The sequence below is a fragment of the Nerophis ophidion genome, linkage group LG02 (genome assembly GCF_033978795.1).
Source record: "Nerophis ophidion isolate RoL-2023_Sa linkage group LG02, RoL_Noph_v1.0, whole genome shotgun sequence".
Taxonomy (NCBI): domain Eukaryota; kingdom Metazoa; phylum Chordata; class Actinopteri; order Syngnathiformes; family Syngnathidae; genus Nerophis; species Nerophis ophidion.
In genome coordinates, this window is record NC_084612.1 from 48498941 (window position 1) to 48643119 (window position 144179).

At 40.4% G+C, this 144179-nt stretch overlaps 3 protein-coding genes across 7 annotated transcripts in view; 1 reads left to right on the forward strand and 2 right to left on the reverse strand.

Moving 5' to 3' along the window:
* Positions 1-1726: 1726 nt before the first annotated feature.
* rps10 (ribosomal protein S10) lies at positions 1727-9811 on the reverse strand. Its single transcript, XM_061885491.1, has 6 exons — positions 9661-9811; positions 9124-9273; positions 5057-5231; positions 2119-2196; positions 1867-1922; positions 1727-1804 (listed from the first exon to the last, which is right to left on the reverse strand). The coding sequence occupies exons 2-6, from the start codon at positions 9271-9273 to the stop codon at positions 1760-1762; spliced, it is 504 nt and encodes a 167-aa protein (XP_061741475.1). The 5' UTR covers positions 9661-9811; the 3' UTR covers positions 1727-1759.
* Positions 9812-19309: 9498 nt separating this feature from the next.
* pacsin1b (protein kinase C and casein kinase substrate in neurons 1b) lies at positions 19310-119501 on the forward strand. 5 transcript variants are annotated; one of them, XM_061885517.1, is made up of 11 exons: positions 19310-19407; positions 52282-52395; positions 65296-65399; positions 74172-74328; positions 74392-74627; positions 79465-79620; positions 79796-79971; positions 89017-89137; positions 89209-89333; positions 101068-101264; positions 115396-115960. In XM_061885517.1, the coding sequence occupies exons 3-11, from the start codon at positions 65340-65342 to the stop codon at positions 115503-115505; spliced, it is 1338 nt and encodes a 445-aa protein (XP_061741501.1). In that variant the 5' UTR covers positions 19310-19407; positions 52282-52395; positions 65296-65339; the 3' UTR covers positions 115506-115960. The 5 variants fall into 5 exon arrangements, with proteins under 5 accessions (XP_061741501.1, XP_061741530.1, XP_061741491.1 ...); XM_061885546.1 differs by lacking the exons at positions 52282-52395; positions 115396-115960 and adding an exon at positions 119350-119501; XM_061885507.1 differs by lacking the exon at positions 52282-52395.
* A 6610-nt stretch (positions 119502-126111) lies between these two features.
* The window catches only part of LOC133541857 (SAM pointed domain-containing Ets transcription factor), a 56127-nt gene continuing 38059 nt past the window's right edge, over positions 126112-144179 (reverse strand). Inside the window, exons 3-6 of the mRNA XM_061885559.1 lie at positions 137344-137541; positions 137221-137268; positions 132806-132940; positions 126112-130592 (exon numbers count right to left, since the gene is read on the reverse strand). Of these exons, the coding sequence (XP_061741543.1) occupies positions 130414-130592; positions 132806-132940; positions 137221-137268; positions 137344-137541 (560 nt within the window). The 3' untranslated portion in view covers positions 126112-130413. The remainder of the gene's footprint in view (positions 130593-132805; positions 132941-137220; positions 137269-137343; positions 137542-144179) is intronic.

Below are 144179 nucleotides of genomic sequence, written 5' to 3' on the forward strand. Positions count from 1 at the left end.
AAACAAAATAAAACATAAAAAAAGAAATTTAAAAGAAAAAAATTTAGGGTCAGATTTGTGTCATAAGTGACATGTATTATCAATAGAATAGAATAGAAAGTACTTTATTGATCCCTGGGGGAAATTCAGCACCACAGTTCGCGCACAAAAAACAATAATAACAATAAATATTATATATGACATATATTATGTATATATAATATATGAATAATATAAATATATTCTACATATATTCTACATTTAAGTGCAGTCAAGGAACATATGCATTATACAGTCTGATGGCTGTCGGTATGAAGGACCTCCTGTGTCGTTCAGTGTTACATTTTGGGAGTCTGAGCCTTCCATTGAACGTGCTCATTCTCTCCGCAAGGTCCGATTGTAGTGGGTGGGAGGTGTTGTCCATCATAATGGCTAGGAGTTTTGCTAGACTTCTCTCTGACACCACCGCCAGAGAGTCCAGCTCCACTCCCACCACATTACTGGCCTTCTTTACCAACTTGTCCAGTATGTAGGTGTCCCTCGCTCTCAGCCCGCTGTCCCAGCAGGCCACGGAAGGCGCCCGCCACCACCAACCCGTAAAACATCTTCAACATCTTTGTACAGACGTTGAAGGATCCTAGCCTCCTGAGGAAGTAAAATGTCAATATCTCTCATTAAAAATGATTTTTGATGTTTTTTACCCAAATTAAGAATTCCCCATGTTTATCTACGTTTTCAGATACTTTATTTTGAAGCATTTCTAGACTGCTTACTTCCTGTAGGTGTCACTTCCGCTTTCCTTTTGACGTGTTAACTTATCTCTGCTACATTTAATCGCTGCTCTAGTCTTTGAGATGTGAGTATATTGATTATATAATATACTATATATATATACATATATATATTAGTTTAATAGACATCACTGGGTTTGTGTCACATCGTGCCAACTTGATTAACGAGCTGGTTAGTTTCCTGTCCTGCACGAGTGAAGAAAGCTGTCACGCCAAATTTCTCCCCCCTACAACCCCCCCCCCCCCCTCATTTACTTCCGGGGTCATGATTAATACAGACGTTTTGTTAACGCTATATTATAAAAATACAGACGTTTTGTTAACGCTATATTAAAAAAATAAAACATTTTTACAGACACAAGCTATGGGATGACGCATTTACTTCCGGGGTAACGTTTCCTCTTATATCATCCCATAGCTTGTGTTTGTAAATTGTTTTTAACATCATTTTATAATATAGCGTTAACAAACGTCTGTATTACTCATGGCCCCTGAAGTAAAGGGGGGGGGGGGGGGGGGGGTTTGTAGGGGGAAGAAATTTGGCGTGACAAAGCCTAACTCGGAAGAGGATGACCACGCCCCCACAGCTCATTTGATTGGTCGCTGTAAAGTCCTTTCTTCTTCTTCTGCTCTTGCTGATTTGTCATGCAGTGTTATTTCGCCACTTTTGCCCCCACCGGTGGCTGAGGGATTGTCTTGACAGCATGCTGGAGGTAAAGATGTGATGAAAAAGTGACATCACACTGCCAGCAGCCAGGAAGATCCACTTAAAGTGGCAGGTTAGAAGTGATAACAGTGGGAGGTTAGAAGTGATAAGTGTCCTGCACCTCAGTGGTGTTCAGGCGTGAGTACCTGTGAGTGAGGCAAGTGTTCAACATACTTTCTTCACATTGCATTTGCTAGATGTCATTAAGTTGTATTGTGACACCACAATGAAAGAAAAGAAGAAGACTAAATGGTTTGTATTTTCTTTAATTGTAGAGAAAAGATTACTGAGGCTGCTGTCCTCCTCTGCCACGACCAAATCCTCCTCTCTGCAAGAAGAAACAACATTTAAAAAAGTAGAAGTCAAGTCATCTTCTGACATTTTACTTACAAAACTGAACTCTGCAGCTGCTCCTGCACCTGCTTCTGCCTTCTTGTCCACGCCAGCTGCACAGGCACAATAGTCATTGACACACACGTGTACAATATCATCAGTAGTACCACTAGACTACATGTATAGAATATAGTAGGAGACTAATGGGTATGTGTGTGTGTATACATATATATATATATATATATATATATTAATAATAATAAATGTTGTATGTATATAATAATAATAATAATAAATGATGTGACATACGTGGAGCAGCAGATCTCCTGTAGGCGTCTCTGTCAGACTCTCCACGGTTGAGGCGTGCTGGTCTGTCTCCTTCCATCCCTGTCACACAAACGTATTACACTTTCACACACTCATCTTGTCATGCAACTTTAGTTTGACAGTTTAAGAATGTTTCAAAACAAAGGCAGGACTTTTTCAACCATTGAACTTGTCACTAAATCAGTGTTACAAGTCAATTGTCACATTTACTTCAGGAATAAACTATTTACACCTTACATGTACACTTTTTATTGATCATAGTACTTCACATGACTTGGGATACATGGTGTATGGATCAATATGTGCAGTATTGATCATAATACTTGATAATTGATTCATATTCTACCGCTGGAGCCTATCCCAGCTGCACAACCAATTATGACTCCAGCAGTGTAAGAATATCAATTATTTGAAGTAATTCTACTATTGGCTGTGATTTCAATGGTTTTTGCCCTTAAACGTACTACTGTGTCCTGGAACTTAAAGACTTTGTATACATACAAATATATATATTGATTGAACACTGGATACATATAATCACAGCAGTATGGTGATTCTATGTGTCTACATTAAAACATTCTTGTTCATAATGCACTAATATATGCTACTTTTAAGCTTTCATGCAGAGAAGGAAATCACAACTAAGTCAATTTACCAAAACTTTATTTAATACAGTTATTAGCAGGTGACTTTTCAAATGATGCTACATATTAGCAGTAATGCTACTTTTGGTTGCAACGCTTGTGCCCCACACATGACAAATTAAAGTTGTCTATTCGACATAGTCCCGCTCGAAGCCAAACCACCGCCAGACGATGGCCCCCGTGCTATTTTTCTTGTGAATTAATTCTTCCTTCATTTGTTACGAGATTCGCACCTTCTTTCTCTCGCATCACAGCTAACGTTAGCCACGCCGTTACCTCTCTGCTGGGCGAGGGCGTGTACGTATGTGACGTATGACGTGACAGTATGTGACGTATGTAAGAATTTGCGCCTGCTTGTCTGTGAGAAGTAGACACAGGAAAGAGCGAGGAGAGCCTGTAGTGTAATGCCCGCAGCCAAAAACAACTGCGTGAGAACGTCTACTCGAATATTACAATATAGTCATTTTCTATATCGCACAGAGACAAACCCGCGATTATCCATCCATTTTCTACCGCTTATTCCCTTTTGGGGTCGCTGGCGCCTATCTCAGCTACAATCGGGCGGAAGGCGGGGTACACCCTGGACAAGTCGCCACCTCATCGCAGGGCCAACACAGATAGACAGACAACATTCACACACAACCTATCCCCAGGTGCATGTCTTTGGAAGTGGGAGCCGCGATTAATATCGTATATTTATATATCGCCCAGCACTAGTGTAGCGTGTTGAACTATTCCTCATCCTCCAATGCCACAGTTTGTCACCATGGAGATGCGACTGCTGACTTAGATCTTAATCTGGTGAGGACACTCCAGTGCATTGAGGACAAAGTCGGTAGCCATCTTTAAAAGTCTGCAATTGTGTGTGCAGCATTTTGTCGTTTGCACTCGGGCTGCAACTAACCATTATTTCAATAAAGGATCATCTTTGACAAATCAATTAACAACTAGTAAGATAATAAAACAAACATTTAATGGCTCTGAGTTTTCCATTGACTTCTAAATGCAGCTTAAGTTATTTTAGACATGTGCTTACTAACAACAAAGAAGACTAATTCCTTCCTAAATATGTATTTACACTAAATGTGCAGCTCATTCAGATGCTACATATATTTAAATGATTATTCAAAATGTTTCCATGAAAATGAAAGGAAAAGCAAAGTGCTAAAAAACAGCAGCAAAGAAAACAAAACATCGTACTTCTCTAAAAGAAAATCCTTTTGTGAAGTTTAAAATCTGCACACTTATATATTGATTATTGATTGACTATTGGCAGTGTTGACACTAATAGTGGTTCTCAACCTTTTTTCAGTGATGTACCCCCTCTGAACATTTTTTAAATTCAACTACCCCCTAATTAGAGCAAAATATTTCTGGTTGAAAAAAAGTGGTAAGTAAAATACAGCCCTATGTCATCAGTTTCTGATTTATTAAATTGTATAATAGTGCAAAATATTGCTCATTTGTAGTGGTCTTTCTTGAACTATTTGGGGAAAAAAAAGATATAAAAATAACTAAAAACTTCCATCCATCCATTTTCTACCGCTTATTCCCTTTTGGGGTCGCGGGCGGCGCTGGCGCCTATCTCAGCTAAAAACTTTAATTATAAAAAAAGATTTCTACACATAGAAGTAATCATCAACTTAAAGTGCCCTCTTTGGGGATTGTAATAGAGATCCATCTGGATTCATGAACTTAATTCTAAACATTTCTTCACAAAAAAAAAAAATCTTTAACATCAATATTTATAGAACATGTCCACAAAAAAATCTAGCTGTCAACACTGAATATTGCACTGTTGCATTTTTTTTCACAGTTTATGAACTTGCATTCATATTTTGTTGAAGTATTATTCAATAAATATATTTATAAAGGATTTTCTAATTGTTGCTATTTTTAAAATATTTTTTCAAAATCTCACGTGCCCCTTGGCATACCTTCAAGTACCCCCAGGGGTACGCGTACCCCCATTTGAGAACCACTGCTCTAATAGACTGAAGGTGTAAAATTATATATTTAAGTAATTATTCAAATGTTGGCTAATAGATTGTATGTTTAATCTCATGATATCGCCACATTAGTGTGTATGCAGTATACATTTTTACTGTCGACAAATAGTCGTTGCAGTCTGACTTTGGGAGCTACAATAAAGCTAAATTGATATTGGTGTGAAAAGAGTCACTCTGACAATGCACGAATCAATTTAAAATCAGTCCATGTTCACTACCCAGCATGGATATCTTCTCTGGCAATAAATCAACCAACAAAGCTCTCACCCTTGGGCCGGGGCCTGGCGGTCTCAGGGCGGGTCTGGCGACGCAGAGTAGCGGGCACGATCTCAGAGGGAAGGTGGAGGAAGTCTCTCAGGTACTGGATTCCCTCGTTGGTGAGGGACCAGTAGAAGTGACGCCAGGCAAACTGCTCCTTGACGTAGCCGCAAGACTTAAGGGACTGCAGGCAAAAAACACATTGAAGTTCTTTCCTTGGAGTTAAGTATCAAAAGAGGAAAATTGGGGGAAAAAGGAACATTTCTATCGTCACAAAGTTATGTCATGCAAAAAACATGTAGAAAATCAAGACTATATTTCCTGCTATTAGGTGAAATTCTACACTATTTAATTTGAGATCTATTCTCATGCACCAATCTTTTTGACGCGTAATGTAGCACACAATGTTTACTACATCATTTACTCATATTATCACTGAAAATATCAAATACTATAACATGTATGAAAGTAGTCTGAAAACATGTCCCATTTGGCAACTTTAACCTGAGGCCACACCCCCTCAGGTAATATACTTCCCGTTTACATCAAAATAGACCCTCTGACTGGATACTAATAAATACTCCACAGTAGGAGTCGAGAACCTTTTTGGCTGAGAGAGCCATGAAAGCCAAATATTTTAAAATGTGTTTCCGTGAGAGCCTTATAATATTTTTTAACACTGAATACAACTAAATGCATGCATTTTTAAGTAAGACACACATTTTTTTGATTATAATAAGTCTCTTATTCTGGAGCTAACCCATCCATTTTTTACCGCTTATTCCCTTTAGGGGTCGCTGGTGCCTATCTCAGCTACAATCGGGTGGAAGGCGGGATACACCCTGGACAAGTCACTACTTCATCACAGGGATTGATTGATACTTTTATTAGTAGATTGCACAGTTCAGTACATATTCCGTACAATTGACCACTAAATGGTAACACCTGAATACGTTTTTCAACTTGTTTAAGTCGGGCCTCTGAAGCTAACCAATAAATGAAATACTTTTTCCCATTAATGCGACTTCTTGAACAACTGCCATAGAAAACGGATGAATGGATTAAAATGCATGAGAATTTTATTTTTAACACTGTGATTACCAGCGGAATTATTCATTACTTATCGTGTTAAGCAGTGTCAGCTAAGATTTATCTGAGAGCCAGATGCAGTCATCATAAGAGCCACATCTGGCTCGAAAGCCATAGGTTTCCTTACCCCTGCAGTAAACTAACAGTGTTGGATTGTAATCATCCAAATATGATAAATAACGTTGTGACTCAGGCGACAACAAGTAAGCTAGCCAGCTGGTTTAACTAGGTCGCTCCGTCTTGCAACTCCGTGCGGGGTTTAGGCAAGAGGACCAGCGAGTACCTGCAGCTGAGGCCAGCATTCAACATATTTTGTTTGGATTGTATTTTTTTTATATTTAGGAAAAAGACAACACAGAAGTGATATTTTGATACAAAAATTAAAGTTTAGAAACACTGATTTCCATGTTAAAACCAAAATACATTCCTTGTCTATTGGCACTAATTTTTGGATGAAAATCTATTAGGAGCCCAGGCCTACATGTGACATTTAAACATTAGTAACTATATATTCACAGCAAATGTGAGGATGTATCTATTATTTTTGTACAACAGGACAACAATTAATCCATTTATATTCCTTAGAGTCAACTACATCCACATGTGCTAGGCAAATTAGCCTTCCGAAAGATAAGCATCCACCCAACATCGTTTTAAAAGAGAATTGATGGATTTTATTGACATTAGAAAAAAGGAAACATTGAATTTAATAACAGATGAATTTGTAATAAGTTTAACTTTGCTGCATCATCGCCATCAGCCAAGTAAACAAGAATGGCGGATAGCTGCAGTAGCTAAGAAAAGTTGCAACAAGACAGTATCATGAATTACAACTTTCACCTACAGCACGATTGCAAAAGCCACAACATATACAAACGCTGCAACATAATACTATAAAACTGCAACACAATTTTAAGCCACAATGGAGCAAGTTATGGTGACGAAGTGACTTCCTGGACATAATATATTAGTATTATTGAAAAAGTAAGTTATTCATGACTGAAAAATGGTCACCTCACTTACTTTTCCAACTTTGTCTCAGGAAGTTTGTGAGTCGCCCAAACTTGTCCGCTGTCACTTCCGTTTTGTCTTTATATTATATATTGCATGCGTTGATTTTTTTTGTTACCATAATGTTTATTAAAATGAGTAGTGGCAGGTCAAACCACTGCTCATTCAACTCAAACAGATGTCGGTTACACTTTGTTTTTTACATTACTTAATTTTGTACTCGTGTTATTTATATATCTAAAAAAAATAAAAGTGGCAAGTGAGTCGGTTTTAATTCAACCTGAAGAGATGTCGGTTGCATTTTATTTGTGATATTAATACTATATTATTTTGTCAAAAAGTCTAAAGTAGCAGGTAAGTCTACTGTTAAAAGGTGGATTGCTGTACTGTTACTGAAAAGTTTTTGAATACAATGTGAGCAGAAAATGATTCCTCTTGGTAATTTATGCTAAACTGTTGGTTGAATGTTATTCAAATAAGAAATGGATGCATTGTTCATTGCTTGTTTGTATCCGTACTTCATTTATTTATAATTCCCTGACAAGAATGAACAGGAGCATAGAAAAATTCACCTGGAGTGTCCAGTATCCAATATTTATTTCACGCTCATACTACTTCATTTTATTTTTCTTTGCTAAAAAGTTATTGAATCGATTTCAACTCGAATAGTTATGGATCGTATTGCCCCCCCCAAAAAACATCCCAGGATCGTGTTGCCAACCACAAATTCTGAATCGAATGGTTACACCCCTCAGAACGATCTATCATGATTGTATAACAAATTAGGGGTAGAGGAGTTTATGACATGTTATGATTGTGTCAGATACTACATGACAAATATACTTTTTTATAAGACTAACAAACAGGAACGTTATTTGGGTGATGCGAAAAAGGAACAAAACACTGTAAATATGACATGTTATGATTGTGTCAGATACGACATTACATATATACTTTTGTTATAAGACTAACATAAAAAAACAGGAAATTTGTTTGGTAATGCTTAAAATGAGCAAAATACTGCAAATATGACATGTTTTGATTGTGTCAGATACATTACATTTATACTTTTGTTTTAAGAGTGTAACATAAACAACCAAGAACATAATTTGGGTAATGCTTAAAAGGAACAAAATACTGTAAATATGACATGTTATGATTGCGGCAGATACTAAATTACTTATATACTTTAATTAAGAGACTAACATAAACAGGAACGTAGTTTGGGTAATGCTTAAAAGGAACATAATACTGTAAATATGACACGTTATGATTGTGCCAGATACTACAATATTTATATACTTTAGTTATAAGACTAACATAAACAGGAACGTAGTTTGGGGAATGCATAAAAGGGACAATATATTGTTAATATGCTATGTTATGATTGCGTTAGATACTACATGACATACTGTATATACTTTTGTTATAAGACTAACAAACAGGAAAGTAGTTTTGGTAATGTTTAAACGGAGCAAAATACTGTAAATATTACATGTTATGATTGTGTCAGTTACTACATTATATACTGTATATACTTTTGTTATGAGACTGTAACATGAAAACAACAGGAAAGTAGTTTGGGTAATGGTGAAAAGGAGCAAAATATTGTAAATACGCTATGTTGTTATTATTATGTCAGATACTACATTACATATATACTTTTATTATACCACTAACAATGTCATGTAGTGTCTGACAGAATCATAACATGTTATAAATGTGTGAGACACTACATGACACATGTACTTGTTTTAAGACTAACATAAAAAGCAAAAAAGTTGTTTGAGTATTAGGGCTGGAGAAGTCTAGTCCAGTAAATAAAACAGGAGCCAGGATCACTATTTGGTAAACTATGATTGAATTTAGTCCAGTAAATAAAACAGGAGCCAGGATCACTATTTGGTATACTATGGATGAGTTTAGTCAAGTGAATAACACAGGAGCCAGGATCACTATTCGGTACTGTACTTCACCTGCATGGCTTTCATCACATGAAGGTTGGGCACGTTCTTGTCGGCCAGCTCCGGGTGCTTGGCCAGGTGGACATCTTTCTTGGCCACCATGACTCCCTCCTTGAAGAGGAGCTCGTAGATAGCAATGCGATTCTTCTTGGGCATCAGCATCTGGGTACGATAACAACCATAGCACAAACATTAGCGCGCGGCGGCTAGCATGCTAACTCGCTAGCCTACATGCTTGTATAGAAGGCGGCAAAATAAGAACCATAAACTCTGACATTACGACACAAATACTCCTAGGTGGCTATTTAAATACAACAATGTGTAAACACTTAGCCAGGGTTTGATATACAACGTGAAGGCCCGAATAAGATGGCAGCCATGGACTAACATCCTAAAGCCAGTTTCTAGTCGTAAAGTCACGATTTTTTATCAAATACATCCATGTCCTCCAGCCGAACTATCACACGATTTAAATGTTCGATGCTACTTTTTGTCAGCACTCAAGATGTTAGAGATGTGTTTAGATTGCTACGCCAGTCCATTCTTTACCTTTGCACTTGGTAGCAGACCGGAGCCGGAAGGAAAGACCGTGGTTGGTCTAGAAGGGTTATTCCCGCCTCAGGAGCATTCGACGACACTGCGCCCCCTGCCGGTGCGGAGAAGACCGCAGTCTTCCATTAACCCGGTAAGGAAGGATCTGTCACAGTGGTTCCTAACCTTGTTAGAGGTACCGAACCCCATTAGTTTCATATACACATTCACCGAACCCTTCTTAGTGGAAAAAAAAATAAAAAATAAAAAAAAAAATTTTTTTTTTGAATTCAAGACAAAGTTATGTGTTTTTGGTAACACTTTAGTGTGGACAACATATTCTAAGTAACAAAGACTTAATTTAGAGATTTTGGACACTTAGGAAACATATTCTAAGTAACAAAGACTTACCGTATTTCCTTGAATTTCCGCAGGGTATATAGTATGCGCCTGCCTTGAATTACTGCAGGGTCAAACTCGCTTCGCAAAATAATTAGCGCATGCTTAGTATTTTCGCTTGGTCAAACTCGTGACGTCACGGGTGACACTTCCCCTTGTCATCATTTTCAAAATGGAGGAGGCTAATTTGAAATCACATAAAGGGAAGAAGATTAAGAGCTATTCAGTAGGTCCCAGCTAAAATCACACTCAAATTTTTACTGCATACCTTTGGTAAGTGCCGGAGTGAGAAGAGGTTTTAAAATAATTAGCGCATGCTCACTTTTACCACATGCCTTTGGAAAGCACAGGAGTGAGAAGAGGTTTTAAATTGATTAGCGCCCCGGCGGCAATTCAAGGAAATACGGTAATTTAGAGTTATTTGGTTAGGGTTAGGGTTATAATGAGGCATTAATAAGTACGTAATGATGACTAGTTAAGGGCAATATGTTACTAATTTGCATGTTAATAAACCACTAATTAGTGGTGAATATGTTCCCCATACTAAAGTGTTACCATGTTTTTTTACTGGTGCACAAAATGAACCGTGCATGAACATCAACTTGTTCAAAGAACAAAACCAAAACAGTGCATAAACTCACAACAAATTACACACCTGCAGATCAGTGTGACTTCTGCTGTTGTTGTATCCGTAATACCCTAATAGGGAGTAGTTTTTATTGACACGATGAGTGTGTTTTGTCCTCCACCGAACCCCTAAGGTCGACTCACCGAACCCCTAGGGTTCGATCGAACCCAGGTTAAGAACTACTGATCTATCATGATTGTATAACACATTAGGGGTGGAGGAGTTTATGACATGTTGTTATGATTGTGTCAGATACTACATGACATATATACTTTTGTTATAAGACTAACATAAACAGGGAAGTAGTTTGGGTAATTTTCAAACGGAGCCAAATACTGTAAATATGACATGTTTTGATTGTGTTAGATACTGCATTACATATATAATTTTGTTATGAGACTGTAACAAACAAACAGGAACATAGTTTGGGTGATGCATAAAAGGAACAAAATACTGTAAATATGAAATGTTAGATTGTGTCAGATACTAAATTACATATATACTTTAGTACAAACAAGAACAGGAAATTACTTTGGGTAATGCTTGAAAGGAGCAAAATACTGTAAATATGACATGTTAAATGATTGTGTCAGATACTACATTGCTTATATACTTTTGTTATAAGACTGTAACATTAATACACAGGTAAGTAGTTTGGGTAATGCTTAAAAGGAGCGGCGGCGGCGGCGGTGATGACCAAGAAGAACGCGGAGTTGGAATATAATTACAACACTTTATGTACATATTTATATACATATTTATATAATATTTACATATTTATATAATATGTAACTACAAGTTCCATTCACAGACAGAGTCCCATTGCTTTTATGAGCGGTCAAGCGAGTCAAAAGGCGGAAAAAAAAAAAATATATTTTTTTTTATTTGTGGCGGCCGTAATTCTTTCGTGGCGGGCCGCCACAAATAAATGAATGTGTGGGAAACCCTGCTACATTACATTTATACTTTTGTTATGAGACTGTAACATAAACAAACAGGAAAGTAGTTTGGGTAATGCTTAAACAGAGCAAAATACTGTAAATATGACATGTTATGATTGTGTCAAATACTACATGACATATACACTTTTGTTATAAGACTTTAACATAAACAACCAGTTTATGTTACTGAAGTGCGGAGAAAACTTTTTTTTTAATTGTTTTTGTTTCGGACCTCACCTATTGTGTTTGAATCTCAGTAAAATTTAAATAATGCAGTTGAAGACTGTAACTGCTGACAGAAGCACATTGTATATATGTAATATAATTTCATACTTGGTTGGAATAATTAAATACAATGTATAAATATAAGCTCATATTTACATATAATGTGACTGAAAATGCATTTCCATTGGTAATTTCATGCAAGTATATGTTAACTTAATTTTTTTGGAGGGGGACATTGTAGCTGCTGACAGAAGCACATTGTATATATGTTATATAATTGCATAGTTGATTAGAATAAATAAATAAATACAATGTAGTTCATATTCACATATAATGTGATTAAAAATATGTTCCCCTCCAATTTACATGGGTTTTGTAACAACAAATAAAGTAAACATATTCTTGCATGCAATTACCAAAGGAAATACAATTTTTAATCACATCATATGAAGTGAATTATATTTTGTATAGCGCTTTTTCCTCAAATGACTCAGAGCGCTTTACATAGTGAAACCCAATATCTAAGTTACAATTAAACCAGTGGGGGTGGCACTGGGAGCAGGTGGGTAAAGTGTCTTGCCCAAGGACACAACGACATTGACTCGGATGGCGGAAGCGGGGATCGAAACTGCAACCCTCAAGTTGCTGGCACGGGCGCTCTACCAACCGAGCTATACCGCTATACCATTGTATATAAGTTCATATCAATGACGTGCGGTGAGGTTCATGGCTGGTGAGGCACTGACTTCATCACAGTCAGATTTCTAAACATATGAACCCTATAGAGTATCTTATTCACCATTTCATTGGCAACAGTTAACGGGTTTTGTTTAAAAGCTCACACCAGCATTCTTCCCTGCTTGGCACTCAGCATCAAGGGTGGGAATTGGGGGTTAAATCACCAAAAATGATTCCCGGCCGCTGCTGCTCACTGCTCCCTTCACCTCCCAGGGGGTGAACAAGGGGATGGGTCATATGCAGATAATAAATGATAAATGGGTTGTACTTGTATAGCGCTTTTCTACCTTCAAGGTACTCAAAGCGCTTTGACACTACTTCCACATTTACCCATTCACACACACATTCAAACACTGATGGAGGGAGCTGCCATGCAAGGCGCCAACCAGCACCCATCAGGAGCAAGGGTGAAGTGTCTTGCTCAGGACACAACGGACGTGACGAAGTTGGTACTAGGTGGGAATTGAACCAGGGACGCTCGGGTTGCGCACGGCCACTCTTCCACTGCGCCACGCCGTCCCTAAAATCCCTCTGATGACACATTTCAACACACCTAGTGTGTGTGTTACAATCATTGGTACTTTAACTTAATGTAGCAGGTACTTTAGCTAGTATAGTATAGTATACAGTGGGGCAAAACAGTATTTAGTCAGTCACCGATTGTGCAAGTTCTCCCACTTAAAATGATGACAGGGGTCCGTAATTTTCATCATAGGTACACTTCAACTGTGAGAGACAGAATGTGAGAAAAAAAATCCAGGAATTCACATTGTAGGAATTTTAAATAATTTATTTGTAAATTATGGTGGAAAATACGTATTTGGTCAACCATTCAAAGCTCTCACTGATGGAAGGAGGTTTTGGCTCAAAACCTCACGATACATGGCCCCATTCATTCTTTCCTTAACACGGATCAATCATTCGGTCCCCTTAGCAGAAAAACATCCCCACAGCATGATGTTTCCACCCCCATGCTTCACAGTAGGTATAATAATAATAATAATAGATTTTATTTGTAAAAAGCACTTTACGTTGAGCAAAAAACCTCAAAGTGCCAAAGTGTAAAAAAATAGTAATAATAAAAATAAATAAAATATAAAACTAGAAACAGCTCAATAGCTACAACCAGCATGCATGTCTATAGAAAGGCTTTTTTTTTTTCTTAAAAAGATGGGTTTTTAAGTCTTTTTTAAAAGCATCCACAGTCTGAGGTGCCCTCAGGTGGTCAGAGAGAGCGTTCCACAGACTAGGAGCAGTGGAGCAGAAAGCCCGGTCTCCCATTGTTCGAAGCTTTGTCCGTGGAGGTTGGAGGAGGTTAGCCTGTACAGAGCGGAGGTGTTGTGTGGAGGATTTGGGGGTGAGCAGTTTCTTGAGGTAGAGGGGGGCATTTCCATGGAGGCACTGGTGAGTTAGTAGGGAGATTTTGAATTCAATCCTGAATGGAACAGGAAGCCAGTGAAGGGATTTGAGAGTTGGTGTGATGTGGTCATGTTTCCGCACTCTCATCGGGATCCATGCAGCACTATTTTGTATGTACTGCAGCTTCTGGATGTTCTTGCTGGGGATCCTGACAAGAAGTGCGTTGCAGTAGTCGAGCCTGGAGGAGACAAAGGCGTGGACGAGCCTCTCGGCATCAGAGACAGTGAGTGAGGGGCGGAGTTTTCCAATGTTCCTGAGGTGGTAGAAGCAGGTCTTGCACAGTTGTTTGATTTGAGCTTCAATGGTCAGGTGAGGGTCTATTTTAACACCCAGATTAGTGACTGAGGATGAGAGGTGAATGTCGTGGCCGGAGAAGGTGATGCTGGTGATGGTGTACGACTGAGTCTGATGTGGGGTGCTGACTAGAATGGCTTCGGTTTCGGAGCTGTTTAGTTGAAGAAAATTGTGTTTCATCCACGCCTTTATCTCCTCTAGGCAGTTGGTAAGTGTGGAAGATGGCAGGGCTGCAGAGGGGTTTGGGTTTGTTTTCAAGTAGAGTTGAGTGTCATCGGCATAGCAGTGGAATGATATTCCATGCTGGCTGATGACACGGCCAAGAGGGAGCATGTACAGTGTGAAAAGGGTGGGGCCGAGGACTGATCCTTTAGGGACACCACAGGTGACAGAGAGTGTGTCCGACTTTGCCTCTCCTAGAGAGACGAACTCTGTTCTATCGGTGAGGTAGGATGTGAACCAGTTTAGGGCAGTGTCAGAGAGTCCGGTGGTGGAGTGTAGGCGTTGTAGGAGGATGCGGTGATCAACAGTGTCAAATGCTGCAGTGAGGTCAAGGAGGATGAGAAGAGATGGTGAGCCAGCATCAGCAGTCATCAGCAGGTCATTGGTGACCCTGACCAGAGCTGTCTATGTGCTGTGGCCAGTGCGGAAACCAGACTGGAATTTTTCGTGGATGTTGTTAGTTTTAAGATGATCATGAAGTTGGGCAGCAACTACCTTTTCCAGCACCTTTGAGAGGAATGGAAGATTGGAGATTGGTCGATAGTTGGCCAGTACTTCTGGGTCTAGGCTGGGCTTTTTGAGAAGTGGTTTGATGACTGCAGTTTTCAGGGCAGTGGGGACGTGACCAGCCTGGAGGGTGTGGTTAAGGCTTGTGGTGATCAAAGGACTTATGGCAGCGGTGTGCGTTTTTGCCAGGGCTGAGGGAAAGGGGTCCAGGATACAGGTGGAGGGTTTCATCTTCCTCATGATGCCCTCAACCTCTCTCTGTGTGATGTCTGTGAAGCCCCAAAGAGGCTGAGTGGTCCCAGGCTGAGGGTTGACACTTGGGACTGGGGGAGTAGGGGGAGTGGAGAGAGAGGAGCGGATGTTTTCTACCTTAGCCCTGAAGAAAGAGATGAAATTGCTTCTGTGTGGTGTCCGAGTGTAGGTGAGTTTGGGGTTTGAGGAGATGATTTATGGTGGAGAAAAGTTGCTTGGAGTTTCCAGGGCTATTTTTGATGATATTGGAGTAGAACCGGGACCGGGTATCACTGAGGGACTTTGAATTGGCCTTCTGGTGTTCTCGATACGCTATTTTGTGAACAGTGAGTCCTGAGTCCATGAAACGCCGTCCAAGGACACGTCCCGCTCTCTTCATCTTCCGCAGCTCGTCGGTGTACCAGGGGACTGAGCCCATGAAGGTGACTGTTTGGGTTTTGACAGGGGCATGGAGGTCTAGGAGGCTAAGTATGGTGTTCTGGGGATGCAACTCAGTATTCTTCTTCCTCCAAACACGACAAGTTGAGTTTATACCAAAAAATTCTAATTTGGTTTCATCTGACCACATGACATTCTCCCAATCCTCTGCTGTATCACCCATGTATCCATTTTGGTATAAACTCAACTCGTCGTGTTTGGAGGAAGAAGAATACTGAGTTGCATCCCAAGAACACCATCCCTACTGTGAAGCATGGGGGTGGAAACATCATGCTTTGGGGCGTTTTTTCTGCTAAGGGGACATGACGATTGATCTGTGTTAAGGAAAGAATGAATGGGGCCATGTATCGTGAGATTTTGAGCCAAATCCTCCTTCCATCAGTTAGAGCTTTGAATGGTTGACCAAATACTTATTTTCCACCTTAATTTACAAATAAATACCCAAAATAAAGACTCGACATAAATATAAATTCAATCGGATCAGAAACATTGGAGGAAACGGGATTAAAACCAGATGCTAACTGCCCATTGAAAATACATGGGTACGGCTAGTAGCTACTATTAGCAAACAAATTCACTTACCAACTCGGCGTAATATCTCAACATCGACACACTCTTTCGTCGCAACTCGACCCTGATGGTCGGCACCTATAAGTTTACAATTAGTTGTAAAATTTTGGAAGGTTGTTTTTTCGATATGCAGGCAAACGACAACTTTAAAACATACCGGCTTCGGCCTAGCAGAGTAGTGCAAGAATGATCTCTGGGATCACTAGCGCCCTCTACCACCAGGAGGCCGGAGAACAGGAGCCTCCCATTGTACGTGTTTCGCAGCAGTTTTATGATTGCCCAGCACAAGAAATACGTTACACACATACAGTTGTTGACAAAATACACTGTGCATTATATACCTCAGCTAACTTAACTATGGAATGTATAATATAATTCATATAGGGATACGGTCTCACTGCACAGCAGCCTGCAGTTAGCCGAGTCATTGCGAAATCCACGGGGAGGCTCAGCTGGCTGTGACTCACTGCAAGTAATTCCCAGTATTTGAACGGCTAATGTGAAAATTAAGCGATTTTGAATAAAAAATAATTTAAAACTGGTAAAGTTAAATGGAAAATAACTTTATAGTATAATCACTGGATACATATAACAATCTAATAATTTTTTTTTCTCTTTACATGTTTTTCTTTCCATGATGGCAGGTGAGGCCACCTGCTGCCCCTGACTGCACGTCACTGGTTCATATGTACATATGAACTTATATGTATACATTGTATTTATTCATTCTAACCAACTATGCAATCGTATAACGTATATAGGGACGGCGTGGCGCAGTGGGAGAGTGGCCGTGCGCTGCCCGAGGGTCACTGGTTCAAATCCCACCTAGAACCAACCTCGTCACGTCCGTTGTGTCCTGAGCAAGACACTTCACCCTTGCTCCTGATGGGTGCTGGTTGGCGCCTTGCATGGCAGCTCCCTCCATCAGTGTGTGAATGTGTGTGTGAATGGGTAAATGTGGAAGTAGTGTCAAAGCGCTTTGAGTACCTTGAAGGTAGAAAAGCGCTATACAAGTACAACCCATTCATCATTTATATACAACGTGCTTCTGTCAGCAGCTACAAAGAGAAAGTAAAAGTACAAAAATAAAAAATACTAAAAGACAGAGGAGACTTAAAGAATTTGGCCAGGTGGGTTTGGTAGTTTGGAGACCCCTGTAATAAATGACTAAATGAACCGGAAATCATTTCTGAAAAAATATACAACATAAAATGGTAAGAAATATTTCTAAATTGAATAAAGCAAAACATATGTTCCAGATAAAAAAATGTATTCAATTACTGTGTCACAAAAAAAATACCAGTTATAATAATACATAACATTCGATACAGAGAACATACAAACTATTTATTGAAAATAAAAATGACAATAAGGTGATGTACAAAGCAAACTATAACCTGTCAGTCAAGAACGTACAACAGTTATTCTCAAGAAAAGAGGAGAAATAAAACCTTAGAGGAAAATATAATTCAAAGCATTTGTACGCACATACAACACTTAAAACCTTTAGTAGATCAGTATGTGGAATTAAATAATATTAATAATATATTGTATGTATTATATAAAAATATAATATAGTATAATATATCAGTATATATTATATACTGGAGTATATAATAGTATTATATAGTGGAGGAGTTCAAGTACCTAGGAGTCTTGTTCACGAGTGAGGGAAGAGTGGATCGTGAGATCGACAGGCGGATCGGTGCGGCGTCTTCAGTAATGCGGACGTTGTACCGATCCGTTGTGGTGAAGAAGGAGCTGAGCCGGAAGGCAAAGCTCTCAATTTACCGGTCGATCTACGTTCCCATCCTCACCTATGGTCATGAGCTTTGGGTCATGACCGAAAGGATAAGATCACGGGTACAAGCGGCCGAAATGAGTTTCCTCCGCCGTGTGGAGATAGGGTGAGAAGTCCTGCCATCCGGGAGGGACTCAAAGTAAAGCCGCTGCTCCTTCACATCGAGAGGAGCCAGATGAGGTGGTTCGGGCATCTGGTCAGGATGCCACCCGAACGCCTCCCTAGGGAGGTGTTTAGGGCACGTCCAACCGGTAGGAGGCCACGGGGAAGACCCAGGACACGTTGGGAAGACTATGTCTCCCGGCTGGCGTGGGAACGCCTCGGGATCCCCCGGGAAGAGCTAGATGAAGTGGCTGGGGAGAGGGAAGTCTGGGTTTCCCTGCTTAGGCTGTTGCCCCCGCGACCCGACCTCGGATAAGCGGAAGATGATGGATGGATGGATATATATTATATACTGTATGTATAATATGTAAATATCACATATATGCTATATTTTGTATTGCTACTATGGCACATTTTTAGTCTACTGTATATCTGCATTACCGTTTCCATTCTTTTGTAACTGAGCTACTCTGTGGAACAATTTCCCTTGTGGACCAATAAAGTTTGTCTAAGTCTAAGTCCAAGTCTAAATGATGGAACGGACTCATAAACAATGTACTAACATGATCCACTTCAAGAAAGTTTTCAAAGTGTTTACAAAGTACAATGAAAAGGAATTATGACAAACATCTTGAACTAACTGAAAATCAGATAGTATCCATTTGATTATGTGAATTACAACTGACTTAACCATTATAAAAAGAGCTGTTGTATTTAGAAGTAATTGTTGTAAAGTGTGATACAAAGTGAGAACAGGAGGTCAACATATATGTTGAGTAGGATTAAATGAACTTCATTGGTTCCTACTCTTTTTCGGGCATGTTGTAAAGAGAAATACAAAAAAACATGTGATGTATAAAATTGAAATGTTGTATAAACTTCAACCAACTAAGACGACATGAACACATATATCCTTGTATTTACTCTAGACACGTTTAAAAAGTCTTGATTTGGCGTTCACCTCCCTGGGGTGAATAAGGGGATGGGTCAAATGCAGAGGACACATTTCGCCACACCTAGTGTGTGTGTGAAAATCATTGGTACTTTAACTTTAACTTTAACTTTTACACAGACTTTTATTTTGAAGTAAACATATGTCCTCCCGGAAGTGGATTACTATATCCGTCTTCACCTCATCTCTCGCCTTCTCGCCATCCCCCTTCTGCCTGGGAGGGAAGAAGGCGATGCTTTCGTTTTCCCAAAGCTGAATAAGTGGATCCCCTTGGTTGGTACGTAGCCTTTATACTACCTCATTAATCGATTATTCCGGTTTTTATCGACCATTTATTGGAGGTGATATCATTTCAAATCGGTTTATTAAAGTAGGATCATCGTTGCGTGTATGTTTCTATACGTTGTCACGTCACTTTGTGGGCGCGTCATGTCACAGTTTTTTTCTGTGCAGTGGATATTACATGTGCAGAGTGGACGTGAATATTTGATGAGACCTGTGTGGTGTGGTGGTCATGCGTGGTCACTCCGCAGCTGACCTCCATGTTGAGTGGGCTCTGTCCACGGTTCTGAAAAAGCACACTTATTATACTCCTTCCTTCGAGGAGATGTTTACCTCTTCTCATCACTCTTACTTTGGGTTATATATATATATATATATATATATATATATATATATAATCTATCTATCTATCTATCTATCTATCTATCTATCTATCTATCTATCTATCTATCTATCTATCTATCTATCTATCTATATCTATCTATATATATATATATATATATATATTATATATATATATATATATATATATATATATATATATATATATATATATATATACAAACCCCGTTTCCATATGAGTTGGGAAATTGTGTTAGATGTAAATATAAACAGAATACAATGATTCGCAAATCCTTTTCAACCCATATTCAGTTGAATGCACTACAAAGACAACATATTTGATGTTCAAACTCATAAACTTTTTTTTTTTTTTCAAATAATAATTAACTTAGAATGAGATAGGCGCCAGCGCCCCCCGCGACCCCAAAAGGGAATAAGCGGTAGAAAATGGATGGATGGATGTCATGGCTGCAACACGTGCCAAAGTAGTTGGGAAATGGCATGCTCACCTTTTCTTTTAACAACACTCAATTAACCTTTGGGAACTAAGGATACACATCTTTGAAGCTTTTCAGGCGGAATTCTTTCCCATTCTTGTTTATTATGTACAGCTGAAGTTGTTCAACAGTCCAGGGTCTCCTTTGTGGTATTTTAGGCTTCATAATATACCACACATTTTCAAAGCAGGACAGGTCTGGACTACAGGCAAGCCAGTCTAGTACCCACACACTTTTACTATGAAGCCACGGTGTTGTAACAAGTGACTTGGCATTGTCTTGCTGAAATAAGCAAGATAATGTTGCTTGGATGACAACATATGTTGCTCCAAAACCTGTACGTACCTTTCAGTGTTAATGGTGCCTTTACATATGTGTAAGTTACCCATGCCTTGGGCACTAATACACCCCCATACCATCACAATGCTGGCTTTTCAAGTTTGCACCTAGAACAGTCCTGATGGTTCTTTTCCTCTTTGGTCCGGAGGACACGACGTTCACCATTTCCAAAAAATAATTTGAAATATGGACTCGTCAGACCACAGAACCCTTTTCCAATTTGCTTCGGTCCATCTTAGCTGAGCTCGGGCCCAGCGAAGCCGGCGGCGTCGTTGATAAATGGCTTTGGCTTTGCTTAGTAGTTTTAACTTACATTTACAGATGTAACGACAAACTGTAGTTACTGACAGTGGTTTTCTGAAGTGTTCCTGAGCCCATGTGGTGATATCCTTTACACATGGATGTCACTTTTTGATGCAGTACCACCTGAGAGAACGAAGGTCCGTTATATTATCGCTTACTGGTAGTGATTTCACCAGATTCTCTGAACCTATTGATGGTATTACGGACAGTAGATGGTGAAATTCATACATTTCTTGCAATAGCCCGTTGAGAAATGTTGTTCTTAAACTGTTTGACAATTTGCTCATGCATTTGTTCACAAAGTGGTGACCGTTTCCAAATCCTTGTTTGTGAATGACTGAGCATTTCACGGAAGCTGCTTTTATACCCAATCATGGCACCCACCTGTTCCCAATTACCCTGCACACCTGTGGGATGTTCCAAATAAGTGTTTAATGAGAATTCCTCAACTTTATCAGTATTTATTGCCACCTTTCCTAACTTCTTTGTCTCGTGTTGCTGGCATCAAATTCTAAAGTTAATGATTATTTCCCCCCCAAAAAAGTGTTTATCAGTTTGAACGTCAAATATGTTGTCTTTGTAGCATATTCAACTGAATATGGGTTGAAAAGGATTTGCAAATAATGTATTCCGTTTATATTTACATCTAACACAATTTCCCAACTCATATGGAAACGGGGTTTGTATATATCCATCCATTTTCTACCGCTTATTCCCTTTTGGGGTCGCGGGGGGCGCTGGCGCCTATCTCAGCTACAATCGGGCGGAAGGCGGGGTACACCATGGACAAGTCGCCACCTCATAGCAGGGCCAACACAGATAGACAGACAACATTCACACTCACATTCACACACTAGGGCCAATTTGTTTAGTGTTGCCAATCAACCTATCCCCAGGTGCATGTCTTTGGAAGTGGGAGGAAGTTGCAAGTTCTCCCACTTAGAAATCATGGAGGGGTCTGAAATTTTCACGGTAGGTGCATGTCCACTGTATGAGAGATAACCTGAAAAGAAAAATCCAGAAATCGAAATCTATGATTTTTTAACAATTTATTTGTGTGATACATGGATATTACAGCAGAGGATTGGGAGAATGTCATGTGGTCAGATGAAACCAAAATATAACTTTTTGGTATAAACTCACTCGTCGTGTTTGGAGGAAGAAGAATACTGAGTTGCATCCCAAGAACACCACACCTACTGTAAAGCATGGGGGTGGAAACATCATGCTTTGGGGCTGTTTGTCTGCTAAGGACGATTGACCCGTGTTAAGGAAAGAATGAATGGGGCCATGTATCGTGAGATTTTGAGCCAAAACCTCCTTTCGTCAGTGAGAGCTTTGAGTGGTTGAGCAAATACTTATTTTCCACCATAATTTACAAATAAATTATTTAAAATTCCTACAATGTGAATTCCTGGATTTTTTTTCACATTCTGTCTCTCACCATTGAAGTGTACCTATGATGAAAATTACAGACTTCTTTCATCATTTTAAGTGGGAGAACTTGCACAATCGGTGGCTGACTAAATACTTTTTTGCCCCACTGTATATATATGAGGGCAGCACGGTGTGAGAGGGGTTCGTGCATCTGCGTCACAATACGAAGGTCATGAGTAGTCCTGGGTTCGGGATTTTTCCGTGTGGAGTTTGCATGTCCTCCCCATGACTGCTTGGGTTCCCTACGGGTATTCCGGCTTCCTCCCACCTCCAAAGACATGCACCCGGAGATAGGTTGATTGGCAAGACTAAACAAAATGGCTTATGTGTTTGGTTGTGAGTGTGAATGTTGTCTGTCTATCTGTGTTGGCCCTGCGATGAATTGGCGACTTGTCCAGGGTTTTCTCCGCCTTCTGCCCGATTGTAGCTGTGATAGGATCTACACGCTAGAAAATGGATGAATGGGTTGATACATATATACATATATATGTATATGTATATATATATATATATATATATATATATATATATATATATATATATATATATATATATATATATATATATATATATGTACATATATATATATATATATATACACACATATATATGTATATATATGTGTGTTTGTATATATACATACTGTATATGTATGTATACATGTATATATATACTGTATGTATGTATACATGTGTTTATACATATATATATATATATATATATATATATATATATATATATATATAACAACATACACTTAACACTCCATGATGACAACATGAAAAAAAAAAAAGAAATGTTTGCAAATTTATAAAAAATAGAAAAAATAAATAGAATAGCACAAAAGCTGAATAATTATGTACAATTTTTAATACATTTGCAAATGTTAACAAAACACTGTTGTCATCATGGGCTTTTGTCGGGGGAAATCATTTATTAAACTTTTGAATAAAGCTGTAGCATTAAAACTAACCCAAAATTAAATCATTCCATTTTAGAATTAAGATATGATAAACAAAGGTTAAAATACATCATTTAATTTTAGAATTACACTGTATTATAATCGTCGAAAAAATACATCATTTAATTTTAGGATTAGACTGTCTTCATAATCAAATGTAAAATACATGATTTAATTTTGGATTAAGGCTGCAGCACAAACACATGTAAAAATTCATAATTTAATTTTGGAATAAGACTAACATGAACAATTGGAAAAATACATAATTTAATCTAAAAATTCAACTGTATTATAAACAAATGTAAAAATACGTCATTTAATTTTAGAATTACACTGTATCATAAACAAATGTAAAAATACATAATTTAATTTTAGAATTAGACTGTATATATTGGGAATAAGCGGTAGAAAATTGATGGATGGATGGATATAAACAAATGTAAAAATACATAATTTAATTTTGAATTAAGACTAGAACATAAACAAATGTAAAAATACCACTTTTAATTTTAGAATAACACTATAACAATTTTTTTTTAAATACCTCATTTAATTTTGTTGTAAGACTGCAAAATAAACAAATGTAAAAATTGTGGTTTTAATTTTAGAATAAGACAATAACATATAAATATTTTTTGGAAAACCTAATTTAATTTTGGAACAAGACTATAAAATAAACAAATGGAAAAATACAGAATTTTTTGTTGTTTTATGACTGTAACATAAACACATGGAAAAATAATGAATTTTATGTTTTTGTAAGGCTGAAACACAAAACAATGTAAAAATACATACATATTTTTTGTTTTAGTACTTTAACGTAAACACATGTAAAACTACAAAATTGTATGTTGTTATAAGACTGTAACAATTAATACATACTTACTGGTTTATCTTCTTAATTGAAACATTCAGCGCTTAACGACAAACATTGCAATGTGCCGTGTGGAATGAGTGCGCCCCGGAAGGTAGTTTGGGTAATGCTTAAACGGAGCAAAATACTGTAAATACAACATGTTGTTATGATTGTGTCAGGTACTACATTGCATATATACCTTTGTTATAAGACTGTAACATAAACAAACAGGAATATAGTTTGGGTAATGCTTAAATGGAGCAAAATACTGTAAATATGACTTGTTGTTATGATTGTGTCAGGTACTACATTACATATATACTTTTGTTATAACACTGTAACATAAACAAACAGAAAAGTAAACATGTACACTAACAGTGTGTATAAGGGCCATTCTACCAAACTGCTTCGATATATATATTTTTAATTTAAGCCTTTCAATCTCTATTTTAACTTAATCATAATATTTGTTCAATGACACTATTGACAAAAAAAATCTACAACAGCATGGGAAATAATCACTTTATTATAAAATACAGTATTTATTTTCCTATATTCATACACGGTGTTGATGTTTAAACTGTGTGTCATGTTTCAGTGACCAAAAATATGAAATAGACTTGTTTTTACCGAATACTTAGGCCTGATACGCTACTGTATTGTAATGATGGTGCTACACAGAGAGCCAAGTGTTTTCTGAGGTGCTACTTGGTGAAAACTACTGCTACAAATGATTATTTTTGTATTTATGTGTCTTATCACTATCTCAGTGACAAGACTGGGTTTCATCAGACTGGAATATAAATCCATTTAACTGCTTTTTTAAAACATTTTTGTGGTAATAAGTCAGCACTTTGAACTATTTACTATTTATTGTTGATGTTTTTTAGAGCGCTCTATAGGCAGAATAGAACATAATGCAGTGTTAGATGGTTCTGACGAGCAGTTTTTTTTATATTTTGAAAAGACCGACCCCGAAAGGGAATAAGCGGTAGAAAATGGATGGATGGATGGATGGAAAGGGAAAGACACATGTGATTGTGTGGATGAAAGGCGCAGTTCCAAAAAAAGTGCACTTTCCCTTTAAGACTTCCTGAAAGGCTGCACCTGTAAACTTATACATTAGTAACGTCATGAATGAATGATTGATTTCATGCCAGCTCTTGTTCCAATCACCTGTGAAAACATCTCTGTGAGGCAGGGAATTAAATTGCTTCTGGCTGTGGTTTTTATTGACTTCCTGATCATGTTTGGCACTGACACCACTTTCTTTATCTTAAACGTATAAATCATGCTCAGAGATGACTTCCTGTCATACACCAACCACAGTGCAGCACTATTAGCCTATTGGGTTTGTGTGTGTGTGTGTGTGTGTGTGTGTGTGTGTGTGTGCGTGCGTGTGTGTGTGTGTGTGTGTGCGTGCGTGCGTGTGTGTGTGTGTGCGTGTGTGCGTGCGTGTGTGGTGTGTGCGTGCGTGCATGTGTGTGTTACTGATTGTCACTGAAATGTCCCTGCTGAGTCACATGACTTCCTGACTGATTGTATGCTCAGATGTTGTTAGGCTCCACCCACACTTGGGAGTCGCTGGTCAATTCCTATTGGCTCGCCAATAATCACAGTAAAGTGGTATGGGATGGGATGGTATGTTGTGTATGGGATGTATGGTATGGGATGGGATGGTATGGTATGGTATGGGGTGTATGGGATGAGATTGTATGGGATGTATGGTATGGTATGGGATGGGATGGTATGGTATGGTATGGGATGCGATGGTATATATGGGATGGGATGTATGGTATGGTATAGGATCGGATGGGATGGTATGTATGGTTTGGGATTGTATGGTATGGTATAGGATGGGATGCGATGGTATGTATGGGACGGGAGGTATGGTATAGAATGGGATGGGATTGTATGTATGGGATGGGATGTATGGTTTGGTATAGGATGGTATGGGATGCTATGGTATGGTAGAGTATAGGATTGATGGTATGTTATGGTATAGAATGGGATGCGATGGTATGTATGGGATGGGATGGTATGGTATAGGATGGGGTGGGATATTATGCATGGGATGGGATGGGATGGTATGTATTGTATGAGATGGGGTGGGATGGTATGGTATGGGATTGTATGGTATGGTATAGGATGGGATGCGATGGTATGTATGGGATGAGATGTATGGTAAGGTATAGGATGGGATGATATGTATGGGATGGGATGGTATGATATAGGATGGGATGGGATGGGATGTCACGTATGGTATGTTATGGAATGGTATGGTATGGGATGTATAGTATGGGATGGTATGGTATGGAGTGGCATGTATGTTATGGTATGGTATGGTATGTGATGGTATTGTATGGTATGGATGGTGTAGTATGGCATGGTCTTTATTGTCACCCGTTCAAGATTAAACAAACATTGTACAGGCACAGAACAGTAACGGTGATTGGTCGCCACTTCTGACGTCCCGTAAAAGGTTGGGAAAAAGTAGACGCTGGGGGGCTCCAACGAAGCTGTAGGAACATCTCAAGGATGATTAGTTGAAACAGGATAACAAGATGCACCTGAAATCACTTTTGAGCTCATGGCAAAATATGTGAACACTTATGTACATGGGATTTCTTACTTTTTTATTTTTAATACATTTACAAAACATGTGAGGTATTGTGTGTAGAATTTTGAGGTCACACATGAATATATTCCATTTTGGAATAAAGCAGTAATATAACAAAATGTGGTAAAAGTGAAGCGCTGTGTAAACTTTCCGGATGCACAGTGTGTGTGTGTGTGTGTTTGTGTATGCGTGCGTGCGTGAGTGCGTGTGTGCAGCTGCAGCGCTTTTGAGCAAGTCATCCTGCCAAGTATTAGCTTGGCTGCCATGGAAAGGCGACTCCAGGCGCTGAGCTTCAATGAGCGACTGTTGTGGCTGCTGACCTTTGGAGGAGTGTGCTCCTTCTTGTTATTAACACACCCAGGGAAGGGCCTGGACTTCTCTATTACCATCAGGTGTCATGGATGTGATGATCAACTTGCTTTCTTCCAATCCTCTTTCCAGCCGAGCGCCAGTCAATTATGAGATTGTCTAAATGTCCGAGACATAACCCCCGACCTTAACCCTCTCTCTGTTCTAGTTGTGATGTCATACATGATCTGGAACAATGCAGCACAGGTCAGAGGTCTCTCAGACCTGATTAGATGATCCACAGATGGCCTGAACATCTGTCTGTGGGCGTGTCATCTTTATTAGATCCTACACTCGCCTTTATCCCACACACCTCTTCAATCCAATGATGGATCAATCAGCTCTGCGCTTCCCAGTTTGGGGGAAAACCCTTTTCTCTTCCTAAAGGAAGAAAGTCCATCCAACATCTACAACCAAGATGGCCATCTCTTAGGTGCTCATACACTCTGGTGATTGCTGAGTTGAAAACTACTCAAATTGAAACTCAATTTTAATAGTTTTCAACATTATTTGAGTAGTTTTCAACCCAATTTGGATAGTTTTCAACGCAATTTGGGTAGTTTTGAACCCAATTTGAGTTGTTTTCCACCCATTTTGGGTAGTTTTCAACCTAATTTGAGTAGATTTAAACCCAATTTAGGTATCTTTCAACCCAATTTAAATAGTTTCCAACCAAATTTGGGTAGTTTTCAACCCAATTTGAGTAGTTTTCAACATTATTTGAGTAGTTTCCAACCCAGTTTGGATAGTTTTCAATGCAATTTGAGTAGTTTTGAGTGACTTTTCAAATGATGCTACATATTAGCAGTAATGCTACTTTTTATAGCAAAGCTTTTGCCCCACACTTGACAAATTACGGTTGTCTGTTCGACATATTCCCACTTGAAGCCGAACCGCCGCCAGACGATGGACGCCTTGCCGCTTTTATTATGAATTAAGTCTTCCTTCATTTGTTACCGCACCTTCTTTCTCTCGTATTCTCACTCGTACGGCTGCGTTAGCAGCTAACGCAGCCCAGTCTGCTACCTGTCTGCTCTGCGTGGGCGTATACGTTATGTGACGTATGACGTGACAGTATGTGACGAATGTAAGAATATGCGCCTGATTGTCTGCGAGAAGGAGAAGCAGGAAAGAGTGAGAAGAGCCTGAAGTGTAATGTCCGCAGCAAAAAGCAACTGCGTGAGAACTTATACTCAAATATTACGATATAGTCATTTTCTATATCGCACAGAGACAAACCCGCGATATGTCGTATATATCGATTACCTAATTTGGGTAGGTTTCAACCCAATTTAAATAGATTTAATCCACTTTGGATGGTTTTCAACCCAATTTGGGTAGTTTTTAAACGAAGTTGGGTAGGTTTCAACCCAGTTTGGGTAGTTTTCAACTCAATTTGAGTCATTTATTAACACAATTTAGGTAGTTTTCAAACCGATTTGAGTAGTTTTCAACCAAATTTGAGTAGTTTACAACCCAACTTGGGTAGTTTCAACCTCATTTGAGTAGTTTTGAACCCAATTTAAGTAGTTTTTAACCCAGTTTGATGAGTTTTCAACCCAACTTTATTAGATGTCAACCCAATTGTATTAGTTTTCAACCCAATTTGAATAATTTTCAACCTAATTTGGGCAGTTTTCAACCCAATTTGAGGAGTTTTCAACCCAACTTTATTAGTTTTACACCCAATTTTATTTGTTTCCAACCCAATGTGAATAATTTTCAACCCAATGTGAATAATTTTCAACCTAATTTGGGCAGTTTTCAACCCAATTTGAGTAGTTTTCAACCCAGTTTGTGTAATTTTCCACCAAATTTTGAGTAGTTTTCAACACAATTTGAGTAGTTGGCAAGATGGCGGCGCCCGGACGGGCTGCGACACTGCGGTGCTCTTGCTAAAGATGGAACATTTGGCGGGAATGCCGGACAGTTCTGCAGACTTCATGGCTGGCTCGCATCGTGGTCACTCCGTGATCACGTACGACCGCCAGACACTTCTGGATATGGACATATCGGGCCGTTTTGGACTGATAGACGCGGGCTTGTTCGACGTGCTAACTAGCATGGGAATACGTCGGCGGCTACATCCAGCGGCCTGTGAAGCAGGGGAGTCTAGTAGCAGCGAGGGCCGTCTACGGAGCAGACGCCAGCGGTGTGATCGGAAACGCGGATGCCGAGCGGGGCTTACAACAAAGCAGAAGGCTAATCCCCACAGAACACTTCCCTCCATCCTGCAGCCGCATTTAAATGGAAGATGCGAGACTACTGGTCTGGGTAAGGAGTCAGTTAAATTAGAACAAGTTTTTTCTGCTTTGAGTGTTTCAGAGTTGGACATGTGTTTTACTGAGGTGGCTAACTATGATGCGTGCAGTTTATCAAAGCAACAAACAAACAATCGGAAAATCCCCGTTACTGAGGTGGCTAACTATGATGCGTGCAGTTTATCAAAGCAACAAACAAACAATCGGAAAATCCCCGTTACTGAGGAGGCTAACCATGATGCGTGCAGTTTATCAAAGCAACAATCAAACAATCGGAACATTCCCGTCGTATCAATTCCTAGATATGGTCGTAATTATACTGAATGCACTGGGCATAATAAACACAACATTATTAATATTGCTACTACAGATAATTTGATCAAAAATTCCCTAAAACAGCCCACTACCTATAATATAGGTTTTTTAAACATAAGATCATTGTCTCCCAAAACGTTATTAGTTAATGATATTATCAGAGACAACAATCTTAACGTCATCGGTCTCAGCGAAACCTGGCTTAAACCAAACGACTTTTTTGCGCTAAATGAGGCATGTCCTCCTAACTTTACACATGCGCATATTGCCCGTCCGCTTAAAAGGGGTGGGGGGGTCGCACTAATATACAACGAAAACTTTAACCTTAGTCCTAACATAAATAATAAATATAAATCGTTTGAGGTGCTTACTATGAGGTCTGTCACACCGCTGCCTCTACACCTGGCTGTTATCTACCGCCCCCCAGGGCCCTATTCGGACTTTATCAATGAATTCTCAGAGTTCGTTGCTGATCTAGTGACACACGCCGATAATATAATCATAATGGGGGACTTTAATATCCATATGAATACCCCATCGGACCCACCGTGCGTAGCGCTCCAGACTATAATTGATAGCTGTGGTCTCACACAAATAATAAATGAACCCACGCATCGCAACGGTAATACGATAGACCTAGTGCTTGTCAGGGGTATCACCGCTTCCAAAGTTGCGATACTCCCGTATACTAAAGTATTGTCCGATCATTACCTTATAAAATTCGAGGTTCAGACGCATGTTCGTCAAACTAATAATAATAATAACTGCTATAGCAGCCGCAACATTAATACAGCCACAACGACAACTCTTGCTGACCTACTGCCCTCGGTAATGGCACCATTCCCAAAATATGTGGGCTCTATTGATAACCTCACTAACAACTTTAACGACGCCCTGCGCGAAACCATTGATAACATAGCACCGCTAAAGTTAAAAAAGGCTCCAAAAAAGCGCACCCCGTGGTTTACAGAAGAAACTAGAGCTCAGAAATTATTATGCAGAAAGCTGGAACGCAAATGGCGCACGACTAAACTTGAGGTGCACCATCAAGCATGGAGTGATGGTTTAATAACTTATAAACGCTTGCTTACCTTAGCTAAAGCTAATTATTACTCAAATCTCATCCACCGTAATAAAAACGATCCTAAATTTTTGTTTAGTACGGTAGCATCGCTAACCCAACAAGGGACTCCTTCCAGTAGCTCCACCCACTCAGCTGATGACTTTATGCAATTCTTTAGTAAGAAAATTGAAGTCATTAGAAAGGAGATTAAAGACAATGCGTCCCAGCTACAACGGGGTTCTATTAACACTGACACGATTGTATACACAGCGGATACTGCCCTCCAAAATAGTTTTTCTCGTTTTGAGGAAATAACATTAGAGGAATTGTTACAACGTGTAAATGGAATAAAACAAACAACATGTTTACTTGACCCTCTTCCTGGGAAACTGATCAAGGAGCTCTTTGTATTATTAGGTCCATCAGTGCTAAATATTATAAACTTATCACTTTCCTCGGGCACTGTTCCCCTAGCATTCAAAAAAGCGGTTATTCATCCTCTTCTTAAAAGACCTAACCTCGATCCTGACCTCATGGTAAACTACCGACCGGTGTCTCACCTTCCCTTTATTTCAAAAATCCTCGAAAAAATTGTTGCGGAGCAGTTAAATGAACACTTAGCGTCTAACAATCTATGTGAAACCTTTCAATCCGGTTTCAGGGCAAATCACTCGACGGAGACAGCCCTCGCAAAAATGACTAATGATCTATTGCTAACGATGGATTCTGATGCGTCATCCATGTTGCTGCTCCTCGATCTTAGCGCTGCTTTCGATACTGTCGATCATAATATTTTATTAGAACGTATCAAAACACGAATTGGTATGTCAGACTTAGCCCTGTCTTGGTTTAACTCTTATCTTACGGATAGGATGCAGTGTGTCTCCCATAACAATGTGACCTCGGACTACGTTAAGGTAACGTGTGGAGTTCCCCAGGGTTCGGTCCTTGGCCCTGCACTCTTCAGCATCTACATGCTGCCGCTAGGTGACATCATACGCAAATACGGTGTTAGCTTTCACTGTTATGCTGATGACACCCAACTCTACATGCCCCTAAAGCTGACCAAGACGCCGGATTGTAGTTAGTTGGAGGCGTGTCTTAATGAAATTAAACAATGGATGTCCGCTAACTTTTTGCAACTCAACGCCAAAAAAACGGAAATGCTGATTATCGGTCCTGCTAGACACCGAACTCTATTTAATAATACAACTCTAGCATTTGACAACCAAACAATTAAACAAGGCGACACGGTAAAGAATCTGGGTATTATCTTCGACCCAACTCTCTCCTTTGAGGCACACATTAAAAGCGTTACTAAAACGGCCTTCTTTCATCTCCGTAATATCGCTAAAATTCGCTCCATTCTGTCCACTAAAGACGCTGAGATCATTATCCATGCGTTTGTTACGTCTCGCTTCGACTACTGTAACGTATTATTTTCGGGTCTCCCCATGTCTAGCATTAAAAGATTACAGTTGGTACAAAATGCGGCTGCTAGACTTTTGACAAGAACAAGAAAGTTTGATCACATTACGCCTGTACTGGCTCACCTGCACTGGCTTCCTGTGCACTTAAGATGTGACTTTAAGGTTTTACTACTTACGTATAAAATACTACACGGTCTAGCTCCATCCTATCTTGCCGATTGTATTGTACCATATGTCCCAGCAAGAAATCTGCGTTCAAAGGACTCCGGCTTATTAGTGATCCCCAAAGCCCAAAAAAAGTCTGCGGGCTGTAGAGCTTTTTCATTTCGGGCTCCAGTACTCTGGAATGCCCTCCCGGTAACAGTTCGAGATGCTACCTCAGTAGAAGCATTTAAGTCTCACCTTAAAACTCATTTGTATACTCTAGCCTTTAAATAGACTCCCTTCTTAGACCAGTTGATCTGCCGTTTCTTTTCTTTTTCTTCTATGTCCCACTCTCCTTTGTGGAGGGAGTCCGGTCCGATCCGGTGGCCATGTACTGCTTGCCTGTGTATCGGCTGGGGAAGTCTCTGCGCTGCTGATCAGCCTCCGCTTGGGATGGTTTCCTGCTGGCTCCGCTGTGAACGGGACTCTCGCTGCTGTGTTGGATCCGCTTTGGACTGGACTCTCGCGACTGTGTTGGATCCATAATGGATTGATCTTTCACAGTAGCATGTTCTCATAGTCATCATTGTCACCGACGTCCCACTGGGTCATTATTGTCACCGATGTCCCACTGGGTGTGAGTTTTCCTTGCCCTTATGTGGGCCTACCGAGGATGTCGTAGTGGTTTGTGCAGCCCTTTGAGACACTAGTGATTTAGGGCTATATAAGTAAACATTGATTGATTGATTGATTGATAGTTTTCAATCCAGTTTGGTGAATTTTCAACCCAATTTGGGTAATTTTCAACCCAATTTGAGTCGTTTATTAACATAATTTAGGTAGTTTTCAACCCATTTTGAGTAGTTTTCAACCCAATTTGAGTCGTTTCCAATCAAATTTGGGTATTTTCAAGCCAATTTGAGTAGTTTTTAACCCAATTTGAGGAGTTTTCAACCCAATTTTATTAGTTTTCAACCCAATTGTGTTAGTTTTCAACCTAAATAGGGCAGTTTTCAACCCAATTTGAGTAGTTTTCAACCCAATTTGGCCAGTTTTCAAGCCAATTTTGAGTAGTTTTCAATACAATTTGAGTAGTTTTCAACTCAATTTGGTTAGTTTTCAATCCAGTTTGGGTAGTTTTCAACCCAATTTGAGTAGTTTTTAACCCAATTTGAGTCGTTTATTAACACAATTTAGGTAGTTTTCAACCCAATTTGAGTAGTTTCCAACTCAATGTGGGTAATTTCAACCCAATTTGAGTAGTTTTCTACCCAATTTGGTTAGTTTTAAACCCAATTTGAGAGGTTTTAGTTTTCAACCCAATTGTATTAGTTTTCAACCCAATTTTGTTAACTTTTAACTCAATTTCAATAATTTTCTACCTAATTTGGGCAGTTTTCAACCCAATTTGAGTAGTTTACAACCCAATTTGGATACTTTTCAACCCAATTTTGAGTAGTTTTAAACCCCATTTGAGTAGTTTTCAACCCAATTTGAGTAGATTTCAACCTAATCTGAATAGTTGTCAACCTAATTTGGGCAGTTTTCCACCCTATTTGGGTAGTTTTCAACCCACTTTGGGTAGTAAATATAAATACGACCAAACAGCTTAACCCAGGATTTGGGTTGTTACTTGAATTTTGAGCTTGCACACAAAAACTACCCAATTCCTTAGAAGTAACCCATAAAAATGACCCAACAGGCTCAACACAAGACTTTGTAGTGTGTAGTTCATCCAGTCCTTTAAAAATTGAAGGACACACGTTTGTTGATATTCTGAGACGTGTTTCTTCCCCATAGTTCATTGGCAGCTGACCACATGATGAATTAGCGCCACGTCACCTGTGTCTTTACCTTGTCACCTGTGTCCTTACCTGTCCGGATCCACCTTCTTCCTGCCTGTCGCCTATCAGGATCTCCTACTGAACGTGCCTGACCCTCCCTTGTTAATTATTGATGGCCCTATGTATCTTAGCAGGGAAATATCAAAGTTCATCCCTACTGTGTGTGTGTGTGTGTGTGTGTGCGTGCGTGCGTGCCTGCGTGTGTGTATGCGTGTGTTCTTGTATTTTTACCCTTCTTGAGACATGAAGAAGGAAAAGTATCTTCCATAAGAGGAGGTGTGAACAAGTGATGACATAAATCATGGTCCCAGTAACATTGCATCTAATAGTAAATGTCTCATTTGTGGTGACATCTATCAAAATGAGGGTGGTCCCAAAAAGAGGCGATTTTTCAAACGGCCAGTGTGTCGCTTTTAAAAGTGCTCCCCTCTGGACAACATATGAAATAACAAGTGTATGTGAGAAATTGAAATGCGCCCTCTTCGACCAAAATTAATAAAAAATAAATAAATACCTATGTATATAGAGACAAACTGTAATAACTTAAAGTAAATAACAAAGATTGAATACTAATTACAAACAAAACAAAAAAATAATCAAAATTAACTATAAGCAGCCTTTTTCTTAGAATATGTCGACTTTTTTAAAATAAATTTGCCAACAATTTGTCATATTCTTTCTGTTTCTGTAATATTGCAATATTTTCTTGTAAAATTATTACTTTTTTATGTAAAATCATAACTTTTTAATGCAAAATGCTGACATTTGTCAAATAAAATTCCGACTTTTATCCCAATATGGCCAATTGTTGTATTGTTCTTATAAAATAGTGAAATTTTTTGAGTAAATTATTAATTCTGTCATAATTTTGCCATGTAATATTCTGATTATTATTATAATATTGCCGACATTTTTAAGTTTTCTTATAAAATTGTGACTTTTGTTGAGTAAAAATTGTTACGGCGGGGGTTGCAGCTTGCTGCAAGGTTTTCTCCCCCGGGATGCAAACGGATGACTCCAGACGAAAGCGTGCAGGTAGAAGATGATTTATTTGTCATAAATCATAGCAAAACAGAAAACAAGCAAAAAGGATGCGTGCTGATCGCACGCGGAAGCTAAGGCAAAAACTTAGCACAGGAAACATAGAAACAAGAACCAGGAATATCCAATTATAACAGTTGCATGATGCAAACAAAGAAGCCAGGACGAGTCGAGAGAGGTGAATAAATAGCTCTCTGATTAGTGGTCGACTGCAGGTGAGCTTGCCAACCACTAAGCAGAGGCAGGTAAACCAAAATAATCCCTATAGACACCAAAACAAACCCAGAGGTGCACAAACAGGAAATAAGGTAGTCCAAAACTAACAGAAAAATAACAAAATGACGACTCTTTTCATAAAGTTGCCCAAATTTTAAGCTTTTCTTGTAAAATTGCGACTGTTATTGAGTAAAATAACCAACTTTTATCATAATGTTGCACAAATGTTCAGTTTTTCTTGTAACATTCTGACTTGCGTTGACTAAAATGATGACTTTTATTATACTACTCTAAAAATTCTAAGTTTTTCTTGTGAAATTGTGACCTTTTTCTTGTGAAATTCCAACTCATTTTTCACAACAAGTTTTTTTTAATATTTGCATCGTTTGTATATATTATTAATGTTCTAAATACAAATCTTTGTGTATCTAGAAAGCCTGGTCCTAAATAGGTCGGCCTTTTTTCTGATTTTTCAAGAAGGTAATAAATACAAGAATGTGTGTGTGTTTGTGTGTGTTCTGCCAATGCGGACCTAATGGGGACACGGCTCTGTTTACACCGGGGGTCTCAAACTCAATTTACCTGGGGCCACTGGATGCAGAAACTGGGCAAGGTTTCTTAAAAAAATCTAACATGCACTTTTCAATGAATTCCCCTTCTTTGAATGCTTTCCCGACCAAGCAACATAAGAGAAGTTAAGTCCCTACCTTTAGTCAAAAGTGATTTATGACCCCCCATAAATCAATGATTTATGACCCTCAAGGTCAAAGGTCAATGATTTATGACCCCTCAAGTTCAAAGGTTAATGATTTATGAGGGGTCAAGGTTAAAGGTCAAAGTCAAAGGTCAAAGTCAAAGGTCAGGTTCAAATGTCAAGGTCAAGTGGGTGTGGCTTACCCGGAAGAGGGTGGAGTTAAGACCTGCGGTGGGAGTGGTTAAACCAGGAAGAGGGTGGAGTTTTAAACAGAAAGAGGGCAGAGTTAAGACCTGCGGTGGGAGTGGTTAAACCAGGAAGAGGGTGGAGTTAAGACCTGACAGGGAACAGAGGAGGGATCAGTTTTTTTTAAGAAAGCAATGTCATCTGAGCAGCATGTGACCATATATTTGATAGTTTAAATGTTTACGATCGTTTGAAACAACTTCCAGATTTCGATGTATTGATGGCTGGGAATGTTACGTGTGGAGATGTGGACACGCACGCACTTCACACACACACACACACATGCACACACACACACACACACACACACACACACACACACACACACACACACACACACACGAGGGGTACAAAAGGGCAGTGTAAGGCTTAGTCATTATTTGGAGCTTTATACGTTAGCGTAAAGACTTTGTTCGATTCGGTCATGATTAGTGAAACGCCTGTGTCGATTTATAAAAATAATAAAACTTACATTGACGCTCCGCAAAAAAGTCGAGTGTTTCTAAATCGTATTCAGATGCCGCCGACCGAGTCTTTGCGTGAGAAATGGGATTTGGAAGGGTTAGGGATGGAGGGATCTTTTGGATTTGTATTCAGATACGAAATGGGTGATATCTGCTTATTTCAGCTAAAAGAAAGAAGAGACGGAAGCCCTTTCTCGATATTTTCATCGTTATCTATCGTGGATTGGGAAGTTTTTGGTGGACACGCACACACACGCACACACACGCACACACACACACACACACTTCACACACACACACACACACACACACGCACACACGCACACACGCACACACGCACACACACACACACACACACACACACACACACACATTCGTACGCACTGAAACAACTTCCATACCTCACGAAAACATATTTAAACAGATGGAAAAAACTATCGCAGAACACAGTGTCACGTAGCAACTGGTCTTTACGGTCGTTTGAATCAACAGGTCAGTTTGGGGTACAAAGCAGGGTTCAGTTTTTATGGGAGCTTGAGAATGTCGTATGAATAGCAACTGGCCACCCATTTGACAGTTTAAATGTTTACGATCGTCTGAAACAACAGGACACGCACGCACGCACACACGCACGCACGCACACACACATACACACACACACGCACACACACACACACACACACACACACACACACCATTACCTCTGCTTTACCATGTTATTAGACATTGGTTTAACTCCATTTAAGCATTTAAACGTTAAAAGCATTGCACTTGTACGACGTTGTAATACTTTTTTTTTACCAGCCGATGACGACGAAGTGAAAGACGATGAACTTTGCTTAAACGGTCTTACAAAGTTGGAAGATGATTATCGAGGTGTGTTTAAACCTTCGAATTATTTAATATTGTGTGTATTCATTATTTTGTTTTGTAGAGGATTTGCCGTAAGATCCTAACGCGATCGTTTTAACACAATCGCAGTCTGGTGAGTCAAATGATTCTCATTTTACAAGAAAAAAAACATGCGGTATACGATACATATATACATATATTTACTTACATCTCCAGCTCGCTCGTCTCCCTTAAAGCTGGCGGGTCCGTCAACGGCCGTTCCAGGCAGAGGAGAAGGCTTGATTGTGCCAAAGACTCCAGACATCGAATCCTTGCTCCGAGGGGAAATCATCGAAAACGACGGTGAATGTCCGACAGGCACCCGCTGTAAGTTTTTCTCGTTTTCTGTAAGCTTTTTAAGATTCTCAGGAGCTTTAAAGAGCTCCTCTCACTCTAATGTCTTTCGCTCAAATGAATTTCGCGCCTAAGGGGAATGGGCGGGGACTGATTCCGGAGGTGGGCGGTTGTTTCCGCCAAGCAACCTTCTGGTTGAAATGGAGTGTGGATCAAGATGGATCCCTACTCTATATTCTTTTATTTAACCCAATGTTTTTTAAATACGTGTATAATGCTTTATATCCTATGTGTTGTGAATTCCATCCTACAATATCTTCCAAGGAACCCAAAGAAATGTTACCACACCTCCCGCTTTATTTATTCTATAGATTACCTGAACTATTTCATAAACTAAATCTTGTCTTGTTTCTGATGCTATGTTTTTTATGCTCATCAATGCACTGTTGGACTGCGAGCACACAACTACTTTCCTTGCTTTGTTTTCCTCTATCCAGTTAACTGCCATATAAATTGCTACCAATTCCCCCGTAAAAACAGATAGTTTATCACTGATTATTTTATTTAATACTATGTTTCCTTGTGGGATAACTGCTACAGCTCTTACCTTTATTTTTTTTATATAGTTTTTGATGCATCCGTATATATCATATCTCAATCCATTTTTCTATCCGGTAACTATTTAAATTTCTATTCTTTAGTAATTGCATGTTTTCTTTTGGGTTATCAAACATCCACGGCGGTATTGCAGGCATTGGTACCGTAGGACTAACTTTAATATTGTCAATTTTAACTTTATTACATATGTCTCCTATAATCCACCCAAAACTATTCTTTATTTCTTTTCTCTTTTTCTTGGCAGATTGGTAGCACTGGACAAGTCGGATATCCTTGCTTGGATCCTTTTAAAGTTGCCCGATAAACTGCTGAGAGTTGATCTCTCCTCTTGTCCAAAGGTTTTTCGTTCATTTTTACTTGTAATACTGGCACTAGGGTTGATGTAGTAGCTCCACAACATAACCTTAAAGCCTGTGACTGGATCCGGTCTATTTTCCCAAGTCATGTTTTTGAAGCAGATTGGTAAATAATGCATCCGTAATCAATAACAGATGGAATTAAAGTTGTAAATATATACATGTATTGTTTTCAACGTTAACCTATCAGCCCCCCAATCATTACCCCTCAAAGCCCTCATTATATTTAACACCTTTTTACTTTTTCCCCTATTTTTTTATTTTCCGGAAGGAACACTCCTGAAGGAATAAACAAAGTACTATCTAATCTAATCTAATCAAATCTATTTTGCTGATGTGGGTTGACTAGTTCATATTTTTATCAAACCATATTCCTAAATATTTAAATACTTGTACCTCTTCTATATTTTCACCTTAGAGTTTTTATTTGGAGCTTGTTTGGTACTTTTGTCTTTGTAAAATGTATGACTTTTGTCTTTCCAACAGAGAATCTTAAACCTCAAGCCGTTCCCCAGTCTTGAACATTATTTACCACTTTGTTAGTTTTTTGATTATTTCTTTTGACTCTAAATAATATACTAGTCTTTCATTAATCTTTTTTTTTTTTTTTTTTTTCCATTACTTTTCCCCAAATTTATAATTTCCTGCCTCTTCCGGGTCTTACCCTGACTTGCATATTGGAATTGTTACCGCTAATTTTCCCCTCTGCCGGTCATTCTCCTTCTTCATATATCCTGTCATATCATTTCAAGACCACTTCTTTGACGATGCTACCTAAGTTTTTGATCATTTGATAACCCGCTAGGTCTTTCCCCGGTGACGTATTTTTAACCTTTTTCAAAATTCGAACCATTTCATTCAAAGAAAATGTCATATCCATAGTGTTGGTAAAGCTATTAACGTTGTCTTCCATCATTTCCCCAATATTTAAACTCATTGTTTTTTCTCTCTTTTGTTTTTCCACATTTCTCAAATTATCATTACTGTGCACTTTAACAAATGTTTTTGCTAAAGGTTCTGCTGTTTCTTTACCCGTGACTACATCTTCTTTGATAAATGTGGCACATCATCCTCTTTACCCTTCATTCCTATCTTTACGAATCGTTATATATCCTTTTATTATAAAGTTTAATTTTGGCTTCAGCCCTGTTTCTTGAATACAAATTATACGTGGTTTAGTTTTCATATTTTTAATATATCCCTTTAATTCATGTTCGGTTGCTATCAAACTTCTGGCATTCCACCGGACCATTAACAGGGTGTTGGAATGTGGTAACATGACTCCGTCACGTCTACTCTCCGTAGTACAGCTTGCACCCGGTACCAAGATAGTTCTTTCAACAACTTTGATGCTGCTTTGACAATTATTTTGATCTTCTCAGTCTTATTTTTACTTTCATTTTGTATCAAAGCTGAGTTGTGCTCTCTGGTTTATTTTGCAAATGAACCGACAGAACATGATCATGTACAAGACTCGCCTACCCACAATGCACTGCAACCCAACGCTCCTGGTCGGATGTTTTTTTCGGGGTTCATGGAGAGATGCGGTAAAGAGTGGTAGCCAAGACACACGGTCACACACGGTCACACACGGTCACACACGGTCACACACGGTCACACTCGGCAATTATTTTGACCTGGGGAGCAGATTTAGAGGAAAAAATGTGTCTGGGGGGCCGAGATATCTGATTTTCAGGTACAAAAAACTTCACAATGACACAAAATAAACACAACAGTTAAACCTCACACTAAAAACAAGACATTGACTTGTACGTTCAAAAGACAGAATAGAACAAGTCAAGACATGCAATGCCATCTACAAAATGTTATGTAAATGTTAGTCATTACACACGCGGCTATGGTTTTGATGTATTTGTTACAGACATGTTTACGTCAAGTAACATCACATGGTTCCATTTGCACCTTTCAACAAATCTGAAAAGGAATATTAAGAAGTAAAACTTATATTTAATCCTACCTCTTCTCCGAGCACACGGTGACTGTACATACGGGTCGAAAAATGTTGACCTAATTCAGCATTTCTCAAAGTGTGGGGAATAGAGACATGACAGGTGGGGCGCGAGGAAAGGGAGGACATTTTTTATTTTTGATTTTTTTTACTATGCTTTCATTTTCTATACACACTGTAAATCACTTTGTGATTCTGTCTGTGAAATCCGCCGTATAAATAAATGTAAATTACTTATTTTTCCTGTAGGCTTTAAATTTCTCGGCAGGAGCGAAAGTTTGACAGACATAGCAACAGTAACTTTTGCAGGCAGGGCTAAGAGGAACAAACTTTCGCGCGGATGGGTAGCAGGCTAATGTGCGGACCACAATTACACAAAATGGATACATTTGCAACTCGCACCTCAAAGGTCTGCGGAGAAACAAAAATATGACGGGTCTAATCAACCAAAAAGTCAACCTAAAAGAAAATATGGCGAAGGGTATCTTGCTCTTGGATTCACGGCAGCGGAGGTGGGGGCAGAGGAGAGACCCCTGTGTGTTCTTTGTCTAAAACGGCTAGCAGCAGACAGCCTGAGACCCAACAAAGCAAAGAGACAACTCGAGACCACACATGATGTCCAATAAATTGTTTTGTTGGGGCGATGGGGGTAGGTGGGCCTTGAGTCTAAAGTGGTGATGACAGAAAAAAAAAAGTTTGAGAAGCCCTGACCTAATTGTACGGATCTCACTTTAAACGGCAAACCGATCATTTAAATGTTTTCACTTTGAATATGAAACGAGGAGTAAAATGTACAATGTACAATATTATCAATTATTTCACAAGGACATGTTTTAAGGATATTGTACAGTATCATTAAATCTAAAATGAATGTGATCACTTTCAGGATCATTTTATTTTTAGCCAGTAAACAACTGTTATGTACTTTTGAATCGGGTTTTCAAAAAAAAAAAAAAAGGGAGGGACAATCAAGGATCAACAATGGCACGACTTTCACTAACTTGCGTGAGGTCAAAAGACAAGAGATTTTAGACCAATGCTGCTTTGGATCTGTTCCTGCTAAACTAGTAAGTGACTTTCAATGCTCAAATCAGAATAATAATACTAATTTTAGCTACTGGAAATTTGTGTGGTAGCAATAAATACCCACCAGCGCGATACTTTGCAGTTCCACACTGACCAACCACGCAACAAACTCAAAAGAACTGTACAAGGAAAAAACAATGCAGTGACTTCAAACTGCAAATATAAGGTTTGAGTAAAATATGTAGGTTGGTGTGAATGTTGTCCGTCTATGTTGACCCTGCAATGAGGGGGCGACTTGTCCAGGGTGTACACCTCCTTCCACCCGATTGTAGCTGAGATAGGCGCCAGCGTCCCCCACGTCCCCAAAAGGGAATAAGTGGTAGAAAACGAATGTAGGTTCCTACTGTGGAAAGTTCAGTAATACAGAATCATTGTGGCATTATCGTGTCAGTTGGACGCTATATGCGCTAGTCCTCATGGTAAATGTGGTTTTCCTTTTGGGAAAACGCCATCGCTTTGGTTCACTGGTGCGGCCAATATAAACCAAAACTGAAAATTCTTAAGTGGGGCTTTAAGTAGAGTTTATAAATCTTGTATCTGTGCCACATATAGCCTTATTTCAGTGTCAACAGTCTCCAGCTTACTTGCTACACATGTTTTGGCTCTGCCCATCCCTGTGCAGTTATTGGACCGACATTTTTAATACTTTGTCTGTTGTTGTAATTACCTACTAGGCCTTCTTTGCCTTTATTTGTTGTTGTATCTTTATGTTAGCAATTGGGACTTTTTGAATGAAATTGTCTGTGGCTCCATGTTAACGAAGTTGCCTGTACTATTTGACTGATGCATTTTATTGATTGATTTATTATTTTTCTTTCTTTTTCGTTTTGTCTCCTCAGAAAAAAAATTTGGTAACTTTGTTTGTTTTATAACTTGTGCCAGGATAGCAGTAATTGCACAAAGGCATTCTTCTTCTTTTAGTTTTCTGACAGCACGTAGGCGTTCGCATCAACTTTCGTCTTTTTAACAAATGGGTAAAGGGGGAATGATGTATGCCGTAAAACTAGTTGGCACATTTAATATTTAATAATAATGAATATTGTAAAATTCTATAATTTTTGTTATTTAAAGGGGAAAACCCGATTCAAAAGTACATAACAGTTGTTTACTGGCTAAAAATAAAATGATCCTGAAAGTGATCACATTCATTTTAGATTTAATGATACTGTACAATATCCTTAAAACATGTCCTTGTGAAATAATTGATAATATTGTACATTGTACATTTTACTCCTCGTTTCATATTCAAAGTGAAAACATTTAAATGATCGGTTTGCCGTTTAAAGTGAGATCCGTACAATTAGGTCAGGGCTTCTCAAACTTTTTTTTTTCTGTCATCACCACTTTAGACTCAAGGCCCACCTACCCCCATCGCCCCAACAAAACAATTTATTGGACATCATGTGTGGTCTCGAGTTGTCTCTTTGCTTTGTTGGGTCTCAGGCTGTCTGCTGCTAGCCGTTTTAGACAAAGAACACACAGGGGTCTCTCCTCTGCCCCCACCTCCGCTGCCGTGAATCCAAGAGCAAGATACCCTTCGCCATATTTTCTTTTAGGTTGACTTTTTGGTTGATTAGACCCGTCATATTTTTGTTTCTCCGCAGACCTTTGAGGTGCGAGTTGCAAATGTATCCATTTTGTGTAATTGTGGTCCGCACATTAGCCTGCTACCCATCCGCGCGAAAGTTTGTTCCTCTTAGCCCTGCCTGCAAAAGTTACTGTTGCTATGTCTGTCAAACTTTCGCTCCTGCCGAGAAATTTAAAGCCTACAGGAAAAATAAGTAATTTACATTTATTTATACGGCGGATTTCACAGACAGAATCACAAAGTGATTTACAGTGTGTATAGAAAATGAAAGCATAGTAAAAAAAATCAAAAATAAAAAATGTCCTCCCTTTCCTCGCGCCCCACCTGTCATGTCTCTATTCCCCACACTTTGAGAAATGCTGAATTAGGTCAACATTTTTCGACCCGTATGTACAGTCACCGTGTGCTCGGAGAAGAGGTAGGATTAAATATAAGTTTTACTTCTTAATATTCCTTTTCAGATTTGTTGAAAGGTGCAAATGGAACCATGTGATGTTACTTGACGTAAACATGTCTGTAACAAATACATCAAAACCATAGCCGCGTGTGTAATGACTAACATTTACATAACATTTTGTAGATGGCATTGCATGTCTTGACTTGTTCTATTCTGTCTTTTGAACGTACAAGTCAATGTCTTGTTTTTAGTGTGAGGTTTAACTGTTGTGTTTATTTTGTGTCATTGTGAAGTTTTTTGTACCTGAAAATCAGATATCTCGGCCCCCCAGACACATTTTTTCCTCTAAATCTGCTCCCCAGGTCAAAATAATTGCCGAGTGTGACCGTGTGTGACCGTGTGTGACCGTGTGTGACCGTGTGTGACCGTGTGTCTTGGCTACCACTCTTTACCGCATCTCTCCATGAACCCCGAAAAAAACATCCGACCAGGAGCGTTGGGTTGCAGTGCATTGTGGGTAGGCGAGTCTTGTACATGATCATGTTCTGTCGGTTCATTTGCAAAATAAACCAGAGAGCACAACTCAGCTTTGATACAAAATGAAAGTAAAAATAAGACTGAGAAGATCAAAATAATTGTCAAAGCAGCATCAAAGTTGTTGAAAGAACTATCTTGGTACCGGGTGCAAGCTGTACTACGGAGAGTAGACGTGACGGAGTCATGTTACCACATTCCAACACCCTGTTAATGGTCCGGTGGAATGCCAGAAGTTTGATAGCAACCGAACATGAATTAAAGGGATATATTAAAAATATGAAAACTAAACCACGTATAATTTGTATTCAAGAAACAGGGCTGAAGCCAAAATTAAACTTTATAATAAAAGGATATATAACGATTCGTAAAGATAGGAATGAAGGGTAAAGAGGATGATGTGCCACATTTATCAAAGAAGATGTAGTCACGGGTAAAGAAACAGCAGAACCTTTAGCAAAAACATTTGTTAAAGTGCACAGTAATGATAATTTGAGAAATGTGGAAAAACAAAAGAGAGAAAAAACAATGAGTTTAAATATTGGGGAAATGATGGAAGACAACGTTAATAGCTTTACCAACACTATGGATATGACATTTTCTTTGAATGAAATGGTTCGAATTTTGAAAAAGGTTAAAAATACGTCACCGGGGAAAGACCTAGCGGGTTATCAAATGATCAAAAACTTAGGTAGCATCGTCAAAGAAGTGGTCTTGAAATGATATGACAGGATATATGAAGAAGGAGAATGACCGGCAGAGGGGAAAATTAGCGGTAACAATTCCAATATGCAAGTCAGGGTAAGACCCGGAAGAGGCAGGAAATTATAAATTTGGGGAAAAGTAATGGAAAAAAAAAAAAAAAAAAAAGATTAATGAAAGACTAGTATATTATTTAGAGTCAAAAGAAATAATCAAAAAACTAACAAAGTGGTAAATAATGTTCAAGACTGGGGAACGGCTTGAGGTTTAAGATTCTCTGTTGGAAAGACAAAAGTCATACATTTTACAAAGACAAAAGTACCAAACAAGCTCCAAATAAAAACTCTAAGGTGAAAATATAGAAGAGGTACAAGTATTTAAATATTTAGGAATATGGTTTGATAAAAATATGAACTAGTCAACCCACATCAGCAAAATAGATTTGATTAGATTAGATTAGATAGTACTTTGTTTATTCCTTCAGGAGTGTTCCTTCCGGAAAATAAAAAAATAGGGGAAAAAGTAAAAAGGTGTTAAATATAATGAGGGCTTTGAGGGGTAATGATTGGGGGGCTGATAGGTTAACGTTGAAAACAATACATGTATATATTTACAACTTTAATTCCATCTGTTATTGATTACGGATGCATTATTTACCAATCTGCTTCAAAAACATGACTTGGGAAAATAGACCGGATCCAGTCACAGGCTTTAAGGTTATGTTGTGGAGCTACTACATCAACCCTAGTGCCAGTATTACAAGTAAAAATGAACGAAAAACCTTTGGACAAGAGGAGAGATCAACTCTCAGCAGTTTATCGGGCAACTTTAAAAGGATCCAAGCAAGGATATCCGACTTGTCCAGTGCTACCAATCTGCCAAGAAAAAGAGAAAAGAAATAAAGAATAGTTTTGGGTGGATTATAGGAGACATATGTAATAAAGTTAAAATTGACAATATTAAAGTTAGTCCTACGGTACCAATGCCTGCAATACCGCCGTGGATGTTTGATAACCCAAAAGAAAACATGCAATTACTAAAGAATAGAAATTTAAATAGTTACCGGATAGAAAAATGGATTGAGATATGATATATACGGATGCATCAAAAACTATATAAAAAAAATAAAGGTAAGAGCTGTAGCAGTTATCCCACAAGGAAACATAGTATTAAATAAAATAATCAGTGATAAACTATCTGTTTTTACGGGGGAATTGGTAGCAATTTATATGGCAGTTAACTGGATAGAGGAAAACAAAGCAAGGAAAGTAGTTGTGTGCTCGCAGTCCAACAGTGCATTGATGAGCATAAAAAACATAGCATCAGAAACAAGACAAGATTTAGTTTATGAAATAGTTCAGGTAATCTATAGAATAAATAAAGCGGGAGGTGTGGTAACATTTCTTTGGGTTCCTTGGAAGATATTGTAGGATGGAATTCACAACACATAGGATATAAAGCATTATACACGTATTTAAAAAACATTGGGTTAAATAAAAGAATATAGAGTAGGGATCCATCTTGATCCACACTCCATTTCAACCAGAAGGTTGCTTGGCGGAAACAACCGCCCACCTCCGGAATCAGTCCCCGCCCATTCCCCTTAGGCGCGAAATTCATTTGAGCGAAAGACATTAGAGTGAGAGGAGCTCTTTAAAGCTCCTGAGAATCTTAAAAAGCTTACAGAAAACGAGAAAAACTTACAGCGGGTGCCTGTCGGACATTCACCGTCGTTTTCGATGATTTCCCCTCGGAGCAAGGATTCGATGTCTGGAGTCTTTGGCACAATCAAGCCTTCTCCTCTGCCTGGAACGGCCGTTGACGGACCCGCCAGCTTTAAGGGAGACGAGCGAGCTGGAGATGTAAGTAAATATATGTATATATGTATCGTATACCGCATGTTTTTTTTCTTGTAAAATGAGAATCATTTGACTCACCAGACTGCGATTGTGTTAAAACGATCGCGTTAGGATCTTACGGCAAATCCTCTACAAAACAAAATAATGAATACACACAATATTAAATAATTCGAAGGTTTAAACACACCTCGATAATCATCTTCCAACTTTGTAAGACCGTTTAAGCAAAGTTCATCGTCTTTCACTTCGTCGTCATCGGCTGGTAAAAAAAAAGTATTACAACGTCGTACAAGTGCAATGCTTTTAACGTTTAAATGCTTAAATGGAGTTAAACCAATGTCTAATAACATGGTAAAGCAGAGGTAATGGTGTGTGTGTGTGTGTGTGTGTGTGTGTGTGTGCGTGTGTGTGTGTATGTGTGTGTGCGTGCGTGCGTGTGTGCGTGCGTGCGTGTCCTGTTGTTTCAGACGATCGTAAACATTTAAACTGTCAAATGGGTGGCCAGTTGCTATTCATACGACATTCTCAAGCTCCCATAAAAACTGAACCCTGCTTTGTACCCCAAACTGACCTGTTGATTCAAACGACCGTAAAGACCAGTTGCTACGTGACACTGTGTTCTGCGATAGTTTTTTCCATCTGTTTAAATATGTTTTCGTGAGGTATGGAAGTTGTTTCAGTGCGTACGAATGTGTGTGTGTGTGTGTGTGTGTGTGTGTGTGTGTGCGTGTGTGCGTGTGTGCGTGTGTGCGTGTGTGTGTGTGTGTGTGTGTGTGAAGTGTGTGTGTGTGTGTGTGCGTGTGTGTGCGTGTGTGTGCGTGTCCACCAAAAACTTCCCAATCCACGATAGATAACGATGAAAATATCGAGAAAGGGCTTCCGTCTCTTCTTTCTTTTAGCTGAAATAAGCAGATATCACCCATTTCGTATCTGAATACAAATCCAAAAGATCCCTCCATCCCTAACCCTTCCAAATCCCATTTCTCACGCAAAGACTCGGTCGGCGGCATCTGAATACGATTTAGAAACACTCGACTTTTTTGCGGAGCGTCAATGTAAGTTTTATTATTTTTATAAATCGACACAGGCGTTTCACTAATCATGACCGAATCGAACAAAGTCTTTACGCTAACGTATAAAGCTCCAAATAATGACTAAGCCTTACACCTCCCTTTTGTACCCCTCCTCTGCGTGTGTGTGTGTGTGTGTGTGTGTGTGTGTGTGTGTGTGTGTGTGTGTGTGTGTGAAGTGCGTGCGTGTCCACATCTCCACACGTAACATTCCCAGCCATCAATACATCGAAATCTGGAAGTTGTTTCAAACGATCGTAAACATTTAAACTATCAAATATATGGTCACATGCTGCTCAGATGACATTGCTTTCTTAAAAAAAACTGATCCCTCCTCTGTTCCCTGTCAGGTCTTAACTCCACCCTCTTCCTGGTTTAACCACTCCCACCGCAGGTCTTAACTCTGCCCTCTTTCTGTTTAAAACTCCACCCTCTTCCTGGTTTAACCACTCCCACCGCAGGTCTTAACTCCACCCTCTTCCGGGTAAGCCACACCCACTTGACCTTGACATTTGAACCTGACCTTTGACTTTGACCTTTGACTTTGACCTTTAACCTTGACCCCTCATAAATCATTAACCTTTGAACTTGAGGGGTCATAAATCATTGACCTTTGACCTTGAGGGTCATAAATCATTGATTTATGGGGGGTCATAAATCACTTTTGACTAAAGGTAGGGACTTAACTTCTCTAACATACTTGCCAACTCTCGCGACCTTTCTGGTAAACACCCGAATATTAGTGAAGGTTGTCTACAATCAGTTTTTGCCCTTCTTCGAGGATAATGGTATCACTCAGCTGTTCCAGTCCGGTTTTAAAGCCCTCCACAGCACAGAGTCAGCGCTTCTAAAAGTTTTTACCGATATCCTCCTGTCAACTGATTCTGGCAAATATGTCGTCCTGGTGCTTTTAGATCGGTCTGCTGCGTTCGACACCGTCGACCACGCCACCTTAATCACTCGTCTTGAGAACTGTGTGGGTATTAAGGCCGCCGCCCTCAACTGGTTCCAGTCGTACCTAGCCGACAGGAGTTTTTGTGTAAAAATAGACAGTTTTATGTCTTCCACAGCTCCTCTACCACACGGGGTCCCCCAGGGCTCAATCCTTGCCCCAATCTTATTTGCGATTTATCTTCTCCCCCTTGGTTCTATTTTTAGGAAGTATGGTATTGCATTTCATTTTATGCCGATGATTGCCAGATCTATTTTCCCATGGCACAAAACAACAGAGTTCAACGTCTCATTGACTGCCTGCACGACATCAAAGCTTGGCTTTCAGCTAACTTCCTGAGTCTAAATGAAGACAAAACAGAAGTTATGTTGTTCGGTCCAAGTCGCTCTCCCTCCCCCAACGTTGACCTCGGCACTCTGACCACGTATCTCAGCGACTGTGTCACAAACCTGGGGGTAAAGTTCTACTCAGATTTTAAATTCGAAAAACAAATCAGCAGTGTCGTTCAAAAAAGCTTTTATCAATCACGCCAAATAGCGAAAGTGAAACCGCTTCTGTCAGGACATGACCTCGAGAAATTAATCCACGTCTTTATCTCGAATCGTTTAGACTACTGCAATGCCCTGTATGTTGGCATTAGCCAGGCCTCCCTCGCCCGCCTGCAGCTCATGCAGAACTCTGCTGCTCGTCTGCTAACACAAACCTGCAGCCGTGAGCACATCACCCCTATATTAGCGTCCCTTCACTGGCTCCCTATGCGTTATCGAATCAATTTTAAACTCCTTCTATTTGCTTTTAAATGTCTAAACAACCTCGCGCCAACATATCTCTCCGACCTCCTTCAGCCTTACTGCCCCACCCGATCCCTAAGATCAGCTGATCAGCTGCTACTGACGGTCCCTGACACAAGGCTGAAACTTAGAGGTGACAGAGCTTTCGCTGCTGCTGCTCCCAAGCTCTGGAACGACCTGCCTCTGAGTGTTAGACAAGCCTCCTCTCTTCCTGTTTTTAAATCTCTCTTAAAAACATACTTTTATTCCTTGGCTTTTAACACAAAGTGATATCCATCCTGCAATGGCGCCCCATTATACACCTGCTGTGAACCTGTTTTTATGTTTTTATGTTTTATTTTTATTTTTTTTATCATGTTCTGTTTGTGTTGTGTTGTTTGCTCGGTCTTCGTATTATCTTTTAACCTGTCCAATGTACAGCACTTCGGCTACCCCTGTGGTAAATTTTAAATGTGCTTTATAAATAAAGTTGACTTGATTTGATTTGATTTGATTTAGTGCCCCTCCCGACAATCTCCCGAGGCAATCATTCTCCTGGTTTTCACCCAGACAACAACATTAAGGGCGTACCCCAAAAGGGAATAAGCGGTAGGAAATGGATGGATGGATGGATTTAGATTTGGTCCCATAAACCATATTAACTATTTTTCCCCAGGGTCCCCAGTAAAAATTATCAGCACATTACTTCATCAGTCCAGAGATTTAAAGATGTGTATGAGCTATCTGGGCAGTGGCCATTTTACCTCATTTTTTTCTAAAACCCTGTTTCCATATGTGTTGGGAAATTGTGATAGATGTAAATATAAACAAAATACAATGATTTGCAAATCATTTTCAACCCATATTCAGTTGAATATGCTACAAAGACAACATATTTTATGTTCAAACTGATAAACTTTTTTTCTTTTTTTTGCAAACAATCATTAACTTTAGAATTTGATACCAGCAACATGTGACAAAGAAGTTGGGAAAGGTGGTAATAAATACTTATAAAGTTGAGGAATGCTCATTAAACACTTATTTGGAACAATTGCAAGAAATTTAGGGATTTCAACATCTACGGTCTATAATATCATCAAAAGGTTCAGAGAATCTGGAGAAATCACTCCTTGTAAGCATCATGGCCAGAAATCAACATTGAATGACCGTGACCTTCAATCCCTCAGACGGCACTGTATCAAAAACTGACATCAATTTATAAAGAATATCACCACATGGGCTCAGGAACACTTCAGAAAACCACGGTCACTAAATACAGTTCGTCGCTACATCTGTAAGTGCAAGTTAAAGCTCTACTATGCAAAGCGAAAGCCATTTATCAACAACATCCAGAAACGACGCCGGCTTCTCTGGGCCCGAGATCATCTAAGATGGACTGATGCAAAGTAGAAAAGTGTTCTGTGGTCTGACGAGTTCACATTTCAAATTGTTTTTGGAAATATTCAACATTTTGTCATCGGGACCAAAGGAGAAGCAAACCATCCAGACTGTTATCGACGCAAAGTTCAAAAGCCAGCATCTGTGATGGTATGGGGGTGCATTTGTGCCCAAGGCATGGGTAACTTACACATCTGTGAAGGCACAATTAATGCTGAAGGGTACATACAGGTTTTGGAACAACATATGCTGTCATCTAAGCGCCGTCTTTTTAATGGACGCCCCTGCTTATTTCAGCAAGACAATGCTAAGCCACATTCAGCACGTGTTACAACAGCGTGGCTTCGGAAAAAAAGAATATGGGTACTTTCCTGGCCCGCCTGCAGTCCAGACCTGTCTCCCATCCAAAATGTGTGGCGCATTATGAAGCGTAAAAACGACAGCGGAGACCCCGGACTGTTGAACGACTGAAGCTCTACATAAAACAAGAATGGGAAAGAATTCCACTATCAAAGCTTCAACAACTAGTTTCCTCAGTTCCAAACGTTTATTGAGTTTTGTTAAAAGAAAAGGTGATGTAACACAGTGGTGAACATGCCCTTTCCCAACTACTTTGGCACATGTTGCAGCCATGAATTTGTAATTTAATTATTATTTGAAAAAAAAAAAAAGTTTATGGTTTGAACATCAAATATCTTGTCTTTGTAGTGCATTCAATTGAATATGGGTTGAAAATGATTGGCAAATCATTGTATTCCGTTTATATTTACATCTAACACAATTTCCCAACTCATATGGAAACGGGGTTTGTATGCCTCCATAACCTGTAGAAAGGGTGGTCTCCACATGTCATGATCAAAAACTTGGTCCCAATTCCGAATGATAACCAGAATGTGTGTGTGTGTGTGTGTGTGCGTGCGTGCGTGCGTGTGTGCGTGTGTATGTGCGTGTGTGTGTGTGGAAGGTGTGCTGCATAGCGACATGGTGCAGACCAGCAACGACAGTGCACACTTCCAGTGAGGTGTCATCTCTCCTGAGGTGTGTGAGGACTAACAAGAGCGACCAGACCAAGACCAAGGTTCTGTATCTGTTCTGATCCCTTTCATTGTCTTTAGCACCCTTGTATTCAGAGTTGTGCTTCTTAAAACTTTAGATCAGAGTGCCTACACTTTTTCTGCAGGCGAGCTACTTTAAAAATGTTTTATATTTTTTTGGTACACTTGTAAAGAACATCATGTCATGGCTGTCATGAGTTTCCAATCATTTCTACAACTCTTAATTTTTTGTGACAGACTGATTGGAGCACATACTTGTTGGTCACAAAAAACATTCAGGAAGTGTTGCTTCTTTTATGAATTTATTATGGGTTTACTAAAAATGTGAGCAAATGTGCTGGGTCAAAAGTATACATACAGCAATGTTAATATTTGCTTACATGTCCCTTGGCAAGTTTCACTGCAATAAGGCATTTTTGGTAGCCATCCACAAGTTTCTGCTGGAATTTTTGACCACTTCTCTTGACAAAATTGGTGCGGTTCAGCTAAATGTGTTGCTTCTCTGATATGGACTTGTTTGTTCAGCATTGTCCACACATTTAGGTCAGGAAATTTGGGAAGGGCATTCTAAAAACGTAATTCTAGCCTGATTTAGTCATTCCTTTACCACTTTTGAGGTGTGTTTGGGGTCATTGTCCTGTTGGATCACCCGACTGCGCCCAAGACCCAACCTCCGTGGTGATGATTTTAGCTTGTCCTGAAGAATTTGGAGGTAATCCTCCTTTTTCATTGTCCCATTTAAACCATCAGTTCCATTGGCCGCGAAACAGGCCCAGAGCATAATACTACCACTACCATGTTTGACGGTAGGAGTGGTGTTCCTGGAATTAAAGTCCTTACCTTTTCCACTCCAAACATATTGCTGGGTAATGTGGCCAAACAGCTCCATTTTTGTTTCATCTGACCACAGAACTTTCCTCCAGAAGGTCTTATCTTTGTCCATGCGATGTCAGATGAAACAAAAATGGAGTGATTTGGCCACAATACCGGGCAACTAAGTCTGATTCCAGTCGATTTGTGGGGGTAACTATTCGATTCAGAATCAATATTTTTTTAAATAACATTGGGTGACAGTTCTATGATGAACTACATTACTCCATAAAATAGATAGACAGCTCTGATCAATTTCTGTATTACTTAAATAAAACATTTAATTAAGTCAGATGAGGGACAAGGGGTAGAAAATGGATGGAGGGAAATAATGCAACAAGAGAAGTTTGAGTACTATACAAAAAGAGTAACAATTAATTATGTAATGAAGAAAATTGAAAAGTTGTTACAAATAACGAGTAACAAGAAAAATTTTAAATGTTTTTTTTCTTAAAACTACATGCGTCTTAGCCAATTTTGAATATTAAACAATAGGACTATGAATCTTTGGGCACCACACAATTCGATTGGATTCGATTCTTGGGGGTAACAATTTGATTCAGAGTAGTTTTTAACACAATTTGAGTAGTTTTTAACCCAGTTTGAGGAGTTTTCAACCCAATCTGAATAGTTTTCAACCTAATTTGAGTAGTTTTCAATCCAATTTGAGTAGTTTTCAACCCAGTTTGAGGAGTTTTCAACCCAGTCTGGGTAGTTTTCAACCCAATTTGAGTAGTTTTCAACTCAACATGAGTAGTTTTCAACCCAAATTGAGGAGTTTTCAACCCAATTTGAGAAGTTTTCAACCCAATTTGAAAAGTTTTCAACCTAATAGGAGTAGTCTTCAACCCTATTTGAGGAGTTTTCAACACAATTTGGGTAGGTTTAAACCCATTTTGGTTAGTTTTCAACCCGATTTGTGTAGTTTTCAACTCAATTTGGGTAGTTTTCAACCCAATTTAAGTAGTTTTTATCCAATTTGGGTAATTTTCCACCCCATTTGAGTAGTTTTCAACACAATTTGAGTAGTTTTCAACACAATTTGAGTAGTTTTCAACTCAATTTGGGTAGGTTTCAACCCAGTTTGGGTAGTTTTCAACCCAATTTGGGTAGTTTTTGATTCAAAATCAATACTTTTTTAATAACACCGTGTGCCAGTTCTATGATTAACTGCGTTCCTCTATAGAATAAGATAAACAGCTCTGATAAATGTATGTATTACTTAAAAGAAAAGTGGTTTCGTTTAATAAAATCTATCCAAACATTTAATAAAGTCGAATACAAATAAGGCAAAAACAGAAGTATTTTTTCTAATGTAAATATGTACAATGGATATAGATAATCTACATCAACTATATGATCAGTTTTAGTGGATGTACAGGACAGATTAAAAAAAATATATAAATTGATTTACTTTTTAATCGATTAAGAATCATTCCAAATTTGAATCCTGATTAATTCTAAAATTGATTTTGTTTTGACAGCCCTCTGAAAGAACCTGGTTTTACAGATTGTTTTTTCCTAATACTAAATTATTGTAAAATCTGGAAGGCTGCGTTAGACCGCAGTCGTAAGCGTCCTGACTCCTCGTCCCGTTCCGGATTAGCTCCTCCAGAGGCGGGTCCCTCCCCACACTCAAACAACAACAACACCCCCCCAAACTGCCTTCTCTCTCCGCCTGCATCCCTCAGTGCGCTGTCACAACCCTCGGAGCTAAAACACCACGGGACTACCTTTCTCTTCACTGAAAAAAACAAAATCGAGCCTCAGATCCGGTCCACTGTTGATGCTCTTGTTGCGCCAAAGACTGGTTCGAGACCACGTGTCTGTCTCCTTCACCCCCACCCTCCCCCGGCTGCATTCTGGTAATGGAGGACTGGGGTAAGCTTTGTTCTGACGTGGGGGCTGTGCTGGTCTTTGTGTGGGCTCTTGGTGCTTTGATGCTGGGAGTTCTGGTTCTTTCCGGACCTGCTCCGGTGCTTGTTTAGGAAGATGCTGAGAGAGGTTGCCGTTGTTTCTTCGTTGTACCTCGTCTCAAATGGGAAGCCGCTAGCAGGGCCGTGCCTAACAAAAGCCTTCTCTCGGCGTGAAGCTAATGGATTAAGCAAGCGTGGTCAAGACCCCCAATGCTGTTAGGGGAATTCTCAATGTGTCATTTGGAGGGATTCCTCTCTCCTTTACCGGCTAGGGATGCCGTTCCCGTCTTCATTGTCAAAAGTCTTGCACCGTGGTTGACCCTAATACTCATGCTTGTCCTGCCCCACCCCCTTACACTACACCTCCTATCACAACACATCAGTATTTCTATTGTTGTCCCTGGTTCTTCATGTCAATGGAAAATGATCCTTTGAAGGCCAAGTTGGACAAAAACAATCTAAATCCAGACCTCATATTTTCTTTTGGACTTGACTAACAGAAAGACTACGGACCAACTTGATCTTGTCCCTGAACGACTCAACACATGAAATAACCTGTCTCAACCTCAACCTGTTGACCTTACTTGAAGGTCAAGACATCCGACTTAACCTGACATGGTGCTGGAGGACTTGAAGAGACCAGGGGTCGGCAACCTAAAATGGTGGAAGAGCCATATTGGACCCAAAATACACAAACCAAATCTGTCTAGGGCCGTAAAAAACTAAAAGTCTTAAATAAGTGTTATACTGGGTGTGAGTTTTCCTTGCCCTTATGTGGGCTTACCGAGGATGTCGTAGTGGTTTGTGTTGTAGTTTGTGCAGCCCTTTGAGACACTAGTGATTTAGGGCTATATAAGTAAACATTGATTGATTGATTGATTGATTGATTAAATGAAGGCAACACACAATGTAAGTGTCTATATTAGCTATATTAGCCTACTATCAAAATTACTTTAAAAAGTCTTATATAAGTGTTATAATAAAGGCAACACATGATCTAAGTGTCTATATTAGTTATATTTGCCTACTATCAAAATTACTTCAAAATGTCTTATAGAAGTGTTATAATGAAGGCAACACAGGATGTAAGTGTCTATATTAGCTATATTAGCCTACTATCAAAATGTCTTTAAGTCTTATATAAGTGTTATAATGAAAGCAACACATCATGTAAGTGTCTATATTAGCCTACTATAAAAATGACTTTAAAAAGTCTAATATAAGTGTTAAAATGAGGACAACACATGATGTGTCTATATTAGCCTACTATCAAAATGACTTTAAAGTCTCATATAAGGGTTATAATGAAGACAACACATGATGTAAGTGACTATATTAGCTATATTAGCCTACTATCAAAATGACTTTGAAGTCTCATATAAGTGTTATAATGAAGACAACACATCATGTAAGTGTCTATATTAGCCTACTATCAAAATGACTTTAAAAAGTCTCATATAAGTGTTAAAATGAGGACAACACATGATGTAAGTGTTTATATTAGCTATATTAGCCTAATATCTAAAAGACTTTAAAGTTTCTTATAAGTGATATAATGAACACAACACATGATGTAAGTGACTATATTAGCCTGTTATCAAAATGACTTTAAAAGTCTTCTATAAGTGTTATAAAGAAGGCAACACATCATGTAAGTGTCTATATTAGCCTACTATCAAAATGACATCAAAAAGTCTCATATAAGTGTTATAATGAAGACAACACATGATGTAAGTGTCTATATTAGCTTACTATCAAAATGACTTTAAAAGTCTCATATAATGAAGACAACACATGATGTAAGTGTGTATATTAGCTATATTAGCCAACTATCAAAAATGACTTTAAAAGTCTTTTATAAGTGTTATAATGAAGGCAACTCATCATGTAAGTATCTATATTAGCCTACTCTCAAAATGACTTTAAAAAGTCTCATATAATGAAGACAACACATGATGTAAGTGTCTATATTAGCTATATTAGCCTACTATCAAAATGACATTAAAAAGTTTCATATGTGTTATAATGAAGACAAGACGTGATGCTAGTGTCTATATCAGCCTACTATCAAAATTACTTTAAAAGTCTCATATAAGTGTTATAATGAAGACAACACATGATCTAAGTGTCTATATTAGCTATATTAGCCTTCTCCCAGAATGACATTAAGAAATCTCATGTAAGTGTTATAACGAAGACAACACATGATGTAAGTGTCTATATTAGCTATATTAGCCTACTATCAAAAGGACTTTTAGAAGTCTTATATAAGTGTTATAAAGAAGGCAGCACATAGTGTAAGTGTCTTTATTAGCTATATTAGCCTACTATCAATATGCCTGACTAGCACTCCACACAAGTAAATAAGATCAGAAAAAAGCTCACCTTTGGCCATTCACGCACAATATACATGGTTTGGTGGACAAAATAAGACAAAAGAGGAGTCGTATAAAAGACTTCTCTCTGTGGCGGCGTCGAAGAAAGTGGTACTTGTAAACAAATTTCGGTGAGTTTAAGGATCGCCGGAATTTGTAGGACAAAATAGCGCTGGCCAAATAGTCTCATCAGTGAATCATAAACACAAATATTAAACAATTAGTAAGGTTTATCCTCCTACAGAAGACATATTCAACCAAATTATATTTTTTATATATTTTGACATTTTCAAAATAGGTCGCCCGACCCCCGGCCTAGACCAAGACTTCCGACTCTATTAACTCTTTGGATAAGATTGAGGACTGTGTTTGTGTGCCCTTTAAAGACCAAGATCAGAGTTTAATTTCTGGATTACATAGAACCAGAAATCAGCTTTATCAGGAACTCAAGGGTACTAAACATGTTAGTGTTTGATGCTTAACGCGCTAACTCATGTGAGAAAATACTAATGAAAGTCTCCCAGGTGCACTGCAGCCTTGTATCAAGACAAGCTCAAGTAGCAATCGATTCTTTCTTCAGTGATTAGTCCTTCAGGCCTGACGACACTGTGACTCTGCAAAGGAAATGTCCGCGGGTCGATTCCGCCCAAGATTAATAGCCGCTCTTTCTGATAATCGACCACAACGCCGGAGAACGAGATGTTCAGTTTCAGAACCGACAGGTTTCTTGATAGCGTGGAGCCATCCACCTTTAGACTGAGACTTTGCACTTTGATCAGCTGTGACTACACAACAACTCTGCCTGCATCACTAATGTATACAGGGAGCAGATCTTAGTCCAGTCTGATTCAGAGTCATTATTACATTAGTCCAGCAGCAACACAATCACATCAATAATGAACATCATCGTTAACTCAATAATAAACATATCAATAGCCGTTAACTCAATAATAAACATATCAATAGCCGTTAACTCAATAATAAACACATCAATAGTCGTTAACTCAAAAATAAACATATCAATAGTCGTTAACTCAATAATAAACATATCCATGGGCGTTCCAGACACAGGTAACATCGATGGGCTAACTATGTTTCGGTCGGACAGGAGCAGACCTCTCACTGGTAAATCCCGAGGAGGTGGTGTTTGTATATACATCAATAGCAACTGGTGCAACAACGGTAAATAGTCTCATGTCACTGCTCTCCTGATGTAGAAATATCAACTATAAAATGCAGTTTTTACCCTGGGAATTCAGTGGTAGTGTTCATTATGGCAAGGGATTTTGACCGAGCTAACATTAAAACTGTGTTCCCTCATTTCAATCAATATGTGAATTTTGCAACCAGGGGTGTAAGCACATTGGACATGGTGTTCAGCAATATTAAACACGCGTTTAAAGCTGTACCACGCCCCTATCTGTGATGCTAATTCCTGCATACAAGCCCCTGCTGATCAGGAAGCAAGCTACAGTGAAGCAGGTGAGGACCTGGGCAGAGGGAGAAATGGAAGCATTACAAGACTGCTTCGAAAGCACAGACTGGGACATGTTCAAGGCAGCCGTCACCGATAATCATAACACATGTGTGGAGTAGTATGCAGAGTCTGTGTCTGCATACATTCAGAAGTGCATGGAGGATGTTAGTGTGATCAAAAACATCCCCACACGGGCCAACGAGAAACCCTGGATGAACAGTGAGGTACGTGCAATGCTGAAGGCTCGGAACAAAGCTTTCAAGTCTGGCGACATGGTGGCATTAAAAACAGCCAGTGCTAACCTGAACCGTGCCATTAAGGTTGCAAAGCGTGCTCACAGTCAGAAAGTGCAGGACTTATTCAAGAACCCCAGGAACACTAGACGAATGTGGCAGGGCATGCATGTCATCACAGACTATAAAGCTGCCCCCCGTCGCTGTGACAACAGTATTAGCTTCCTAAATGACATAAACAACTACTTTGCAAGGTTTGAGGCACTTAACACCATTCCGGCGAGTAAATCCATCCCTAGCCCTGATGAGCAGCCGCTCAACCTGGACACAGCGGATGTCCTGAAAACCCTGAGGAGAGTGAACCCCCGGAAAGGACCTGATGCCATTCCGGGCAAGGTGCTTAAAGGATGTGCAGAGCAGCTGGAGGGGGTTCTCATAGACATCTTCAACATCTCGCTGACCCAGGCTGTGGTACCATCATGTTTTAAGACGGCCACAATAATTCCAGTTCCTAAAAAACCCACAATCTCCTCCCTCAATAATTATCGCCTCGTGGCACCCACCTCCATCATAATGAAGTGCTTCGAGAGGCTGGTAAAGGAATATATTGTCTCCAGACTTCCCCCCACATTCAACCCATACCAGTTTTCTTATCGCCCTGACCGCTCCACAGAGGACGCCATCTCCTCTGCACTCCACCTGAGCTTAGAACATCTGGAAGGAAAGAACACACACGTGAGGATGTTGTTTCTGGACTTCAGCTCAGCATTCAACACCATCATCTCGCAACATTTGGTGAGCAAACTGGCCTCCCTTGGATTCAGTACCCCCCTATGCAACTGGCTGCTTGAATTCCTCACAGACAGAACCCAGTCTGTGACAGTGGGCAACAACACCTCCAGTGCCATCTCCCTGAGCACCGGCTCCCCCCAGGGCTGCGTCCTGAGTCTGCTGCTGTTCACATTGATGATCCATGACTGCTGCGCCAGGTCCACTACTAACCACATTGTGAAGTATGCGGACGACACGACAGTAGTGGGCCTCATTCGTGACAACAACAACATGGACTACAGGGAGGAGGTGAAACATCTGTTTGACTGGTGCAGAACCAACAACCTGGTCCTGAACGTCGACAAGACCAAGGAGATCGTAGTTGACTTCAGGAAGCACCAGTCCAGCCACGCTCCAGTCTTCATCAACGGCACAGCGGTGGAGATGGTAAGTAGCACCAAGTTCCTAGGGGTGCAGATCACTGACAATATAACCTGGTCCCTACACACCGGAGCTCTTGTAAAAAGAGCTCAGTAGCGCATGCACTTTTTGCGTCGGATGAAAAGAGCACATCTCCCTTCCCCCATTCTCACCACATTCTCCAGAGGCACTATAGAGACCAAGAGCATCTCTGTCTGGACTGGAGCCTGCAATGCCTCAGACTGGAAGTCCCTCCAGAGAGTGGTGAGGAAGGCGGAAAAGATGATCATGACTCCTTTTCCTCCTATCCAGGAGATCGCAAAAAGCCGTTGCCTGACCAGGGCTCAGAAAATCTGCAAAGACTCCTCCCACCCCCACCAAGGACTGTTTTCACTGCTGGACTCTAGGAAGAGGTTCCGCAGCCTCCGAAGCAGAAACTCCAGGTTCTGTAACAGCTTTTTCCCTCAGGCCGTAAGACTCTTGAACGCATTATGACTATCCCCTCAATTCCCCCCAAAATGGATTATCTCGCTGGAATAAAAAGGCAACATAACATACATCCATAAACCTGGAAGCATATGCGAAAGTGCAATATCTTTATCTGTACAGTAATCTATTTATCTATTTATTAATATCTGCACCTTATTGCTTTTTTTTATCCTGCACTACCATGAGCTAATGCAACAAAATGTTGTTCTTATTTGTACTGTAAAGTTCAAATTTGAATGTCAATAAGAAGGAAGTCTAAGTCTAACTCAATAATAAACATATCGTTAACTCAATAATAAACACATCAATGGTCAATAACTCAATAATAAACATATCAATGGTCGTTAACTCATAATGAACATATTAATGGTCATTAACTCGATAATAAACATCTCAATAGTCGTTAACTCGATAATAAACATATCAATAGTTGTTAACTCAATAATAAACATATCAATAGTAGTTAACTCCATAATAAACATACCAATAGTCGTTAACTCAATAATAAACATCAATAGTTGTTAACTCAATAATAAACATATCAATAGTAGTTAACTCCATAATAAACATACCAATAGTCGTTAACTCGATAATAAACGTACCAATAGTCGTTAACTCCATAATAAACATACCAATAGTCGTTAACTCGATAATAAACATATCAATAGTTGTTAACTCAATAATAAAAATATCAATAGTCGTTAATTCGTTAATAAACATACTCGATAATAAACACATCAATAGTCGTTAACTCAATAATAAACATATCAATAGCTGTCACTCAATAATAAACGTATCAATGGTAGTTAACTCGATAATAAACATATCAATGGTCGTTAACTCAATAATAAACATATCAATAGTTGTTAACTCAATAATAAACATATTAGTAGTCGTTAACTCGATTATAGACATATCAATGGTTGTTAATGCAATAATAAACATCAATAGTCGTTAACTCAATAATAAACATTTCAATAGTCGTTAATTCAATAATAAACATATCAATAGTCATTACCTCGATAATAAACTTATCAATAGTTGTTAATAAATTGTAATTTATTTCATGTGGATTTATATCTCATTTTAAAAAAAGGGTCAACGCTTTTTAGTTGGAACACTTTCTTAAAGTGGGTCAGATTATTAGATTGTTTATTCATCCATTCCATCATTCTTCATACTTGTATACGGAAGGTTTTAAGTCTTGTTCGTACGTACAAATGTTTTGGATTACATTTTCCTCTAAGGTTGTATTTCTTCTTTGGTTGAGAAGAATTGTTGTACATTGTTGACTAGCAGGTTATATCAGTGGCCTAGTGGTTAGAGTGTCCGCCCTGAGATGGGTAGGTCAGAGTTCAAACCCCGGCCGAGTCATACCAGAGACTATAGACTACCATGTAGTATTCTTTTCTACATGGTAGTGCAGTACATCTACGAAGGACAGCTCCAGACTTGAGAAACTGATCAGGCGGGCCGGTTCTACAATCGGAATGAAACTGGACTCACTGGTGACGGTGGCAGAGAAGAGGACTGTTGACAAACTAGTGAGCATCCTGGATGATGCCAGTCACCCTCTGCATAGCGTTATCAGTAGCCAGAGAAGCCTGTTCAGTGCTAGACTGCTTCATCCCAAGTGCAGGACTAATAGACTCAAGAATTCCTTTGTCCCACACGCCATTAGACTGTACAACTCCTCTCTGGGGCGGGGGGCGGGGGGTACAAGGATGACAGGGGATGCAAAACATTAACAGTGCAATACGTTTTCATAACATGGTCACTACTGCCTACTTTGTCTTGTTACATTCTTATTTTACTGTTATGTTGTTATTCCCATTGTTTTTATTCTTTTTGTAATATTTCTCTATTTTGTTTCCTTTTAAACCCCCATTATTTACTTTTTACTTTTTTTTAAATTGATCTCAACTCTGTACACTGCTGCTGGAATTTTAATTTTCCTGAAGGAACTCTCCTGAAGGAATCAATAAAGTACTAGCTATCTATCTATCTATAAAAAATGGGACCCATTACCTCCCTGCTTGGCACTCTGCATCAAGGGTTGGAATTACGGGTTAAATCACCAAAAAATTATTCCCTGGGCGCGGCCACCGCTGCTGCTCACTGCTCCCCTCACCTCCCAGGGGGTGGAACAAAGGGATAGGTCGGATGCAGAGGACAAATTTCACCACACTTAGTGTGTGTGTGACTATCATTGGGACTTTAACTTAACTTTAACGTATAGTTTACATCATTTTAAATGTTTGCAAATGCACCAATTCATTACATTTCAATATTTTTAAATCAATAAATACAGTTTGTATGTTCTTTATATTCATCATTGTGTATTATTATAACTGATCTTTTTTAGTGAATGAAGTGTCCTTTTATAATTGTGGTTAGGGTTACGATTAGTGAGTGGGTTAGTGTTGGAGTTAGGGTTAGAGCAGACCTAGGCAAAATACGGCCCTTTTTAAACCGGCCCACCGGATGTTCTACATAATTTTTTTAGACCTTTGACATTAGAAGTGTATTTGCCATTATGATGTGCAGTGATGTGTTTAAATGACCGTAAGTCTGGCCTTGTTTTCAGCCCAAATATGTTGTTAATATTCAGTGTTTTATTGTTCATATATAAAATTGTAAATCAATACAGGAGTTATTACGGTAATCTAGGGCACAGCAGCTCAGACCAGGAACAAACCGGAGTGGGCGAGGCTTGTTTCCAGCCCTTAAATGCGTGTGTCAGCAACAGATGCGGAAGCAGAATTTCACGTGATAATATATCATATTGTAGGTGTTTAATACACTTTGTATTCATATTTTGCTGTTTTTTTACATTTTTGTTGTGTTTTGCTTTGTCTGAGAAGTAAAAGATGTTCATATGTTGTTAATATTCAGTGTTTTATTGTTCATAGTTAATATTTTAAATCTTTATTTTCATGTACATTTTGGGTGTTATAGGACTTAATACGGTAATCTAGGTCACAGCAGCTCGGACCAGGAACAAAGCAGAATGGGCGGAACTTGTTTCCAACCCGAAACACAAATATGTTGTTAATATTCAGTGTTTTATTGTTCATAGTTGATATTGTTAATCCCACTTTTTTTATTTTCATGTACATTTTGGGTGTTATAGGAGTTATTACAGTAATGTAGTTCACAGCAGCTCATACCAGGAACAAAGGTGAGTGGGCGGGGCTTGTTTCCAGCCCGAAACACAAATATGTTGTTTTATTGTTCATAGATAGTATTGTAAATCTTTATTTTCATGTACATTTTGGGTGTTATAGGAGTTATTAGGGTAATCTAGGTCACAGCAGCTCAGACCAGGAACTACGCAGAGTGGGCGGGGCATTTTTCCAGCCCGAAACACATTTATGTTGTTAATATTCAGGGTTTTCTTGTTCACAGTTAGTATTGTAAATCTTTATTTTCGTGTACATTTTGGGTGTTATAGGGGTTGTTACGGTTATCTAGGTCACAGGAGCTCAGACAAAGTACAAACCAGAGTGGGTGGGGCTTGTTTCCAGACCCAAAACACAAATATGTTGTTAATATTTTGTGTTTTATTGTTCATAGTTAATATTGTAAATCTTTATTTTTATGTACATTTTGGGTGTTATAGGAGGTATTACAGTAATCTAGGTCACAACAGCTCAGATCAGGAACAAGGCAGAGTGGGCGGGGCTTGTTTCCAGCCCGAAACACAAATACGCTGTTAAGATTCAGTGTTTTATTGTTCATAGTTAATATTGTAAATCTTTATTTTCATGTATATTTTGGTTGTTATAGGAGTTAATACGGTAATCTAGGTCACAGCAGCTCAGATCAGGAACAAAGCAGAGTGGGCCCAGCCCGAAACACAAGTATGTTGTTAATATTCAGTGTTTTGTTGATCATAGTTAATATTGTAAATCTTTATTTTCATGTCCCTTTTGGGTTTTATAGGAGTTTTTACGGTGCATGAACATCACCTTGTTCAAACAACAAAACTAAGACAGTGCATAAACTCACAATAAATCACACACCTGCAAATCAGTCAGCTGTTGCCATATCTGTAATATGCCAACAGGGAGAAGTTTATATTTACATGAAGAGTCGGGTGTGTTTTGATCTTCACCAAACCCCTGAGGTCGACTCACTGAACCCCAAGGGTTCGATCGAACCCTGGTTAAGAACCACTGGTTTAGGGTTAGGGTTAGTGAGTGGGTTAGGGATAGGGATAGAATTAGCTTTGGGGTTAGTGAGTGGGTTAGTGTTATGGTTATGTTTATGGTTAGTGAGTACGTTATGTACCCAACTACGTACCGAACAATTTTCCATGTAAGTTTACATCTAACTCATTTTTGACATGTTTTCTGGATTCTTCCATCAGCGCGTGAGAGGATCTACTGACGCTGTGCCGCCACAACCGCTAACATGTCTGGCGTCTACGACGAGTCTGCCAGCCTGGAGGAGAGCTCGGACAGTTTCTGGGAGGTAAGGAAGTGTGGGGACTGTCTGTGGGAATCCATCTCATGTCTTCTGTTTTGAAATCTAACGTCCAGAGGTGGAAGGACGGAAGTGAAAATGGACGTTCAGCTATTCAGTAAACCGAGCACAATGCCTTAAAAGCTTTTAAAGTTTGTATCAGAAGTTAGTATGAACACACCCACGCCGAGTGGGTGTCGACGACTCAGCAATATTCCAGCATTTGTTTCTTGAAGTTGGCATTTGTGCATCACTACGTTCTACACAGCAGGGGGGACAAGTCTTGTTTTGGCATCACTCTTGTCTCAAACCATTTCAAGGTCAAAGAGGGGTGACACACTAAAAAAATGATGGGTTATTTTGATAATAACCCAATTTACGAGTTGCAAGTGTTGGGTTACATTTTTGAGTTATTTTTATGAAGAGCAATCCATTCTTTGGGTTACAAAGGTATTATTTTAACTCAATTTCTGGGTTTTCAAAATTATATAAGCCATTTTTGGGTTGTTTTTCAATGAGTTATGCATTTTTGTGTAAAATTATTTTATTTGATTAAAAAGGTACTTTTTTCTTGAAGGGAATTGTATTATAGGATTAATCTCATGAATATTAGTTACAATCACTCATCTTATGTACATGAACACATTTGAAGATGCCGTACAGAACTACTAATGTCATGATCCGTCATGTTTGTCTAATTTCTGACTCCCTCATTTCCTGTTTTGTGTTTTAGTTGCCATGACTGCAGATTGTTTTCATCTGCTCACTTGCTCCCGGGCACTAATCAGAGAGCTACTTATTCCCTGCTTTTAGCTACACTCAGTCCGGCGTTCTTATTTGCTTCCACAGTTATAAAGGCTACTAATTTTATTCTTGAGCTAAGCTTCACCTTATTGTTTGCTTGTTTACATCCAAAGCTTTTCTTGTTCGCTACTCCGTTACACTTCCACGCTATTGATTTATTGATTGAAACTTTTATTAGTAGATTGCACAGTACAGTACATATTCCGTTCAGTTGACCACTAAATGGTAACACCCGAATATGTTTTTGAACTTGTTTAATTTGGGGTCCACGTTAATCAATTCATGCTGGTGCTCTTTTGTTTGTATCCCGCATGATTTTTGGACAATAAATAATTTCCTTACCCTCACCTTGCCTCCGGAGTCCCGTCGGCATCTTGGTAGAACCATCCACGGCAACCCTGTAAAAAGAAAAATGTCACTCATATTTTGCTTTTGAGTATATTTTATGGAATACAAATAATTCTGATTAGTAGTTGGGAAGGAGTAGGACAAACCAGCTGTAAAGTGTATATGTTTTAACCAACTATTGGGTCAAGGAGAGCTAAATTATGCAACCTAACATTGTAGTGAGCATATGTGCTTTTATGTTGAATAAATTCAACCCAATAGTTGGGTTATGAATCAACCAACATCGAGTTAGCATGACTCAACTTTTGGGTTAAATAATGTAACCCAATAGTTTGGTTGGGATTAACCCAACATAAAGTTATCACAACTCAACTTTTGGGTTAAATAATGTAACCAAATCATTTGGTTGGGAATAACCCAACATTAGGTTATCACAACTCACTCTTTGGTTAAATAATTCAACGCAAAAGTTGGGTTGAAAAAAAATTCACCCAAAATGTTGAGTTAAAATAACTCAAATAAGGGGTTCGTCCTTTTCCGAACCAGTAGTTGGGTTAAAATTGCATTATTTATCAACCCAACATTTTTTTAGTGTGCAGGATCTAATATTTCTACACGATGGAAGAATAGACATAAACAGATCACCATGTAGGACGGACAAATATACCTTACCACCATTAATTTGTGAATGTGGAGTGAATGAATGAGGGGTTGTCACTTCTCTGTGAAGAGATTTGAGTGTCTAGAAAAGCACCAAATAAATCCAATCCATTATTATTATTATTATTATTATTATTATTAACCAACTCTGGCTGTCGAGCACAGAGGAGCTGAAGGAGCTGGCGTTCCCTGAGGTCAAATATTAAATATCAGCAGAAGAGCAAAGTGATGATGTTCACTTCCACACTCTGCAGTTTTTCATCATCATCATCATCATCATCATCTTCATCACCATCCTCATCCACCCGTGCAGCGGTAAGCGTCTCGCTACACCACGGGTGCTGACTCACCACTTTGCTGCGCCGAGGTTGCTGGGTTCACGTGCGGGTGTGGCACGGCTAGAATTTAAAAACCTAAGGAAAGATCTTTACCATTCAGACCTCAGCGATTCCGCAATACCAGAGATGTATTCCTTTAACCATATTGTTGTAGTTGGTATTTTTACACAGGTGAAAAAACAATATTTGTTTTCTCGAGGTAACCAAAATACTGTTTTTGTTGTTTAAAACTGTACCACATGGTCGCGTGTTTTTTTTGTGTAAATGATAAATACAAGGAGAATAAAATGATTTGCAAATCCTTTTCAACTTATATTCAATTGAATAGACTGCAAAGAAAAGATCTTTCATGTTCACACTGAAAAACGTTTGCAAATATTAGCTCATTTAGAATTTGATGCCTGCACATACTTGCTAACCATGAGACCTCCGATTTCGGGAGGTGGGGGGCTGGGGATGTGGGGCGTGGTCGGGAATTGGGCGAGGGGCATGCTTGGGGGAGGGGCGTTGTTGGGAGCGTGGTTAAGAGGGGAGGAGTATATTTACAGCTATCCATCCATCAATTTTTTACCGCTTATTCCCTTTGGGTTTGCGGGGGGCGCTGGTGCCTATGACAGCTACAATCGGGCGCAAGGTGTTGTACACCCTGGACAAGTCGCCCCTCATCGCAGTATGTATAGAAGCTAGTTTATTTTTCAACAAGTTTTTTGTTATTTTTATATATTTTTTTATACAATTTAATAAATCAGAAACTGATGACATAGTGCTGTATTTTACTTCTTTACCTTTTTTTTTTTTTTTCAACCAACAATATTTTTCTCTGATTAGGGGATACTTGAATTAAAAAAATAATCACAGGGGGTACATCTCTGAAAAAAGGTTGAGAACCACTGCTCTAAAAGCCGTAGATATTATTGTCACATATGCATGTACAGTAGATGGCAGTATTGTCTTGTTTAAGAGTGTCACAACATTGCTGTTTACGGCAGACAAACTGTTTTACAGTAGACGAAAACGTGACTGCTGTTGTTGTGTGTTGTTGCCGCGCTGGGAGGAGGTTAATGAGACTGCCTAACAATAAACCCACATAAGAAACCAAGAACTCGCCCTCGATCATTTTACAGTTATAATGTCATTGGGCAGGCACTCTGTTTATATTGTGGGAAAGCGGACGTGAAAACAGGCTGTCGACACGTCACTCGAGTACGCTTAGAAGATGTCTATGGCTGTAACAGGTGACAAAAGGTGTCAACACTGCATACTTGCCAACCTTGAGACCTCCGATTTCGGGAGGTGGGGGGCGCGGTCAGGAGTGGGGTGGGGGGCGTGGTTAAAATACTTGAATTTCAGTGTTCATTTATTTACACATACACACACACATAACACTCATCTACTCATTGTTGAGTTATGGGTTTAATTGTTCATCCTTGTTTTTCTAGCCATATGCATGTACAGTAGATGGCAGTATTGTCCTGTTTTAGAGTGTCACAACATTGCTGTTTACCGTAAAGCCTTGAATGACCCCCGGTGAATGGCCCCCTGAAGATAAGAAGACAGACAGCGGTGTAGAGGAGGTGCCCCCTGCTGAGGAGACAGATGCACAGCCAGTGGAGCGTGCAGTTGAAGAGGTAGAAGATGATTATAATGAAGAAATGAAGAAATTTACGTTGAAGAAGTATACATTGATGATGAAGTTTACATTGATTATGAAGTTTACGCTGATGATGAAGATTTCGATGATGATGAAGAGTACGATGATGATGAAATTTACGATAAAGAAAAAGGACAAGAAAAAGAACATGATAAAGAAGAAGAAATAGTTGAAGAAGAATAAATAGTTGAATAAATTCAAGAAAATGATGAGAATTGAAAGAAGAGGTCGAAGAAGAAGTCAAAGAGGAAGAAGAAGAGGAATAAGTCAAAGAAAACGAAGAAAAAGTCAAAGAGGATGAAGAAGAAGTCAAAGAGGACAAAGAAGAAGTCATGGAGGACACAGAAAAAGTCAAAGAGGATGAAGAAGAAGTCAAATAGGACAAAGAAAAAGTCAAAGAGGACGAGGAAGTTGAAGATGAAGAAGAAGTTGTAGATGAAGAAGAAGTTGAAGTTCAAGAAAATGATAAAGAAGAAGAAGAAGATAAAGAAGAGTTGAAGGAATTCAAGAAAAAGATGAAGATGAGGAAGAGGAAGAAGGGGAAAAAGTAGTTGTGCTGGAAGAAAAAGAAGATGATGAAGAAGTGAAAGAAGAGGAGGAAGAAGAGAAAGAAATCAAAGAGGTCAAAGAAGTCAAGGAAGACAAAGAAAAGGTAAAAGAGAACGAAGAAGAAGAAGACAAAGAAAAGGTCAAAGAGGACGAAGAAAATGTCAAAGAGGATGAAGAAGACCAAGAAAAGGTCAAAAAGGACGAAGAAGAGAAGACAGGTGGCCATGGCATTTTTTTTCCCCCCCAACCCTTAAGAAAAGGGAGGGGTGAGTAGGTTTAGCCGGACTGAAGCCCGCCTTGAGTTTGGCGATGGAGGAATGTGGAGAGGCGGAACCGACAGGCCGACGGCGGGGCAGGACACGCTTTGGCCCTGCTCAAAATGGCGGCCAGGAGGCGGGGAATGCAGCGGAGCGAGGAGGCGGGGTGTGCCGGGAGCGACGCTGCGGCGACGAGATCAGGTGCATGGCTCACACACCGGCTCATAATCTGCCTATCTCCTCTCAGCGTATAAAAGGGGAGAAGGAGGAAAGATCGAGGAGAGAAGTTGGAGTGTCCACTGCACAGCAGAAGCAAACGAACAAGACCGATCCGAGAATGACCCCCAGAGGAAGACGACGACACCGGCAGCTGAAAAGAGGACCGATACAAGCAGCGGAGGAGGAGGAGCTAAAAAGCGACCCCATCGACAATGACGCTTTCCTATTCGAAAAAATAAAAGAGTCAAACCTGCTCGACACAATGTCCTTCCTGAATGGTCCTCGCAACCCACACGATGACGGCTGGAGTCGTTCACAGTGATTTAACCCCCAATTCCAACCCTTGATGCTGAGTGCCAAGCAGGGAGGTAATGGCTCCAATTTTTATAGTCTTTGGTATGACTTGTTATCGCTACATTCCTAGTTAGCCCTGAGTCTGCAACTGCAAAATGGTGGCACAGTTGGATTTGACGTGAATCGGTGCCTGGTAGGACCGGTGGGATTCAGTCGGTACGAAAAACAGTACCCAATTTGGCACCCATCCCGAATGCTATCCTTGTTCTTCAGTTTCCAATACCCATCTGTTACATTCCTGTTGCGCACACATAACAAACTAAAAGGTTATTTGGTCACCCTTCTACAAAACAGCAACTCCCAAAGAATCACTTAGGGCAGTGGTCCCCAACCTTTTTGTATCCGCGGACCGGTCAACGCTTAATAATTTGTCCGGCGGCCCGGGTGGGTGGGGTCCTTTTTTTTTTCTTTTTTTTTTTCTTTGTCATAAAAAAGGGACGTTTTTGTCATGAAAAAGGGAGGTTTTTGTGGTCAGTGCACTAATTGTAATATATTGTGTTGTTTATGTTGATTTAATAAAAAAACAAAAACAAAAAAAAAACTTTTTTTTTTTGTTTTAATAAAAAATTATTCTGCGGCCCGGTGGTTGGGGACCACTGACTTAGGGGAAGCGTTGTACAGTATACCGGTACAAGTATAGTATTGATGTACTAATTAATCAAAAACCGTACGATACTCTGTTTGAAAAGTACCGGTTCTGTCTATCTGTGTTGGCCCTGCGACGAGGTGGCGACTTGTCCTGGGTGTACCCCGCCTTCCACCCAAATGCAGCTGAGATAGGCTCCAGCACCCCTTGCGATCCCTAAAAGGGACAGGCGGTAGAAAATTGAGGGATGAATGGGTTCCCAGCAGTCGTCACGTTGTGACATTGCTGGTTTCACGAGCAGAGGAGCATGTTGGGCAGCGCACACACACAGAGTACTTACAAGCAGACACAGTGTGTAGACAGAAAAGGGAGAATGGACGCACTTTGGTGTAAAAAGTAAAGATAAATGTGAAGTTATAACACTGAAACTTCTAAATCACTAATCCTGGCCTCCGTGGCGACAAAACACGGACGTTTTTTTACCTTTAGCATTATCACTGGAGGACGAGAAATAGCTAAACATGCTTCCCTACACAACGCGGGAGAATACGATAGCTCACCGGTGTCACAATGTAAACAGTTGCCATGTGTAGATCGACAACTGACATCCACTGTAAGGTTACCAAGTATTAGTCAATACTACTAAGATTACATTGATATTTTTTATCATTCCAAAATCTTTTTCCTTTTTTAAAAATTCCTATGATGTTTATAAAGTCAGTAAATACGTCCCTGGACACACGAGGACTTTGAACATGACCAATGTATGATCCTGTAACTACTTGGTATCGGGTCGATACATACATTTGTGGTATCATCCAAAACTAATGTCAGGTATGAAAGAAGAGAAGAATAAGTGATTATTATTTGAACAGAAGTGTAGATAGAACATTTTAAAACAGAAAGTAAGCAGATATTAACAGTAAATGCGTTATGTTCAGAGGGAAGGAGGCGACAACCAGGACAGAACTGCGGTGCTTTCGAGGTTTATTTTAAACCTTTGATAAATACGTGACATGTGTATGCTACTCTAAGTGAATGAGTGTGACTATGTGTAATATTAATAATGTAAATGTTACCAAGGGTTTTTGTCTGTGAGTTTTGGTCGTAATCTTTCGTCGAATCACGAGGGGCAAGACGAAGAGGCAGTTCGTGGACAGGCAATGGGGTCGTGGGGAGGAGCGAGGCAGTGTAGTCTGGGTCCGAGCAGCCAGGTCGTGGATCGAGGAGAGAAGTCAGGAATCCGGTTGGATGTCGAAGGACAAGGCTTGATCACGGAAGGCAGGGGAGTCACTGTGAACACACAAAGGGACATGAACCAGGGATACACAGTGAGAGAGCAAAGCAAAGGTGAGGAAATCACGGGGAAGGGGATGCCAGACGTGAAGCTTACGGGAAGGTTAGCGACGTTCTGGCAAAGGTTCCTTGGGTCTGCTGGTCTTTATGCCGCTCCCTTTCATCAAGTTCAGGTGTGTCGATTATTGATTGACTACAGGCTTGTTGCTGCGCGGGCGTGCTGCGCTCAGCACGAGTGGGGACAAGTCTGAGTGTGCTGTCAAAGGAGGCGCATCTTAGCGCGCTGTACGCAGAGGCGGCCGCAGCTCCAGCCGCCGAGGAAACGCGGGTTCGACTCTATGTCATGACAAAATGAACAAGTGGACTAATAATCAATTTTTTTTTACAGTTTGTCCCTCATAATGTGTACAAAATAATAGGTAGATAAATGACACAATATGTTACTGCATACGTCAGCAGACTAATTAGGAGTCTTTGTTTGATTATTAAATTGTTTATGAAATTAATTTAATTTTAATTATTTAATTTATTATTATGTATTATTTTTTATTTTTTATTAATTTATTTAATGTATTTGTTCATTCAATTGTTGATAAGTGACAAAATATGTTACTGCATACGTCAGCAGACTAATTACGAGTCTTTGTTTGTTTATTAAATTGTTTATGAAGTTAATTTAATTAAACTTTTAAAATGTATTATTATGTATTATTATTTAATGTATTATTCATTTATTTAATTGATGTGTTTATCAGATTTTTGATGAATGACACAATATGTTACTGCATACGTCAGCAGACTAATTAGGAGTCTTTGTTTGTTTATTAAATTAATGTAGTAAATTTATTCAATTAATTTTTATTGATTTAATTTATTGTTTATGTATTTAATTTATTATTATTGATCAGTATTTACTTAATTATTAATTTCTTTAATTAATTTTATTTAATTAATTTGTTTATTAAATTGTTGATAAATGACACAATATTTATCAGACTAATTAGGAGTCTTTGTCTACTTACTACTAAAAGACAAGTTGTCTAGTACGTTCGCTATTTTATTTAAGGACTAAATGACAGGGATAAGCGGTAGGAAATGGATGGATGGATGGATGGATGGACTAAATGACAATCATAAACATATGTTTCACGTTTGTGATCATGTTCTGTTTTGTTTTTGACTCCATTAGTTCCTGTTTTTGCGCACCCTGGTTTGTTTTAGTATCCATGACTACCAATTAGTTTTCACCTGTCATCTCATGCACCTGACTCATTTGAGCTTACGCACCTGTTTTCAAGCAACACAGCACTATTTAAGCCTGTAGTTGCCAGGCAGTTAGCCTGGCGACATCACCGTCTACCACCCTCTATCACCTCCTACACACCCATTATATCCATGCCGATGATCCATACTCTTTCTCGTTCCAAGTAAGTTTTTCGTTATTCATGCCATAGTGCAAGTTTTTGTTTTATGTCCATAATTTTGCCTTAGTGCAGGATTTTGTTTTTTTAGCCAAGTTTGTTCTCTGCCTTGACAGTAATAAAAAGTTTTATTTAGAAAAATATCAAAATACATTTTGGTACCGTTACCAAAATGTTGGTATGGGGATAACCCTACTTTGGGGATATGTGGTCATCCACCAGCGTGGTCAGGACACGTGTTACAGGTGGAATGGTTTGAGTTAGCATGTCTGAGTTTGCATGTTTTGTTTTGTGCCAGGTGGGGAACTACAAGCGATCGGTGAAGCGTATCGACGACGGCCACAGGCTCTGCAACGACCTGATGAACTGCATCCAAGAGCGCGCCAAGCTGGAGAAAGCCTACGCTCAGCAACTGACCGACTGGTCCAAGAGATGGAAACAGCTGGTCGACAAAGGTAGGAGAAGTTTCAAGCCCGCGACGCGCCCTTTGATGCGGTTTTCCGTCCCCCCCGCCGCAGGTCCTCAGTATGGCACGGTGGAGCGCGCCTGGATCTCGCTGATGAACGAGGCGGAGAAGGTGAGCGAGCTTCACCAGGAGGTGAAGAACGGCCTGATGGGCGAGGACTTTGAGAAGGTGAAGAACTGGCAGAAGGACTCCTACCACAAGCAGATGATGGGGGGCTTCAAGGAAACCAAGGAGGCGGACGAGGGCTTCAAGAAGGTCCAGAAGCCTTGGGCCAAGAAGCTGAAAGAAGTAAGATCTAGTCCGCAGAAGGCAGGAAGACTCCTCAGGGGTCCTTGGAGATTAAATCTAAAACATCTTCAATCCAACTTTTTTCTGTAACTGGCATAGAAAATCCATGCGGACATTAATATTTACCTTTATGGGGCGGTATGGCTCGGTCGGTAGAGCGGCCGTGCCAGCAACTTGAGGGTTCCAGCTTCGATTAAGTCACTGCCATTGTGTCCTTGAGCAAGACAGTTTTACCCACCTGCTCCCAGTGCCACCCACACTGGATTAATCATAACTTAAACATTGGGTTTCACTATGAAAAAGTGTTTTGAGTCACTAGAGAAAAGCGCTATATAAATATAATTCACTTCACTATTCTCTCTTGCAATTGGGAAAATACAAAACCCAAAACCATTGAAGTTGTCACGTTGTGTAAATAGTAAATAAAAAGAGTATACAATGATTTGCAAATCCTTTTCAACTTATATTCAATTGAATAGACTGCATAGACAAGAAATTTCATGTTCACACTGAGAAACTTTGTTATTTTTTTGCAAATAGTCATGAACTTAGAATTTAATGGTAGCAACACATTTCAAAAAAGTCCTTTTTACCAGTGTGGTACATGGCCTTTCCGTTTAACAACACTCAGTAAAGGTTTGGGAACTGAGGAGACATGTTTGAAGTGGAATTCTTTCCCATTCTTGCTTGATGTACAGCTTAAGTTGTTCAACAGTCTCCCTTCTCATATTTTAGCCTTCATATTGCACCACACATTTTCAATGTCTGGACTACAGGCAGGCCAGTCTAGTACCCGCACTCTTTTACTATGAAGCCACGCTGTTGTAACATGTAGCTTGGCATTTGTCTTGCTGAAATAAGCAGGAGTGTCCATGATAACGCTGCTTGGATGGCAACATATGTTGCGCCAAAAGCTGTATGTACCTTTCAGCATTAATGGTGCCTTCACATATGTGTAAGTTACCCATGCTTTGGCCACTAATACACCCCCATACCATCACACATGCTGGCTTTTACACTTTGACCCTAGAACAGTCCGTATGGTTCTTTTCCTCTTTAGTCCGGAGGACATGACGTTCACAGTACCCAAAAACAATTTGAAATGTGGCCTCGTCAGACCACAGAGCACTTTTCCACTTTGCATCAGTCCATCTTTGATGAGCTCGGGCCCAGCGAAGCCGGCGGCGTTTCTGGGTGTTGTTGATTAATGGCTTTGGCTTTGCATACTAGAGTTTTAACTTGCACTTACGGGTGAAGCCACCAACTGTAGTTACTGACAGTGGATTTCTGAAGTGTTCCTGAGCCCGTGTGGTGATATCCTTTACACACTGATGTCGCTTTTTGATGCAGTACCGCCTGAGGGATCCAAAGTCACGGGCATGCTGCTTACGTGCTGTGATTCTTCCAGATTCTCTCAACCTTTTGATGATATTATGGAGTGTAGGTGGTGAAATCCCTAAATTCCTTGCAATAGCTGCTTGAGGAATGTTGTTCTTAAACAATTTGCTCAGGCATTTGTCGACAAAGTGGGGACCCTTGCCCCGTCCTTGTTTGTGAATGAGTGAGCATTTCATGGAAGCTGCTTTTGTGAAGTGAAGTGAATTATATTTATATAGCGCTTTTCTCTAGTGACTCAAAGCGCTTTACATAGTGAAACCCAATATCTAAGTTACATTTAAACCAGTGTGGGTGGCACTGGGAGCACGTGGGTAAAGTGTCTTGCCCAAGGACACAACGGCAGTGACTAGGATGGCGGAAGCGGGAATCGAACCTGCAACCCTCAAGTTGCTGGCACGGCCACTCTACCAACCGAGCCATACCGCCATACATACCCAATCATCGCACCCACCTGTTCCCAATTAACCTGTTTACCTGTGGGATGTTCCAAATAAGTCTTTGATTAGCATTTCTCAACATTCTCAGTCTTTTTTGCCACTTGTGCCAGCTTTTTTTAAACATGTTGCAGCCATCAAATTCCAAATGAGCTAATATTTGCAAAAAATAACAACGTTTCTTAGTGTGAACATGAACTATCTTGTCTTTGCAGTCTATTTGAAAATCATTGTATTCTCTTTTTCTTTACCATTTACGCAACGTGACAACTTCACTGCTTTTGGGGTTTGTAAATCAAATTAGTGTTGGTGTTTTGTTGAGCACATAGACCTGTGTGAGACATTTCAAGTCGATCTGATTTGAGTGGTTCAAACTTTGGGGTTTAAAAAAAAAACACACCACCACGTGGTATATTTGTAAAGTATTCTGGTAACCTCGAGAATAAAACATCTCTCTTTCACCTGTGTAGAAATACAAACTACAATAATAAACATATTGTCAAAGGAATACACCTCGGGCATTGTAGAATCGCTGAAGTCTGAAGGGTTTTTCAATTCTAGCCGTGGCACACCCTCACGTGACCCCAGCAACCTCTGCGCTACAGTCGGCGTGGCAAAGTGGTGAGTCAGCACCCGTGCTGCACGGCCGCACAAGTCCCGGGATACCCAAAATTTCCAAAACGCGCCCAGCAAAGTCCCACGGGAATGCGGGGGGAAAAGTCGGCAAAAGTCCCAAAATTGTTCAAAAATCACACCCGGGTTCGAGTGCCACAAGTCCCGTCCCCGGCCACGCAAGTCCCGTGATGTCCAAAATGCACCCAGCAAAGTCCCTTGGGAAAGTGGGTAGAAGAGTGAGAACAGTCAGCAATAGTCCCAAAAATATTTTCAAAAATCACACCCGGGTTCGTGTCCCACAAGTCCCGCCCCCGGCCGCGCAAGTCCCAGGATGCCCAAAATGTCCAAAACGCGCCCAGCAAAGTCCGATGGTAAAGCGGGAAAAAAAAAGTGAGAAAAGTCGGCAAAAGTCCCAAAATTGTTAAAAAAATCACACCCGGGTTCGAATGCCACAAGTCCCGCCGCCGGCCGCGCAAGTCCCGTGATACCCAAAATGTCCAAAACACACCCAGCAAAGTCCCACGAATGGCGGGGGGAAAAGTGAGAAAAGTCAGCAAAAGTCCCCCAAATTTTCTAAAATCACACCCGGGTTCGTGTCCCACAAGTCGCGCCGCCGGCCGCGCAAGTCCATAGAATGCCCTAAATATCCAAAACACACCCAGGTTAGTCCGACTGGAAAATCGTGGGAGATAAATGAGAAAAGTCGGCAAAAGTCCACACATTTTCAATGGGAGTCAGGTCTGGACTACAGACAGGCCAGTCTAGTACCCGCAATCTTTTACTACGAAGCCACACTGTTGTAACACGTGGCTTGGCATGTGGCATCCGTAATAACTTTGCTTGGATGCCAACATATTTTGCTCCAAAAGTTGTATGTACCTTTCAGCATTAATGGTGCCTTCACAGATGTGTAAGTTACCCATGCCTTGGCCACTAATAATAATAATAACAATAATGGATTAGATTTATACCGCGCTTTTCTATTGTTAGATACTCAAAGCGCTCACAGAGAAGTGGGAACCCATCATTCATTCATACCTGGTGGTGGTAAGCTACATATGTAGCCACAGCTGCTCTGGGGTAGACTGATGGAAGCGTGGCTGCCAGTTTGCGCCTACGGCACCGGGGGCAAGGGTGAAGTGCCCTGCCCAAGGACGCAACGGCAGCAATTTGGATGTCAATAGGTGGGAAGCGAACCTGCAACCCTAGGGTTTCTGGCACGGCCGCTCTACCTACTACGCCATGCCGCCCTCCATACCATCACACATGCTGCCTTTTACACTTTGCGCCTAGAACAGTCCGAATGGTTCTTTTCCTCTTCGTTCCGAAGGACACAACGTCCACAGTTTCCAAAAACAATTTGAAATGTGGACACAGAACACTGTTCCACTTTCCATCAGTCCATCTTGGATGAGCTCGGGCCCAGCGAAGCGTTTCTGGGTGTTGTTGATAAATGGCATAGTAAATGGTAAATGGGTTGTACTTGTATAGCGCTTTTCTACCTTCAAGGTACTCAAAGCGCTTTAACACTATTTCCACATTCACCCATTCACACACACACACACACACACACACACACACACACACCGTTGTGTCTTGCTCAAGGACACAACAGACGTGATGAGGTTGGTAGAAGGTGGGGATTGAACCTGGAACCCTCAGGTTGCTGGCACAGCCACTCTCCCAACAGCGCCATGCCGTCCCCATAGCAGAGTTTTAACTCGCACTTACAGATGTAGCGACCAACTGTAGTTAATGACAGTGGTTCTCTGAAGTGTTCCTGAGCCAATGTGGTGATATCCTTTACACACTGATGTCGCTTTTTGAGGTAGTACCGCCTCAGGTATCGAAGGTCACGGGGATTTTGCTTCCGTACTGGGATTTCTCCAGCTTCTCTGAACCTTTTGACGATATTACGAAGCGTAGATGGTGAAATCCCTAAATTCCTTCCAATTGCTGGTTGAGAAATGTTGTTCTTAAACAATTTGCTCAGGCATTTGTCGACAAAGTGGTGAGCCTCGCCCCGTCCTTGTTTGTGAATGAGTGAGCATTTTATGGAAGCTGCTTTTATACCCAATCATTGCACCCACCTGTTCCCAATTAGCCTGTTCACCTGTGGGATGTTCCAAAAAGGTCTTTGATGAGCATTCCTCAACTTTCTTAGTCTTTTTTTCAGCTAAAATTTGCTAAAAATTACAATGTGTACCATTTGGAACGTTAAATATCTTGTCTTTGAAGTCTATTCAATTGAATATAAGTTGAAATGGATTAGCAAATGATTGTATTTTGTTTTTATTTACCATTTACACAACGTGACAACTTCACTGCTTTTAGGGTGTTGTAAAACCTCCCTGTGTAGCCCTAGCAGACATATTCCTCTGTCGTCTCAGCTGGAGGCCGCCAAGAAGTCGTACCACGTGGCTTGCAAAGAGGAGAGGCTGGCCTCCTCCAGGGAGACCAACGGCAAGACCGAAGGCTCAGTGAACGCCGACCAGCTGAAGAAACTTCACGAGAAAGTGGACAAGTGCAAAGTGGATTCGCAGAAGGTGCGAACGATAAAAAGCCTCTCTGGCAAGTCCTTCTGAAAGTCTTATCTGCATTGTTAATATGTGACTCAGCACCGCACTTTAACCCCCCCAGGCTTTAAGTCCACAAGATTCTGCTCTACCTTGACCTGTTCTCCTCTGATCTGTGACTTGTTTTGTGTGTGTTTGGGTGTAGGCTAAGGAAAAGTACGAGAAGGCTCTGGACGAGCTCAACAAGTGCACGCCTCTGTACATGGAGAACATGGAGCAGGTCTTTGACCAGTGTCAGCAGTTTGAGGAGAAGAGGCTGAGCTTCCTCAGAGAGGTGCTGCTGGACGTCAAACGCCACCTCAACCTCACAGAGAACCAAAGGTTTGAATCCACTAACTCATCTTCAATTGTCTCTGAGAAGTAAGTACAGCCCTCACAGGTCATCAACACGATCAAAAGGAACCTAGGTAGAACTTTAGAGTGGTCTGTTTACAGTTTGTTTAGTAATGCTAAAAATGGTAAGTGGTTGTACTTGTATAGAGCTTTTCTACCCCTTTTTAAGGAGCCTAAAGTGCTTGACAATATTTCCACATTCACCCATTCACTCACACATTCACACACTGATGCGGGAGCTGCCATGCAAGGCACTAACCAGGACCCATCAGGAGCAAGGGTGAAGTGTCTTGCCCAAGGACACAACGGATGTGACTAGGATGGTAGAAGGTGGGGATTGAACCGGGAACCCTCAGATTGCTGGCACGGCCAAGCCATCCCCTAGTAGTGTAGCCTGACGAACCACTGAAAACTCTTTCAGGTCGGGAATAAAGTTCTGTTCTTCTTCTTTCGTGTAACGTCAGATGTCCAACTTGGTGTTGCGTAGCCATACCCGCATCTCTGGTCCTAGGTGAAAGAGGCTGGCAGATGTTAATTATATGGTCGCCGGTCTGCTTAGGGCCACCGCACTTGCATGCCGCACTGTCCGCCAAGTCCCACGTCTTCATTGATGACCCAAAGCGACAGACCCCAGTCCGTAGACGGTTCAGCGTGGTCCATTTTCGGCGTGGTAGGTCGTCTCATCCGATGGCCCCATCTCCTGGGTCCCAAGCGGTGGACTCGGGAGGGCCGGGCCGACTCCCACTCCTGCTTCCAAGCTGCTGCCAAACATGCACCTCTGGAGATGTCCCCAGAGGTGGAGTTGACCATCTGTTTTTCTGCCTTGTTGTAGGATTGGCGGGACTTTAGTCTTCTTGGAGGTGCTGGTGTTGTGCAAAATGTGTCAGTCATATTTTTGTGCCTTCCTGGCCAGGGCGAGAGTGGCAGCCTCCCGTCGGAGGCTGGCCGGTGCTATCCCCGCGAAGACCGGCAGGAGGGACACAGGTGTAGGCTTCAAACATCCAGTATTATCCGGAGGGAGGTATTGATACCCAAGTGAACCTTTCTCGCATAAGGGCTTCTGCTCCAGTCTGGGCTGCAGTATTCTGCTGCAGAGAAGACCAGGGCTTGGGTGGATATTCGCAGCGTTTTAGCGGAGGTTCCCCAGGTTGTTCCAGAGAAGTTCGCTGGAAGTTCTTTTCTGAGTTCAAGTATCTCGGGGTCTTGTTCATGAGTGAGGGAAGAATAGAACGCGAGATTGGAGCGGCGTCTGCAGTCATGCAGTCACTGTACCGGTCTGTTGGAGCTGAACCAAAAGGCGAAGCTCTGGAATTATAGGTGAGTCTACGTTCCTACCTCATCTATGGTTATGAACCTTGGGTAATGGCCCTATTTCTGGGATCACCCTTCTGCCTCAGCTCTCGATTTACAGGTACGTTCCTACCCTCATCTACGGTCATGAACCTTGGGTAATGGCCCTACCGCTTAGATCACCCTCAGATATCGTGTGAGGAGCTGGGTCATCCGGGAGGGACCCAGAGTACAGCCTCTGTTCCTTCACGTGGAAAGGAGCCAGCTGAGATGGTATCCACTATAGATGCCTCCTGGACGCCTCCCTTGGTGAGGTGTTTTGGGCATGTCCAGCCGGGAGGAGACCTCGGGGCAGACCTGGGACATGTTAGAGGAGCTATGTCTCATAGCTGGCCTGGGAACGCCTCCGTATATCCCCCGTAGAACTTTAGGAGGTAGTCGGGGACAGGGAAAACTGCGCATCTCTACTTAGACTGCTGGACTGCCGGACTCGGATAAGCGGTGGGAAATAGTTGGATGGGGGAAATGAAAATCCATCAACTCAGTCTTTATTGTCTCGATAGCTGACGTCCTCATACACCTCACATGTCCAATGGTGCACCTTCACACTATTTTAAGTACCGTTGTCGTATAGCACAGCTTTGGTACTCTCTGACATGGAATTCACCGAAACTTCACCGGTTGTTTCTGGAATTCTCTTCCATTTTTGCGCTGAGATAGGCGCCAGCGGCCCCCCGCGACCTCAAAAGGGACAAGCGGTAGAAAATGGAAGAATGGATAGATAGACACCTCGAACCCGTTCCATTTGAAGACACTCCGCAGGCGCTCAGTTGCGTTCAGGTCCGAAGACAAACTTGACCCGTTCCATAATCTCCACTTTCATCTTCCTCAGCAAGGCACTTGTAATCATGGAGGTGTGTTTGGACTCCAGGGTTACCCCTTGATGTAATGGATCATGGCACACCACCGTGGCAAAATAAAAGCCGACACATCTTTTAACTTGAAGGTTTTTACACGTGAAAAAAAAATTAAGTAAGTAAGAAGTCTCACAAAGTCTGAGGATTTTTCACTTTTATTGACAATTTTATGCTAACAAGCAGCTCATGCATACACGTCCGATACATGGACTACATGGCCTGAGGGGATCTGTATCGCTTCTACTGGCACTTAGTGACTTTGAAGAGGGTGGGAGGAACAAAAAACAAACGGCAAATGTGTTAACTTGCTTTACGGCATATGTGAATCCTCCTTTCCCCGTTCGTTAAAAAGACGGAAGTCGTTGCGAACGCTGACGTGCCGCCGGAAAACTGAAAGGAGAAGAAAAACCCCTTTGTGCAATTCATGGTGTCATGGAAGATGCTGCAAAACAACCAAAGAAACGAAAAGTTTGTCTGAGGAGACAAAAAAAAGAAATCGGAGGCGACCCAGATGAAAGGACAGTCAAGGACCAACATTGTCCCGACTTTCACTCACAATATTACAGCCAGTGTGACTGCTACATGCGCTAGGCATCATGGGAAATGTGGTCTTCTTCTGGCAAAACACTACTGCTTTGGTCCACTGGCGCCGGCAAAATCAAGCAAAACTGAAAGTACTTAAGTGGGGCTTGAGCACCAGCCGGTCATTACAGTATGAATGGATATATCTCGCCTATTACTCGCGCATTATTGACTTGGGATGCACTGAAAATTCAACATCCGAAAAATACTTTGTTCACCGAAACAGCACACCCGAAATGAAATCTGCTTAAATATAGCTAGGCATAACAATGCAATATGTACATACAGCTAGCCTAAATAGTGTGTTAGCATGGATTAACTTGCACTGACCAAATATGTCTGTTTAGTAATCCAACAAGTCAATAACATCAACAAATATCACCTTTGTGCATTAAAGCACAGCATAAAAGGTTTGGTGGACAAAATGAGACAAAGAAAAAGTGGTATAAAACAAGTTTTTCTGTGGCGGCGTCGGAGAAAGTTGTGCATGCAAACAAACTATGGTGAGTTCAAGGGCCGCTCGCCAAATACTCTCATCAATTGAAGCGTGTTTGATATAAACGGAAGGATTTGTAACAATTAGGAACATTTGTGTCATGTTTGTCCTCCTAAAGACACCTTTTTAGAACAAAATAATATATTGTTAACCCACTATTTTCATTTTGATACATTTTTGAAAAAGCTCTAGGGAGCCACTAGGATGGCGCTAATGAGCTGCATTGCCCACCCCCGATATAGGGGTACGCCAATGATTCACTTAGGCCCAGTACGCTACTGAATTAAAATGATAATCATTATGGTGGTACTTAATGAATACTTAGGTCAACTACACTACTGTATTTTAATATTGGTTGTTATGGTGGTACTTAATGAATACTTAGGCCTACTACACTACTGTACTATAATGTTGTCATGATGGTGGTACTTAATGAATACTTAGGTCTACTACACCAGTGGTTCTCGACCTTTTTTCAGGGGCGTACCCCCTGTGAACATTTTTTTAACTCAAGTACCCCCTAATCAGAGCAAAGCATTTTTTGTTGAAAAAAATAGATAAATAAGTAAAATACAGCACTATGTCATCAGTTTCTGATATATTAAATTTATGAAACAGTGCAAAAAATTGCTCATTTGTAGTGGTCTGTCTTGAACTATTTGGAAAAAAAGGTACAAAACAAACTAAAAACTTGTTGAAAAATAAACAAATGATTCAATTATAAAGAAAGATTTTTACACATAGAAGTAACCATCAACTTAAAGTGCTCTCTTTGGGGATTGTAATAGAGATCCATCTGGATTCATGAACTTCATTCTAAACCTTTCTTCACAAAAAAATAAATATTTAATATCAATATTTATGGAACATGTCCACAAAAAATCTAGCTGTCAACACTGAATATTGCATTGTTGCATTTCTTTTCACAGTTCTTTTTGACAGACATTTTAGTGAGAAATCTGAGCTTGTGCTTCACTGAGGATCTTTGGCAGTCTTGGTGGCAGGGAGGCAACTGCTGTGATCAAACTCTTCTCCACGCAGATTTTTTTTTTTTTTTTGGTTTGATTTGATCACAGCCATTGCAGGGAAGGAGGACTCACATAAATATGTTGAGGCAAAGGGTAATAGCTGCTCCAAAGCTTTTCGCCCCAGGTCAGGGTGCTCCTGCTTCAAAAACACCCAGACCTGTTTGAGTGTGGAGGTGGAAAACTTCATCTGGAAGCCACAGTCAGATGGCACTCTTGGGAGTTTTTCTTGATAAGTGACAGGTAGCTTGCTTCTGGTAGCTTCAGACAATAGAAACGGATTTCTCACCCAATCCAGCTGTGCAGATTTCTCCTCCATGTCAGGAAAGTAGTAATGAAAACCTTGAATCAAGTTGGTCAATTGACCCATGATGACTGACTTGACTGGAGTTCTGTCCACTTCCTGATTTGTGAGAAAATCATCCACCTGAGGCAAGCAGGTGAAATTTCCCTGAGCACAGGCCGTTTTCCACAGCTCAGCTTTCTTCTGAAAACCACCCACCTTGTCATAAAGGGTTTAAAATGTTGGTGTCTTTGCCGTGTAGGGACATATTCAGTTCATTCAGTTTGCTGAAAATATCTGCCGGATAACATAATTTGGCAAGCCAGTCCGTGTCCTGGAACAAAGTGGCATGGGGGGAATGGTGATCAATCAGAAAGGTGTGTACCTCGGAACATAATTCCAACAGCCGGTTTAGTATTTTCCCTCGGGAGAGCCAGCGCACTTCTGTGTGCAGCAGCAGTTGCGTGTGTTCAGCTCCCATATTTTCACAGAGGCGACGAAGTAGACGTGAATTAAGTGGCCTTGACTTTATAAAGTTGATGACTTTGACGCTGTCGTTTAAAACATCATGAAGCACAGGGCTAATTTTCCTGGACGCCAATGCCTCCCTGTGTATGACATAGTGAGTCCACTTCAGGTCGGGGTTTTCTTTTTTAGCGCGTGCAATCAGTCCTCTCACGCTGCCCTTCATTGATGCTGCTGCATCTGTGCAGATGCTGCTACAGGACTTCCAGCTGATGCTATTCTCAGAGAAGAAAGTGTTGACAATGTCAAACATGTCCTCTCCGGTTGTATCCCCTCTAATGTTTTACAAAAAAGTAAGTGCTCAAAAATATCGTCATTATCGATGTATCTGACAAAACTTACAAGTTGTGCATTTCCACTAATATCTGTGGATTCATCCAGCTGGAGGGAGAATGAGTCGCTAAGTTTTCCAACAACTTGCTCAACAATGTCTTTTCCATTTCATCTACTCTCCGGCAAACATAGTCATTTGATAAAGGCACATTCTTTATTTTTTCCACTGCGTTTTTATCCGGTATTGTCTCGGCCAGCACTACAGCGGCTGAAATTATCAGCTCTTTGGCAATAGTGAACGGCTTTTTGGCTTTAGCAACAAGCAAAGACACCGCGTAAGAAGCCTTCCGTATCGTGCTTTGAGATGACCTGAATTCATATAGTCTCCTCTTAAAAAAAACAGGTGGCTTACCGACATGGCAAGCGGAGATGCCGCTGAAGATGTGCGGGCTTCATGCTGCTGTTGGCAAACATTTCTCCATAGAAAAAACACACTGCCTTGGGGGGGTTACAACTCGAAGCCGTAAATCCCATTAACACATACTCTTCGGAAAACTGTCTGAATTTTGCCGGCTCTGGTTTGGCCTTCTTTGGCACATTAGATTAGATTAGATTAGATTAGATTAGATTAGATTAGATTAGATTAGATTAGATAATACTTTATTTATTCCTTCAGGAGAGTTCCTTCAGGAAAATTAAAATTTTCAGCACAATCCCATTCAAGATCAGACAAACATTACAGGGAGACAGAACAGGATCGCTGACGGGTCTGCCGGCTTCCAGCGCCCCTTACAAAAAAGATGAGATACAGGTAAACAAGGGGGGGAATGGGAGAAAAAAATAGAAGATGAAAATAAAATAAAAAAATCGGTCTAAGCCTGGGCCTTGGTGAGGGGGTCCAGACTAAGGCCAAGGGAAAAAAACAACAACAACAACAACAACTCATAGCCATCCCTCTCACATGTGTGTAAGAGGGAAACATCAAACATAAAAGAACACAAAGGACATTAAAGACATTAAAGCAGCGGATACAACCAGACACTTCTACATACAGCTATGAATAAAAAGTAAAAGAAACATATACACTGTGGTGGCCTCTGCGGTGTTCCACGCCATCGTCTGCTGGGGTGGAGGGAGCATGGCCAAAGAAAGAAGCAGACCCAACAAAGCAACCAAGAGAGCCGACTCCACTCTTGGCCGTCAACCAACTCTCGGCCAGTGTCCAGTCCGCACGGATGAGCGAGGATACGTCCAAGGAGACTGAGGTGTCCGACACCTGCTCACCCAGTCAAGACACCGCGAAGCCTCTCCGTCCCGGCGCTCAGTGCTAGCTCCGCAGCCCTGTCTCCTCATCCGCATCTCCTCCAGTCCCTCCAAACTGACTCAGGTGTGGCAGAGACCCAGCAGCTGGTCTCCATGGCCAAAAGGCTCCCGGGAGGCAGATCCAGAAGTCCACAAAAAAAGCACCGCAGAGGTCACGAAAGTGCCACCCCTTCTCACACAGTCCAAAAGGGTCCCGGACCAAAAGGCAAAAAAATATAATGAGACATGAAAACAAGAGGGAAACACGAAGGAATGACACATGAGCACAGAGCTCCTGCCAACAGCAGCCACTACAGCAGCGCCATCTCAGGAAAAAAAAAAAATACATTTCCTCCTCGTTTTCAGCTGCATTACTGCTACGCTTTGTTTTCTACATCGATAGTTGATTGACAGTTGGTGCCGTGCGGCACCGCCAGGTAGGATAAATCAAACCATCATGGCATGGAGGGAAACTCTGGGTTTATGGTAATTAATGTAAGACTACTACTTGATTTGATGTTCAGTTTATGAACTTACATTCATACTTTGTTGAAGTATTATTCAATAAATATATTCATAAATGATTTTTGAATTGTTGCTATTTTTATAATACTTTAAAAAAATCTCACGTACCCCCTGGCATAGCTTCAAGTACCCCCAGGGGTACGCGTACCCCCTTTGAGAAACACTGTACTACACTACTGTATTATAATGTTGTCGTGATGGTGGTACTTAATTAATACTTAGGTCTACTATAATACAGTATTTTAATGTTGTCATTATTGTGGTACTTAATGAATACTTAGGTCTACTACACTACTGTATTTTAATGTTGGTCGTTATGGTGGTACTTAATGAATACTTAGGCCTACTATACTACTGTATTTTAATGTTGTCATTTTGGTGGTACTTAATGAATACTTAGGGTTACTACACTACTGTATTTTAATGTTGTCATTATGGTGGTACTTAATGAATACTTAGGCTTACTATACTAATGAGTTACAATGTTGTCATAATGGTGGTACTTAATGAATACTTAAGTCTACTACACAACTGTATTTTCATGTTTTCATTATGATGGTACTTAATGCATACTTAGGTCTATTACACTACTGTATTTTAATGTTGTCATTATTGTGGTACTTAATGAATACTTAGGTCTACTACACTACTGTATTTTAATGTTGGTCGTTATGGTGGTACTTAATGAATACTTAGGCCTACTATACTACTGTATTTTAATGTTGTCATTATGGTGGTACCTAATGAATACTTAGGGTTACTACACTACTGTATTTTAATGTTGTCATTATGGTGGTACTTAATGAATACTTAGGCCTACTATACTAATGAGTTACAATGTTGTCATAATGGTGGTACTTAATGAATACTTAAGTCTAGTACACAACTGTATTTTAATGTTTTCATTATGATGGTACTTAATGAATACTTAGGTCTACTACACTACTGTATTTTAATGTTGGTTGTTATGGTGGTACTTAATGATGAATACTTAGGCCTACTATACTACTGTATTGTAATGTTGTCATTATGGTGGTACTTAATGAATACTTAGGGTTACTACACTACTGTATTTTAATGTTGTCATTATGATGGTACTTAATGAATACTTAGGCCTACTATACTAATGAGTTACAATGTTGTCATAATGGTGGTACTTAATGATTACTTAGGTCTACTATACCAGTGGTCCCCAACTTTTTGTATCCGTGGACCAGTCAACGCCTAATAATTTGTCCCGCGGCCCGGGGGTGTCCTTTTTTTTTTTTTTTTGTTTTCTTCTTTGTCATGAAAAAGGGAGGTTTTTGTGGTTGGTGCACTAATTGTAAGTGTATATTGTGTTTTTTATGTTGATTGTACTACACAACTGTATTTTAATGTTTTCATTATGATGGTACTTAATGAATACTTAGGTCTATTACACTACTGTATTTTAATGTTGTCATTATGGTGGTATTTGATGAATGCTTAGGTATACTACGCTACTGTATTATAATTTTCGTCATTGTAGTGGTACTTAATGAATACTTAGGTCTACTGTACTACTGTATTTTAATTTTGTCATTATGGTGGTACTTAATGAATACTTAGGTCTACTATACTACTGTATTTAATGTTAGTCACTATGGTGGTACTTGGAGAGCCAAGTGTTTTCTAAATTGATGAAAAGGTTTTGGCAACCAAATAATATATTCTAGTTTCTTGTTTACAATTCTTCCTTGACAAGACAAACTGCATTTATAGGTCTTGCTGAAATGTGAGGGGTGTGCTCCTCTGAGAACTGTTCTCTGATCCCTGTTTTTTTTCCTGGAGCAGTTACGCGTCAGTGTACCGGGAACTGGAACACACCATCACCTCAGCCAGCCCTCACGAAGACCTGCAATGGTTCAGCAACAACCACGGTCCAGGCATGCACATGAACAGGCCGCAGTTTGAAGTATGGTCGCCGCCGGTTCCCGTCAGTTTTGGGACCAGGACTGCTGTTCCAAACACTATGTCCCTCTGCAGGAGTACAACCCGGACCTGGCCCACAGCATCGCCAAGAAGGAAAAGTCCAAGAAGGGCAGTGACGGCATCATACTGACCAATGTCACCACAGCTGTAGACCAAGCTCAGGCTGGGGACCTGGGCAGGTGAGTTGTTGGTGTGACCTTTGTCTCAAGACTTGGGTCTGGGACTAAAATGTAGTCCCACGGTTCATAAAACATTGTGTTTATCTCAAGACTTGGGCCTGGGACTAAAATGTAGTCCCACGGTTCATAAAACGTCTTTATCTCAGGATTTGGGTCTGGAACTAATATGTAGTCCCACAGTTCATGAAATATTGTGTTTATCTCAAGACTTAGGTCTGGGACTAGAATGCAGTGCCACAGTTTATAAAACCTTGTCTTTATCTCAAAACGTGGGTCTGGGACTAAAATGTAGTCCCACAGTTCATAAAACCTTGTCTTTATTTCAAGACTTGGGCCTGGGACTAAAATGTAATCCCATGGTTCATAAAACTTTGTCTTTATCTCAAGACTTGGGCCTGGAACTAAAATATAGTCCCACGATTCATGAAACGTCTTTATCTCCATACTTTGGGTCTGGGACTAGAATGTAGTTTCACAGTACATGAAACATTGTCTTTATCTCAAGACTTGGGTCTGGGGCTAAAATGTAATCCCACGGTTCATAAAACCATGTCTTTATTTTAAGACTTGGGTCTGGGACTAAAATGTATTCCCACGGTTCATAAAACCTTGTCTTTATTTTAAGACTTGGGTCTGGGACTAAAATGTAGTCCCACGGTTCATAAAACTTTGGCTTTATCTCAAGACTTGTGTCTGGGACTAGAATGTAGTCCCACGGTTCATGAAACATTGCCTTTATCTCAAGACTTGGGTCTGGGACTAAAATGTAGTCCCACGGGTTCATGAAAGTTTGTCTTTATCTCAAGACTTGGGTCTGGGACAAGAATGTAGTCCCATGGTTTATGAAACGTCTTTATCTCAAGACTTGGGTCTGGGTACTAGAATGTAGTCCCACGGTTCATGAAACCTTCTTTTTTTTCTCAGGGCTTGGGTCTGGGGACTAGAATCTATTCCCACGGTTCATGAAACGTCTTTATCTCAAGACTTGGATCCGGTGACTAGAATGTAGTCCCACGGTTCATGAAACCTTGTCTTTATCTCAAGACTTGGGCCTGGGGACTAGAATGTACTCCCACGGTTCATGAAACGTTGTCCTTATCTCAAGACTTGGGTCTGGGACTAAAATGTAGTCACACGATTCATGAAACCTTGTCTTTATCTCAAGACTTGTGTCTGGGACTAGAATGTAGTCTCAAGTTTCATAAAAGCCTTTATCTCAAAGACTTGGGCCTGTGGAGTAGAATGTAGTCCCACGGTTCATAAAACATTGTCTTTCTCTAAAGACTTGTGTCTGGGACTAGAATGTAGTCTCAAGTTTCATAAAAGTCTTTATCTCAAAGACTTGGGCCTGTGGACTAGAATGTAGTCCCACGGTTCATGAAACATTGTCTTAATCTCAAGACTTGTGTCTGGGACTAGAATGTAGTCACACGGGTCATGAAACCTTGTCTTTATCTCAAGACTTGTGTCTGGGACTAGAATGTAGTCTCAAGTTTTATAAAAGTCTTTATCTCAAAGACTTGGGCCTGTGGACTAAAATGTAGTCACACGGTTCATGAAACCTTGTCTTTATCTCAAGACTTGTGCCTGGGACTAGAATGTAGTCTCAAGTTTCATAAAAGTCTTTATCTCAAAGACTTGGGCCTGTGGACTAGAATGTTGTCACACGGTTCATGAAACCTTGTCTTTATCTCAAGACTTGTGTCTGGGACTAGAATGTAGTCTCAAGTTTCATAAAAGGCTTTATCTCAAAGACTTGGGCCTGTGGACTAGAATGTAGTCCCACGGTTCATGAAACATTGTCTTTATCTCAAGACTGGGGAGCTGGGGACTAGAATGTAGTTCCACAAGGTTCATGAAACTTTGTTTTTATCTCAAGACTTGGGTCGGGGGACTAGAATATAGTCCCACGATTCATGAAACGTCTTTATCTCAAGACTTTGGGTCTGGGACTAGAATGTAGTTTCACAGTACATGAAACATTGTCTTTATCTCAAGACATGGGTCTGGGGCTAAAATGTAATCCCACGGTTCATAAAACCATGTCTTTATTTTAAGACTTGGGTCTGGGACTAAAATGTAGTCCCACGGTTCATAAAACTTTGCCTTTATCTCAAGACTTGAGTCTGGGACTAGAATGTAGTCCCACGGTTCATGAAACATTGCCTTTATCTCAAGAATTGGGTCTGGTCTGGGACTAAAATGTAGTCCCACGGGTTCATGAAAGTTTGTCTTTATCTCAAGACTTGGGTCTGGGACAAGTTTGTAGTCCCATGGTTTATGAAACGTCTTTATCTCAAGACTTGGGCCTGGGTACTAGAATGTAGTCCCACGGTTCATGAAACCTTTTTTTTTTTCTCAAGGCTTTGGGCCTGGAGACTAGAATCTATTCCCACGGTTCATGAAACCACTTTATCTCAAGACTTGGATCCGGTGACTAGAATGTAGTCCCACGGTTCATGAAACCTTGCCTTTATCTCAAGACTTGGGCCTGGGGACTAGAATGTAATCCCAGGGTTCATGAAACCTTGTCTTTATCGCAAGACTTGGGTCCGGGACTAAAATGTAGTCCCACGGATCATAAAACCTTGTCTTTATCTCAAAACTTGGGCCTGGGGACAAAAATGTAGTCTCATGGTTTATGAAACCTTGTCTTTATCTCAAGCCTTGCGTCTGGGACTAGAATGTAGTCCCACGGTTCATGAAACCTTGTCTTTATCGCAAGACTTGGGTCTGGGACTAAAATGTAGTCCCACGGTTCATGAAACGTTGTCTTTATCTCAAGACTTGGGCCTGGGGACTAGAATGTAGTCCCACGGTTCATGAAACCTTGTCTTTATCTCAAGCCTTGTGTCTGGGACTAGAATCTAGTCCCACGGTTCATGAAACCTTGTCTTTATCTCAAGACTTGGGTCTGGGACTAAAATGTAGTCCCACGGTTCAGGAAAGATTGTCTTTATCTCAAGACTTGGGTCTGGGACAAGAATGAAGTCCCATGGTTTATGAAACGTCTTTATCTCAAGACATGAGTCTGGGACTAGAATGTAGTCCCACAGTTCATGAAACTTTGTCTTTATCTCAAGACTTGGGTCTGGGGACTAGAATGTAATCCCACGGTTCATGAAACGTTGTCCTTATCTCAAGACTTGGGTCTGGGACTAAAATGTAGTCCCACGGTTCATGAAACCTTGTCTTTATCTCAAGACTTGTGACTGGGACTAGAATGTAGTCTCACGTTTCATGAAAGTCTTTATCTCAAAGACTTGAACCTGTGGACTAAAATGTAGTCCCACGGTTCATAAAACGTTGTCTTTATCTCAAGACTGGGGACCTGGGGACTAGAATGTAGTTCCACAAGGTTCATGAAACGTCTTTATCTCAAGACTTGGATCTGGTGACTAGAATGTAGTCCCACGGTTCATGAAACCTTGTCTTTATCTCAAGGCTTGGGCCTGGGGACTAGAATGTAATCCCACGGTTCATGAAAGGTTGTCCTTATCTCAAGACTTGGGTCTGGGACTAAAATGTAGTCACACGGTTCATGAAACCTTGTCTTTATCTCAAGACTTGTGTCTGGGACTAGAATGTAGCCTCAAGTTTCATAAAAGTCTTTATCTCAAAGACTTGGGCCTGTGGACTAGAATGTAGTCCCACGGTTCATGAAACATTGTCTTTATCTCAAGACTGGGGAGCTGGGGACTAGAATGTAGTTCCACAAGGTTCATGAAACTTTGTTTTTATCTCAAGCCTTGGGTCGGGGGACTAGAATGTAGTCTGACGGTTCATGAAACGTCTATCTCAAGACTTGGGTCTGGGATTAAAATTCAGTGTCACAGTTCATGAAATATTGTCTTTATCTCAAGACTTGGGTCTGGGGAGTAAATTGGAATCCCACAATTCATGAAACATTTGTCTTTATCTCAAGTCTTGAGTCTGGGGCTAAACTGTAGTTTCACAATTCATGAAACATTGTGTTCATCTCAAGACTTGGGTGTGGGTACTATAATGTGGTCCCACGGATCATAAAACCTTGTCTTTATCTCAAAACTTGGGCCTGGGGACAAAAATGTAGTCCCATGGTTTATGAAACCTTGTCTTTATCTCGAGCCTTGCGTCTGGGACTAGAATGTAGTCCCACGGTTCATGAAACCTTGTCTTTATGTCGAGACTTGGGTGTGGGACTAGAATGTAGTCCCACGGTTCATGAAACCTTGTCTTTATCGCAAGACTTGGGTCTGGGACTAAAATATAATCCCACGGTTCATGAAACGTTGTCCTTATCTCAAAACTTGGGCCTGGGGACTAGAATGTAGTCCCACGGTTCATGAAACCATAGTTCGGTTGGTAGAGTCGCCGTGCCAGCAACTTTAGGGTTGCAGGTTTGATTCCCGCTTGTGCCATCCTAGTCACTGCCGTTGTGTCCTTGGGCAAGACACTTTACCCACCTGCTCCCAGTGCCACCCACACTGGTGTAAATGTAACTTAGATATTGGGTGTCACTATGTAAAGCGCTTTGAGTCACTTGAGAAAAGCGCTATATAAATATAATTCACTTTATCTCAAGCCTTGGGTCTGGGACTAGAATCTAGTCCCACGGTTCATGAAACCTTGTCTTTATCTCAAGACTTGGGTCTGGGACTAAAATGTAGTCCCACGGTTCATGAAAGATTGCCTTTATCTCAAGACTTGGGTCTGGGACAAGAATATAGTCCCATGGTTTATGAAACGTCTTTATCTCAAGACTTGACACTGGGACTAGAATGTAGTCCCACAGTTCATGAAACTTTGTCTTTACCTCAAGACTTGGGTCTGTGGACTAGAATGTAGTCCCACGGTTCATGAAACATTGTCTTAATCTCAAGACTTGTGTCTGGGACTAGAATGTAGTCCCACGGTTCATGAAACCTTGTCTTTATCTCAAGACTTGTGTCTGGGACTAGAATGTAGTCTCACGTTTCATGAAAGTCTTTATCTCAAAGACTTGAGCCTGTGGACTAAAATGTAGTCCCACGGTTCATAAAACGTTGTCTTTATCTCAAGACTGGGGAGCTGGGGACTAGAATGTAGTTCCACAAGGTTCATGAAACGTCTTTATCTCAAGACTTGGGTCTGAGATTAGAATGCAGTCTCACAGTTCATGAAATATTGTCTTTATCTCAAGACATGGGTCTGGGGACTAAATTGGAATCCCACGATTCATGAAACATTTGTCTTTATCTCAAGTCTTGAGTCTGGGACTAGAGTGTAGTTTCACAGTTCATGAAACATTGTCTTCATCTCAAAACTTGGGTCTGGGACTATAATGAAGTCCCACAGTTCATGAAACTTTGTCTTTATCTCAAGACTTGGGCCTGGGCACTATAATGTAGTCCCACGGTTCATGAAACATCGCCTTAACTCAAGACTTGGGCCTGGATCTAGAATGTAGTCCCACAGTTCATGAAACCTTGTCCTTATCTCAAGTCTTGGGTCTGGGGACTAGAATGTAGTCCCACGGTTCATGAAACCTTGTCTTTATCTCAAGACGGGGGTCTGGGGACTAGAATGTAGTCCCACGGTTCATGAAACCTTGTCTTTATCTCAAGACTTGGGTCTGGGACTAAAATGTAGTCCCACGGTTCAGGAAAGATTGTCTTTATCTCAAGACTTGGGTCTGGGACAAGAATGAAGTCCCATGGTTTATGAAACGTCTTTATCTCAAGACATGAGTCTGGGACTAGAATGTAGTCCCACAGTTCATGAAACTTTGTCTTTATCTCAAGACTTGGGTCTGGGGACTAGAATGTAATCCCACGGTTCATGAAACGTTGTCCTTATCTCAAGACTTGGGTCTGGGACTAAAATGTAGTCCCACGGTTCATGAAACCTTGTCTTTATCCCAAGACTTGTGACTGGGACTAGAACGTAGTCTCACGTTTCATGAAAGTCTTTATCTCAAAGACTTGAACCTGTGGACTAAAATGTAGTCCCACGGTTCATAAAACGTTGTCTTTATCTCAAGACTGGGGAGCTGGGGACTAGAATGTAGTTCCACAAGGTTCATGAAACGTTTGTCTTTATCTCAAGTCTTGAGTCTGGGACTAGAGTGTAGTTTCACAGTTCATGAAACATTGTCTTCATCTCAAAACTTGGGTCTGGGACTATAATGAAGTCCCACAGTTCATGAAACTTTGTCTTTATCTCAAGACTTGGGCCTGGGCACTATAATGTAGTCCCACGGTTCATGAAACATCGCCTTAACTCAAGACTTGGGCCTGGGACTAGAATGTAGTCCCACAGTTCATGAAACCTTGTCCTTATCTCAAGTCTTGGGTCTGGGGACTAGAATGTAGTCCCACGGTTCATGAAACCTTGTCTTTATCTCAAGACGGGGGTCTGGGGACTAGAATGTAGTCCCACGGTTCATGAAACCTTGTCTTTATCTCAAGACTTGGGCCTGGGACTAAAATGTAGTCCCACGGTTCAGGAAAGATTGTCTTTATCTCAAGACTTGGGTCTGGGACAAGAATGAAGTCCCATGGTTTATGAAACGTCTTTATCTCAAGACATGAGTCTGGGACTAGAATGTAGTCCCACAGTTCATGAAACTTTGTCTTTATCTCAAGACTTGGGTCTGGGGACTAGAATGTAATCCCACGGTTCATGAAACGTTGTCCTTATCTCAAGACTTGGGTCTGGGACTAAAATGTAGTCCCACGGTTCATGAAACCTTGTCTTTATCCCAAGACTTGTGACTGGGACTAGAACGTAGTCTCACGTTTCATGAAAGTCTTTATCTCAAAGACTTGAACCTGTGGACTAAAATGTAGTCCCACGGTTCATAAAACGTTGTCTTTATCTCAAGACTGGGGAGCTGGGGACTAGAATGTAGTTCCACAAGGTTCATGAAACGTCTTTATCTCAAGACTTGGATCTGGTGACTAGAATGTAGTCCCACGGTTCATGAAACCTTGTCTTTATCTCAAGGCTTGGGCCTGGGGACTAGAATGTAATCCCACGGTTCATGAAAGGTTGTCCTTATCTCAAGACTTGGGTCTGGGACTAAAATGTAGTCACACGGTTCATGAAACCTTGTCTTTATCTCAAGACTTGTGTCTGGGACTAGAATGTAGCCTCAAGTTTCATAAAAGTCTTTATCTCAAAGACTTGGGCCTGTGGACTAGAATGTAGTCCCACGGTTCATGAAACATTGTCTTTATCTCAAGACTGGGGAGCTGGGGACTAGAATGTAGTTCCACAAGGTTCATGAAACTTTGTTTTTACCTCAAGCCTTGGGTCGGGGGACTAGAATGTAGTCTGACGGTTCATGAAACGTCTATCTCAAGACTTGGGTCTGGGATTAAAATTCAGTGTCACAGTTCATGAAATATTGTCTTTATCTCAAGACTTGGGTCTGGGGAGTAAATTGGAATCCCACGATTCATGAAACATTTGTCTTTATCTCAAGTCTTGAGTCTGGGGCTAAACTGTAGTTTCACAATTCATGAAACATTGTGTTCATCTCAAGACTTGGGTGTGGGTACTATAATGTGGTCCCACGGATCATAAAACCTTGTCTTTATCTCAAAACTTGGGCCTGGGGACAAAAATGTAGTCCCATGGTTTATGAAACCTTGTCTTTATCTCGAGCCTTGCGTCTGGGACTAGAATGTAGTCCCACGGTTCATGAAACCTTGTCTTTATGTCGAGACTTGGGTGTGGGACTAGAATGTAGTCCCACGGTTCATGAAACCTTGTCTTTATCGCAAGACTTGGGTCTGGGAATAAAATATAATCCCACGGTTCATGAAACGTTGTCTTTATCTCAAGACTTGGGCCTGGGGACTAGAATGTAGTCCCACGGTTCATGAAACCATAGTTCGGTTGGTAGAGTCGCCGTGCCAGCAACTTTAGGGTTGCATGTTTGATTCCAGCTTGTGCCATCCTAGTCACTGCCGTTGTGTCCTTGGGCAAGACACTTTACCCACCTGCTCCCAGTGCCACCCACACTGGTGTAAATGTAACTTAGATATTGGGTGTCACTATGTAAAGCGCTTTGAGTCACTTGAGAAAAGCGCTATATAAATATAATTCACTTTATCTCAAGCCTTGGGTCTGGGACTAGAATCTAGTCCCACGGTTCATGAAACCTTGTCTTTATCTCAAGACTTGGGTCTGGGACTAAAATGTAGTCCCACGGTTCATGAAAGATTGCCTTTATCTCAAGACTTGGGTCTGGGACAAGAATGTAGTCCCATGGTTTATGAAACGTCTTTATCTCAAGACTTGACACTGGGACTAGAATGTAGTCCCACAGTTCATGAAACTTTGTCTTTATCTCAAGACTTGGGTCTGGGGACTAGAATGTAATCTCACGGTTCATGAAACGTTGTCCTTATCTCAACACTTGGGTCTGGGACTAAAATGTAGTCCCACGGTTCATGAAACCTTGTCTTTATCTCAAGACTTGTGTCTGGGACTAGAATGTAGTCTCACGTTTCATGAAAGTCTTTATCTCAAAGACTTGAGCCTGTGGACTAAAATGTAGTCCCACGGTTCATAAAACGTTGTCTTTATCTCAAGACTGGGGAGCTGGGGACTAGAATGTAGTTCCACAAGGTTCATGAAACGTCTTTATCTCAAGACTTGGGTCTGAGATTAGAATGCAGTCTCACAGTTCATGAAATATTGTCTTTATCTCAAGACATGGGTCTGGGGACTAAATTGGAATCCCACGATTCATGAAACATTTGTCTTTATCTCAAGTCTTGAGTCTGGGACTAGAGTGTAGTTTCACAGTTCATGAAACATTGTCTTCATCTCAAAACTTGGGTCTGGGCACTATAATGTAGTCCCACGGTTCATGAAACATCGCCTTAACTCAAGACTTGGGCCTGGGACTAGAATGTAGTCCCACAGTTCATGAAACCTTGTCCTTATCTCAAGTCTTGGGTCTGGGGACTAGAATGTATTCCCACGGTTCATGAAACCTTGTCTTTATCTCAAGACGGGGGTCTGGGGACTAGAATGTAGTCCCACGGTTCATGAAACCTTGTCTTTATCTCAAGACTTGGGTCTGGGACTAAAATGTAGTCCCACGGTTCAGGAAAGATTGTCTTTATCTCAAGACTTGGGTCTGGGACAAGAATGAAGTCCCATGGTTTATGAAACGTCTTTATCTCAAGACATGAGTCTGGGACTAGGATGTAGTCCCACAGTTCATGAAACTTTGTCTTTATCTCAAGACTTGGGTCTGGGGACTAGAATGTAATCCCACGGTTCATGAAACGTTGTCCTTATCTCAAGACTTGGGTCTGGGACTAAAATGTAGTCCCACGGTTCATGAAACCTTGTCTTTATCTCAAGACTTGTGACTGGGACTAGAACGTAGTCTCACGTTTCATGAAAGTCTTTATCTCAAAGACTTGAACCTGTGGACTAAAATGTAGTCCCACGGTTCATAAAACGTTGTCTTTATCTCAAGACTGGGGAGCTGGGGACTAGAATGTAGTTCCACAAGGTTCATGAAACGTCTTTATCTCAAGACTTGGATCTGGTGACTAGAATGTAGTCCCACGGTTCATGAAACCTTGTCTTTATCTCAAGGCTTGGGCCTGGGGACTAGAATGTAATCCCACGGTTCATGAAAGGTTGTCCTTATCTCAAGACTTGGGTCTGGGACTAAAATGTAGTCACACGGTTCATGAAACCTTGTCTTTATCTCAAGACTTGTGTCTGGGACTAGAATGTAGCCTCAAGTTTCATAAAAGTCTTTATCTCAAAGACTTGGGCCTGTGGACTAGAATGTAGTCCCACGGTTCATGAAACATTGTCTTTATCTCAAGACTGGGGAGCTGGGGACTAGAATGTAGTTCCACAAGGTTCATGAAACTTTGTTTTTATCTCAAGCCTTGGGTCGGGGGACTAGAATGTAGTCTGACGGTTCATGAAACGTCTATCTCAAGACTTGGGTCTGGGATTAAAATTCAGTGTCACAGTTCATGAAATATTGTCTTTATCTCAAGACTTGGGTCTGGGGAGTAAATTGGAATCCCACGATTCATGAAACATTTGTCTTTATCTCAAGTCTTGAGTCTGGGGCTAAACTGTAGTTTCACAATTCATGAAACATTGTGTTCATCTCAAGACTTGGGTGTGGGTACTATAATGTGGTCCCACGGATCATAAAACCTTGTCTTTATCTCAAAACTTGGGCCTGGGGACAAAAATGTAGTCCCATGGTTTATGAAACCTTGTCTTTATCTCGAGCCTTGCGTCTGGGACTAGAATGTAGTCCCACGGTTCATGAAACCTTGTCTTTATGTCGAGACTTGGGTGTGGGACTAGAATGTAGTCCCACGGTTCATGAAACCTTGTCTTTATCGCAAGACTTGGGTCTGGGAATAAAATATAATCCCACGGTTCATGAAACGTTGTCTTTATCTCAAGACTTGGGCCTGGGGACTAGAATGTAGTCCCACGGTTTATGAAACCATAGTTCGGTTGGTAGAGTCGCCGTGCCAGCAACTTTAGGGTTGCAGGTTTGATTCCCGCTTGTGCCATCCTAGTCACTGCCGTTGTGTCCTTGGGCAAGACACTTTACCCACCTGCTCCCAGTGCCACCCACACTGGTGTAAATGTAACTTAGATATTGGGTGTCACTATGTAAAGCGCTTTGAGTCACTTGAGAAAAGCGCTATATAAATATAATTCACTTTATCTCAAGCCTTGGGTCTGGGACTAGAATCTAGTCCCACGGTTCATGAAACCTTGTCTTTATCTCAAGACTTGGGTCTGGGACTAAAATGTAGTCCCACGGTTCATGAAAGATTGCCTTTATCTCAAGACTTGGGTCTGGGACAAGAATGTAGTCCCATGGTTTATGAAACGTCTTTATCTCAAGACTTGACACTGGGACTAGAATGTAGTCCCACAGTTCATGAAACTTTGTCTTTATCTCAAGACTTGGGTCTGGGGACTAGAATGTAATCCCACGGTTCATGAAACGTTGTCCTTATCTCAACACTTGGGTCTGGGACTAAAATGTAGTCCCACGGTTCATGAAACCTTGTCTTTATCTCAAGACTTGTGTCTGGGACTAGAATGTAGTCTCACGTTTCATGAAAGTCTTTATCTCAAAGACTTGAGCCTGTGGACTAAAATGTAGTCCCACGGTTCATAAAACGTTGTCTTTATCTCAAGACTGGGGAGCTGGGGACTAGAATGTAGTTCCACAAGGTTCATGAAACGTCTTTATCTCAAGACTTGGGTCTGAGATTAGAATGCAGTCTCACAGTTCATGAAATATTGTCTTTATCTCAAGACATGGGTCTGGGGACTAAATTGGAATCCCACGATTCATGAAACATTTGTCTTTATCTCAAGTCTTGAGTCTGGGACTAGAGTGTAGTTTCACAGTTCATGAAACATTGTCTTCATCTCAAAACTTGGGTCTGGGACTATAATGAAGTCCCACAGTTCATGAAACTTTGTCTTTATCTCAAGACTTGGGCCTGGGCACTATAATGTAGTCCCACGGTTCATGAAACATCGCCTTAACTCAAGACTTGGGCCTGGGACTAGAATGTAGTCCCACAGTTCATGAAACCTTGTCCTTATCTCAAGTCTTGGGTCTGGGGACTAGAATGTAGTCCCACGGTTCATGAAACCTTGTCTTTATCTCAAGACGGGGGTCTGGAAATAGAATGTAGTCGCACAGTTCATCAAACCTTGCCCTTCCTCGGTCGTCATTCAGTGTGAGCAGCTACGAGAAGAACCAGGCCTACACGGCCTCAAACGAGTGGTCGGACGAGGACCAGACGGCGCCCAACTCCGCCAGCGACACCAACGGAGGCGCCAACCCCTTCGAGGAAGAGACGGGCGGTGGTGTTCGGGTGCGGGCGCTGTACGACTACGAGGGCCAGGAGCAGGACGAGCTCAGCTTCAGTGCGGGTGAGCGTCACACACAACTGGACCCAGCAGGCACTGGACTTTGATACAACTGTCCTTTAAAACCAGGTTTGGTATTTGGAAGTTGAGACAACGTTGAAGTTTAACGTTAGAGCAACATTGTTGGTTGACCACAAGGTCAAATTGTTCATACACTGAAACGAATCATATGGAATCGTTCATACACTGAATCGACTTGTGTTGAATTGTTCATGGACTAAACCGAATCGTATCAAATTGTTCATACACTGAATCGAATATTATCGAATCGTTCATACACTAAATTCAATTGTATCAAATCGTTCATACACTAAATCGAATCGTATCGAATCGTTCATACACTAAATCAATTCGTGTTAAATTGTTCATGGACTAAACCGAATCCTATCAAATTGTGAATACACTGAAACAAATATTATCGAATCGTTCATACTCTAAATCGAATCGTATTGAACTGTTCATTCACTACATCGAATCTTAGTTAATTGTTTATACACTAAATCGACGCGTTCATACACTAAATTTAATCTTAAGGATTTCGTTCATAGACTGAATCAACTCATGCATACACTAAATCAAATATTAGTGAATCGTCCATACACTAAATTGACTCGTTCATACACTAAATAAATCAAATTTTAATAATCGTCCATACACTAAATTGACTCGTTCATACACTAAATCGAATTTTAATAATCGTTCATACACTAAATCACCTCATTCATCCACTAAATCAACTCGTTCATACACTAAATCGAATCTTAATTAGTTGTTTACACACTTAATCGAATCTTAATTAATCGTACATACACTAAATCAAATCTTAATCGTCCGTACAATAAATCGAATCTTAATGAATTGCTCATACACTAAATCAAATGGTATCAATTCATTCATACAGTAAATTGAATCTTAATTAATACCTCATACATTAAATCAAATAGTTCATACACTAACTCAAATCTTAATTATTCGTTTATACACTAAATTGTATCTTAGTTAATTGTTCATACACTAAATCAAATCTTAATTTATCCTTCATACACTGAAACGAATCCTAATAAATTCTTCATACACTAAATCCACTTGTTCATACACTAAATCAAATCGTATCAAATTTTTCGTACACTAAATCGAGTCTTAATTAATCGTTCATACACTAAATCCACTTGTTCATACACTAAATCGAATCTTAATTAATTGTTTATACACTTAATCAAATCCTAATTAATCTTCTTAATCTTAATCGTTCATACACGAAATCGAATCTTAATGAATCGTTCATACATATATTTAAATCGTATCGATCTTTCATACACACAATCAAATCTTAATTAATAACTCATACATTAAATCGAATTGTTATTACACTAAATCAAATATTAATTATTTGTTTGTACACAAATTGAATCTTAATGAATCGTTCAAACAGAAAACAATTCTTAATCAATCCTTCATACACTAAATCGAATCTTAATTATTAGCTCATACATTAAATCAAATGGTTCATACACTAAATCTATCCAGCCATCCATCCATCCATCTTCTTCCGCTTATCGGGGGTCGGGTCACGGTTGCAGCAGCCTATCCAAGGAAGCGCAGACCTTCCTCTCCCCAGCCATTTCGGCCAGCTCTTCCTGGGGGATCCAGAGGCGTTCCCAGGCCAGCCGGGAGACATAGTCTTCGCAAGTCAAATAACGTGTCCTGGGTCTTCCCCGTGGCCTCCTACCGGTTGGACGTGCCCTAAACACCTCCCTAGAGGGGCGTTCGAGTGGCATCCTGACCAGATGCCCGAACCACTTAATCTGGCTCCTCTCGATGTGGAGCAGCAGAGCTTCTCACCCTAGCTCTACACTGTAAAAACTGTTGCCTAGATCTAACTCAATAAAAATAAGGGAACATTTTCCAAGCAATTTTTGTTAGTTTAGTCAACTAATTGGTATTTTGAGTAAGTAGAATTTAATAATATGCATTTCGATTTATGCAAAAAGATTAAGTTGCGTTTACAGAAAAAGCCAAGAAATTGAGTAAAATCAATGTAAAAAAAATCAGCATATTAAACACACAAGACTTAATTAAAATAAGTAACATTTAAATGAAAAAATAATTTTTGTACTCAATTTTATTATTTCTGACCAACTTACCCTTTCTTTGTTTTGAAAATGGAAAAATTACTTAGAATAATAATGGAAAAATCAAAATATATCAAATTCCAACCTTTATTAAATCATTACCATATAAAACAATGTCAATGAGCTTAGTACATAGAATGCATGACCTCAACTTTTTAAAGTGCTGTATAGAACATCATCACAGTAGTTTTCTTTTTTTAACCGTATGCATATTAATAAAACATTTTCAAAAGCCATATCCAAACCATGCCAATTAGCTGGACAGTATTAACAGTCAAGAACATCAGTATTTAGTGCATAAAAGAATGCATGACCTCAACTTTTTAAAGTGCTGTATAGAACACCATCACAGTAGTTTTCTTTTTTTAACCGTATGCATATTAATAAAACATTTTCAAAAGCTATATCCAAACCATGTCAATTAGCTGGACAGTATTAACAGTCAAGAACATCAGTATTTAGTGCATAAAAGAATGCATGACCTCAGCATCTCAAGATTTACTGAGAACATTCACAGTACAGTTTCTTGCTAAAACAATTTAACATTAAGATTATCTGTACTTCTGTAACAATTCACAAGCAGAACAACTTCACAGTAGTGTCTTTCAGTGTGTATATTTTGAAACATTTTAACTTAAACAACTCACATTTCCCTCCTTCTGACCAGCTGGAGCTTCAGAGTGGGGCAATTTAGTGTGTATAAAACATTAAAAAAAACGTAATCTACATACCAGAAACGATGACCTTGAGCTTTGTATAAAACCTGAACAGGACAAACCGTTACAACATTCTGAAGTATTCCACTCAATGTACAATGTATAACGATTTTGAACAGACACAAGAAAATAGCTGTTGAAAAGTGCAAGCTGACAGTCATGGCTCACTGCCTAAGCTAGAAGCTTGTTTTTGAAGGTCATGAATTTGGGTGTTGGTTTTGGGCGCAGTGTGTCGAGTCCCACAAAAAGTCTTTGAAATACCTCAAATGTTTTGGAAAGTTTGGATGGATACTCCAGATTAAGTGGATACGTCAACCCCAGAAGTAGGCAGCTTGCTTTGGCCAGGTTTCCAAGATGAGTAAGGAATGGTACTCCCTCAATGATGATTCCTACTGCATTTGGCTCACGACAGAAGTAGATGCTCATATTCTTCATTTTCAGGTCCTCATGAACAGTGGTCTCTGCAGTTCCCTTTGAGATACAAAAACAGTAATTAAAAAAAATAACATCTAATTTTATATCTAATGTAAGTTGTGTGATTTTTAATTCAGATAATGATTACTTTTGTGAAGACCATTGTGAAAACTTTTGAATTCTAATTTGAGCTCTTGTGCATTAAACTTAGGACAATAGATGCATTTCCAGCCACATGCTTTTTATTGGCATTTTTAATTTGCATATAAAAAACCGGAATAGAACCACCAGAAATTAAAACAAATAAACATGACACGACGGCGAGGCATGGTGGATGCGTGTTGGTACCCCAGGGATGCAAGAGGACCAAGACAGGCAGGAGTTGCAGGTAAGATTAGATTTAATACAAAACATAAAATAACACTGGTACAAAATACAAAGAAAAGGCGTGCTGAACGCACGGAGAGCTAGGCTAATAATTAACAACGAGAGCAGAGTACAGGAATAGACGTGCAGAGCGCACGCGAAGCTAAGGCGAAACTTAGCAATAGTAACTGCAAAAAGAAGAACCAACGTGCGTGTTGCAAGTAGCAAACAAACCAACCAGAAGGAACTGAGGTAGCAGGCAGGACTAAATACTAAAGCAATCAATGAAAAACAGGCGTGCATCGAAACAAGGGCAGGTGGAACCAATGTGAAACCATGGAGACCAGATAAACCGGAAGTGCTCAAACTAAGGAACGGAAGAGTCCATAATCACAACAAAACAAACAGTAATATGTTATGTATATATATAGTAAATGTTTTAATACTTGTTTAAGGGGAGTATTTTTGTTTGCATTGTTTTTTTTAGGGCAAACAGAAACACAAGACAGAAAGGCATTACTCTGTGGTGCTGTGCTAATCGGCTATCCTGGGGCTCCTGCCAACTAGCTGCATGCTCCACCTCCACCTGACAACTGCTGGTTCAGTCAGTTCAGATAAAATTAAAGCCAATTTAAGCTTGTACATCAGACTGATCAAAACCTGCTTTTAAACAATATTTACAAAGTAGTAGGAGATGAGCTCCTGTCCACTCTCTCCCATGTACTCTATGAGGCATCTCAGAGTCACATCTCTCTTCAACACTGCAGAGGCACTTGACCCCTGGAGTTAAAAGAATAATAAATCAATGAATTTTGTTGGCACTTTTACTCCAAATCTATGATACCGTTATTAGAGCATGATTACAGATTCAGTTTTGAACTTTTAAACCACTTTTAACCCACCTGTAGCAGTTCCATCAACAAGTTATTGATGTGCTGACCAGTCACTCCTCCTTTTGCACTGAAGAGCTCCAGGAGTTGTGGAGTGTACTTGTCCAGCTGGGACATAAATGTTGATTCCAGTGGAATAGCACTGCACCTTCGGAACTTTTCATTTATCTGTAAGACAGCAAATGTTGACCGTTACTGATATTAAGGGTTTTAGTATACATTTTCAGGCAAAAAGTGAGACTAGTATGTCATGTACAAGTCACAATGGAAACTTGGTCAGGAAAAATAGAATGATTAATCATTTACCTGGAATGGTTCGAAGAGGGGGCTTCACGGTGGCAGAGGGGTTAGTGCGTCTGCCTCACAATACGAAGTTCCTGCAGTCCTGGGTTCAAATCCAGGCCCGGGATCTTTCTGTGTGGAGTTTGCATGTTCTCCCCGTGAACGCGTGGGTTCCCTCCGGGTACTCCGGCTTCCTCCCACTTCCAAAGACATGCACCTGGGGATAGGTTGATTGGCAACACTAAATTGGCCCTAGTGTGTGAATGTGAGTGTGAATGTTGTCTGTCTATCTGTGTTGGCCCTGCGATGAGGTGGCGACTTGTCCAGGGTGTACCCCGCCTTCCGCCCGATTGTAGCTGAGATAGGCGCCAGCGCCCCCCGCGACCCCAAAAAGGGAATAAGCGGTAGAAAATGGATGGATGGTTCGAAGAGGGCAGGCCATATTTCCTTAAATTCTGCCACCCCAGGAGACTTGGCAACCACTTCCCGTCTTCTCCAACTGTATGTTGTGGCCATAATATCATTGATGCTCCTGGCACAGTCCTTTTGTTAAATATGCAAGTGAGGGTAAAATCTCCGTCAAATTTACCAAAATAAACGGCGGTTTTCACCGACCAAAACAAACGTAAAAATTCGGCAGTGTGTTAGCAAAGATATTGTTTAGTTTATATACAGTTTAAGAAAAAATAACTAATAGTAACTTAACCAACAGACAGCAAGTATATCACAACCCATCTCACCAGCACAACAGCTTCCCAAGTTTTGCTTGGAAAGTAAATAAGCTACGTGACTACAGCGTCTTTGTGTATTGTTAATTAGAGTGGGCTCCCCCCCCCCCCCCACACACACACACAACAGGTGACGCGGAACCATGAAAAGACTTGTTCGAAATAACACTAATTTCAGTCATTCAACTCAAACGTGACTAGTAGTAATGACACAGATAGCAGTAGTGCTTTCAATGTGTGTGTAAGCTTTCCTACTCACACAGTCACACTGGAAGCCAGTCGTTCGGGTTTGACAGGAGATTTATTCTTCCGATTGCTCACACATCCACAATGTATCGACTTTTCAGTCGGTCTGTTTTCTGTTCACCAGTCTCTGCTTCCGTCTCCCCGGTCTCAACAACTCCTTGCACCCGGCCGCTCACTGTTAAGGACAACAGATGATTACTCTAACACGTACCACCTGCGCGACTAATCATCTGAAAGCTGTGTCTCTCAGCCAGCACATGCCACGCCCCCGTCTGAGGGTGTGCTGTCTCCAGTCACCCAGACGGGGTCGCTATCCTTCAGTCCAACAGTGCACTGATCACAATCCTCCCCTACATACCTCCACCGCCAGACTTAGGCCGGAACATCGTCCGGCCGCACAACCCCCCCCCCCCCCCCCCCCCCCCCCCCGCCTGAGAGCGGGAGAGAAAGTCCGCCACGACCATCTGCGCTCCCGGCCTATGGATCACTCTGAAATGGTAGGGTTGTAAAGCAAGATACCAACGGGTGATCCGCGCGTTGGCATCTTTCATGCGGTGGAGCCACTGGAGAGACTTGTGGTCCGAGCAGAGGCTGAACGGGCGTCCCAGCAGGTAGTACCGGAGGGCACCGACCGCCCATCGGATAGCCAGGCACTCTCTCTCCACCGTGTTGTACCGGCTTTCTCGTTCTGACAGCTTTCTGCTGATATATAGGATGGGGTGGTCGATACCCTCTTTCTGCTGGGATAAAACAGCTCCCAGCCCTCTGCCCGACGCGTCGGCCTGCAAACAAAATGGGAGGGAAAAATCAGGCATGTGCAGTACTGGCTCCTCGCAAAGTGCTTTCCTCACCTTCTCGAATGCCTGCTGGCACTGCTCCGTCCACTGGACCAGATCTGGAGCACCCTTTCGGGTGAGGTCAGTTAGTGGGCTGGTCATGTCCGCAAACCGGGGGAAGAAACCTCCGGTAGTAGCCCACCAGCCCCAAAAACTGCCTCACCTCTTTTTTCGTCTTCGGGGTCGGGCAGGCCGCAACTGCCGCGGTTTTGTCTATCTGAGGCCGCACCTGACCTTCCCCCAAGTCGTACCCCAGATACTGTACCTCCCTCCGGCCAACCGCGCACTTCGCCGGGTTGGCGGTGAGCCCCGCCCGCCTCAGGGACTCGAGTACCTCCCCCACCCTCTGCACATGCTCCGCCCAGTTATTCCCCTGGATGATGACATCATCCAGATAGGCGGCAGCATATGCAGCATGAGGACGCAGCACCCGGTCCATGAGTCTCTGAAAAGTGGCGGGCGCACCGAACAAGCCGAACGGAAGGGTCACGAATTGGTATAAATATTCCGGAGTGGAGAATGCCGTTTTTTCCTTAGACTCTGGAGACAAGGGAATCTGCCAGTAACCCTTAGTTAAATCCAGTGTCGTAAAAAAACGAGCAGTGCCCAACCGGTCTAGGAGCTCGTCAACCCGGGGCATCAGGTATGCATCAAAGCGTGACACATCATTTACCTTGCGGTAGTCTACACAGAATCGCACCGACCCATCTTTCTTCCCTACGAGAACTATGGGACTGCACCATGCACTGTGTCTGTGTAACTCTTCTATTACCCCCAGTTCTAGCATGGCTTTTAATTCCTCCCGAACTACTTTGCGCTTGTGTTCGGATAGCCTATAGGGCCGAGACCTCACCGTCACGCCTGCGCTGGTCTCTATGTGATGTTGGGTGAGGTTCGTGCGGCCTGGCAGTGGGAAGAACACGTCAGCAAAATGTTGCTGTAAATTAACCACATCTGCTTTTTGTGACGGAGTCAGATTATCATCACAGCGGAGAAGGGAGGACCGGGGGGAACCTCCGGCCCCAGTTCCTCGTTCTCCGCTATCGCCGTCACCATGGTGACGGGTTCCGCTTCCCTCCACCCTTTTAATAGGTTGAGGTGGTAGATTTGGGTTGCCCCGCCCCTATCAGACCGCCGGACCTCATAATTCACGTCACCCACTCGTCGTGTGACCATGAAGGGTCCTTGCCACTTGGCGAGTAATTTAGAGCTGGATGTTGGGAGTAATACAAGTACTTTCTCCCCCGGTGAAAATTGTCTGAGTTGCGTCCCCTTGTTATACAGGCGTTCCTGACGTCCTTGGACTTGGAGCAAATTCTCCCGTGATAAGTGTCCCAATGTGTGGAGTTTTGCTCTCAAGTCCATGACGTACTGAATTTTGTTTTTACTGGGACTTGGACCTTCCTCCCAGCTTTCGTTAACTAGGCTCAGTACCCCTCGCGGCTTCCTGCCGAATAACAGTTCAAACAGGGAAAACCCTTTTGAGGCCTGAGGAACCTCCCGCACTGCAAACAATAGGGGATCCAACCATTTATGCCAATTTGGTTTGTCCTCGTGTACGAACTTCCGGATCATGGATTTCAAAGTTCTGTTCATCCGTTCTACCGGCCCATTTGTCTGGGGGTGGTAAACGCTGTTCCGAATAGATTTGATCCCAAATAATCCGTACAGCTCCTTTAATGTGCGTGACATAAAGGACGTGCCCTGGTCAGTTAAAATCTCTTTCGGGATTCCAACTCGGGAGATAACTTGAAACAGTGCCTGTGCTACACTCTTTGCAGAGATGGAGCGCAGTGGTACTGCTTCGGGATAGCGCGTTGCGTAATCTACCAGGACTAGCGCAAAGCGATACCCCCGGGTGCTCAGATGAAATGGCCCGACGAGGTCCATACCAATACGTTCAAACGGGACCTCTATGAGTGGTAATGGCTGCAAAGGAGCCCTAGGGGTGGCTGCGGGGTTGACTACCTGACAATCCGGGCAGGAAGCACACCAGCGGCGCACGTCAGCTCGAATGCCGGGCTAATAGAACCGGACCATTATCCGATTAAGTGTCTTATCATACCCCATTTGGCCGGCCATGGGATTAAAATGTCCCGCCTGGAAAATCATTTCCCGACGGTTTTTCGGCACCAACAACTGGGTGATTTCCTCCCCTGTCTGAGTGTCACGACTCACTCTGTATAATCTGTCCCTAATCAATGCAAAGTGAGGGAAATCCCGCGCTATCCCCGGGCGAACCAGCTGTCCATCAATTGAAATCACTTGGTCCCAGGTCGCGCGCAGAGTGTCATCTCGAGACTGCTCAAGTGGAAAATCATCCATGGGGCGCCATTGGGGAGCCGGGGAAACTTCCTGAGAAGCCCCCGCCGTCTCCCCTTCCCCCTACCCCCCGGCAGCGTCGGATGATCTCGCGTCGCCGATGAGAACAGCGTGGATATCCCCTTTCCCTACCGGTCGTGAACGCACCCCTGCGCACTGCTCTATTAACCCATTAAATCACGACCAATTGATTCCCAAGATTAAGGGGTGCGCCAGGCGCGAACTTACAGCCACCTTAACACTATGTTTTTTTCCCTTAAAAAAAAATTCCACCGGCACAATAGGGTACTCGTGAACATCCCCATGCACACATTTAACCCGCACCCGTGTACCCATTCTCAACGCCCGGGGTCGAACCAGATTCTGGTGGATCATGGACTGCTCGCAGCCCGAATCCACCATCGCCCGGTGTATACTCCCTTGTATCCTTACCGGTAGGTAGTACGTCTCTCCTGGCACGGGGGAGGGCGCCGCAGGGTCGACGACCCGGATCACCTGACCCACCTCCATGCTAGGACATTCCCGCTGCAGGTGTCCAAGCCGTCCACACCTCCAGCACACCTGCCCAGGCATCCGAGGAGGGGGGGACACAGCGTCCGTAACGGCCGGGTTCTGAGGAGGAGAAAAAACAGTTTGAGCATTTTTAAATCTAGTCCATTGTTGATTCCCATCAGCCGGCTGCGCGCGCATATTGTGCGGCGCTGTAACTGGGCGCTCCCCCGCCTCCGCTGCCTTTTCCTCCTTCCGATGCACTGCCAAATGATCTTCTGCTAGGGCCACCGCCGCGGCCAGGTATTGTGGGCGGTGATACTGGACCCACCCATGAACTGCTCGAGAATGATTTGTTCCATCACTTCTTCGACTCGCCCGGGTTGCAGCCATCTGTTCGCCGCGTCGCTGAGTTGCTGCCCCAGGGCGAAAGGCCGCTCCTCCTTGCCGAGTCGCATTGCCCGGAATCGGCGAATGTGATCCTCTTTGGATCCTCCCGTCCGGTCCAGCACTGCGCGCCTCGAGTCCCGGTACCTTACCCGGGAATCTGGTGGTAGGCTGAGTGCCGCTCGTTGCGCCTCTCCCGCCAGCAGCGACAGCAGACGCACTGCCCATTCTTCCTACGGCCATGCGCATGCGCCCGCCGTGGCTTCGAACATGTCCATCAATGATTGTGGATCTTCTGTCTCCGCCATTCTGTGCATCCCGACAGTCGCTAGGGATGGCCTCGCTGTTGTGGGTGTTCCTGCTCCGAAAACTCTCTGTCATGGCTCGCAGGATTTGATTTTGTTGCGCGATTTGGTTTTGCATCGCCTCCATCTGCCGGTGATTTGCGGTAGATACTTCCGCCAACAGCTCCCCCAATGCTTCAATCGGGCTAGGTGTCGACATTGTTTTTAATATATATATGTATATATATATATATATAAATATATATATATATTTTTTTTAAGTTGAGCGCCAAATGTAAGCTTTCCTACTCACACAGTCACACTGGAAGCCAGTCGTTCGGGTTTGACAGGAGATTTATTCTTCCGATTGCTCACACATCCACAATGTATCGACTTTTCAGTCGCTCTGTTTTCTGTTCACCAGTCTCTGCTTCCGTCTCCCCGGTCTCAACAACTCCTTGCACCCGGCCGCTCACTGTTAAGGACAACAGATGATTACTCTAACACGTACCACCTGCGCGACTAATCATCTGACAGCTGTGTCTCTCAGCCAGCACATGCCACGCCCCCGTCTGAGGGTGTGCTGTCTCCAGTCACCCAGACGGGGTCACTATCCTTCAGTCCAACAGTGCACTGATCACAATCCTCCCCTACAGTGTGCAACTTAAATTCGCTATTTGCCGTTGATATTAAACCTACAACAATCATGTCTTTTTTTTCCTTTTTTGCGGTGGCGCCGAAAATCCAGCAGTGACAGCCTACATTGCCAAATACCACATCGAAGCACCTGCAAGTCACTATATCTTTAAAATATTGAACTACCAAGTAAAGAAAACGCAAATTAAAACTGCACATGTATAAACAATGTTTGGTTGAAGTTATGAGCTGTTGGCGGTAAGAGCACATTCGAAATGGCGGTCAGCGGGAAAAGTAGCAAACAAAATATAACGTTGAACAATGCTTTTGAAAATGTATACATTTCAATATGGGCAAATACTGACTTTTAACAATATAAATTGTTACTTACATGAGTTCGGTAAAGTGTTTTCCTTGGGCTCCGTGAAACAACGTGTCTGGGCTTGTTCTTCCACATCTGCAGGTGGGCGTGTCCTGATGTTTTAGGTCTGATATAGACATTTGAACTGAGTTTTGCTAAATCAATTTATGTTGGAAGTCCACTAAAATTAATTTTATCACGTAAAAAAATAAGTTATAAAAATATTCACACTTTAAAGTAAAACGGACAATACCACTGAAAGAGTTTTTACAGTGTAAGGGAGAGCCCTGCCACCCGGCGGAGGAAACTCATTTCGGCCTCTTGTACCTGTGATCTTGTCCTTTCGGTCATGGCCCAAAGCTCATGACCATGGGTGAGGATGGGAACGTAGATCATCCGGTAAATTGAGAGCTTTGCCTTCCGGCTCAGCTCCTTCTTCACCACAACTGATCAATACAACGTCCGCATTACTGAAGACGCCGCACCGATCCGCCTGTCCATCTCATGATCCACTCTTCCCTCACTCGTGGAGAAGACTCCTAGGTACTTAAACTCCTCCACTAGGGGCAGGGTCTCCTCCCCAACCCGGAGATGGCACTCCACCCTTTTTCCGGGCGAGAACCATGGACTCGGACTTGGAGGTGCTGATTCTCATTCCGGTCGCTTCACACTCGGCTGCGAACTTATCCAGTGAGAACTGAAGATCCCGGCCAGATGAAGCCATCAGGACCACGTCATCTGCAAAAAGCAGAGACCTAATCGCACGGCCACCAAACCCGAACCCCTCAACGCATTCACTGCGCCTGGAAATTCTGTCCATAAAAGTTATGAACAGAGTCCGTGACAAAGGGCAGCCTTGGCGGAGTCCAACCCTCACTGGAAATGTGTCCGACGTACTGCGGGCAATGCGGACCAAGCTCTGACACTGATCGTACAGGGAGTGAACCGCCTCAATCAGACAGTCCGATACCCCATACTCTCTGAGCACTCCCCACAGGACTTCCAGAGGGACACGGTCGAATGCCTTCTCCATGTCCACAATGCACATGTAGACTGGTTGGGCAAACTCCCATGCACCCTCAAGGACCCTGCCGAGCGTGTAGAGCTGGTCCTCAGTTCCACGACCAGGACGAAAACCACACTGTTCCTCCTGAATCCAAGGTTCGACTATCCGGCGTAGCCTCCTCTCCAGTACACCTGAATAAACCTTACCGGGAAGGCTGAGGAGTGTGATCCCACGATAGTTGGAACACACCCTCCGGTCCCCCTTCTTAAAGAGAGGTACCACCACCCTGGTCTGCCAATCCAGAGGTACCGCCCCCGATGTCCATGCGATGTTGCAGAGTCTTGTCTACCAAGACAGCCCCACAGCATCCAGAGCCTTAAGGAACTCCGGGCGGATCTCATCCACCCCTGGGGCCTTGCCACCGAGGAGCTTTTTAACTACCTCAGCAACCTCAGCCACAGAAATGGGAGAGCCCACCACAGATTCCCCAGGCACTGCTTCCTCATAGTAAGACGTGTTGGTGGGATTGAGGAGGTCTTCGAAGTATTCCTTCCACCGATCCACAACATCAGCAGTCAAGGTCAGCAGAAAACCATCCACTAATTATTCTTTTAAACACTAAATTGAATCTTAATGAATCGTTCATACACTAAATCAAATCTTAATTAATCATTCATACACTAAATCAAATCTTTATTGTTCATACACTAAATCGAATCTTAATGAATTGTTCATACACTAAATTAACTTGTTCTTAAACTAAATCGACTCTTAATTAATTTTTTATGCACTTATTTGAATCTTAATGAATCGTTCATACACTAAATCAAATGGTATCGAATCGTTCATACAATAAATCAAATCTTAATTGATAGCTCATGGTAAATGGTAAATGGGTTGTACTTGTATAGCGCTTTTCTACCCCTTTTTAAGGAGCCCAAAGCGCTGTGACAGTATTTCCACATTCGCCCATTCACACACACATTCACACACTGACGGTGGGAACTGCCATTCAAGGCGCTGACCAGGACCCATCAGGAGCAAGGGTGAAGTGTCTTGCCCAAGTACACAACGGACGTGACTAGGATGTTAGAAGGTGGGGATATAACCAGTAACCCTCAGATTGCTGGCACAGCCACTCTACCAACTTCGCCACGCCGTCCCCATACATTAAATCGAATCGTTCATACACTAGATCGTATCTTTTATATTTTTTTATACACTAAATTGAATCTTAATGAATTGTTCATTCACTAAATTGAATCTTAATTAATCGTTCATGCACAAAATTAACTCGTTCATACACTAAATCGAATCCTAATTAGTTTTTTATACACTTAATCGAATCTCAAATAATCGTTCAGACTCTAAATCAAATCGTATCAAATCGTTTATACACTAAATCAAACGTATCAAATCTTTCATACACTAAATCAAATCTTAATTAATCGTTCATACACTAAATCAACTCGTTCATACACTAAACCAAATCTTATTTAATTATTTATACACTTAATCAAATCTTAATTAATCGTTCATACACTAAATTAAATCTTAATCGTTCATACACTAAATTGAATCTTAATGAACCGTTCATACACAAAATCAAATGGTATCGAATCGTTCATACACTAAATCAAATCTTAATAGTTCATACTTTAAATCGAATTGTTCATACACTAAATCGAATCTGAATTATTCGTTTATACACTAAATTGAATCTTAATGAATCATTCATACACTGAATCAAATCTTTATTAATGTTTTATACACTAAATCCAATCTTAATGAATCGTTCATACTCTATATGTAATCAGTTTGAAACGCTCTGTTCTATAAATAAATTGTTTTTGATTTGTATCGGATCGATGGTCCAAAAGCAAGTTCTTCCAAGGTTGACTTTGAGTCAGGACCCAAGTTCCCTGCGTTGTGTCCATGTCTGGTGCCTGCTGACGAACAAATGTCTCCTGGACACCCCACTGAGTCTTCCGGGTGTTTCCTTGTGGATGTTTCCTTCTACATGTGTTCCTCCTCCTCAGGCGACGAGCTGACAAAGCTGGAGGACGAGGACGAGCAGGGCTGGTGCAAAGGTCGCCTTGACAACGGCCAGCTGGGTCTTTACCCGGCCAATTACGTGGAGCCCGTCTAGCGGTCCTCCCCTACTCCAGACCGGAATAAACCGTGAACGCACGTTGACTTGCCGGGGCCGTCCGCCCCACAAAGCGACGCATCACGATTCCTACGTCAAACGCTCTTCAACGTCTAAGGAGGTCCTCTGTGTATATATATATTTTTTTTTTACCACCTGGAGGCTGTACGTGTTTACACCTCATGGAACTATTGACTCGTTAGTTCCAGCTGGTATTCAAGACCGGGTATTCAAGACCAGGAAATCAAGACCAGGTAATCAAGACCAAGTATTCAAGACCAAGTATTCAAGACCAGGTAATCAAGACCTGGTATTCAAGACCAGGTATTCAAGACAAGGTAGGCTACATGGTGTTAGCATAGAATCACAACTGCAAACAGAACCAATGGACACATACAAAAAAAATGTCATTTTTACATTTCCCATGTACTGAATACATAAAAAACTGTCAAGAACTGTGGTTCTCACAATTTTTACACCAAGTACCACCTTTTTATTGCAATTTAGATGTGCTGGTTTTAGGTTAACAATCAGATTGAATGTATCAATCAATGAATATTTAACCCTCTTTAGGCTCTAAAAACATTTTGGATTATTTTTTGTTTTTTTTTACTTATTTGGCTTAAACTTCTCAATAAATTTCAATACTAATTAGGGTTGTTCCAATACCAATATTTTAGTACCGGTACCAGTACCAAAATGTATTTCGATACTTTTTTGGTGGTCGCAGCTTAATGCTGGGTTGGTTCCCCCGGGATGCAGACGGACCACTTCGGACAACACGTGCAGATAAATAACATTATTTATTCTTCGAAATCAAAGAAGTACCAAAAACAAAAAACAAACCAGAGGAAAAAATGTGCCGATCGCACTGGACGCTACCATTATGCATAGACTAGAAGACAAGAAATACTCACGTAACAGGTTGCGTGTAGCAAACAATGAAGCCCTGGCCGACTGACTGGCATAAACAGGCTTAAATAATGCCTCTGATTAGTGCACGGGAAAACAGGTGAGCTTCCCGAACAACAATCAGAGACAGGCAGAAATAGTAAGCAACCATGGTAACAAAAAACAAACTCAAGGGTGCACAAAGACAGGAACTGAGGGAGTCCAAAACTGACAGAAAATAACAAAACGTGATCGGATCATAACACTTTTTGGTACTTTTCTAAATAAAGGGGACCACAAAAAAATGGCATTATTGACTTTATTTTAATAAAAAAATCTTAGGGTACATTAAAATATGTTTACTATTGTAATTTAGTCCTTAAATAAAATAGTAAACATACTAGACAATTTGTTTTTTAGTATTAAGTAAAAAAACAAAGACTCCTAATTAGTCTGCTGACTAATTAACATATTGTGTCATTTATAATTCTATTATTTTGTCTACATTGTGAGGGAAAAACTGTAAAAAAAAAAGATTATTAATCTACTTGTTCATTTACTGTTAATATCTGCTTATTTTCTGTTTTAACATGTTCTATCTACACTTCTTTTAAAATGTAATACAAACCCCGTTTCCATATGAGTTGGGAAATTATGTTAGATGTAAATATAAACGGAATACAATGATTTTCAAATCATTTTCAACCCATATTCAGTTGAATATGCTACGAAGACAACATATTTTATGTTCAAACTGAAAAACATTTTTTCTTTTGCAAATAATAATTAACTTTGGAATTTTTGATGCCAGCAACACGTGACAAAGAAGTTGGGAAAGGTGGCAATAAATACTGCTGAAGTTGAGGAATGCTCATCAAACACTTATTTGGAACATCCCACAGGTGTGCAGGCTAATTGGTAACAGGTGGGTGCCATGATTAGGTATTAAAACAGCTTCCCAAAAAATGTTCAGTCTTTCACAAGAAAGGATGGGGCGAGGTACACCCCTTTGTCCACAACTGCGTGAGCAAATAGTCAAACAGTTTAAGAACAATATTTCTCAAAGTGCAATTGCAAGAAATTTAGGGATTTTAACATCTACGGTCCATAATATCATCAGAAGGTTGATGACTGTGACCTTCAAAAACCGACATCAATCTCTAAAGGATATCACCACATGGGCTCAGGAACCCTTCAGAAAACCACTGTCACTAAATACAGTTCGCTGCTACATCTGTAAGTGCAATTTAAAGCTCTACTATGCAAAGCGAAAGCCATTTATCAACAACATGCAGAAACGGCGCCGGCTTCTCTGGGCCCGAGATCATCGAAGATGGACTGATGCAAAGTGGAAAAGTGTTCTGTGGTCTGACGAGTCCACATTTCAAATTTTTGGGGGAATTATTCGACATTGTGTCATCCGGACCAAAGGGGAAGCGAACCATCCAGACTGTTATCGACCCAAAGTTCAAAAGCCAGCATCTGTGATGGTATGGGGGTGTATTAGTGCCCAAGGCATGGGTAACTTACACGTCTGTGAAGGTACCATTAATTCAGCTTTTGGAACAACATATGCTGCCACCTAAGCGTCGTCTTTTTCATGGACGCCCCTGCTTATTTCAGCAAGACAATGCCAAGCCACATTCAGCATGTGTTACAACAGCGTGGCTTCATAAAAAAAGAGTGCCGGTACTTTCATGGCCCGCCTGCAGTCCAGACCTGTCTGCCATCAAAAATGTGTGGCGCATTATGAAGCGTAAAATACGACAGCGGAGACCCCGGACTGTTGAACGACTGAAGCTCTACATAAAATAAGAATGGGAAAGAATTCCACTTTCAAAGCTTCCACAATTAGTTTCCTCAGTTCCCAAACGTTTATTGAGGGTTGTTAAAAGAAAAGGTGATGTAACACAGTGGTGAACATGCCCTTTCCCAACTACTTTGGCACGTGTTGCAGCCATGAAATTCTAAGTTAATTATTATTTGCAAAAAATAAAAAATAAAGTTTATGAGTTTAAACATCAAATATCTTGTCTTTATAGTGCATTCAACTGAATATGGGTTGAAAAAGATTTGCAAATCATTGTATTCCGTTTATATTTACATCTAACACAATTTCCCAACTCATATGGAAACAGGGTTTGTGATCACTTATTTTTCCCTTCTTTGATACTTTACATTTGTTTTGGATGATACCACATATTTAGGTACCGATCCGATACTAAGTGGTTACGGGATCGTACAATGAAATATACTACCTAATAAACCAATACTGATTAAGAAATATCCATGTAAAGGGTAGGTTTCACGCTGTTTTCTGTTTTAACATGTTCTATCTACACTTTTGTTCAAATGTAATAATCACTTATTTGTCTCTTCTTTGATACTTGACATTAGTTTTGGATGATGCCACACACTTAGGTATTGATCCCATACCAAGTGGTTACAGGATCATACAATAAAATATAATACCTAATAAACCAATACTGATGAAGAAATACTGATGTAAAGGGTAGGTGTTGCGCTGTTTTCTGTTTAAACATGTTCTATCTACACTTTTGTTAAAATGTAATAATAACTTATTCTTCTCTTCTTTGATACGTGACATTAGTTTTGGATGATACCCCACATTTAGGCATCGATCCGATACCAAGTGGTTACAGGATCATACATTGGTCATATTCAAAGTCCTCATTTGTCCAGGGAAGTATTTCCTGACTTTATAAACATATATTTTGCTAATTTTTCTTTAGGTGGAGTTCATAATAATTCTGGTGTTGTGTGCGCGATAACACACACACACACACACACACACACACCCTGAGCTCCTGCATGGCCTCCATGTATTTTCCCTTTGCAACGTCTCCACCACATGGCGCACCTCACGGGACGGATGACCTGAGTGCATGTTGCAGCGCAGGTATGTCACATGATCACTGTGTGGTGTCTACAGGTGTCAGCAGAGACGTGAACCCGACACTTGCCAAAGCAGATAAAGCCGCAGCCGTCCAGAAGAAACCAGACCGGCAGCCTCTGAAGTATTGATGAGCCTTTTTTCCCCCTTCAATAAAGCAGCGCTTGTGGACAAACTGTTAAAGGGGAACATTATCACAATTTCAAAAGGGTTAAAAACAATAAAAATCAGTTCCCAGTGGCTTGTTGTATTTTTTTTAATTTTTTTTCAAAATTTTACCGGTCCCGGAATAGCCCTTAAAAAAAGCTTTAAAGTGCTTGATTTTCGCTATTTGCGATGCCACTATCCATTTCCCTGTGACGTCATACAGTGCTGCTAATGTAAACAAACAATGGCAGATACCGCAGCAAGATATAGCGACATTAGCTCGGATTCAGACTCGGATTTCAGTGGTTTAAGAGATTCAACAGATTACGCATGTATTGAAACGGATGGTTGGAGTATAAAAGTATTGAAGAAGAAACTGAAGCTATTGAGCGAATAGCTATTAACGCTACTCATAGCCATAGCATGGCCAAATAGCTGCGTTAGCATCGCCGGTAAAAAGTGCGGACCAAACGATCAGGACTTTCGCATCGCTTGACACTGGAGCAATTTAAATCCGTCGATTGGTGTTTTTTCGCATTAAATGTGGGTCGAAGGAAACGTAATATAGTTGCAAATGCACCTGCAAGTTATCCATACATCTCTGTGCCATGTCTGCTTTAGCACCGCCGGTAAATAGCATGTTAACATTGATTAGCGTAGCATGTTGGCATCGATTAGCTGGCAGTCAACATCAACAAAACTCACCTTTGTGATTTCGTTGACTTTATCGTTGCAAATGCATCTGCAGGTTAGCCATACATCTCTGTGCCATGTCTGCCGTTGCACCGCCGGTAAATAGCATGTTAGCATCGATTAGCATAGCATGTTCGCATCGATTAGCTGGCAGTCACGGCGCAACCAAATATGTCTGATTAGCACATAAGTCAACATTAACAAAACTCCCCTTTGTGATTTTGTTGACTTTATCGTTGCAAATGCATCTGCAGGTTATCCATACATCTCTGTGTCATGTCTGTCATCGCCGGTAAAATGTGGAGACACTTTGGTACATTCAATGGGGGTCTGGCGGGAGACACTTTCGCATCTTCGGGCCAGTGGTGCAACTTGAATCCCTCCCTGTTAGTGTTGTTACACCATCCGACAACACACCGACGAGGCATGATGTCTCCAAGGTTCCAAAAAATAGTCGAAAAAACGGAAAATAACAGAGCTGAGACCCATCCATCCATCCATCCATTTTCTACCGCTTATGGTGTTTGTAATGTGTTGAAAAGGAAAATGGCGGCTGTATTACCTCGGAGACGTCACGTTCTGACGTCATCACCACATGAGCGATAAACAGAAAGGTGTTTAATTCGCCAAAATTCACCCATTTAGAGTTCGGAAATCGGTTAAAAAAATATATGTTCTTTTTTCTGCACCATCAAGGTATATATTGACGCTTACATAGGTCTGGTGATAATGTTCCCCTTTAACGTCTTCCAGGATGACACATTTTCTTAACAGTCCACCACTGTGTTCCTTCCAAAGTTCTACAATCGTCAGAATCAGAAGAGATTTTTTGGCCATTGTTTGAGAATGGGTTCACAAACTAGGAATTTTACTTTGCGCAATGATGCAACATAAAACACATACAACCAGTGTTGGGACTAATGCTGTCACCGCCTGCTGCCACCTTGTGGTTTGTATGCTCAATTTTCCTTTGTTGGTACAGCAGACCTCACTCTTACTTTTTGTCTTCCTCAGAGTTCCTGTGTTTCCCTGTGGGCAGAGTTGGGGATAGGTTGATTGGCAACACTAAATTGGCCCTAGTGGGTGAATGTTGTCTTTCTATCTGTGTTGGCCCTGCGATGAGGTGGCGACTTGTCCAGGGTGTACCCCGCCTTCCGCCCGATTGTACCTGAGATAGGCGCCAGCGCCCCCCGCGACCCCAAAAGGGAATAAGCGGTAGGAGATGGATGGATGGATGGATAAATATATATATATATATATATATATCAATCAATGTTTACTTATATAGCCCTAAATCACTAGTGTCTCAAAGGGCTGCACAAACTACAACACAAACCACTACGACATCCTCGGTAGGCCCACATAAGGGCAAAGAAAACTCACACCCAGTGGGACGTCAGTGACAATGATGACCCAGTGGGACGTCGGTGACAATGATGACTATGAGAACCTTGGAGAGGACGAAAGCAATGGATGTCGAGCGGGTCTAACATGATACTGTGAAAGTTCAATCCATAATGGATCCAACACAGCCGCGAGAGTCCAGTCCAAAGCGGATCCAACACAGCAGCGAGAGTCCCAATCACAGCGGAGCCAGCAGGAAACCATCCCAAGCGGAGGCGGATCGGCAGCGCAGGGATGTCCCCAGCCAATACACAGGCAAGCAGTACATGGCCACCGGATCGGACCAGACCCCCTCCACAAGGGAGAGTAGGACATAGGAGAAAAATAAAAGAAACGGCAGATCAACTGGTCTAAAAAGGGAGTCTATTTAAAGGCTAGAGTATACAAATGAGTTTTAAGGTGAGACTTAAATGCTTCTACTGAGGTGGCATCTCCAACTGTTACCGGGAGGGCATTCCAGAGTACTGGAGTCCAAAATGAAAACGCTCTATAGCCCGCAGACTTTTTTTGGGCTTTGGGAATCACTAATAAGCCGTAGTCCTTTGAACGCAGATTTCTTGCCGGGACATATGGTACAATACAATCGGCAAGATAGGATGGAGCTAGACCGTGTAGTATTTTATACGTAAGTAGTAAAACCTTAAAGTCACATCTTAAGTGCACAGGGAGCCAGTGCAGGTGAGCCAGTATAGGCGTAATATGATCAAACTTTCTTGTTCTTGTCAAAAGTCTAACAGCTGCATTTTATACCAACTGTAAATTTTAATCCTAAATAAATTTAGTATGTTATTAATAAACAGTTAAATACAGGACTATTTTAAATCATGGTGCCATTTCAAAGTCATATACAAACTGTAGAGGAAATGCATTGCTACAAATAAATAGTTGAAACCGTGAATTACAATGATACATGAAATAGCCACGTCCCGTGAATTACAATGATAAATAAAAAAGCCACGTCCCTGGCTTGAAAAGTCATCATAGTGTAATGCAGAGTAATGCATTGTGGGTAGACGGTGGCAGTCGTTTTAATTGTCCCATTGCGTTCTTTCTGGGGGAAATACGTCACTTCAAATAGCATTGATTGATTGATTGGATTGATTGATTGATTGAAACTTTTATTAGTAGATTGCACAGTTCAGTACATATTCCGTACAATTGACCAATAAATGGTAACACCCAAAAACGTTTTTCAACTTGTTTAAGTCGGGGTCCACGTTAATCAATTCATCATGGCAATGTATTAAGGTTACTTTAAGTCTTTTGTACTTTCTGCAAGCAGGAGAAGATGTAGTACTTTTATAGTACCAGTTGATTACTGGGAAACTTGAGGGTTGCTGGTTCAATTCCAGCTCCAGCCCTCGTGTCATTAGGGAGCGCACCTAAACGTTAACAATCAGGATTGTAGACATGTTTGGCCGCTAGAGGTCAGTATTTAGCATATTTATATGTCTCTCACGCAGTCCTGGGCTCTGGATCTTTCTGTGTGGAGTTTGCATGTCCTCCCCGTGACTGTGTGGGTTCCCTCCGGGTACTCCGGCTTCCTCCAACAATCCAAAGACATGCACCTGGGGATAGGTTGATTGGCAACACTAAATTGGCCCTAGTGTGTGAAGGTGAGTGTGAATGTTGTCTGTATATCTGTGTTGGCCCTGTGACTAAGTGGCAACTTGTCTAGGGTGTACACCGCCTTCCGTCCGATTGTAGCTGAGATAGGCGTCAGCACCCCCCGCGACCCCAACAGGGAATAAGCCGTAGAAAATGGATGGATGGATGGTTGTATTTGACAACTTTCTTATGTCCTGTAGTATGTGAAATAATTACGTCAATTAGTTTTTGTTTTTCTTATGATGCAACAAAGCTGGACTTTTGTTAAAAAATTTATTTACATGTAGCTGTTCTCATCATGTAACAATGACAATACAATAATTCGAAAAATATATGCTATTTTAAAAACAAATATATATTATTAAAAACATTACAAAGCTATGATTGTGTTTTTTTTCTTCAAAACTTGCACAGGCAGATTGAGTAGACAATAATGTCATATAAAAGTAACTCGATGATCATGCAAGACGTCCTGTGGAATATTGGTTTATTACACCGACATATTTTGTACTTCCTGTCAAAGACAAAAGTTTATATATATATACAGTATATATATATATATATATATATATATATATATATATATATATATATATATATATATATATATACACTGTGAGCTTGACCCGGGAGTAATTCAAGGCAGGCGCATACTATATGCCCTGCGGCAATTCAAGGAAATACGCTATATTATATTATATAAATACAAACCCCGTTTCCATATGAGATGGGAAATTCTGTTAGATGTAAATATAAACGGAATACAATGATTTGCAAATCATTTTCAACCCATATTCAGTTGAATATGCTACAAAGACAACATTTTTGATGTTTAAACTGATAAACATTTTTTCTTTTGCAAATAATCATTAACTTTAGAATTTGATGCCAGCAACACGTGACAAAGAAGTTGGGAAATGTGCCAATAAATACTGATAAAGTTGACGAATGCTCATCAAACACTTATTTGGAACATTCTACAGGTGTGCAGGCTAATTGGGAACAGGTGAGTGCCATGATTGGGTATAAAAGCAGCTTCCATGAAATGCTAAGTAATTCACAAACAAGGATGGGACAAGGGTCACCAATTTGTAAGCAAATTGTCGAACAGTTTTAGAACAACATTTAACAACGAGCTATTGCAAGGAATTTAGGGATTTTACCATCTACGGTCCGTAAAATCATCAAAAGGTTCAGAGAATCTGGAGAAATCACTGCACGTAAGCGATGATGTTACGGACCTTTGATCCTTCAGGCGGTACTGCATCAAAAACCAAAATCAGTGTGTAAAGGATATCACCACATGGGCTCAGGAACACTACATAAAACCACTGTCTGTAACTACAGTTGGTCGCTACATCTGTAAGTGCAAGTTAAAACTCTACTATGCAAAGCGAAAGCCATTCATCAACAACACCCAGGAACACCGCCGGCTTCGCTGGGCCCAAGCTCATCTAAGATGGACTGATGCAAAGTGGAAAAAAGTTCTGTGGTGTGACGAGTCCACATTTCAAATTATATTTGAAAACTGTGGACATGGTGTCCTCCGGAACAAAGAGGAAAATAACCATCCGGATTGTTATAAGCGCAAAGTGTAAAAGCCAGCATCTGTGATGGTATGGGGGTGTTTTAGTGCCCAAGGCATGGGTAACTTACACATCTGTGAAGGCACCATTAATCCTGAAAGGTATATGCAGGTTTTGGAGCAACATATGTTGTCATCCAAGCAACGTTATCATGGACACTCCTGCTTATTTCAGCAAAGCAATGCCAAGCCACGTGTTACAACAGCGTGGTTTCGTAGTAAAAGAGTGCGGGTACTTTCCTGGCCCGGCTGCAGTCCAGACATGTCTCCCATCAAAAATGTGTGGCGCATTATGAAACGTAAAATGTTACAACAAGACCCCGGACTGTTGAACGACTTAAGCTGTACATCAAGCAAGAATGGTAAAGAATTCCACTTTCAAAGCTTCAACAATTAGTTTCCTCAGTTCCCAAACGTTTATTTAGTGTTGTTAAAAGAAAATGTGATGTATCACAGTGGGGAACATGCCCTTTCCCAACTACTTTGAAATTCTAAGATAATTACTATATGCAAAAAAAAAACAAAGTTTATGAGTTTGAACTTTAACTATCTTGTCTTTGTAGTGCATTCAATTGAATATGGGTTGAAAAGGATTTGCAAAACATTGTATTCCGTTATTTACACAATTTCCCAACTCATATGGAAACGGGGTTTGTGTATATATATATATATACATATATATATATATATATATATATATATATATATATATATATATATATATATATATATATATATATATATATACTAATAGATGGATAGATAGATATATATATGTATATACATATATATATATATTTTTTTATATATACATGTGTGTTTGTTTAAATATGTATATATACATACATACATACGTATGTATGTATATATACATATTTAAACAAATATATATATATATATACATATAGATAGATGGATATATATATATGTATATACATATATATATACATATATTTTTTTTATATATACATGTGTGTTTGTTTAAATATGTATATGCACATTCATACATATGTATGTATGTATTTATGTATGTATGTATATATGTATGTGTGTGTGTATATATACGTGTATATATATATATATATATATATACATACATTCTTACATCATGTATACATTACATGTTGTATTGAATGTTACTACATACTACATATACAGTATACTTATATCATGTATATTAAACATTGATTGAGGTTTTGGTTGTTTTTAGAGCATTCTATAGATTTTGATTGTTAGCTGATGTTTGCCAGTGTTTATTTACGAGTTAGAATACATTCAAAAAGCAAAATGTGTTCCTGTAAAGATTCGATGCTGCAGTGAGTGAACCCATCCAAAAGTTGCACAGACAGAGAATAAAACAACTGTAATTTAGCACATTATTTACTTTTAATAAACATTTTTTATTTGTTAAGAACAATTTGGAAATTACATTTGTACAGATACTTTCTGAAGGCCACTGTAAAGTATTATTCAGCAGGAAAATGCGTCGGAGCTCATGAATGTGATTTTCTGCTCTTGCAGGGAAAGGGCAAAGTATGGTAGATCTGGAGGTGTTCATAACACCAAAGTCAGTAATCAATAATCCAAGTGTATTATTATATAACAACATGACATCATTCAAACTTTCCTTCAATCAAGCATCGCCAGGTTAGCGAAATCCCAGCTAAGTCATGCTGGGTCTATTGAAGCGTTCATGTGAGTCCCACTTCAAAAGGTCCTCAGGGTAAAAATAAGTCTTTACAAAACTTACAAAACAAACTTGGACACTTCTGCTAAAAAGATATCCGTTTGGACAAGAAAACAACATTTCACCAATAGGTCATTTTACCATCTCGCTTATTTTAAGACCAAGTGCCCAACCAAGAATTCCAGGTCTTAGTGACTCTATGTGTGTGTGTTTTTGTTGAATACGGCTGCAAGGCATGGGGCCAAAGATAGTTGGGTGTGCAAGCATTTTGACAAAAAAAGTGAGACACACTATTGTATCCAAGAGGTTAAACTGATACTAAATCTTAATTGATCAAATTTTCATCATTTATGTGTATTTCAACTTAATTTCGGCAAGCAAAACTGTAATTCGTCTCAATAGAATGTGGCTTGAGTTCATGTTTTTAATCAGATTGACATTATATGATGAAGGAAAACTGGTCCGTACATATTTTATTTTTCTACTTGAAGTAAAAACAGCAAGACTCCAGGGTGTCTAAATACTTTTGTCTTGTGTTATATTATGAAATATAAGGCGGAAGCATTGTTTTTTTTTTGCTTTGGTTAACTTCTTTTTACACTTGTGTGGTCGCAGGGTTGAGAATCGAGACCCAGTTTTTGTTGAAGACCGGTTTCCAGTGTATGAATTGCAAGGTTGCAATTTCAACACACACGCACAATAATTATACATGAATGTCTTTGAAGCACTGCCATCTCATCCCATCATCAGGTGCTAACTAACACCACATAGCATGTTAGCAACATTATTTGTTACATTCAAATGAATGCCTTTTCATTTATAGATAAGCAAGACAGGAGAAAGTGTCTAAGTTTGTGGTCAAAAGATTGCACAAATTTGCCACAGTGCTCCTGATTTTTGGTAGGTGAATGTGCAATTGTAGACAGAGAAAAGTTGCATGTTTCAACCACATTTTCACTCACTCAGTCATTTCCATTACACAGGTGGAACTCATAAAATTAGAATATCATGTAAAAGTTAATTTATGTCTGAAAAGTAAAACTAATATGTGACTTATTACATGCAAAGAGAAATATTTGTAGTTGAATGTTTTTTATCATTTTGACCACCATGGTTTAAAGTTTTTGCAAAAACCACACGTTTTCTGAGATTTTAATATCAAAGTTTTCATAAACTATAACCCATAATCATCAAATGATATCAAAAGAAGACTTGAAATATGCCGAGTTGCATGTTATGACATGTTTTAGTTTCACCTTGTAAATCTAAACTAACTTTTGAAGCATATTCTCATTTTTTAACTTCGGGGAAAATCCAAAGATTCCTAAAAGTTTGTAAAAAAGTTAGTAAATGTTACATTCTTGTGTCATTTCCTCATGTTTTGTTAAATTCTACTGAAGAATATATATTTTCAAAAAGGTCATGTTTAGTTCTATGTTAAGTACGAGCCTCTGATGTCTTTGTAAGGAAATGTACATTTGTAAATTTTCCTGAAGCAACTTTTTAATTTTCCTGAAGGAACTCTCCTGAAGGAATCAATAAAGTACTATCTATCTATCTATCTATCTATCTATCTATCTATCTATCTATCTATCCATCTATCTATCTATCTATCTATCTATCTATCTATCTATCTATCTATCTATCCATCCATCCATCCATCCATCCATCCATCCATCCATCCATCCATCCATCCATCCATCTATCTATCTATCTTACTTTTTACTAAACTATATTGATGCTATTTTTACTGAACTATATTGATGCTAATCCACCTTTTTGTCCTCTTTTTTTCTAAATGATAACCGATTCGTGAAATGGAATTGAAGGTGGAATTGGAACCATAAAAATGTCAAATTGCCATCCCTACATGACAGTATTCAAATATTTTAGTTTGATGGAACATATTTATGGATGTTTGACCTCGACTGCGGATGTTGTGGATCGGTGGAGGGAATACTTCGAAGACCTCCTCAATCCCACCAACTATTAGGAAGCAGTGCCTGGGGAATCTGTGGTGGGCTCTCCCATTTCTGGGTCTGAGGTTGCTGAGGTAGTTAAAAAGCTCCTCGGCGGCAAGGCCCCGGGGGTGGATGAGATTTGCCCGGAGTTCCTTAAGGCTCTGGATGCTGTGGGGCTGTCTTGGTAGACAAGACTCTGCAACATCGCATGGACATCGGGGGCGGTACCTCTGGATTGGCAGACCTGGGTGGTGGTCCCTCTCTTTAAGAAAGGGGACCGGAGGGTGTGTTCCAACTATCGTGGGATCACACTCCTCAGCCTTCCCGGTAAGGTTTATTCAGGTGTACTGGAGAGGAGGCTACGCTGGATAGTCGAACCTCGGATTCAGGAGGAACAGTGGACCAGCTCTAAACTCTCAGCAGGGTTCTTGAGGGTGCACGGGAGTTTGTCCAACCAGTCAACATGTGCTTTGTGGACTTGGAGAAGGCATTCGACTGTGTCCCCTGGGAAGTCCTGTGGGGAGTGCTCAGAGAGTATGGGGTATCGGAATGTCCGATTGTGGCGGTCCGCTCCCTGTATGATCAGTGTCCGAGCTTGGTCCGCATTGCCGGCAGTAAGCCGGACACGTTTCCAGTGAGTGTTGGACTCCGCCAAAGCTGCCCTTTGTCACGGACTCTGTTCATAACTTTTATGGACAGAATATCTAGGCGCAGTCAAGGCGTTGAGGGTATCTGGTTTGGTGGCTGCAGGATTAGGTCTCTGCTTTTTGCAGATGATGTGGTCCTGACGGCTTCATCTGGCCAAGATCTTCAGCTCCCACTGGATCGGTTCGCAACCGAGTGTGAAGCAACCGGGATGAGAATCAGAACCTCCAAGTCCGAGTCCATGGTTCTTGCCCGTAAAAGGGTGGAGTGCCATCTCCGGGTTGGGGAGGAGACCCTGCCCCAAGTGGAGGAGTTCAAATACCTAGGAGTCTTGTTCACAAGTGGGGGAAGAGTGGATCGTGAGATCGACAGGCGGATCGGTGCGGCGTCTTCAGTAATGCGGACATTGTACCGATCCGTTGTGGTGAAGAAGGAGCTGAGCCGGAAGGCAAAGCTCTCAATTTACCGGTTGATCTACCTTCCCATCCTCACCTATGGTCATGAGCTTTGGGTTATGACCGAAAGGACAAGATCACCGGTACAAGCGGCCGAAATTAGTTTCTTACGCCAGGGGGCGGGGCTCTCCATTTAAAATAGGGTGAGAAGCTCTGCCATTCGGGAGGAGCTCAAAGTAAAGCCGTTCCTCCTCCACATCGAGAGGAGCCAGATGAGGTGGTTCAGGTATCTGGTCAGGATGCCACCCGAACGCCTCCCTAGGGAGGTGTTTAAGGCACGTCCAACCGATAGGAGGACACGGGGAAGACCCAGGACACGTTAGGAAGACTGTATCTCCCAGCTGGCCTGGGAACGCCTCGGGATCCCCTGAGAAGAGCTGGACGAAGCGGTTTGGGCTTCCCTTTTTAGGCTTCTGCCCCCGCGACCCGACCTCAGCTAAGCGGAAAAGATAGATGGATGGACGGATGGAACATATTTCTATATATGGTCACTTCCTGTTGTATCTATGAGGCCTGTTTCCTTATATGGTCACTTCCTGTTGTATCAATTAGGACTATTTACTTATATGGTCACTTCCTGTTATGTCCAAGTGGCCTATTTCCTTATGTGGTCACTTCCTGTTGTATTGAAGAGGCCTGTTTCCTTATATGATCACTTTTCGTTGTATCTATGAGGCTCGTTTCCTTATATGGTCACTTCCTGTTGTACCTATTGAGGCCTGTTTCCATATCAAAGGAGTAAAAATCCATTCATAATACAAAAAGAGGCAGATTGTGCTTCTCAATAATAAAATCTACTTATATTTTAGTGGTTGTGGATTGAAGTGCACTGTGTTGGCGTACATTTTTGGCCAGAGGTTACCTCCAGGAGTCTTTAGTTTTGGCTTCATGCGAGTGACATTTGTCGGGTCTTGCCCCTCATACAGGGTGCACGAACTGGTAGACCAGCCTCTGGGAGACGTCGGGCTTGCGGATGATGCCCTTCTTGTAGTACTGCCGTATGGAGCGGCTCAGCTTGTCATAGTTCATGGCGGGCCGGTTCTTCCTCAGACCCCACAGCCTCGCCACGTGCGCCGAGTCCTCGATCTTGAAAATACCTGCACGCCAAAACCTTTATTAGGACACGCAGACTAAATCATGTTTGTGCTTCACATAAACAAGCCATAAATGAAGCCTGTCAAATGATTCAATCAGATGAGTCACATTAGTTGATATTTCTAAACAAATACAAATTAAGGAGGTTTTTAAATGTGTTTTTCTTGAATTCATGTCTTTTATTTGCGCAAAAATTGCTAAAAGTTTTCTAAAATGTTCCCTCAGGATTTATTTTGGAGTGACATTTTTCAGCGAGACCACCAGTGGGAGTCTGCTCACTCCTTTTTGTACCGACACATTATTCATCTGATCTCTGACCATTAATGTAAAAAAGTGTACGGTCAACATAATGCATGATCTGAGTGTGTTGATGATTAATGCAATCATTAAATTGAATTAATTAAATTAATTGCGTTAATTTTGACATCCTTAAAAAATTGTCAATAAAATAAAAAGGGGAACTGCTCTTTTTATTTAATTTTACCTGTTATTCATAATACTTATTTAGACAAATACACAATTTTTTTAATGCATTCTAATTCGTAAAATACTGCAAGAGATGGCTAACAATGCAGCTCATAGCAGTACTCTAAAATATATCCAAAAACCAACAATAATACGCTATTTACATGTTGTGACCTGAATAAAAACAAGTATTAGTGATATTGTTATTATAAGTGCTAACACAGAGGAACTACTTTTAAAGATAACTAGCTTATGCTGCTGTATTGTCATGTTGAGTTGCTGCATCGCCTCTGAGTTGGTGAAAGTTATTATATAGATAGAAATTTTGGATTAAAAAAACACTTGTTGCATCACTTTTTTTTAACCCTTTGAGGATGATAATGACTTGTTGATGTAAAGGGAAAGATACAACCAATCCATCAGTCTTTACCCCAGTGAGAGCATACATTGTACAGTAAGTGATTGCTTTATTATGTTTATATATCTTTTTTAGCACTTGGCAATACTGCTACATGATGCTTATTCCCTCCTGCTTGGCACTCAGCATCAAGGCTTGGGATTGGGTGTGAAATCACCAAAAATGATTCCTGGGCGTGGCCACCGCTGCTGCTCACTGCTCCTATCACCTCCCAGGGGGTGATCACGGGTGATGGGTCAAATGCAGAGAATAATTGGTACTTTAACTTGAATAAATGTTTAGCATACAGCTTTTAAAACTTGTAGATCATCCTCCTTATACTTGGGCTCAAAAATAGAAGTTTCTGGATCATCATGGGGCTTCACAGGGGAAGAGGGGTTAGTGCGTCTGCCTCACAATACGAAGGTCCTGAGTAGTCAGGGTTCAATTCCGGGCTCGGGATCTTTCTGTGTGGAGTTTACATGTCCTCCCCGTGAATGCGTGGGTTCCCTCCGGGTACTACGGCTTCCTCACACTTCCAAAGACATGCACCTGGGGATAGGTTGATTGGCAACACTAAATTGGCCCTAGTGTGTGAATGTGAGTGTGAATGTTGTCTGTCTATCTGTGTTGGCCCTGCGATGAGGTGGCGACTTGTCCAGGGTGTACACCGCCTTCTGCCCGATTGTAGCTGAGATAGGCACCAGCGCCCCCGACGACCTCAAAGGGAATAAGCGGTAGGAAATGGATGGATGGATGGATCATCATGTGTCGTCTCTCATCAAGTTTGCCATGATTAGTAGTCTTGTTGTTGTTAAAGGGGAAGTGAACGTTGTGATGCGTCTGTGAAATTAATACTTAAAATGATGAAAATATGGAAATATTACATGTTGTTATGAATGTTACTTTATACTACATATATACTTAGTGTGTATGTACAACATTGATGGAGGGTTTTGGTTATTTTTTAGAGCACTTTATAGGCGGGACGGAGTGATTTTGATTAGCTGACATTTGCTCGGGTTTATTTATGGGTTAGAATACATTAGAAAAAGCAAAAGGATTCAATCCTGCAGTGAGCGAACTCATCAATAAGAAATGTTTTGTTTTTTTTAACTTTTTGAATAATGGCCATCAGCCAAGAAAAATCCATAAATTAGCTGCACCGTTTTATAAGCTGCAGGGCCAAAAGCGTAGGAAAAAAGTAGCGGCTTGTAGTCCATAATTGAGGGTATTTATCCACCATACCTCATTAGTGTTCCATTTGAGTTTCACTTGAGCCTAACATGGTTGCTATGGTATCTGTGAGGCCTGTTGCCTTATATGATCACTTCCTGTTGTATCTCCGAGCACCTTTGTCTTTGTTGAGCCAGCGGATGCAGCGCCCGTAGTTGTGAGGTTTGAGCAGAAGCTCCCTGAGGAACTGCCATAGGTGGATGGGCTGACCCGAGCAGGAGGAGTCGGCCTCGGACCAAAGCCCCTCGCCGCCTGCATTGACAAAGAAATACAGAGACAGGATTTATTGGTGCAGTGCAGGGGTCATGTTTGACCTCTGAGGGCCTCCAACAGTCGATGATGTCATCACAGAATTTCATAAGCATTTGATTATTACAATTTTTATGTGCGGTGTCAACAAATAAGAATGACTTCCATACAGTTTTCTATTTACAGTAAAAAAAAAAAAAAAATTCAGTTGCCAGAATTTTAAAGTTAAAAGGTAAAGTACCAATGATTGTCACACACATACTAGATGTGGGGAAATTATTCTCTGCATTTGACCCATCATCCTTGATCACCCCCTGGGAGGTGAGGGGAGCAGTGGGCAGCAACGGTGCCGCGCCCAGGAATCATTTATGGTGATTAAATCCCCAAGTCCATCTCTTGATGCTGAGTGCCAAGCAGGGAGGTAATTTTACTGTAAAATGTATGTTTTTTTTTACTGTCAATAAAAAAACTACTTTTTTCCAGTGAAATTCTGTAAAGAATGTAAAGAAAAAATATTTTTATTTTTTACTGTAATAATTTAGATTTTATTATTATTATTTTTTAAGAGTAAAATTCGGGAAACTGTATTTCTTTTTACGTTTTTTACTCTATATAGAAAACTGTTTTTTTACAATAAAATTCTGGGAACTGTAGAGTTTTTTTTATACTGTAAATAAAAAGTATTTAATAAAAAAATTTTTAGAGTAAAATTCTGGCAACCAACTGTAATTTTTTTTACTGTAAATAGAAAACTGTTTTTACAGTTCCCATAATTTTACTGTAAAAATAAATAAATACATACATTTTTATTTACAGTTTAAAAAACATTTGAAAGTTCCCAGAATTTTACTGTAAAATAGTTTTTTAACTGTAAATTAAAAAAATATATGTTTTGGCAACTGTAATTTTTGTAATTTAAAAAAAAGTTTTCTATTTACAGTAAAAAAATAAAAAAGTACAGTTGCCAGAATTTTACTGTAAAATAAATAAATGAATAGATTGTATTCACATTTGAAAACACTTTACATTTCCCAGAATTTTACTGTAAAATTGTTTTTTAACTGTAGATAACAATTTTAAAAAATATTTTTACTGTAAAATTCTGGCAACTGTCATTTTTGAAATTGTATTTCTTTACTGTAAATAAAAAACTGTTTTTACAGTTACCAGAATTGTACTGTATTTTTTCTATTTACATTATTAAAAAAAATACAGTTACCAGAATTTTACTGATAAAAAAAATAAACAAATACATTGTATTTACAGTTTAAAAAAACTTTACAGTTCCCAGAATTATACTGTAAAATAGTTTAAAAAAATATAAATCAATAATAAATATATATTTTTTTTCAGTAAAATTTTGGCAACTGAGCTCCCAGTTTTTAACCCAACAAACAACTGTAGAATTCAAAGTATATTCATGTAAAAGGCAAAAAGGACACCACAGGTTTTACAGTAAAAAAATCTAATCCCAGAATTTTTCCGTCACAAAAGAGTGGTACAATTTTTTTATTTACAGTAAAAATGCTCCAAAAATAACAAACATTACAATCGTACCTCAAAATCTATTGTCATTATTACAGTGTGCAATTTGATGGACAACTTGCTTTAAAATCATAAGCCAAGCAGATAAAAAGTATGTATTTCTATTTTAATTAATTAGCATATTACTGTAAATGGAAAAACATCCATCCATCCTTTTTCTACCGCTTGTCCCTTTTGGGGTTGCGGATGGGGGGTACGGTTGCTGGAGCCAATCTCAGCTACATTCGGGCGGAAGGCGGAGTACACCCTGGACAAGTCGCAACCACATTGCAGAAAATGGAAAAACAGCAAGTTTTTTCTTTTTTTTACGGTAAAAAAGTACAAAAACAAACAACAACTTGCCAGGATTTTACTGTAAAATGTGTGTTGTATTTTTAATGTTGTAAATAGAAAACTGGTATTTTACAGTAGAATTCTGGAAACTGTATTTTTTTTTTTTTTTTACGGGAAAAAAACCCAACTGCTTTATTTTAACAGTAACATTCTGGCAACTGTAATTTTTTTATTGTAAATACAAAAAATGCTTTTTCCAGTGAAATTCTGGCAACTGTAAAATTTCGTTTTTTTAATGTAAATAAAACATTTTATTATGTCAATTAAAAGTTTGGCAACTGTAAAATTATCTTTTTCTGTAAATTAAAAAAATGCTTTTTTTAGCAGTAAATTTCTGGCAACTCTTATTTTTTACTGTAAATAAAAACACAAACTGTTTTTTTTTACAGTAAAATTCTGGCGACTGTAAAAAAATAGTTTTTATTGTAAATCCCAAAATGATTTTCTACAGTAAAATTCTGGCAACTGTAAAAACATTTTAACTGTAAACAAAAACGTCTGTTATACAGCAAAAATCTCGCAACTGTATAATGTGTTTAGTTTAAACATACTGTTGTTTATGTACAGTATGTACAGTTTGGCAACTGCAAAATTATTTTGTTTCTGTTAATAAAAAAAACAGCTTTTTTTACAGTAAAATTCTGGCAACTTTATTTTTTTAAAGTAAATATAAAACAATTTCTTTACTGTAAAATTCTGGCAACTGTAAAATTATTGTTTTTTTACAGTAAAATTTTGGCAACTGAGCTCCCAGTTTTTAACTGTACAAACAACTGTGGAATTTAAAATGTATTCATGTAAAAGGCAAAAAGGAAACCACCGTTTTTACAGTAAAAAATATAATGCCAGAATTTTATGTCACAAGAGTGGTACCATTTTTTTTATTTACAGTAAAATGCGATAACAAAATTTCCGTAATCGTAAATACAAAAATTGCATATTTACTGTGAAATGCTGGCAACTGTAAAAAATAATTCCACTGTACATAAAAAATACTATTTTACAGTAAAATTCTGGCAACTGTAAAATGTGTTTTTCATTGTAAATACAAAAACAAATTTTTACAGTAAATTTCTGGCAATGGTAAAACATTTTTTTTACTGTAAATACAAAAATTGACTTTTTACAGTGAAATACTGGAAACTCTAAAAATATTGTACTGTAAATAAATGTTTTTTACAGCAAAATTCTGGCAACTGTAACATGTTATTTTTTTAATGTAAATTAAAAAATATTGTTTTTTACAGTAAAATACTGACAACTGTAAAAAAACAGTTTTATTGTAAATATAAAAAATGCTTTTTCACAGTCAAAAGCTGGCAACTGTAAAAACTTTTTTCTACTGTAAATAAAAAATATTTTTTTACAGTAAGATTCTGGCAACTGTAAAATGTGTTTTTGTAAATAAAAAAAAATGCTTTTTACAGTAAATTTTGGGCAACTGTAAATGCTTTTTTTGTAGATACAAGAAAAAACATTTTTACAGTAAAATTCTGGCAACTGTACAATGTATTTTTTAACCTTATTTTACAGTAAAATTACATTTTTTTTACTGTAAATAATAAACTTTATTTTTACAGCAAAATTGTAGCAACAGTAAAATTATTGTAATTTTTTCACCGTGAATTAAATAACTCATTTTTTTACAGTAAAATTCTGGCAACATAATTTTTTTTACTGTAAATAAAAAATATTTTTTTTACAGTAAAATTCTGGCAACTGTAAAATATGTTTTTTTTAATTGCAAATACAAAAAATGTTGTTTTGCACAGTAAAATTCTGGTAATTGTAAAACATTTTTTTATTGTAAATACAAAAATTGCTTTTTTACAGTGAAATGCTGGCAACTGTTAAAAACATTTTTCTATTGTAAATTTAAAAAAATGCCTTTTTACAATAAAATTCTGACAACTGTAAAATGTATTTTTGTGAACAAAAAAGTGCTTTTTACAGTAAAATTCTGGCAACCGTAAAAACATTTGTTTTACTGTCAATAAAACTTGCTTTTTACAGTAAAATTCTGGCAATTTTAAAATAAGGTTTTTCTGTTAATAAAAAACTGAATTTTTACAGTAATTTTATTTCTACTGTAAATAAAAAACTTTTTTTTACAGCAAAATTTTAGCAACCGTAAAATGTGTTTTTTTCTGTGAATAAAAACTTTTTTAACAGTAAAATTCTGGCAACCGTAAAAAAATTATTTTTTTTCACTGTAGATAAAAAAGTGTTTTTACAGTAAAATTCTGGCAACAAAATGTTTTTATTTATTTTTTATTTTTTACTGTAAATACAAAAACCTGCTTTTTAACAGTACAATTTTGGCAACAGAGCTGCCAGTCTTTTACTTTCGAGGGCCACATACAAAAGGAGGTTGTGGCCCCCGTGAGTGTTGGGGGCCACCCTACCAGGACTTTTGTCGTCTCCTACGGAGCATCTCTCCTTCATCCAGGCAGCTGCAGAGAGAAAGGAGCTGGTTTTAGGCGAGGACACACCATCTTGCTGACTCTGCACTTTGCCAAGGGCCACACCTGACTTCCAGATGTCCAGGTGAGCGTGTAGCGTGTCCCCGCACTGCGGCGAGCGCTGGCGGAAGTCCTCCTCGCTCATGGCGCACAGGTCCCTGCCCATCAGGTCCTGGAAGGTCTTGCCTGCGTGGGGCAGGCGGTACAGGTGCTCGGTCCACAGCAGCCACTTCTGCACGTTGGCCATGGTCCACTCCATGGGGTCTGAGGAGACACGGGAGGACTGGGTCAGACCTCCACTGAGCCTGAACTCTTGACACAAGTCGGGGGGCGGAGTCTAAGTTTGTGCAAGCAGCAGTGTGCTCACTGAAGCATGAGGGCAGTAGTTGTGGACAACCACCTGACTTCTGCTAGAACGTCAACTAACATCTACGGAAAACTGCCAAATTTTAGTCCTTTTTCACAGTTTTTTGTTGATCTAATTATTTATTTTTACCTTCCACAAACAAAATCTTTTTGCCTTAAAATCTATTTTGAAGAAAAATATCCTCTATTTTGAAATGTGAGTGTTGACATAAACAGTATGTATGTATGTATATACACACATATATATATCTTTATATAAAGTACATATATAGAGATGTGTGTGTACGTGTTGTGGAGTCTCACTCTAGCACCGCCTGACAGGTAAGCACCTTACAGGGGAGGAGCCAGGGAATGGAGGCACAGTGGAAAACGGAAGACAACGCCCCAGCCTTGGCCGCATCATTGAGGGGGGGTACATTCCCCTGTACCTTCTCAATCAGCCTGAAGTACCACCAGCTGTGCGGCCAGGTGGGACCCAACTACAAACTGTTCTTAACTCTGCCTCATTCAGGTCTGGCTCTCCACTGTGTCAAAGCAGGTGCATCAGGCGGAAATTACCTATGACATTTAAAGACGCGTGCTGTGTGAAGGACTGAGAACCCCAAACGGGAGATATTTATGTTTGGTCACTTTAAGTTTGATTCTTCCACACCCTGCCCTTCCTAAAACGACTTGTGTAATAAATACCCTTTTTGGCTTGCTGCAAAACCAATCCTGTGTCTTGGTGAGAATCAGGATACCACAGTGTATATTTATATAAATATGTATATATATATATATATATATATATATATATATATATATATATATATATATATATATATATATATATATATATATATGGAAACGGGGTTTATACATATATATATATATATATATATATATATATATATATATATGTATATATATATATACACATATGTGTATATATATATATATGTATATACATATATATATATATGTATAAACCCCGTTTCCATATGAGTTGGGAAATTGTGTTAGATGTAAATATAAACAGAATACTTCGATTTGCAAATAATTTTCAACCAATATTCAGTTAAATGTGCCACAAAGACAACATATTTGATGTTCAAACTGATAAACTTTATTTTTTTTGTGCAAATAATAATTAGCTTTAGAATTTGATGCCAGCAACACGTGACGAAGAAGTTGGGAACGGTGGCAACACATACTGAAAAAGTTAAGTAATGCTCATCAAACACTTATTTGGAGCATCCCACAGGTGTGTAAGCTAATTGGGAACAGGTGGGTGCCATGATTGGGTATAAAAGCAGCTTCCATGAAATGCTAAGAAATTCACAAACAAGGACGGGGTGAGGGTCACCAAATTGTAAGCAAATTGTTGAACAGTTTTAGAACAACTTTTCTAAACGAGCTATTGCAAGGAATTTAGGGATTTTACCATCTACGGTCCGTAAAATCATCAAAAGGTTCAGAGATTTTGGAGAAATCACTGCACGTAAGCAATGATATTATGGACCTTTGAACCCTCAGGTGGTGCTGCATCAAAAACCAAAATCAGTGGGTAAAGGATATCACCACATGGGCTCAGGAACACTTCATAAAACCACTGTCAGTAACTACAGTTGGTCGCTACATCTGTAAGTGCAAGTTAAAGCTCTACTATGCAAAGCGAAAGCCATTCATCAACAACACCAAGGAACGCTGCTGGCTTCGCTGGGCCCAAGCTCATCTAAGATGGACTGATGCAAAGTGGAAAAGTGTTCTGTAGTCTGACGAGACCACATTTCAAATTATATTTGGAAACTGTGGACGTGGTGTCTTCCAGAACAAAGAGGAAAATAACCATCCAGATTGTTATAGATTGTTATAAGTTCAAAGGCCAGCATCTGTGATGGTATGGGGGTGTTTTAGTGCCCAAGGCATGGGTAACTTACACATCTGTGAAGGCACCATTAATGCTGAAAGGTCCATACAGTTTTGGAGCAACATATGTTGTCATCCAAGCAACGTTATCATGGACGCCTCTCCTTATTTCAGCAACACAATGCCAAGCCCCGTGTTACAACAGCGTGGTTTCGTAGTAAAAGAGTGCGGGTACTTTCCTGGCCCGCCTGCAGTCCAGACCTGTCTCCCATCGAAAATGTGTGGCGCATTATGAAGCGTAAAATACGACGGCGGAAACCCCGGATTGTCGAGCGACTAAAGCTCTACATAAAACAAGAATGAGAAAGATTTCCACTTTCAAACCTTCAACAATTGGTTTACTCAGTTCCAAAACGTTTATTGAGTGTTGTTAAAAGAAAAGGTGATGTAACACAGTGGTGAACATGCCCTTTCCCAACTACTTTGGCACGTGTTGCAGCCATGAAATTCTAAGTTAATTATTATTTGCACAAAAAAAAGTTTACGAGTTTGAACAAAAAATATCTTTTCTCTGTAGTGCATTCAATTGAATATGGGTTGAAAAGGATTTTAAATCATTGTATTCCGTTTATATTTACATCTAACACAATTTCCCAATTCATATGGAAACTGGGTTTGTGTATATATATATATATATATATATATATATATATATATATATATATATATATATATAAATGTATTTATGTATGTTTGTATAAAATACTATGGAATTTCGGGAAGACCGGGAATTTTTCCAGTTCAAAAAACAACTTAAGTTTTTCTTAAGAGGAATGTTTTGACGGTGGAACGGTTGAAGTGGGTTAAAAAATGTGGAAGGAGTCGTCGACAGAAAAAAGGGTGAAAAAAACGGGATATCTGTGAATTCCTGGAATTTTTTTTGAACTTGGAAAAATGTTTAAATGTGCAGGGTGAGTGGAATGTGTTAAGGTGGAGTTTATTGAATCAGTTGAAAAATGGCCAATTCATTTTGAATGTCCCGGAAAAACCTGGAATTCTGGGAAATCTGGGAATTATTGGAATTTTTCAAGCGACAGCCCGCGATTTAAGGAACCCTCAAGTTGTTGGGGCTGCTCTACCATCAGAGCTACTCATTTTCGGGCATGTTGCAAATAAAAATTAACATTTTGCCCAAACTTTGGGTTTGACAAATGTTCTCTACATCAAGACTGACGTGAAGACTAACACCCGAAGTTCCAGACTATAAGACGTTACTTTTTTCCCAAGCCTTGAACCTTGCGGTTTATAAAATGGTGCGACTGATTTATGGATTTTTCTTTGATAATGTAAAAAGTGAAAAAAAAAAAAAATTAAAATGTGTGTTATTGTGTAAGCCACGGCGCCGTCTTTTGGACAAATTTGCCAACTGCAGCTGCTGCAATGTCCTCTCATAGAGGGCTCTGAACCAGAACTATAAGTGCCGTTCATAGCGTTTCTACCGGCATTCGTCACTCCAAGCAACCTTTGTAAGTTTTACAATGTAACTAAAACAATTCTTACGTACTAAAAAGCGTCCCATGTTTGCACATGCTATTGTAATGTAATCATAGCTAGCGTTGTTATCATCAGCTAACATGCTAACACGTTTACAAGTGTCTTTGTTGGTATTGTTATCTCACAAAGGCGTGGTTTTTGTATTGTTTCGCGTTCACAAATTCTTCAGTAAATTCACCAAAATGTCACCGTGGAGTTATTGGGTCTGTTTAGCTGATTGGAAAGCTAGATTGCGCAGCTAGCTGGTCCTTGACGTCTGTTTTGTTTGATCAAACGTTTTACTGCTTTGTTACAGACACCGTTAGGAAACAATTAAAGTATGTAAATAAACATTTACAGAATATTCCAGTGTAAATAACTAATTTCTTATCGTATATATCTGTGACTTATGGTCTGGGGTGGCGAATACATGGAAAATGTTTTATTCTGAAATGCAATGGGTGCGGCTTATAGTCTGGTGCGATTTATATGTGGAAATATAAAAAGTAAAAAAACAACAACTGAATATGTGTTATTTTCACTTTTTTAAACATGTAGTGGGTGAGTCTTATATGCCAGTGCGGCTTATATGTGGAAATGTATTATCTTTCTTTTCGAATGTTGTGGGTCCGGCTTATAGTCTGGTGCGGCTTGTATATGGAAATATATTATTTTCTTCTGAGATGTAGTGGGTGTGGTTTATATGTGGCAATATATTATTTTATTCTGAGATGTAGTGTTTGCGGCTTAAAGTCCGGTGTGGCTTATATATGGTGTCCGGTGCTGGCCCCTCTTCTCTTCACCCTGTACACCGCTGACTTCTGCTACAACTCAGAGCTGTGTCACATCCACAAGTACGCGGATGACACAGCCATCGTCGGGTGCATCAGGGACAGCAGAGGGGAGGAGTTTCGGAACCTGGTGAGGGACTTTGTTGTCTGGTGCCACACGAACGTCTTGCAGCTCAATCCTTCAAAGACCAAGGAGCTGGTCATTGACTTTGGGAGGTCGAGTCCACGGTCACAACCTATTGTGATCGAGGGAGTTGAGGTACAGACCGTGGACTCATTCAAGTACCTCGGTGTTTGGGTGGACAATAAGCTGGACTGGACTGTTAACACGGACCACCAGTACAAGAAAGGTCAGTGCAGGCTGTACTTCCTCAGGAGACTGCACTCCTTCAACATTTGTAGAAAACTCCTGTGGTTGTACTACCAGTCTGTGGTTGCCAGTGTTCTGTTCTACATGGTAGTGTGCTGGGGGGGGCAGTACATCTAAGAAGGACAGCTCCAGACTTGAGAAACTGATCAGGCGGGCCGGTTCTACGATCAGAATGAAACTGGACTCACTGGTGACGGTGGCAGAGAAGAGGACTGTGGACAAACTAGTGAGCATCCTGGATGATGCCAGTCACTCTCTGCATAGCGTTATCAGTAGCCAGAGGAGCCTGTTCAGTGCTAGACTGCTTCATCCCAAGTGCAGGACTAATAGACTCAAGAACTCCTTTGTCCCACACGCCATTAGACTGTACAACTCCTCTCTGGGACGGGGGACGGGGGGATTAGGATGACAGGGGATGCAAAACATTAACAGTGCAATACGTTTTCATAACATGGTCACTAGTGCCTACTTTGTCTTGTTATATTCTTATTTTACTGTTATATTGTTATTCCCATTGTTTTTATTCTTTTTGTAATATTTCTCTATTTTGTTTCCTTTTAAACCCCCATTATTTACTTTTTACTTTTTTTTAAATTGATCTCAACTCTGTACACTGCTGCTGGAATTTTAATTTTCCTGAAGGAACTCTCCTGAAGGAATCAATAAAGTACTATCTATCTATCTACCTATCTATCAATCTATCTATCTATCCATCTATCTATAGGGAAATATATTATTGTCTTCTAAAATGTAGTGGGTGCGACTTATATATGGAAATATATTATTTCCTCCTAAAATTAAGTGGGTGTGTCTTACATGTTGGTGCAGCTTGCATATGGAAATATGTTATTTTCTTCTAAAGTGTAGTGGGTGCGGCTTATATGTGGCAATATATCATCTTATTCTAAAACGTAGTGTTTGCGGCTTATAATCCGGTGTGGTTTATATATGGAAATCAATTATTGTCTTTTAAAATGTAGTGGGTGCGACTTATATATGGAAATGTATTATTTTCTTCTAAAATGTAGTGGGTGTGGCTTATAGTCAGGTGCAGCTTACATATGTAAATACATTATTTTCATCTAAAATGTAGTGGGGGTGGGGGGGGCTTATATGTTGGTGTGGCTTAAATATGGAAATATTTTCTTCTAAAATGAAATGGGTGCGACTTATATGTCGGTGTAGCTCATATATGGAATATCATTTTTTCTTCTGGAATTTAGTGGGTGGGGCTTGTATATGGCAACATATTATTTTCTTCTAAAATGTTGTGGGTGTGACCTATAGTCTGGTTTGGCTTATTTATGGAAATATATTATTTTCATATAAACTGTAGTGGGTGCGGCTTATATTTGGAAATATATAATTTTCTTCTGGAATTTAGTTGGTACAGCTTGTATATGGCAATATATTATTTTTCTTCTAAAATGTAGTGGGTGTGGCTTATATATGGAAATATGTTATTTTCTTCTAAAATGTAGTGGGTGTGACTTAAAGTCCCGTGTGGCTTATACAGTCAAGAAAATAAGTATTTGAACACCCTGATATTTTCCAGGTTCTCCCACTTAGAAATCATGGAAGGGTCTGAAATTTTCACGGTAGGTGCATGTCCACTGTATGAGAGATAACCTAAAAAGAAAAATCCAGAAATCACAATCTATGATATTCTAACAATTTATTCGTGTGATACAGCTGAAAATAAGTATTTGAACACCTGTCTATCAGCTAGAATTCTGACCCTCAAAGACCTGTTAGTCCGCCTTTAAAAGTCCTCCTCCACTCTACTGTATTATCCTGAATCAGATGCACTTGTGTGAGGTCGTTAGCTGCATAAAGACACCTGTTCACCCCATACAATCAGTAAGACCCAAACATTCAGCATGGCTAAGAGCGAAGAGCTGTCCAAAGACACCAGAGACAAGGATGGTAAGGGCTACGGAGGAATTGCCAAGCATCTTGGTGAAAAAAGGTCCACTGTTGGAGCAATCATTAAA

Excerpts from the sequence above, each read along its gene's own strand:
- rps10 (XM_061885491.1), bottom strand. The coding sequence starts at position 9,273 with ATGCTGATGCCCAAGAAGAATCGCATTGCTATCTACGAGCTCCTCTTC. Across the intron at positions 5,232-9,123 it reads ATGTGATGAAAGCCATGCAG|TCCCTTAAGTCTTGCGGCTA; the intron begins GTGAAGTACAGT and ends TTTTGCCTGCAG. Across the intron at positions 1,805-1,866 it reads CAGCTGCAGAGTTCAGTTTT|AGAGGAGGATTTGGTCGTGG; the intron begins GTAAGTAAAATG and ends TTCTTCTTGCAG.
- pacsin1b (XM_061885517.1), top strand. The coding sequence starts at position 65,340 with ATGTCTGGCGTCTACGACGAGTCTGCCAGCCTGGAGGAGAGCTCGGAC. Across the intron at positions 74,628-79,464 it reads GGGCCAAGAAGCTGAAAGAA|CTGGAGGCCGCCAAGAAGTC; the intron begins GTAAGATCTAGT and ends CTGTCGTCTCAG. Across the intron at positions 89,334-101,067 it reads CAGGCTGGGGACCTGGGCAG|TGTGAGCAGCTACGAGAAGA; the intron begins GTGAGTTGTTGG and ends GTCGTCATTCAG.